The sequence below is a fragment of the Bos mutus genome, chromosome 25, assembly GCF_027580195.1.
Source record: "Bos mutus isolate GX-2022 chromosome 25, NWIPB_WYAK_1.1, whole genome shotgun sequence".
Classification (NCBI taxonomy): domain Eukaryota; kingdom Metazoa; phylum Chordata; class Mammalia; order Artiodactyla; family Bovidae; genus Bos; species Bos mutus.
Window position 1 is genome coordinate 39,239,372 of NC_091641.1, and position 102,673 is coordinate 39,342,044.

General features: G+C 44.1%; 4 protein-coding genes and 2 pseudogenes across 4 annotated transcripts; 2 read left to right on the forward strand and 4 right to left on the reverse strand.

Annotated features, from left to right (window-relative positions):
- Positions 1-26,367: 26,367 nt before the first annotated feature.
- On the reverse strand, positions 26,368-39,753 carry LOC138985560 (zinc finger protein 75A-like; annotated as a pseudogene).
- A 4,322-nt stretch (positions 39,754-44,075) lies between these two features.
- On the reverse strand, positions 44,076-45,549 carry LOC102287545 (sorting nexin-17-like; annotated as a pseudogene).
- A 931-nt stretch (positions 45,550-46,480) lies between these two features.
- Positions 46,481-60,809, reverse strand: LOC102283971 (zinc finger protein 75D). The gene is made up of 8 exons (XM_070362355.1): positions 59,473-60,809; positions 58,093-58,288; positions 57,292-57,383; positions 56,889-57,015; positions 55,745-55,836; positions 55,350-55,476; positions 53,181-53,291; positions 46,481-53,001 (listed from the first exon to the last, which is right to left on the reverse strand). The coding sequence occupies exons 1-8, from the start codon at positions 59,881-59,883 to the stop codon at positions 52,319-52,321; spliced, it is 1,839 nt and encodes a 612-aa protein (XP_070218456.1). The 5' UTR covers positions 59,884-60,809; the 3' UTR covers positions 46,481-52,318.
- A 1,145-nt stretch (positions 60,810-61,954) lies between these two features.
- Positions 61,955-67,299, forward strand: TIGD7 (tigger transposable element derived 7). Its single transcript, XM_005911907.2, is given in 3 exon segments — positions 61,955-62,090; positions 64,130-66,614; positions 66,617-67,299. Coding segments are annotated over 2 exon segments (1,641 nt in total). The 5' UTR covers positions 61,955-62,090; positions 64,130-65,551; the 3' UTR covers positions 67,195-67,299.
- A 3,886-nt stretch (positions 67,300-71,185) lies between these two features.
- Positions 71,186-77,804, reverse strand: ZNF263 (zinc finger protein 263). Its single transcript, XM_005911261.2, has 6 exons — positions 77,118-77,804; positions 76,087-76,267; positions 75,570-75,643; positions 75,182-75,308; positions 73,642-73,758; positions 71,186-73,158 (listed from the first exon to the last, which is right to left on the reverse strand). The coding sequence occupies exons 1-6, from the start codon at positions 77,502-77,504 to the stop codon at positions 71,987-71,989; spliced, it is 2,058 nt and encodes a 685-aa protein (XP_005911323.2). The 5' UTR covers positions 77,505-77,804; the 3' UTR covers positions 71,186-71,986.
- An 18,559-nt stretch (positions 77,805-96,363) lies between these two features.
- Positions 96,364-97,163, forward strand: LOC138985562 (mitochondrial import receptor subunit TOM20 homolog). Its single transcript, XM_070362374.1, has one exon. The coding sequence runs from the start codon at positions 96,482-96,484 to the stop codon at positions 96,917-96,919; it is 438 nt and encodes a 145-aa protein (XP_070218475.1). The 5' UTR covers positions 96,364-96,481; the 3' UTR covers positions 96,920-97,163.
- Positions 97,164-102,673: the final 5,510 nt, after the last annotated feature.

Consider the following 102,673-nt stretch of genomic DNA (forward strand, 5'->3'; position numbering starts at 1 on the left):
CTGTTGGAAAAAGAATGCTGGATGCAGGATGGCTCAGAGGGCAATTCTAATGAGCGTAGGATCTTACAAAATTAAAAGAGGGTTAAATGGCAGTACATCAAATATGTATGAAAACTCCCCACCACAAACTCAGACTGGAAAAAGCTGGATAAGCGTGGTGCTCCAGGAATAGCTCTCCGTGGTACAATCCTCTGCAAACGGAGGGCAGTTTGCAGCAGGTTTTCAAAAGGAAAATCGGACAGAGGAGTGCTTGATGTGAGGGTCAGGAAGTAAGCTTTCTGCCCTGTCTTGCATAGGCAGTTCCTTATTGGAAGGTCTTACCTGACTTGCCTGACATTTTAGAAAGGACATGGAGCATGTGCAGATTTTTAGGGAAGAAAAAGCAAGAGAAAATAGGTATTATGGAAAATGTCCAAGACTTTAACTTGTTTAAGAAGAAGTGATTAAAGAGAGGTGTTTTTTTTTTCTTCCAGTTAATGTCTTTGCTATACGGTGGGATTTCAAAGACAGCTGCTCGTACAGCAGGTGCTCTCCCTATCTATGAAAAGCAAAAACAGGCTTAAATTAAAAGCAAGAGGAACTGTGCTTTGACATTCTGAAATTTTGGCATGAAAAAAATATTGGCAAATTCTTTGGCAAGAGAAAAAGGAATTAAAGATTTTGCTTAGAAATTTGTCTAAGTTTAGAGATTTGTCTGACCAGGGGCACTGGGCCATCCCAAAGTCTGCCATGACCCTTTTCTGCTGGAGGATTCTGTTCCTAGGACACATATGTGCACACAAAAGCGTCTTTATTTGGGGGTGGTGTGATCAGGATAAGAATTTTCCAGTTTCTCTCCTAGACATCCTAGAAATGAATTTTATTCCATAAAAATTCTTAATTTGTAGTTTTATAATTCCCCTGTGAAGTTTAAATATCTTCCTTTCCTATCTCTTTTCTTAGCTGGTATGTCTGTGTGCCAGTCATGTCTAACTCTTTTGTGACCCCATGGGCTGTAGCCTGCCAGGCTCCTCTGTCTGTGGAATTTTCCAGGCAAGAACACTGAAGAGGGTCACCATTTCCTACTCAAGGGGATCTTCCTGACCCAGGGATGGACCCTGCGTTTCAGGTATTGAACCCACAACATCTCCAGCATTGGCAGGCAGGTTCTTCACCCCTGTGCCACCAAGGAAGCGCTCTCAGCTGATAGAGGAGGTCACAAATGCACTTGGGGACCCACACCATGTCCTCCAAACTTTCTCCAGGAAGTAAGAACACAAAGTCAGCGCTTGTAAAGGTCATTTCATCTGCTCCCTCTCCTCTCTTCAATTCCCCTGATTGCTCTTTCCTTATCCATCTTCTTCTCCTCTTATACCCTGGATTCTCATTAGTAGAAATCTATGAATCTTCTACGGAAACATACCTTTGGCTTCAAGAGCCCATGTGACTCTGTCACACTGTCACTGGTGCTTGCTGGATCGAGCAGGGGGGAGAGTGTGAAATTAGGAAGGAAGCTGTGCTGCGTGGCTACTCTCCAGCCTCAAGAAGAGGGCTTTTAACCATGGGGTTGGCCCTGGCCCTCTGAGGAGTGCTGGCTCTGACACCTGGAAGCCCAGCTCACTCCTACTCATTCTGCAGAGCCCAAGGAGGGACCTCTGTCCCCCACAGGCAATTAGCACAAAGCACTTGCATGGCCAGGATGCAGGAACAAGGCAGTCCCTGAAGAACCGACTGGTTCTTTCACCTGAACTCCATCCCCAAACACAGATTACTAATTGAAATAGCAGTGAGAATAACTGCATTCCTTAAATTATTACTAGTTACATAATTTTATCCTTTTCCAGGTACTTTCACAAGATCCAGCTTAGTTCTTACAATGCTTTCTATAGCAGGTGGTCTTATCCTCACTTGGTAGACAAGTAAACCAAGCATAAAATGGGAATAAAATGACTCTTTAGTGTTAAACAGTGTTTTCTCATTAGGCATAAACATACCACTCTATGCAGAAGCTAGTATTTTTTAAGTATGATTGATTTACAATATTATGTTAGTTTCAGGGGTACAACATGTTGTTGTTCCATCGCTATGTCATGTCCAACTCTTTGTGACCCCATGGACCATAGCAAGCCAGGCTCCTCTGTCCTCCACTGCCTCCCAGGGTTTGCTCACATTCATGTCCATTGAGTCAGTAAAGCTATCTAACCATCTCATCTCATCCTCTGCCACCCACTTCTCCTCCTGCTCTCAATCATTCCCAGCATCAGAGTCCTTTCCAATGAGTTGGCCCTTGGCATCAGGTGGACAAAGTACTGGAGCTGCAGCTTCAGCAACAATCCTCCCAATGAACACTCGGAGTTAATTTCCTTTAGGATTGACTGGTTTGATCTCCTTGCAGTCCAAGGGATTCTCATAGCATAGTGACTAGATATTTTTTATAGACTATGCTCCATTTAAAGTTATTACAAAGTAATGGCTGTATTTCCCTGTGCTGTACAATATATGCTTATTGTTTATTTTACATATAGCCATTTGTAAAATGGGGCCAACCCCATGGTTAAAAGCCCTCTTCTTGAGGCTGGAGAGTAGCCACGCAGCACAGCTTCCTTCCTAATTTCACACTGTCCCCCCTGCTCGATCCAGCAAGCACCAGTGACAGTGTGACAGAGTCACATGGGCTCTTGAAGCCAAAGGTATGTTTCCGTAGAAGATTCATAGATTTCTACTAATGAGAATCCAGGGTATAAGAGGAGAAGAAGATGGATAAGGAAAGAGCAATCAGGGGAATTGAAGAGAGGAGAGGGAGCAGATGAAATGACCTTTACAAGCACTGACTTTGTGTTCTTACTTCCTGGAGAAAGTTTGGAGGACATGGTGTGGGTCCCCAAGTGCATTTGTGACCTCCTCTATCAGCTGAGAGCGCTTCCTTGGTGGCACAGGGGTAAAGAACCTGCCTGCCAATGCTGGAGATGTTGTGGGTTCAATACCTGAGACGCAGGTTCCATCCCTGGGTCACCTTAATTCGTTACCTCTATCTTACAGTTCCCCTTTCCTTCTCCCACTGGTAACCGCTAGTTTCTTCTCTATGTCTATGAGTCTATTTCTGTTTTGATATATTCATTCATTTTATTTTTTAGATCCAACATCTAAGTGATAACATAGAGTATTTGTCTCTCTCTGTCTGACATTTCACTAGACATAATGCTCTTTAGATCATCCACGTTGTTGCAAATGGAAGAATTTCATTATATTTTATGACTAAGTTACATAGGCATTATAAAAATATACCATACCTTCACCCATTCATCTGTTGATGGACAGTTAGGTTGTTTATATATCTTAGCTATTATAAAGAATGCTACTGTGAACATTGAAGTGCATACATCTTTTCAAATTAATGTTTTCATTTTGTTTTGATATATACCTGGGAGCAGAATTGCTGATCATATGATAGTTCTGTTTTTAGTTTTTTGAGGAACTTCCATACTGTTTTCCATAATTGCTGCACCAATTTACATTTCTAACAACAGTGTACTAGGGGTCCCTTTTCTCCACACCCTCATCAACATTTGTTATTTGTAGACTTTTTTATATTAATAATAGCCATTCTGACAGGTATGAGGTGATTACCTTGTGCTTTGGATTTGCATTTCTTTATGAAATGGCAACCCACTCCAGTGTTCTTGCCTGGAGAATCCCAGGGATGGGGAAGCCTGGTGGGCTGCCGTCTATGGGGTCGCACAGAGTAGGACACGACTGAAGCGACTTAGCAATGATTAGAGGCAATGCCAAAGAATGCTCAAACTACCGCACAATTGCACTCATCTCACACGCTAGTAAAGTAATGCTTAAAATTCTCCAAGCCAGGCTTCAGCAATATGTGAACCGTGAACTTCCTGATGTTCAAGTTGGTTTTAGAAAAGGCAGAGGAACCAGAGATCAAATTGCCAACATCTGCTGGATCGTGGAAAAAGCAAGAGAGTTCCAGAAAAACATCTACTTCTGCTTTACTGACTATGCCAAAGCCTTTGACTGTGTGGATCACAATAAACTGTGGAAAATTCTGAAAGAGATGGGAATACCAGACCACCTGATCTGCCTCTTGAGAAACCTATATGCAGGTCAGGAAGCAACAGTTAGAACTGGACATGGAACAACAGACTGGTTCCAAATAGGAAAAGGAGTACATCAAGGCTGTATATTGTCACCCTGTTTATTTAACTTATATGCAGAGTACATCATGAGAAACGCTGGACTGGAAGAAACACAAGCTGGAATCAAGATTGCCAGGAGAAATATCAATAACCTCAGATATGCAGATGACACCACCCTTATAGCAGAAAGTGAAGAGGAACTCAAAAGCCTCTTGATGAAAGTGAAAGTGGAGAGTGAAAAAGTTGGCTTAAAGCTCAACATTCAGAAAACGAAGATCATGGCATCTGGTCCCATCACTTCATGGGAAATAGATGGGGAAACAGTGGAAACCGTGTCAGACTTTATTTTTGGGGGCTCCAAAATCGCTGCAGATAGTGACTGCAGCCATGAAATTAAAAGACGCTTACTCCTTGGAAGGAAAGTTATGACCAACCTAGATAGCATATTCAAAAGCAGAGACATTACTTTGCCAACAAAGGTCCGTCTGGTCAAGGCTATGGTTTTTCCTGTGGTCATGTATGGATGTGAGAGTTGGACTGTGAAGAAGGCTGAGCGCCGAAGAATTGATGCTTTTGAACTGTGGTGTTGGAGAAGACTCTTGAGAGTCCCTTGAACTGCAAGGAGATCCAATCAGTCCATTCTGAAGGAGATCAGCCCTGGGATTTCTTTGGAAGTAATGATGCTGAAGCTGAAACTCTAGTACTTTGGCCACCTCATGCGAAGAGTTGACTCATTGGAAAAGACTCTGATGCTGGGAGGGATTGGGGGCAGGAGGAGAAGGGGACGACTGAGGATGAGATGGCTGGATGGCATCACTGACTCGATGGACATGGGTTTGAGTGAACTCCGGGAGTTGGTGATGGACAGGAAGACCTGGTGTGCTGCGATTCATGGGGTCGCAAAGTGTCGGACATGAGTGAGCGACTAAACTGAACTGAATTAGTGGTGTTGCGCATTTTTTCATGTTTGTTGGCTATGTGTATATCTACTTTTAAAAATGTCTGTTTGGGGCTTCCCTGATGTTCCAGTGGTTCAAAATCCACCTGCCAATAAAGGGGACATGGGTTTGATCCCTGGTCCAAGAAGATCCCACATGCTGCGAGGCAACTAAGCCCATGTGCCAAAACTACTGAAGCCTGTGCTTAGAGCCTGTATTCTGCAACAGAAGCCCATGCATCAACTAGAGAAAGACCACGTGCAACAGCAAAAACCCAGTGCAGCCAGAAATAACAAATCATTTTTAAAAATTAAAACGAATATGTCAGTGATAAAAATAGTCATCCCTGAAAAAAAAATGTCTATTCGTGGCTTCTGCCCATTTTTAAATTGGGTTATTTGTTTTTTAAATTGAGTTGTTTGAGCTGTTTATATATGATGTATATAAATCCCTTACCAGTCATGTAATTTGCAATTATTTTCCCCAATAGATTGTCTTTTCATTTTGTCAATGGTTTCCTTTGCTGCACAAAAACTTCTAAGTTTAATTAGGTCCCATTTATTTATTTTTGCTTTTTTTTTAACCTTTGTTTTAGGAGACAAATCCAAAAAAAAATATTGCTATGATTTATATAAAGGAGTATTCTGCTACACTCTTCTAGGAATTTTATGGCTTGAGGTTTTAAGTCCTTAATCTTTTTAGTTCATTTTTGTATATAGTGAGAAAATGTTCTAATTTCATTTTTTATACATGTAGCTGCCCAGTTTTCCCAGCACCACTTATTAAAGAAACAGTCTTTTCTCAATTGTATAGTCTTCCCTCCTTTGTCATATATTAATTGATCATAAGTGCATGGATTTCTTTCTGAGCTATTTTGTTCCATTGATCCATATGTCTATTTTTGTGCCAGAACTATGCTGTTTTCATTACTGTAGCTTTTTAGTATAGTCTGAACTCAAGGAGTGTGATACCTCCAGCTTTGTTCTTTTATCTCAAGATTGCTTTAGTAATTCAGGGTCTTTGTGGTTCCATATAAATCTCAGGATTATTTGTTCCAGTTCTATGAAAAATATCATGGGTATTTTGATAGGGATTGCATTAAATCTGTAGATTGCTTTTGGGTAGTACAGACATTTTAACAATATGATTTCTTCCAATCCATGAACACAAGATATCTTTCCATTTCTTTATAGCATCTTCATTTTCCTTTTATATATATTGCCATTTCCTTCTACATTTTATAGTTCTGAGACTATACATCTTTCACCTCCTTGGTTAAGTTTATTACTAGATCTTTTATTCTTTTTGATGAGGAAGTTAGTATTTTTAACTCATCATCAGGAAGTTGTTGGCTTTGAGTGTTTATTTGTGGGGGAATAGAGTAAAAGGGATTGCCACTATCTCTGGACTTAAGAGGATCATAAGTCTCAGCCTTAGACATTCACCTCATTCTATATGAAGAGGCATAATCTACAAATGATGCTAAATAAACACTTAAAGGCTAACTGGCAACCTGATTCGGCCATTAAATGTCATTGAAGATAAATTACCCCCAAAACTGCTGACTTAGAAACCATGTCACTCAACTGAGGGTAGACAGTGTCCCAGGTGCTGCTGGGGTATGGAGGCAAGCAGGATGGCATGGTCCCTGCCCAGGGTGGCTCCCTGCCCTGTGGGCCTATCTGCAACATGACTGCGGTAATCACAAGCACTGCAGGTTTGCTGTGTGCCAGATGCTCTGCTCAGGAGTCTACACTACCATGATGACCACACTCCTTCCTGTTTTACAAGAGAGGAACTAAGGCTCAGAAGTAGTAGATAATTGTCCAGGGCACGTGGACTAGTTGGTACATGGCAGAGCCCCTTTATCTTTCTAAACTTTATCTCTATTTTGACTACAGAGTCCACACTCATGAAAAACTGGAGAAGGCAATGGCAACCCACTCCAGTACTCTTGCCTGGAAAATCCCATGGACAAAAGAACCTGGTAGGCTGCAGTCCATGGGATGGCTAAGAGTCGGACACGACTGAGCAACTTCACTTCCACTTTTCACTTTCATGGATTGGAGAAGGAAATGGCAACCCACTCCAGTGTTCTTGCCTGGAGAATCCCAGGGACGGGGGAGCCTGGTGGGCTGCCATCTATGGGGTCACACAGAGTCGGACACGACTGAAGCGATTTAGCAGCAGCAGCATGAATAACTAGAGAATCTCAATGTCCATCAGTGGGGAATTCAGTAAATGATCTACCTCTGTGGAATACTGTATAAAATGTGATTACAGGTCTCTGTAAGACCACTCTTTTGCTAATTCTTATTTTATTTACTTTTCCATTTTATTGCCAATCGCACTCTCATTCCCCTTCACTCTCTCATAGGCACTTCCTCTGTCTCATGTGTTTGACAAGTAAGTGTGTGGGTATGCATTGTTATCCATCTAAAACATGTAATGTTGTTTTCTGTATGTGATGTTTTAAATTTGCTTGATGTTATTATGGTATACCTCCCATTCTGCTTCTTATCTTTCAACTCCTTTTCCCCATAATGTTATTACTTATGTTTCAAAAGATATATCCATGTTGTTATGTGGACATTTAGTTTAGTGAGTTTTCCAAAAAAATATGTATTTATTTTTATTTATTTGTTTGCCTGTGCCAGGTCTTTGTTGCAGCATGTGGATCTAGTTCCCCTGACCAGGGATTAATCCTGGGCCTCCTGCATTGGGAGCATGGAGTCTCCAGCCACTGGACCACCCGCGAAGTCCTTAGTTTAGTGTTTGTAATGCTTAATATGCCTTTATTCATCCATTCTATTAGGGATCAACATATAGATTACCTCAATTTCCTGCAACCACAGACAATGCTACAGTGAATGTTCATACACAGGTCCCTTTGTGGACATGAGCCTCTATCACAGAGGCTCCATATAGCCACAAAAACTGCCGAACTCTTCCAAAGGATGTAACAGCATACAACTCCCAAAGCTATAAATTAAGGGTCCTGATTCCCACAACCCCATCCTAGCTAACACCTACTACCACCAAATCTTCTAATTTATGCTAATTTTATGGGTATAAAATGCTACCTCAGATTAGTTCGCATTTCTCTGATTACTAGTGAGATTGACCATTTTTTTAATAAACATTTTGGCAGTTTTTATTTCTCCTTCTATAAACTGCCTTTTCACATCCTCTACCCACTTTAATTTTAGTTCTTATATGTTTTTCTGGTTTATTTGCAGTAGATCTTAGAATGGTCTAGATAAACTTTGCCAGGTAGATATATTGTAAATACTTCCCCCTAGGTTAGTCTATGCTGACCTCTGAAGATACATCCTTAATTTTGATATAATCTGATTAATACATCGTATGACATCACATCACATCAGATAGCCCCAACAATATAGGTGCTTTTTGTATTTAGTTCAATTCAGTCGCTCAGTCATGTCTGATTCTTTGCGACCCCATGGACTGCAGCATGCCAGGCTTCCCTGGCCATCACCAACTCCTGGAGCCTACCAAAACTCATGTCCATTGAGTTGGTAATGCCATTCAACCATCTCATCCTCTGTCGTCCCCTTCTCCTCCAGCCCTCAATCTTTCCCAGCAGCAGGGTCTTTTCAAATGAGTCAGTTCTTTGCATCAGGTGGTCAAAGTATTGGCATTTCAGCTTCAACATTGGTCCTTCCAATGAATATTCAGGACTGATTTCCTTAGGATTGACCAGTTGGATCTCCTTGCAGTCCAGGGGACTCTCAAGAGTCTTCTCCAACACCACAGTTCAAAACCATCAATTCTTTGGCACTCAGCTTTCTTTATAGTCCAACTCTCACATCTATGCATGACTACGGGAAAAACCATAGCTTTGGCTAGATGGACCTTTGTTGGTAAAATAATGCCTCTGCTTTTTAATATGCTTTCTAGGTTGGTCGTAGCTTTTCTTCTAAGGAGCAAGCATCTTTTAATTTTATGACTGCAGTCACCATCTGCATGATTTTGGAGCCCCCCAAAATAAAGTTTCTCACTGTTTCCATTGTTTTCCCATCTATTTGCCATGAAGTGATGGGACCAGATGCCATGATCTTAGTTTTCTGATAGTTGAATTTTAAGCCAGCTTTTTCACTGTCCTCTTTCACTTTTATCAAGAGGCTCTTTCGTTCCTCTTCACTTTCTGCCATAAGAGTGATGTCCTCTGCAGATCAGAGATTATTGATATTTCTCCCAGAAATCTTGATTCCAGATTGTACTTCATCCAGTCCAGCATTTCTCATGATGTACTCTGCATATAAGTTAAATAAGCAGGGTGACAATATACAGCCTTGATGTACTCCTTTCCCAATTTGGAACCAGTCTGTTGTTCCATGTCCGGTACTAACTGTTGCTTCCTGACCTGTGTACAGATTTCTCAGGAGGCAGGTAAGGTGGTCTGGGATTCCCATCTCTTGAAGAATTTTCCAGTTTGTTGTGATCCACACAGTCAAAGGCTTTGGCATAGCCAATAAAGCAGAAGTAGATGTTTTTCTGGAACTCTCTTGCTTTTTTGATGATCCAAGAGCTGTTGGCAATTTGGTCTCTGGTTCCTCTGCCTTTTCTAAAACCAGCTTGAACATCTGGAAGTTCACGGTTCACGTACTGTTGAAACCTGGCTTGGAGAATGTTGAGAATTACTTTGCTAGTATGTGAAATGAATGCAATTGTATGGTAGTTTGAACATTCTTTGGCATTGCCTTTCTTTTGGATTGGAATGAAAACTGACCTTTTCCAGTCCTGTGGCCACTGCTGAGTTTTCCACATTTGCTGGCATATTGAGTGCAGCACTTTCACAGCATCATCTTTTGGAATTTGAAATAGCTCAACTGGAATTCCATCACCTCCACTAGTTTTGTTTTTAGTGATGCATCCTAAGGCCCACTTGACTTTACATTCCAGGATGTCTGGCTCTAGGTGAGTGATCACACCATCGTGGTTATCTGGGTCATGAAGATCTTTTCTGTATAGTTCTTCTGTGTATTCTTGCCACTTCTTCTTAATATATTCTGCTTCTGTTAGGTCCATACCATTTTTGTCCTTTATTGTGCTCATCTTTGAATGAAATGTTCCCTTGGTATCTCCAATTTTCTCAAAGAGATCTCTAGTCTTTCCCATTCTATTGTTTTCCTCTTTCTTTGCATTGATCACTGAAGAAGGGTTTCTTATCTCTCCTTGTGATTCTTTGGGAACTTTGCATTCAAATGGGTATATCTTTCCTTTTCTCCTTTGTCTTTAGCTTCTCTTCTTTTCTCAGCTATTTGTAAAGCCTCCTCAGACAGCCATTTTGCTTTTTTGCATTTCTTTTTTTTGGGGATAGTCTTTGTCACTGCCTCTTGTACAATGCCACAAATCTCAGTCCATAGTTCTTCAGGCATTCTGTCTATCAGATCTAATCCCTTGAATCTATTTCTCACTTCCACTGTATAATTGTAAGGGATTTGATTTAGGTCATACCTGAATGGTCTAGTGGTTTTCCCCACTTTCTTCAATTTAAGTCTGAATTTGGCGATAAGGAGTTCATGGTCTGAGCCACAGTCAGCTCCCGGTCTTGTTTTTGCTGACTGTATAGAGCTTCTCCATCTTTGGCTGCAAAGAATATAATCAATATGATTTCAGTATTGACCATTTGGTGATGTCCATGTGTAGAGTCTTCTCTTGTGTTGTTGGAAGAGGGTGTTTGCTATGATCAGTGTGTTCTCATGGCAAAACTCTGTTAAACTTTGACCTGCTTCATTTTGTACTCCAAGGCCAAATTTGCCTGTTACTCCAGGTAACTGTTGACTTCCTACTTTTGCATTCCATTCTCCTATAATGAAAAGGATATCTTTTTTTGGGTGTTAGTTCTAGAAGGTCTTGTAGGTCTTCATAGAACCGTTCAACTTTAGCTTCTTCAGCATTACTGGTCAGGGCATAGACTTGGATTACTGTGATACTGAATGGTTTGCCTTGGAAACGAACAGAGATCATTCTGTCATTTTTGAGATTGCATCCAAGTACTGTATTTCAGACTCTTCCATTGACTATGATGGCTACTCCATTTCTTCTAAGGGATTCTTGCCCACAGTAGTAGATATAATGGTCATCTGAGTTAAATTCACCCATTCCAGTCCATTTTAGTTCACTGATTCCTAAAATGTCAATGTTCACTCTTGCCATCTCCTGTTCGACCACCTCCAATTTTCCTTGAATCATGGACCTAACATTCCAGGTTCCTATGCAATATTGCTCTTTATACCATTGGACTTTACTTCCATCACCCATCACACCCAGAACTGGGTGTTCTTTTTGCCTTGGCTCCATCTCTTCATCTTTCTGGAGTTATTTCTCCAGTCTTCTCCAGTAGCATATTGGGCATCTACCGACCTGGGGAGTTCATCTTTCAGTGTCATACCTTTTTGCCTTTTCATACTGTTCATGGAGTTCTCAAGGGAAGAATACTGAAGTGGTTTGCCATTCCCTTCTCCAGTGGACCACGTTTTGTCAGAACTCTCTGCTTTTTATATTACTAAGAAAGAAATAGAAAGGAGGCATAGACTAGCCAAACAGAAGTCCCTGTCCCCAAGAAGTATGATTAACTTCTTCTGAAATAGACTTCTATATTGTTTGGCTAAATACAATAAGAATGTATTCCTTTACAATTAGAAAAATCCAATTAGGAAAAGTTTTTAGTGTCTTTTAAATTTTTTATTAAATTAAAAATTTTTTATTTCTTTACTTTTGGCTGTGCCAGGTCCTCATTGCTGCACGGGCTTTTTTCTAGCTGTGGCGAGCTACTCTTTAGTTATGGTGAGCAGGCTTCTCATAGAGGTGGGTTTTCATTGAGGTGGCTTCTCTTGTGCGCATGGACTCTAGAGCACAGGCTCAGTAGTTGTGGCCACACACAGGCTTAAGTTGCCCCGCGGCATGTGGGATTTTCCAGGACCAGGGATGGAACCTGTGTCTCCTGCCTTGGCAGGCAGGTTCTTTACCACTGAGTCACCAGGGAAGCCCCCAGTGTCTTTCAAATTTTTATTAAGATAAAATTCACATAACAAAATTCACATTTTTAACCATTTCAAATGTTCATTCCAGTGACTTTTAGTATATTCAGAAGATTGCCAATAATTACCCCTGTTTACTTCCACAATATTTTCATTATCATAAAACTCCCCACCCATTACATAGTTACTCCCCATTCTCCCTTGTTCCATCCTCTGGCAACCACTAGTCTCCCTTCTGTCTCTATGGAATTGCCACTTCCAGGTATTTCATATATATGGAATCATATAATCTGTGACCTTTTGGGACCTGCGTTTTTTCACTTAGCACACTGTTTTCAAGCTTCATCCATGCTGTCATATGTATGTATCAGTACTAAATTCATTCTGTTCATTCAATCATCAGTTGATGAACACTTGGGTAATTTAACCTTTAGATTGTCGTGAATCGTGCTCCTGTGAGCACTGATGTGCAAGTTTGTTTTTGAAAATATGTCTTCAGTTCTTTCCAGTATACACGTAGGAGTGGAATTATGGGTTCATATAGTAATTCTGTGTTCACCTTTTTGAGAAACTTTATAAGAAACTACCAAGCTGTCTTCCAGAGTAGTTGTACCATTTTATTACCCCCACCAATGGATGAGTTGATCCAGTTTTTCCACATTCTTGTCAGCAATTGATGTTGTCAATATTTTCTTTTTTGCTCATTCTGTGTATCATGATGTCTCACTGTGGTTTTAATTTCATTTCTCTGATAGCTATGATACTGATAACTACCATTTGCTATTTTCCATCTGTATATCCTCTTTGTTGAAATGTCTGTTTACATTTTTCACCCACTTTAAAACCGGGTTTTGAGATTGCTTCGTATATTCTGGATACAAGTCCGTTGTCAGATAGGTGATATTCAAATATATTTTCCCTGTCAACAGCTCGTCTTTTTATTCTTATTTTTTATAACAGATTTAGTGATATAATTCACATACTATACAATTCACCTATTTATACAATGGATAGATTTGGGGATATTTATAGAGTTGTGCAAACCATCTGCATAATAAATTTTAGAACATTTTCATCATCTTCAAATGAAACTTCATATCTATTACCTTTCTTGCTCAATATGCCTCCCTCTCCCTCAGCTCAAGATAACAACCAGTCTATTTTCTGCCCACAGAAATTTATCCATTCTGGACATTTCATGTAAAAAGATTCATATTGTATGTGATCCTGTGTGATTGGCTTCTTTGCATTATCATGTTTTCAAGGCTTGTTCATTTTAAGGCATAACTTAGTATTCTACTCCTTTATTTCTGAATGATATTTGGGTTGTTTCCACTTCTGAGTATTATCAAAAATGCTGTTAATGGACATTTGTCAGTGGCTTTTTGTGTAGATATGTTTTCATTCCTTTGTATACATACATAGTTATGGAACTGCTAGGTCATATAGATGTTTAGTCTTTTGAGGAACTACCAGACTCTTTTCAAAGCAGGCTTCTCATTATTCTAAGTATATTTCATATGAAATTTTAAAAATTTTAACCAAGTTTTTTCTTTTATGTATTATGCTTTGATGTCATGTCAAGGAACTCGTGGCTTAATGGCAGAGTCACAAAGATTTTTACCTGCGTACATCTAGAAGTTGTATTATTTTAGATTTTATATTTGGGACTATGAGCCATTATAGGTTACTTTTGTATAAGGTGTGGGGTTTGTTTATTTTTATATGTGTATTTATTTATTTGGCCACGCCAGGTCTTTAGTTGCAGTATGTGGGGTCTGTAGTTGCAGCGCATGAACTCTTCCTTGCAGCATATGGGATCTAGCTCCCTGACCAGGGATCCAACCCAGGGCCCCTGCGTTGGGAGCTCAGAGTCTTACCCATTGAATCACCAGGGAAGTCTCTGTTTTATTTTTTAACATTCATTTATTTGTGGCAAGAGGGACCTTTGTTGCAGCATGCAGATCTTTCATTGTAATGTGTGGGCTTCTCTAATTACCACCTGCGGCTTCTCTCTAGCTGTGGCACACAAACTCAGTAGTTGTGGCTCATTGGCATAGCTGCCCCATGCATGTCACTGGAAGGTGGATAGATTCTTAAGCACTGGGCCACCAGGGAAGTTCCTAATGTGTGAGGTTTAGACAGAGATTCATTTTTTGCATATGGATGTCCAAACATAATTTATTGAAGTCTAACCTTTCTCTACTGACTTGCTTTTGCATCTTTGTCAAAAATAAACTGGCTACAAAGATACCACCAGGAAAGAAAACTACCAGCTGATATCTCTTCTGCATCCAGTTACAAGAATTCTCAACAAAATACTAACAAACCAGATCCAACAGCTCATTAAGAAGATGATTAGGGGACCTGGCAGTCCAGTGGTTAAAAGTCTGAGCCCACAATTCAGGGGGCACAGAATCAATCCCTGGTCAGAGAACTAAAGTTTCTACTATCATAATGACATGATACTGACCTAAGGGGAGACATATAGACATCTAGAATAGAATTCAGTTCAGTGGCTCAGTCGTGTCTGATTCTTTGCAACCCATGGAAGGCAGCATGCCAGGCTTCCCTGTGCATCACCAGCTCCTGGAGCTTGTTCAAACTCATGTCCATCGAGTCGGTATTGCCATCCAACCATCTCATCCTCTGTCATCTGCTTCACCTCCTGCTTTCATCCTTTCCCAGTATCAGGGTCTTTTCAAATGAGTCAGTTTTCGAATCAGGTGGCCAAAGTATTGGAGTTTCAGCTTCAACATCAGTCCTTCCAATGAATATTCAGGACTGACTTCCTTTAGGATTGACTGGTTTGATTTCCTTGCAGTCCAAGGGACTATCAAGAGTCTTCTCCAACACCATAATTCAAAAGCATCAATTCTTTGGCACTCAGCTTTCTTTATACTCCAACTCTCACATCCATACATGACTACTGGAGAAACCATAGCTCAGACTATATGGACTTCTGTCGGCAAAGTAATCTCTCTGGTTTTTAATATGCTGTCTAGGTTGGTCATAACTCTTCTTTAAAGGAGGAAGCATCTTTTAATTTCATGACTGCAGTCACCATCTGCAGTGATTTTGGAGCCCCCAAAATTAAGTCTCTCACTGTTTCCATTGTTTTCTCATCTATTTGCCATGAAGTGATGGGACCAGATGCCATGATCTTAGCTTTTTGAATGTTGAGTTTTAAGCCAGCTTTTTCACGTTCCTCTTTCACTTTCATCAAGAGGCTCTTTAGTTCCTCTTCGCTTTCTGCCAAAAGGGTCATGTCATCTGCATATCTGAGGTTATTGATATTTCTCCCAGAAATCTTGATTCCAGCTGTGCTTCATCCCTCCCAGCATTTCACATGATGTACTCTGCATATAAGTTAAATAAACAGGGTGACAATATACAGCCTTGATCTACTCCTTTCCCAATTTGGAACCAGTCTGTTGTTCCATATCTGGTTCTAAGTGTTGCTTCTGGACCTGCATACAGATTTCTCAGGAGGCAGGTAAGGTGGTCTGGGATTCCCATCTCTTGAAGAATTTTCCAGTTTGTTGTGATCCACACAGTCAAAGGCTTTGGCACAGTCAATAAAACAGAAGTAGATATTTTTCTGGAACTCTCTTGCTTTTTTGATGATCCAGGGGATGTTGGCAATTTGATCTCTGGTTCCTCTCCCTTTTCTAAAAACCAGCTTGAGCATCTGGAAGTTCACGGTTCACGTACTATTGAAACCTGGCTTGGAGAATGTTGAGCAGTACTTTGCTAGCATGTGAGATGAGTGTAGTTGTGCGGTTTGAACATTCTTTGGCATTGCCTTTCTTTGGGATTGGAGTGAAAACTGATCTTTTCCAGTCCTGTGGCCACTGCTGAGTTTTCCAGATTTGCTGGCATATTGTTCCATGTCCAGTTCTAACTGTTGTTTCTTGACGGGCATACAGATTTCTCAGGAGGCAGGTAAGGAGATATGGTATTCCCATCTCTTTGAGAATTTTCCACAGTTTGTTGTGATCCACACAGTCAAAGGATTTGGCATAGTCAATCAAGCAGAAGTAGATGTTTTTCTGGAACTCTCTTGCTTTTACTATGATCCAATGGATGTTGGCATGACCCCAGAAATAAACTCATATACCATGGCCAACTGATTTTCAATAAGGGTTACAAGATTATTCAATGAGGGAAAGAAGAGGTTCTTCAACTAATGATGTTGGGTCAACTGCGTAGCCATATGCAAAAGAAGCAAGTTGGACCAATACCTCATACTATACACAAAAATTAATGAAGATGGATCCATGACCTAAATATAAGAGTTAAAACTGTAAAACCTTTAGAAAAAAACATACAGGTATATCATCATCAACTTGGATTTGACAATGGATTTTTAGATACAACACCAAAGCTACAGCAACAAAATAAAAAAAAGATAAACTGGACCTCATCAACATTTTGAAATTTTGTGCACAACAGGGCATTGTCAAGAAAATGAAAAGAAAATCTACAGAAAAGGAAAAAATACTTAAAAATCATGCATTGTATAAGGGTTAATATTCAGAAAATATAATGAATGTCCACAACTCAAAAAGACAAACAACCCAATTTTAAAATGGCCAAAGAGGACTTCTCTGATGGTCCAGTGGTTGAGAGTCTGCCTCCAAGGCAGAGGACACAAGCTGGATCCCTTGTCCGGGAAGATGCCACAGGCCGTGAAGCAACTAAGCCTGTGCACCGCAACTACTGAGCCCGTGCTCTAGAGTCTGTGCTCAGAAACAAGAAACGCCATTGCAATGAGAAGCCCAAGCACCACACCTAGAGAGTAGCCCTGCTCGCTGCAACTAGAGAAAGCCCACAAGGAGCAACACAGACCCAGTGCAGCCAATCAATCAATCAATCAATAAATATAAAACTACATAAAATAAAATGGCCAAAGGACTCAAAGAGACATTTCTTCAAAGAAGAGAACAAACGTATAAAAAGCTGCTCATATCATTAGTCACTGCGGGAATGAAGATCAAAAACTTAATGAAAAAGCACTTTATACTCATTTAAATAGCTACAATAATGCAAGATAGAAAAATAGCTAGTGTTGGCAAGAAGAAAGAAAAAAAAGGAACCCCTGATGAGAACATATAGGCATACCCTGGAGATACTGAGGGTTCAGTTCCAGACCCTGCAACAAAGCAAACATCACAGCAGAGAAAGTGACAGAATTTTCTTGTTTTCCCAGTGCATATAAAAGTTATAGTTACACAATACTGCAATCTTTTTTTTTTTTTTTTTGCTCTTAGTTCCCTGACCAGGAATTGAACCCGTGCTCCCTGCGGTGGAATTGTGAAGTCTTAGCCAGTGGGCCACCAGGGAAGACCCATTAGGTATGCAATAGCATTATATCTAAAAAATGCTGTAACAATCACAACAGTACCAGTTGTAATAGATCACTGATCATAGATCACCATAACAAATATAATAACGTAACAGCTTAAAATGCTGTGAGAATTGTCAAAACGTGACATGGAAACAAAAAGTGAGAAAATGTTGTTGGGATAATGGTGCTGTTAGATTTGCTGACACAGGGTTGTGACAAACTTTCAATTTGTAAAAATGCATTATCTGTGATGGGCAATAAAACACAGTGTAATAAAAACAAGGTATGCTTATAAAATAGTTCAGACCCAATAGAAAAGTTTGTTGCTCAAAAATTAAACATAAAACTGGGAATTTCCTAACCTTTTCTCCAGTGGTTCAGCAGTAAAAGAATCTGCCTGCAATGCAGGAGATGCAGGAGACACAGGTTTGATCCCTGGATCAGGAAAATCCCCTGGAGGAGGGCATGGCAACCCATTCCAATATTCTTACCTAGAGAATCCCATGGACAGAGACTGGCAGGCTACAGTCCATAGAGTTGCAAAGAGTGGGACGTGACTAAAGTGACTGAGCATGCATGGGAATTCCCTGGAGGGCTAGTGATTAGGACTGGATGCTTTCACTGCCGTGGCCCAGGTTCAAGACCTGGTCGGAGAACTGGAATCCTGCAAGCCACTTGGTGGTACAGCAAAAAAATAAGTTAAACATAAAACTAAAATATGTCCCCACAGTACCCCTTCTGGGTATATACCCAGGAGAACTGAAACAAATACTCAAACAAATACTTGTATATGTACATTTACAGCAGGACTATCACAATAGCCAAAAAGCAGAAACAAATGTCTATCAACAGATGAGTGGATAAACACATTGTGTTATTCAGCCAGAAAGGAATGAAGTGCTGATCGATACATGCTACAATGTGGGTCAACTTCAAAAGCATTATTCTAGTGAAAGAAAATCAGGCCCAATGTGTCACATATAAGATTATGTTTAAATTAAATATTCAGATTAGAGAAATCCAGAGGGACAACAAGCAGGTTTATGATTTGCCGGGCACTATGTGGAAACAAGAATGAAGTTTTATTTGGGTGTGATGAAAATATTCTTGAACTAGACAGAAGTGGCAGCTGCATAAAATTATGTATGTACTAAATGCCACTTGACTGTTCACTTTAAAATGGTTAATTTTGCTTTATGTGACTGTCACCTCATTAAATATTTGCCTATAAAAATCAACTTGCATCAAAACCACATCTCACACTGGTCAGAATGGTTGCTATCAAAAAGTCTACAAACAATAAATGCTGGAGAGGGTGTGGAGAAAAGGGAACCCTCTTACACTGTTGGTGGGAATGCAAACTAGTACAGCCACTATGGAGAACAGCATGGAGATTCCTTAGAAAACTGGAAACAGAACTGCCCTACGACCCAGCAATCCCACTGCTGGGCATACACACCGAGGAAACCAGAATTGAAAGAGACACGTGTACCCCAGTGTTCAATGCAGCACTGTTTACAATAGCCAGGACATAGAAGCAACCCAGATGTCCATAGGCAGACAAATGGATAAGAAAGTTGTGGTACATATACACAATGGAATATCACTCAGCTATTAAAAAGAACACATTTGAGTCAGTTCTAATGAGGTGGATGAAACTGAAGCCTATTTTACAGAATGAAGTAAGTCAGAAAGAAAAATACCAATACAGTATATTAACACATATATATGGAATTTAGAAAGATGGTAACGATGACCGTATATGCTAGACAGCAAAACAGACGCAGATATAAAGAACAGATTTTTGGACTCCATGGGAGAAGGCGAGGGTGGGATGACTTGAGAGAATAGCATTGAAATATGTATATTACCATATGTGAAATAGATGACCAGTCCAAGTTCGATGCGTGAAACAGGGCACTCAAAGCTAAACTGGGACGACCCTGAGGGATGGGATGGGGAGGGAGTGGAAGGGGGTTCAGGACAGGGGGACACATAAACACCTGTGGCTGATTCATGTCAATGTATGGCAAGAACCACCACAATATTGTAAAGTAATTGGCTTTTAAGTATAATAAATGAATTAATTTAAAAATCAACTTGCCATATTTATGTGGGTCTATCTCTGGACTCTATTCTATGCCATTGACCTGTGTGTCTTCCCCTTTACCAAGACCACACTTTTCATTAGCATAACTTTAGAGAAAGTCTTAGAATCAAGTGATGTCATTTCTTCAGTTTCTTTCTTATTTTTCAAACTATTTAGGCTATTCTAGTTCTTTTATCTTTCCACATTGTATTAAATCTATTGACTGGTTTGAGGAGAACGGACATCTTTGCTATGTTGAGTTTTTTCAGTTTATGAATGTGATTTGTTTTCCTATTTATTTAGGACTCCTTTGATTTATATATTTCACCAGTGGTTTATGGTTCTCAGTATATCTAACCTAAACATGTTTCGTTAGATTTATGTCTAAACATTTATTTTTTGAAGCTATTGTAAATTACATTGTTTCCAGTGTACAGAAATAGAATGTTTTGTTTACTGATCTTGCATTCTGTGATCTTACTAAATTTACTTATTCTACGTCAGAAATTTTTGCAGGGTTAGGATTTTCCACATTTAGTCATCTCATCTGTGAATAAACACAGCTTTGTTTTTCCTTTTCAACCTGGATGCTTTTTAATTTCCTTTTCCTTCATTATTGTACTGGCCATGTCTTCCAGTACAATGCTAAACAGGGGTGGCAGGAGTGGGTATTCTTCTTTTGTTCCTTATCTCAAAAGGGAAAGCACTTGATCTTTGATAATTATTTGTGATATGAGCTATAGGCAGAGAAGGCAATGGCACCCCACTCCAGTACTCTTGCCTGGAAAATCCCATGGACGGAGGAGCCTGGAAGGCTGCAGTCCATGGGGTCGCTGAGAGTCGGACATGACTGAGCAACTTCACTTTCACTTTTCACTTTCACGCATTGGAGAAGGAAATGGCAACCCACTCCAGTGTTCTTGCCTGGAGAATCCCAGGGACGGGGGAGCCTGGTGGGCTGCCGTCTATAGGGTCACATAGAGTCAGACATGACTGAAGTGACTTAGCAGCAGCAGCAGCATGAGCTATAGGGATTTTGGTCTTTTTTGGGGGGGGCGGGGGGCATGTGGCATGCAGAGTATTAGTTCCATGACCAAAAATTGAACCTGTGCCTCCTGCATAGAACCACAGAGTTCTAACCACTGGACTGCCAGGAAGTCCTACGTTTTTTCTAGCAGATGATCTTTTACAGGTTGAAAAAGTTCCATTTTATTCCTAGTTTCCTGGGAATTTTGGTCATAAATGTATTTTGTCTCCATTTTCACTAAAGTGCTCCCTTTCAGTTTCTAGTTGTGCTGCACTGAAGTAAAAGGGTATCAGAGAACATAAACAGTAAACCCACTATCAATTCAGTAGTAGTTTGAATTCTGGTATTCTTCTACAAATCACCTACTGCTACTAACGGTCTGAAGTTCTCAAACAGTTGCTCCATGCATTATACCCAGGTTTTAGTGTTTGTGTCTAGGTGAGAGAAAAAGTGAAGCATGCTTACTTCTTACCTAGAAATGGAACCCAAATAATATTCATAATGGTTTGTCTCGTGCCTTTCCAATCTCTATTCATTTTATTTCTTTTACTATATTACAGGTTCTCTACTCTGATACCTAATCCCTGATTCCACAGAAGCCTTCCCAAAGGTTTACTTCTTTTCAAAGCCTTCCCTTAGTTTTTCTTTCTTCTTGTCCACGATCTTCTTCCCTGTTCTACCTGTTACTATTTGTTACCTGGAAGCTGACTTGTCACCCTCTGCTTTAGTCCCTTCTTAGTTTTTAAATTGGATATGTCACATATCATAAAATTCACCATTTTGAAGTATTTAACTCGGTGGTTTTATTAGCATATTTACATTTCATCATCACTATTTAATACCTGAATAACAACAATATAATTAGCAGAGGAATTTCTGGGTAAAACAGTAAGTCTATGTTTAACTTTTGAAGTTACTGCCAAAATGTTTTCTACAGTGGCTGTACAATTTAAATTTCCACCAGCAGTGTATGAGGGTTCTAATTTCTTCACATCCTTGAAAACACATCTTATTATCTTTTAAAATTATAACCATGTTAGTGGATATAAGTGGTATCTCATTGTGGATTTGATACGCATTTTCATGGTGGCTAATGACGTTGAGTCCCTTTTTATGTGCTGATTGGCCATTTGTGTATCTTATTGTGAGAAATGTCTATTTAAAGCTTTGCCCTTTTCAAGATTTCCCTAGTGGTCCAGGGAATGTAGAGTTGATCCCTAAGCCCATGTGCCTCAACTAAAGACCATGTGCTCTGGACGTGTGCCATTGCTAGAGAGAAGCCTGTACAACAAAGGGCCCACATGCCCCCAACTAAAACTTGATGCAGCCATAATAAATAAATATTATAAAAAACACTTATTTGCCCTTTTCAATATTAAATTCTCTACCACTGCATTCCTTTCATATAGTATTAAATAATGCTGCTTAAGATGAAGTTTCTGACCACTTGGTGTTGATGGCTGTGAAAATTTGAGACACAGACCCAAATAAAAGGCAAACAAACAAAAAAAAACCTTATAGCAAGTAGAATTGCTTGTATATTAAAGTGCCTAAATTTTTGTAGCTTTCTCTGCATTTACTGAAAATGCATCTAGAACTTCTTGTCTCTGCCTTTAATGCTCTAGTCACGTTATCCGTAAGAAGTTAAAAACTTAAAAATATCAAAGATACTCTCCAAATGTGAATGCTAAAGTCCACTCTCAAAAAAGTAGAGTGCCTAAGCCAATTTAATTACATCTTTTTAAAATTAAAATTAAGTTTTGTAAGACAGTAGAGTTGAGTGTTTCCTATTCTAGTTTGGGGAAGCTGCGATTGGTCATGAAAATAAGGCAGAGTGGTAAACTGACCATGGAAAGCCAATCTGTCAAACAAATGAATGATTTAAATATCATATGTATTGTTTTAACCATATAAAGAAACCTCGAAAATGCCCATTTTATCCCCAACCTAGCATTCTTTAGAGACAAAAATGCAAAACCCGAAATGTTTGTGAACATTAAATCCTACCACCAAAAACAATGCCTGGCACACAGAAAGTGCCCAATAAACATCTGCCTGATGTTGAATGAATAAATGAACATTCACAGTGCACATCTCTCCAAAAGTTTTCAGGAGCAAACATTTATAGGCAGAGATAAAAGAAGAACCTGTTTTTGGCAGCAGGTTTACGTTAAGTGTTAATTTGGGAGCTGCAGGTGACAAACACTAGTTCAGGGAAGACTCTGAGAGATAGTGAAGGACAAGGAAGCCTGGCGTGCTGCAGTTCATGGGGTCGCAAAGAGTCAGACACAACAACTGAACAACAACAAGGGCACCAGGAATGCTGGTTACAAATAACACTTGGCTTGTTGATTTTTATAAATGTTAGATTACAGCAAGTATTATTTGGCCATGGAATGATCTTTCAAAGCATTTTCCGCACACAATTCTTGACTATCAGAGCACTGGGTATTGAAGCACACTGTAACTACTTTAACTCCAGAAAGAGAATCAAGGGAAGGAATGGACACTAACCAAGAAAAGAGAGAAAATTCCTCATTTCGAGGAAGTGTGGTGCCAAATGGGGACAAAAATAGAATAGGAATATTTCATTTCCATTTCACTTTTCATCTCAGCTGTTACCGACATGTTATAGTTAAATGCTAATAAAAATACAATCAAGCAGGAATGGTTAGAGGGAATTATAATAAATTCTAATGTTTTTAGTATTCATTTACACATTATTTCAATTAAAAAACAGAAAACCAATTAAAGTAGGTAAATGAGGGTACTTTGAGCTCCAGGGGAAATGTCTCATGTGAATATGTTAGAGAGTTATTGCTATTATTATATTCTGCCACTTAATGAGTCACTCTGGGGCTTGTTAAAAGTTAACAGTTGATCATGAAGTTTCAACTTTTAATAAGTTGCTCTGGTGATCACCACAGGCATCTAGTATTCCTTGTGGACCACCCTCATTATGAGGCATATGGGTTGCCTGTTGTTCTCATAAATGAATATCCTTGGGAGGGGCATATCAGGAGGGGCCTCTTACAAAGTCATGTTGACAACTTGTTGGTCAAGCTCTGGTTGCCCTCTGAGGGAGGGAAACACAGCTCCCTTGTTCTTAATTAAGCTTGCCTCTTGTGGAGACAGGGCCTCTGTTGAGTGGGAATACTTTCTCATAGACAGATTAGGGTATGGTTGTCAAGATTTATTGATCTCTTTTAAAAGGAACTATTTATTCATGGAATGTCATACATCTGAGATTTGCTTTAAAATATTCCAAAACAAAATAAAAACAAAAACTGGATTGGATAAGTGAAACAAAATAGGCAAAATGTTGATAACTGGTGATGTCTACATAGGGGTTCATCATATAATTACTATGTTTGACAATTTCCATAATGAAAATTTTAAAATATATATCTATAAAAGGATTATTAATCTCCAACATTTATTATCTTAAATCAGCTACTGCTCTATGTATTAGAACTCTTTGCAGTTACAATTTACACTGGCTTAAACAATAAAATGAAGTTATAGATTCATGTATTAGTAGCTGAAAAGTCCAGGGCAATTCTAGGTGTCAGGTGATGCTTGATCTGACAGCTCAATGGTGTCACCAAAACCTGCATCATATATATCACTGCTCTGCCTTCTGTGGTATTGTTTTCATCCTAAGGCTCACATCTCTCATTTCAAGGAGACTGAACATCTGCTGGGTTACATGTATCATCCTGCAAGTGTTGGATCTGTTCTACGGTTTCCAACAAGTCATGATGGGATCGGCTTAAGGTCACAGGCCTATTCCTGAGCCATCTTTCTAACCAAGGATGGAGAAACTCCTGGGGAGTAAATGAGTTCTGAAGTTGAAAGACCTTATACTGGACTTTAATCCACTGTCCGTATTTACTTGGGTGCATAACACATCCTTCACGGAATAGCTCTGCACATCTCAGTGTTCTCTGCTTACCAGCTTGGAACCCACTGACAGAGAGATTTCCAAGACCCTTCCAGGTCCTTTTACACACCTCAGTGTTGAGAGTTCTTGGGAAGAGATGTGCCAAGGGTCTGAAGGACCCCCTAGGACTGTGTGTGCACTCAGGCCCTTGCTGAATTGCAGGCATTCGGGTCCAGCACAAGCACTGAAGAGCAGACGTGGTGGGGGAACATGCTGGGAGGAGAGGCAACCCGAGCGGAGGTGCTTTCCCTGGGGTGCACATGGAATCCAGTCTTTCTACCCCAGGGTGAAGCTCCCTGAGCTCCAAGCTAGAGCATTCAGGCAGCTGGAATGATAGCCTTAAGACATTCCAAGGTACCCAATGTAGGACACCTCTGTGCACTCCTTGACAGGACCTACAAGCTCTTTGCTTCCATCTCTTCTGATAAAGAACAAGATGAGAACTCACAGCCATCACACATCTGTCAAGCAGTCAATACCTAAAGAGAGCACACTGGGACAGGGGTGCTCTAAGTGACCAAAGCTAATGTTTGGTGCCTATGGTAGCTTTTTTCTGTTCAATGTAAGTTGATCCTTGAAGGACATGGGTTTGAACTGTGAGGCCCCACTCACATGGGGAGCCTACTGAATAACTCAGTACTAAAGTACATGATCCATTCCTGGTTGAAGTTGCAGAACCACAGTTCCAGAGGGCCAATGGTAAAGTCATACACAAATTTTGAACTGTCCAGCAGCTGGCACCCCCCAACCTACTCCACTGTATTTTCATTCTTATATTTATTATAAGTCAGTTTTGTGTCCAACATTGAAGATTCAAGGCTACACAGGACAAAGCCACTGCCCTCTTGATGCTTGTATTCTAATGGATGCAGATAGACAAAAACAACAAACCAAGTAACTCTACTTTGTGATACATGCTGTGAAGCACAGCACTCAGAGTGGTGAGGGCAGATATGACTGACTGAACAACAGTGAAGGTCAAGAGAAGATAAAGCCCTTGTGCAAGCTTGGGTTTCAAAATGTGGGAGCTGTGGAGAGATCCAAGAGGAGAATATTGTACAAGTGCCTCTTAACTCAAAGAGTAAGACTCGGGAACTCTCTGGCAGTCCAGTGGTTAGAACTCCAGGCTTTCATTGCCAAGGGCACAGGCTCAATCCCTGGTTGGGGAACTAAGATACCACAAGCCACGTGGTGCAGCCGAACAGATAAAAGACCAGAAATATGAGCCTCTCCTTTAAGGAGGATAAATAGCTTTGATGTTGGGTAATGCTTATCATAGTTACGGGATGAAGGAAACATTTAAAAAACATTTCCCTAACTCCACGTAAGAAACTAAATTTTAAAAAAACAGAAAAGAAAAAAAAGGCGGGGGGTGGGGGGCCTTCCCTGGGAGTCCATGGGTTAAGAGTCCTTGCTTCTACTGCAGGGGGTGGAGAGGCAAGTTTGATCCTGGGTTGGGGAACTAAGATCCTGCAAGCTGCACAATGCAGTCAAAAAAGAAACTATTGGCCTTACTCTACTGACATTAAAAATATGCATATTTATTTATTTGGCTGCGCCAAGTCTTAGTTGCAGCATGCGGGGTCTTTCAGTCACAGCATGTGAACTCAGTTTTGGTATGTGTGATCGAGTTCCCTGATCAGAGATTGAACTCAGGCCCCCGGCCTTGGGAGTGCACAGTCCTAGCCACTGAATTACCAGGGAAGTTCCAATCTACTAACATTTTTTTAAAGATTGCTTTAAAGCTTAAAGTATCTAACGCTTCTCTTCATGAACATTAAATATCCATCACTTTTACATTTTTTTCAGATGCTCTGAAACTGTTCAGTGTACAAGTCGTTATTGTTCAGTCGTTAAGTCGTGTCCAACTCTTTGCAACCCCATGAACTGCAGCACACCAGGCTTCCCTGTCCAAGTCATAGACAAATACTTAGTGTGGAAATCATGATTTTGGAAATGTTACATTTATTGGCTTAAAAACTCAACAGAAAGTCTTCTTACTAAGCTCTTCCTTGAAGGTGCAGGGTATTCAAATACAATAAACCTTTACATTTTTGTGCTAGTGCTTAGACCTCAGCAGTTCGAGATTCATCATCCTACAGTGGTGGAAATGAGAAGTGATTCTGATAGCTTTCCTACATCTGAAACTGAGTGAAAGACAAGAGCTGGCTTACATAATTCCTCTCACAGGAGCCAGATGGGAAAACAGCTTTAAGTGAAGTGCAGGCACTATCATCATGGATGAATTATACAGGAAGAAAGCCTGACAAGATGCCTGACTGTGGAAAGAAATTCAGTGCAGCCCAGTACCCTTGTCTCCTGGAGAATTCATACACAAAGAAACCCTACATGTACACTGGGTTTGGTTGATGCTTTGAACAGTGCTCCAGCCTTGCTCCCCACTGAACCCACACAGGGAAGAAACTATAAAAGCGCCAAGTGTGGAAGAGATTCAGCAACAATATGCTTTTGTAACTTGTTTGAAAAGAAACCTAGAAATAGTGTGTGGCTAAAGCTTCAACTGGAGAAGGCAATGGCACCCCGCTCCAGTACTCTTGCCTGGAAAATCCCATGGATGGAGGAGCCTGGTAGGCTGCAGTCCATGGGGTCGCTAAGAGTCGGACACGACTGAGTGACTTCACTTCCACGCATTGGAGGAGGAAATGGCAACCCATTCCAGCGTTCTTGCCTGGAGAATCCCAGGGACGGCAGGGCCTGGTGGGCTGCCGTCTATGGGGTCGCACAGAGTCGGACACGACTGAAGCGACTTAGCAGCAGCAGCAGCAGCAAAGCTTCAACACTTTCTACTGAGGGCACTTTAGAGACTACACAGGAGAGAACCCACAGAATGTTGAGGAAGCCTTCAGCAAAAAATCACTGTGTGCCCTGGAGGGAACACTCCTGAGATAAAAGCAATGGGCAGCCTTGATCCATTACATGTGAACAGGAATGAATCAGAGAATGCACAAGGTGCTCAGTAAACACTGGTCTGTGGTATGAAATGGTTCAGTGAATGTCTGGAAAACCCTTTACAGTGTTCAAATCTTCTGCATTACTCCCAACTGTCCAGATGGATAGAAAAGAAAGAAATGTGAAGTCCCTCAGTCGTGTCCAACTCTTTGCAACCCCACGGACTGTAGCCTACCAGGCTCCTCCACCCATGGGATCTTCCAGGTAAGAATACTGGAGTGGGTTGCCATTTCCTTCTCCAGATCTTCCCGACCCAGGGATTGAACCCAGGTCTCCTGGTAGGCAACACTTTATTGTCTAAGCCACCAGGGAAGTCCATTGGCAGGTCGGTATAAACCCCTGACTGGGTTTCTGCCATAAGTCATAAGAGGTCACTGCGGAACCAAAGAGCAGGGCTCCTCACTTGCTTTGTGCAGGGTGTGTCATTCATTCACATAAGCACACTGTAGAGTTAAGTAAAGGACAGCAGAAAACATGTTCACTAGGAAAACAAAGAACTAGAGCTCCACGCGTCCTTACCTTGTCCTGAAGAATCGAAAAGGCTACTTAGGATTCTTTGTCTCAAGTTCTCCAGCAGAATTAAACACTGTTCTCATAGTTTCAAAAGCTGATCGAAACACCAGAGTTTTAGTTTCCAAGCTCTCCTCCTGTACTTCCCCTCCAGTCAAGAGAGTGGAAGTTCTCAAGATCAGCTTGAGGTTACAGTCAGCTTAATGGCCAGAACTCTGGGTATGCAATGGTCCCAAGACTGTGACCACTGGGATGGACCAATGCAGAGAAGGTGTCAAAGATCTAGGGGCTAGACTAGATCAGAGATCTACTTCTCAGAAGCAACCCTGGAGCCACTTGTAAGGCTGTTAACTGAACACACAAAAAATAAAGCACCTTCTGGTTTGTCCTAGAAATCATCTGGTTACAAAGGTCACATTAACGAGACTGAACCCAGGGTCAAGTCTGAATTCATTTTTGAACCAAGGTTCAATAGTTTTAGTTTTATATTGTTGTTTTAGTAATCAGCTCTCATTCCTGTGATGAGGTATAGAAATGCCTTCTTCTAACTTCCACACATCCAACCCAAATTCCAAACATAAGGAATAAGACACCGTGCTGCTAACTAGTGGCTAAGACTTTCCCACTGGAGGTTTTTCATTCCCCAACTGGATTGTACTGCTCCTGTGTTCCTGTCCAAGTTTCTTTCCAACTGTCACCTTTCAGTCCAGGGAGAGAAGCCACATTCCTCTTTATACTGTGGGAAATTTTGGTGACTTGTGTCCTGTGTTCTCTGAGGCACAACTCACAGAAGGCACAAGAGGTATTTAACAAACAATTACTTGAAGTCTACTACATTCATATGAGGAATGGAAGGAAATCCCTACTCACTCTCAAGCCCACTGATGGACAGAAACCCTTCTAGTGCATGAGGGGTTAATGGAGCAGTGGTGCAGTGGAGGACAAAGACAAAGTGGAATAAGGTCAGAGGGAGGGAGAGATGGTTGCCTCATCCACTTCAACAACTGACCTCTTATTTGTTTTGGGTAAGCAATCCAGTCTTTCTTTCCCATCACCTACAATCTTGTAAGCTCCTATGTGTTTCCACCGGTGTTACAGTTACATCATCTCAGTGGAGCATCAAGAGGAAACTAGATCTCTTCTGAGGACCAAAGACCAGGCAGAATGACAAAGGTTTCTGAGCTCTACCAGAACAGCCAGCCCAATTAAGACAGGTCAGGTTATGCTGCAGAAACACACAGCACCAACATCCCAGTAATTTAACACAACAAAACTTTATTTATTGTTCCTACAAAGTGCATTACAGGTCTGGCAGACCATCTAGAACAGATACCTCTCCCCAGTGTGGAAGGTCAGCATTCCAGACTGTTCTGATCTCGTGGTTCCTATATGCTTACATGACTGAGGCAGAAGACAGCACAAGAGTCCTGTACCAACAAATAAGTGCTTCAGTCCAGAAGTGAGACTTCTATACAACCCACTGCTCAAAACTATCTCAGGACCCTGTCGAACGAAAAGGAGCAAAAAAGGATAACCACTACCCCACTTTTTTTTTTTTTTTGGCTGTCCCACATTAGCTTACAGGATACCAGTTCCCCAACCAAGGACTGGACCCAGACCCTCAGCAGTGAAAGTGAGGAGTCCTACTGGACCGCCAGGAAGTCCCAACCACCCCATTCTTACTGTTCACTGGGATACAAGCTCCACAGCAATAAGCATTTCGTGTCCTTGTCCATTATCATATCCTTAGCTTAGAAGAGTACGTGGGAACTTCCCTGGTGGTCCAGTGATTAAGAATCTGCCTTCAAATGCAAGGGACATGGGTTCAGTCCCTGGTTGGGGAACCAAGATCCCACATGCTTTGGGGCAACTAAGCCCGCTCACCACAAGAGAAGCCTGCACACTGCAACAAAGACCCACTGCGGGGAAAGAAAACAAAAAGCCTTGTTGAAAGTCTGCTCTTCAAAAAAACAAGTACCTGGACACATAATAGGACCTCATTAAAACAAATGCATGAATGCAGTGCCAGCAACTAATCCACAGGTGTATCCTGGGAGAAGAGACAAGAGTTCCAGGGGTGTTAAGATTGAGGGTGTTGGGTAAGACCTATGCAGAGCTGGCTGTGCTTAGCAAATAATTCTTGACAGAGTTCATCTTGGGGAAGGAAATGAAATCTTGCTGACAGCGACACACCAACAGATCAAGTGACTTACACCATAAAGCACTGAAGCCAAAGGACAAATCAACTGAGCAAACCACCACAACGAGCGCTCAGCTCCTGGAAGGAGCTCCAACAGCCACAGATGCACTAGCTCCTTCAGTGTGGTCAGTCCACCCAACACACCACTGCGGATCAGAGAAAAGGAAAGGACGTGGACACTGTCTGAGACTCCACTACCAGCATGGCCATTAGATACTTTTCCTTCATCAATCCCTCTAATCCTCAGAAAACCCTGAGTTGAGCTTTATCTCTATTTCATAGAGAAAATGAAGACTTATGCGTGTTTCAGTAACCAAGAAATTAGTTTTACAAACTTGAAACAGATCCAATGTCATCCAGGCTGACTGGGCAGGGACAACATACAGATCAGTCCAACTGATCCTGTCTTCAGGCCTGACTAGTTACAGCTAAGTGACAGCCAACAGATCCACTAGTTATGGGGTCTTAAGTACCTAAACCTCTCTGAGCCTTAACTTCCTTGTTTCTAAGAGATATGTTAAAGACATTATTTAACTCCTTTCCTAACACTACCCGAAAGCTCTAGAAGGAACACATCTGAATCAGGGCTGTAGATAAAAAGGTATTATAAGAAAACCCAGAATCCAGAGAGAGATTCTCAGCAGTCTATGGTGTGCTGAACAGAAACAGAAGATCCCGTGTGTTTAACAGTTTATTGTCAGCCAAGGAGGTGCAGGTTCACCCACCTTCACCTACCACTTAGCATCAGCTCCCAAACCTTTGGGCTTGGTCTCCTGCTGCTGGATTCAGAGCACCATGCCCAGTGACCCACAGGATCCTCCCTACTGCACACACGCCAGTTCCCAGACAAGCATAACCCTCTCCTTGTTCTTTATAACAAACCAAAGCCAAATTAAAATGCGAACAGACAAAAAACTGAGAAATTGTTCCTGAATTCCCATTAATATCCATTTAGGCCTCAGAAAAGTACTCATGTTCATGGCTCTTTTATCCTATTGGCATTGTGAGGTAAGCAGTCTAGTTTATTACAGAAAATTCTTTACATCTATTATATTGTTGTTTAGTTGCTAAGTTGTGTCCAACTCTTTGCAACCCCATGCACTATAGCCTGCCATCTAATATAGACTGAATGGTTAAAATTCCAATTCACGTCCACATGACCTCATTAGAGATATTCTCCTTTTTTCAAACATCACCAATGAGAGGTATGATGGTGCATCAGTTCACCTGGCAGATTCTCCACCAGTAAAGTAAATTATTTCATCACAGTAAAAATTGTGCTGAAAGGATTCCAGAGGTATAGAAATAAAGATTCATAAAGGAAGTCAAAACCATGTCAATTTTGCAAACACTGTCCAATGACAAGAGTAAGAAAACTCAACTTGGTTTCTGGAAAACTTCATGTTAAAATTCATTTCCGTCCCAAAAGACTATTGAAACTGCTAAGTCGGCTACCTGAAAGACAATGTATGTAATCAAACACGTATATTACTGCTTTTTATTTTGCAAAACTATGCTACAAATGTTTCCATCATATGTGCTTAACAGTGGCTGGAAGATCAATGAAAAACAATATTTACCTCTGTGACCACAGAAGACTGGTGATCATGACTGCATCTGCTATTTGAAGCTGGTATTGCTATTCTGTCAGCTACAATCCCAAAAGCTTTTTCCCTTACTCGGGTTCTTAGAACACCTATTTTCCTAAGGAATTCAGTGATAGTTCTAAGTAAAAACAGTAAGTAGTACAACTAACTACTACTGTTTCCTCTCACAGTCAACCCTAACTTCTTTCTGTGAAACATGATATTTATATCACCAAATTTTCCACTGGTAAAAAATTCTTCAAACTTTAGGGTTAAACTCTGGTTGGTAAATTTTTTAGACTAAGAACACTGGATAAGCTTTTCTTCATTGGTATCAATCCTGGTGTCAAAGTCTTGAGCATTCACTGATGCTTGCATGTGTTATAGATGGGTTCTCCGGTGTTTAATAAGGTGGGAATTTTGACTGAATTTTTTTCCACACTCATGACATGTAAAGGGCTTCTCTCCTGTGTGAATTCTTTGATGTGTGTGGAGATGTGAATTTTGACTGAAGCTTTTCCCACACCAGGAGCATTTATACGGTTTTACTCCTTGGTGTGTGGTTAAGTGCTTATTAAGATCTGACCTCCATCTAAACCTCTTATCACACTGCTGACATTTATACGGTTTCTCCTCAGTGTGAATTCTTTGGTGCTTAATAAGGTCAGAACTAACTCTGAAGCTTTTCCCACATTCCTGACATTTAAAAGGCTTCTCTGTTGCACGTTCTTTCTTATGAAGCTCCATAAGTTTCAGCAGCTCTTCCTCCCACCAGTTGGAAAGTTTATTTCTTTCCTTCACTGGAAAATCTTGGTGCCATTTCCCCAGCCTATGCACATCACCATGATTTTCTTTGCCTGTTGTTTTCTGATGAACATTCACACTGGCTTTTTTTGATACTATGTCTCCTGGTGCTTGTATTTCTAAGTCAGAAAGACACATGAGTTGATGATTTTCCATGTCATTTTTCAGTTTTATCTCTGTTGGAATAAACATAAGAATCAGTCTACTGTATGTCAGAGCAAGATAACTATGGGGATAGAAAAAAAGCACAACATTCACTGATTTTAAAATATACATATAGGGAAGTAGAATCTTAAAATGTTAAGCCCTTGGAAAGGTTCCTAATCTAGGCACATTTCTCCTCTTCCCATGGTATTATTTACCTGAAAGCAGCTCTCCAGGATTGTCTTTGAACATTGGAGATCCTTGAATATATGGCTCTTCCCCTTGCTCTAAATACATCACTTTAGGTTTGGGGAGCACAAATAATGCTGTGAAATAAAAAACTGAGGTCAACGACTAGAACTAATAAATGGTTCACTAATTTCAGACTACTTCAGGAAAAGCAAAAGATACTTTAACCGTTTGTTATCCTGAATGGTTAAATGGATACTCTCATATCCAATATTAAGTTTACACTATACTGCATTTGTGACTGGGCATGAAAAGCAAAGACTGAGAAAGGAACCTAAGCTAGATCGACAGGAATCCAGTGCAAATTCCACATCTTCTGACACCACTTCTCCATATTCAACTAAGGAGTAACCAAACTCCAGAGCCTGCAGGAAACATAGACTGGTGCTATTACGTCTTCAGGAAGACTTATACTGGATAAGACCAGGTTTAGGTGAGTCGATGTGAAGGTCAATGGGCATGTATCATGCACAAATGATACATGCCAGCATTATACTAATTTTTTATTTAGTTCTCAAGCACCAAACACTGGACTAGAAAAGATTTCTACCACTCCCATAGCTCACTGGTTCACATCCAGGTGGCAGAAACAGGCAAGAATTACTTAGTGAACTTACTCCAAATTGTACTGCCAAGTATGCAAAGTATTCATTACTCAGTCATTCCATAAATACGTACTGAGTGGTTATGGTGCACCAGGCACCCTCTATGTACCAGGGACATAGTGGAGAATAAGCCAAATCCCCGGCTACCACAGAGCTTATCATCTCATGCAGAGTCAGACACTCTAACATCAACAGACAAACAAATGTCAGGAAGTGATAAATGTTTTAAAGGAAACTAAGGAAGGGTAAGAGAACATTTAAGGTTCTGTTTCTGTGACACTATTTTAGATAAGACTGTGAAAAAAGCTGCTTTTAGAAAATGATACCTGAGCAGAACCCTAAGGTGAGTTTTGTCATGTGACAGAAAAGTGTACCAGGCAGAGGGTAAGAGAAAGAAATGAGCATTTGAAGTCCATGAAACAGCAAGATGACAAGAGTGAAGAATGAAGCAAGAGCACAAGTGGCAAGAGATGACAGCAGATGAGAAGCCAGACCTTGGAGGATCCTGGGGGCTGTGGTAAGGAATTTGGTTCTAATACTGAATATATTGAGAAGTTATCATAGGTTGTTCTTTTTTTTTCTTTAAAGTTCTACCAGCTTATTGCTACCAACCCATCTCCCTCCACCCTCATGCATGTGTGCTCAGGCATATAACCCCATGGACTGCAGCCTGCCAGGCTCCTCTGTCCATGGACTTTTCCAGGCAAGAATACTGGAGTAGGTTGCCATTTCCTTCTCCTATGACAGGTTTTTAAGCAGAAAATGTCATGATTTGATTAGGCATTTTTTTTTTGGCAGGATCATGCAGCTTTTGGGATATTAGTTCCGCAACCAGGGATTGAATCCACACTCTTGGCATTGAAAATGAGAAGCCCTAACCAATGGACTGCCAGGAAATACCCCATGATTAGGTTTTTAAAAGACTCTGGCTACTGTGTGGAAAACTGAGGGTGGGAGAGCAGGAGTGGTGGCAACGGGTGCCAGGAAGAAAGTACTGAGGTGAACCTTGTGGCTGAGATGAGGATGTGAACAGCGCAAGAGGCTGAGACATGATCCAATTCAAACTACACTGTGATTGTGGAGCCAAGATGATCAGTGATGTGTTAGTAGTAGGGTATGATGGCAACATCACAGTAAAAAATGATCCAGGGGTTTTCTGGCCTGAACTTTAGGTTAATGGTTGTGTCTTTCAGGGAGACAGGAGAGAGTAGAGCAAAGCAGATTTGAAGGGAACAAAAATTTTGGATAAGGAATGAACATGTGAACTTGGCAGAAGCTCCAGGGTTTCCAGATACACCTTTCCTGTGGTGAACTACTATCTGAGAATCAACGAGCTACTGAAACAGAGATTCTCTCACGGGGGTAAAAGTAAACCAAGAATGTGACAGATTAGTCCATTCCTATGCAAAGGGAAGAGAATTTTTACCTAGAGAGATGACAGTCTCATAGTTCTCGTGCATTACGTCATTGTAGAGGGCCTTCTGAGTGGGATTCAGTAGTTCCCATTCTTCCTGGGAAAAGTATATGGCCACTTCCTCAAATGTCAACAAACCCTAAAGAAGAGAATGGCTTTAACTCAGAACTTGCCACTTGAAAGACAGCCCAACCATCTGGCCCATGATTCGTATGTTAGCCAGATATTAAAGGAACAACACATGATACTTTTTAAAGTGAGGAGGCAGAAAAGAAAGAGGGAAGGGATCAGTAAGCCCAGGAGGTACCCAGTTCCCCTGGGAGATCATCTGAGTTAACATGCTTTTGAACACCTGCTGGGCAGGGTGGGTCACAGACAGCAGGGAGAAGCAGCCCCAAGAAGCTGGAAAGCACAGCTCACCTGGGACTCAGGCAAGATGAACTCAGGTGCCACTGTCCAGTCTTTGGTGTTTGTTTCCTCAGGAAGGGCTAGGATCTGGTAAGTAGGTACCACTGTGGATAAAAAAGCACCACAGAAATTTATCTTCCGTTTCTAAACATACTAGGCTCATTTCTAAAATGTAAAAGATTCTCATGTTTTCAGGATTGATGAGATACCTTTACAAGTGTGTGTGGTGTCTAGAAATGGCTCTCTCCTTGTAGATAAAAACCACTGAATCTACCAGCCCCTGAAACAGGTTCCCTAATCTTCCTGAGCAAATTTATGAAAGGAAAAAACCTGTTATCCAGTCATGACATGAATTGAGAACAAAATACTCAGGGACTCTAGTGTACAGTAAGAAAAGTTGCTTTAGCTTTTTTTAATTTTTTATTGTTACTTTTTGCCTATATACAATTTTATTCACATTTTGTCACTGATAACCCCTTAATTCCTTCTGTTTTTAGAAGGACAGGTGGGCCCAATCCTCTCTACTTTTCTAAAGAACTGAGTTCCCAGTATCATTACCAGGGTTCTGCAGTTAGGAGATTTCTGTATCTTAAGCCAATCCCCACCCTCAACCCCACATGACCTATTCTACCGCCACCTGGGGGGCATCCTAATTGCTAATGTAGCTGCATTAGTAGATCCACAGGGCAGGGTAACCAGAAAGTGCACACACATTCTGGCTTAAATTATATCCCACCTCCCAGGAGAAGAAAAGTAACATGAAGATCCTTACCCCTCTCACATACGGGCTCAGGTTCTTTGTGGGTGTTCCTGCTCAGTGGCTCTTGTAGACCCTGGTGTATATTCCAAACTTCTTCCTCCAGGGACATGCCCACTGGCTGGGACTCTGCTGGCTTCAGCTGGAAGCCTGGGGCCTCTGCTGCTTCTCCCAAGAGCACTGCCTCCTTTCCCAGCTCCTGGACTGCAACCTAGAAATAACCCCCATACTTGTTACCACAGAACTGACTTTTGGTTTGGGCTTGATGGGAGAGGGAAGAAAAAGCAGAGTGCGCAGACTGCGGGGAAAGAGGGAGACGCTGAAGGAAATGACACAAAGACCTAGAGATACCAGCCACCAATTTTCCACAAGAAAGATCCATAAAACTTGGGAAAATTGGGAGAAACCAGTAAAGGGTGTGGTTACTGCCAGCTCTCCAAGACAGCAGTCCCACCTCCTGAATTCAGCCCAGTTCGGCCCACAAACAGGGTTGCACAGGCCACCTGTTCTCATGCTGCCTTGACAGGCTTTCTCTCCCAACTTAGATCCTTGCCTTAGTGGTTTCCTGTCTTCTAATTATCTCAAAAGATTAAGGAATTGAATTTAAAAGTTGTCCTGTCAACCAGATATTCCACATGGTCAGGGAAGATTCTCACAGACAATAGGGATGAAATGGAGGAAAAAAGCAGGAGAAAAGAGCCATAGCTCTGACCTATGTTCAAATAATTTTGACAAACATGTGCCCTCCTGGTATTCACAGTGGGCCTGAGGCCAGCTGGTGAGCTGTAACCTGCCCAAGGGCATGTCCTGGATCCCCACTCAGAGCAGAGCCAGGAACAACCACTGAGAGAGGGCAGTGGAGGCTCTCGCCTATGGTACAGAGGACACTACCCCTCAGGGTCTTTCTTCTCTCAGTTACTCTGCTGGGATTTCAAATCTTTCTTTCTCTGTGTTCTTCCTAATTTTTCCGCTTCCTGGGCAGTCATCCCCTAGTCAGTTGTGTTTTTTTTTTCCTTCTCTTTCATAGCTTCGCTCTCTTTTGGTCTCTCAGAGTCCTTTCTTTTCTGATCTGCCCTGAACTCTCCAGCTCCTTAGTGCTTTTTGTATGTTTCTAAGAATTTGAGGTCCATCTCCTTGGCCAAGCCAGACTAGGCTCATTACCCTCAACACACCCTGGCTCCAAAGAGAGCAAAACTCAACTCTGTCCCTAAGGCCAGGGAAGTCTCTACCAGGATCTCTGAATCCTATGGGCTGACTAAGGCTGCGGGTCTGTGCTTTCAGGTCCTGCTTCACAAGTGCTAAAGGAGCAATCCAATAGTGACCTAATCCATTTTTTCTCCCAATTAACTGCCCCAATGTATCCACCTTCACTCTATTTCAATGCACATCAAGTATTTTTCTCCTCACCCCACTCCTTGTTTGGCCAGTTTCCCTTTGCAAGTGTTCTACCAGGACCACAGCCTCCTCGATGCTCTGTGGATGGTGTCTGGGTGTCCCCAGGCAGAATGGTTAGGAACTGCTCTAGCACCACAAGTTCCAAGATCTGCTCTTTTGAATGAATCTCTGGCCTCAGCCACCGACAGCATAATTCCTGGAGCTGGTCACTAGCCTCCCAGGGTCCAGCTGCTTCATGACAAAGGAAGTTTCGGAAGTGCTGGTGAGACCTCTCAGGAGTGAGACTGTCTTGTTTGTGGGGCATGTTTCTTATGCTGACTGGAGTTCTCTGCCACAGGCCCCTTGGTCTCCCACAGAGCCCTGAAATGAGCATTCAAGTACTTACACACCTTCAGATCTACTGTCATCATTTTGATCTAGGAACAATTCTGCTCCTGTGCCAGATACACCACCAGCTCCAGATCTGACAACTGAGGCCCAGTCTGGTCTGGAACAAAATCAATAAAACAATCTTCTTCCTAAGGCATTCAGGGCAGAAAAAAGTGTATGTCAGTAAGATGCTGTCACATGAACTTTACTATCTGCTAGTTATAATGAGAAAGATGAACTTTAAAAATCAACTGCCAGGGCCATGTTTTTCTACTATCTATTATTCAACTTAATACAGCACAGCTTACTGAAGACAAATTCCAATAAATCACTTTGCCTTTAAAAAAACAATCAGGAAAAGTATATGGATGAGAAAACTAATACCCACTGGCTGCAAGGAGTTCGGGGATTATCCAAAGATTTAACTGAAAAACTTCCTACGTCATTCTCTATTGTTAAGGAAAGATCAGTAGAATATTCTGAGTTTGTCTTAAATTTTAACATATTGTCCTAGTCTGTCTTTAGTAAGAGGATACAACTTCTATAACCTTTGTCCTTCTGGGAAGATGAAAGCCTTCACTTCCTGGACCTTTTGAGGTGCTCCTTTCCATTGTATCAAAACTTGTAGGAGAGCTGCAACAATGAGACCAGAGCGGAAAGGAAGTAATTAGGAAAATGGAGCCTTATTCTTCTGAAAAAGCATCCCTCAATAACTAGTTGTTCAACATTTATTTTGGCATTTCTTTGCAAGACATATAAAAAACACTATGTAGAAGATTTATATCCGTATTTCAAATTTCTCTTGACCTAGGAAAAAACTACAGCTGACCCTTGTTCACAAACTGTTTATTCAAATGTCAAGTGGTGAGACTTCCCTGTGGTCCAGGGGTTAAGAATCCGCCTTCCACTTCAGGGGGCCTGGATTTGATCCCTGGTCAGGGAACTAAGATACCACACGCCCCAGGGCAAGTGAGTCTAGTAGGTAACTAGGGAAAGCCCACCGGCTAAAAGGAGCCCGCACGCTGCAAAGACCCAGCACAGTCAAGGGATTTTAAAAAAAGGGAGCCCACGTGAGTGGCCATTACATTCAACTGCTACTGATTCCTTTCAGATTCTCCAAGGGTCCTTTAGACCTCTAAGCGATGCTGGTGGGCGTGGGAGGAAAGAGCTGTCTGTCTCACTTTCCCTGAGATAACCAGAAGAAAGGGCACAGAAATTCTGCCCAGGAAGCCGCGGTATCCGTAAACGGCCGGCTCCGGATGGCCGGCCGGCTCAGGGGGCGCATGGGACACTAAACAGGCTTTCGCAACACGGAAGCTGATCTCTGAGCCTGGGCCTCTCGTTTCTCCCGCGGTCACATCAGCCAGTAAAGGAAACACCGGTGGAGGCAGCAAAGTGGACACGACGCGGGGCGCGCCCGCGAGCACTGGGCCCACGGGCAGTATCCGAGAGGCCTCCAGTTGCGCGGCACGGGGCGCCACCCGCGCAAAGAGTGCAGAAATCATCCTCAGGAGCCTGACGGCGGGCCTAGCTCGGGTCAGTCCGGCTGCCCGGCTCGCAAACGCCCCCGGCTGCCCAGCAGTGGCGGGGGTCTCTCGGCGGCTTCAGAGCCGGTGCCGAACTGGAAGCCGCCTCTAAGTTACCTCAGACGGCCTGGCTTCACGGAAGCCGCTCCCTCTTCCCAGGGCTCAACCGCAAGTCGCCTCCAGTCTAACAGTGGCTCTGAGGAGGACTGCCCCCGCCTCGCCGCCTAGCGCGCCACTCAGAGGCTAGAGGCGGGGGGAAGAGGGGAACGCCGGGTTCCACTTAGATTCCCCGGGGCCGGAAAACCCGGTCAACCGGAAGGGGAAGTGACGTACTTCCGGAGAGGGCTCCGCACGGCCCATTGCTTTATCACGGCTGCAACTGAGGGAGCAGCCTGTCAGCGAGAAAGAGTTGACGCCGCGAAATCTCAGGCCCTTGGAGCCTGGGGTCCCTGCATGGGCGCCGCCCTCTCGCGGGCATTTCTTCCTCCATCGCTGCGGGTGGCGGGCGGTAACCCATCGTCCCGCCGGGTGCAGCCCCCGTCCCTGCCGGTACCCGAGCTGGGCTCCCGCCGCTTCTCACAGCCTCCTCCAGTACCTGGTGTTTACCTAAAACAATAAAATAGCCTGTTATTTTTGTCAGAAAAATTAATTTGGGAACAATTTAGGGTTGGAATATGTAAACTCGCAACCGTTAGCAAGTCTGGCGAACGTGACTTAAGAATCCAAAGGAGGAAAATGGAAGGAGTATAGTGGGTTTTCATTGGCTGAGTTTTGACAATCTCCCATTGGCAGGTATTTTGCTGGGCCAGTAGAAATTCTTCTGGTGGGTAGAAAAGTAAACCTTCTTCCTGTTGCTGATGCAATTGATGTCTAGAGGTGGGGCATGATATCTGCTCCTTTGAGCTCTGATTCCATTTTAAATAAGATAGTAATTTTCACAAAGGCAGTTTTGTCTTATTAATCTGCTTTGTGAGAGGTGCAAGCTAGACACTGAGACGCAATCAAAGTTCCCACAGCTGACTGAGCACTGCAATCCCTCTGTCTTACAAGACATGTCAAGAACCAGAAGATTGTCACTTACAGAGATGGCTTGGATCATTATAATGTGTGGGGAGAAAGCTTGAGTTCTACAGGGACAGATACCTCCCTTCCTTTGTTCTCTACAGCCAATATCTATTGAGAACTCTCCCTCCTTCCTTCAAAGGGGAAAAGGAATTCTGGTCTCCTAAAACCGGGAATCAAAAATTCCCTGGCAATCCAGTGGTTAGGACTCTGCGCTTCCACTGCAGGGGGCACAGGTTTGCTCCCTGGTTGGGGAACCAAGATCCCACATACTGCACAGCGTGGAGAAACAAAAATAAAAAACTGGCATGGACACCGATGAGGAAAACAAGTGCTTAAGCAGAAGCTAAATTAAGCTTCTCCACCTTTTTCAACTGCCTGTCCCCTCACCGAGGCCATCTCCAATCTGATTTCCATTCTCTTTCCATGCTCCCTTTGTCACCACGCCTTCCTCTGCTGGGTTCTCACTCCAGATGCTGCACCAAGCTCACTGCCTTCTCAATGCTTCATTTCTCACCCAGGTTTGGATCTCCCTGTGCAGACCATCACAAATTACTTTCAGCTCCAGGATCCTATACCTGAATGCAGCTTGGGGTCCAATCATCATGACCAAGGTTCCCAGAGCTGGCTGAAAGCTAGTGAGGCCCAGCAGTTGCTGAAACGGGAGAGTCCGAAGAGCTGGTGGGAGCTCTCCAAGTTGCCAAATTCAATCCCCACAACGTGGATATAATCAGGCTGACAGACGAGTTACCTAATGGAAATCAAACAGGCCTTGACCATCAACTAGATACAGTTTCCAGTCCCAGCTCAATCCATACTAATGATGTTGGGGAAAATACTGAACTTCTCTATGCCTCTATTTTTCATCTGAACATAACAATACCATGCAGCACAGAGAAAAAGATTAGAAATGCTATTTGTATAGCATCTGGCCCAGTGCTTGGCACTTAGAAGGTGCAGAGTAAATGGTCTGGGTTGGTGTAAGAGAAGTACCATCTTATAGGAATTTTAAGCATATCTCACTATTTGACATATATTAATAGGTTTAACGTCTGTCATCCCCACAGAATGTAAGGTTCTTGGAGAGTGGGTAATTTGTTTCATTGGTGAATCTCAGCACCTCAAGAAGTATCTAGTCCTAAAGTAAACATTTGGCAAATGAATAAATGGGTAAAAAAAGACAAAGACGACTAGGGTCTTCACACCTGGTTTACTGACCAGGTGTCCAATACTCAAGCATTATAAAGAGTACAAACGAAGTTGAAAATTGGTTTCGGCTGAGATGTCCCTGAGATCCGTCTCCCCTTCGTTTTCACTCCTATGGCTCTAAGGTGGGATTTCTGAACTTCAGCACTATTAATATTGGGGGCCGAACAGGTATTTGTTGTCTTGTGCGCCCCGCCTCTATTACACTGCAAACACCTGCGGTCAGAGTTTGGCTTTCTGCGCCAGAGGTACACGGCTCTTGCTCAGCTACATTATCCACCTAAACACCAGAATTTGTTTCTGCGGGGTAATCCACTCCATAGTCTAGGCGCTCTCTGAAGACAAGGAGTTCTGAGCTGTCTTCGTGTCCCCACTGCCCAGCACATGAGTGCCATAAGGCCTTGGTGAACCAGTGCTTTATTAGCATAAATCACAAGAACAAGAGGCGTAGGGCCTTTCAAAGGCGACTTCACGGGGAAAGTGAGGGACAGGGCGAAGAGCGACAGGGCCCACACACCAGGCTTCCGCGTTCCCAGGCCTCTCCAAACAGAGGAGGTTGCAGCTCATGGCCACTGAGTGTCTTCCCGTTCAAGGATCCGAGACACGACTACAGCCTCAGAGAGGAGGGAGCTACAGGGCTCGGGTCCGCCCACCGGGAAAACCGCCCTCAACCCAGTCAGTCAACCACCAGGCTGTCTTTCCCAGAGCGCGGCCGGAAGCTGCCATTGTGCAAGCCATGACTTACAAAAAGTCTGGCGCGTACGCAATGGCTAAGCCAGAAACCAGCGCCGCGGAACAAGCATAGCCCTCCCCAACTGGTCCCGCCCCTTCGCTAATCGACAGCAGTCTTACCCAATGAGAAGGCGGGATCCTCGTTGCGTCATAACCTATTTAAACCGCTTATTTGTTAATCCCTCCTATTGGTTCAGTTCAGTTCAGTCGCTCAGGCGTGTCCGACTCTTTGCGACCCCATGAATCGCCAGGCCTTTCAGTTTGACTGGGCGCTTCCGTTTCTCTTATTTTGAAGGGTCCTTGTAGCACCTGTTCTCCCTCCGTTTACAGATGAGACAGCCACAGTAGTACTATCGAGAATCACTGCTCTTCCTTCACTTCTTCCCATAATCAAACACAATTCTGTCCCTCTCTTCCCCACCCACCTCTCTTTCCTGTCAATATAGCCATCCAATTACCCTGCTGTCTAAATAGGGAGGCAGGGAATTCCCTGGTGGTCCAGTGGCTAAAGACTCTGCGCTCCAATGCAGGGAGTGTGGGGTTCGACCCTTGGCAGGGGAGCTAGATCCCACATGCCGCAACTAAAAGATCCCACGTGCTGAAACTTAGAGTTCACGTGCAGCAACTAAGACCCTGCTCAGCTAGTTAAACAAATAAATAAATGCAGGAAGATATCCTAGAACGTTAGGAACCTAGAGACTTGGGAACCTTGTTGTAGTCTGCAAATAATTAGCTGTGGTAGCCAGTGGATCTCTCTCGCACTTTGTTTCATCATCTATAAAATGAACACAGTAAACAGGAACACTGTAAAGATCAAAACAGATGAACATGATTAAGTCCTCCCATTTATTTAGGACTTGTTTGACTTCATGTCTCACTAGATTTATAACTATTTAATTTTTTGAAGCTATTATAAACTATATTAATTCCAGTGTATAGAAAGAGAATTTGTTTGTTGACTTTGCATCATGTGATCTTACTAAATGTCCTTGCTCCAGAAACTCTGGTAGGGTCTTAGGATTTTCTACATTGACAATCATGTCACCTGTGAATAAGAACGTTTTGTTTTTCCTTTCCAATCTGGATGTTTTGTATTTCCTTTTCTTTCTTGATTGGACTGGCCAAGCCTTCCAGTACAATGCTAAACAGGAGTGACAGGAGTGGGTATTCTTCTTTTGTTCCTTAGCTCAGAGGGAAAGCATTCGGTTTCTGACAATTAAGTGTGATATGTACAATAGGGTTTGTTTGTTTGTTTTAGGCAGCAATCAGGCTGAATTTAATGATGGAGAGCTGGGCCAGACCACACACAGACCTCTGCCCATCCCCTTGACTCATGGCCCCTAGAAGCCAGAAGCAGCCTGGAGGGAACTGTAGTTCCTCCCCAGGCAGGTGGCCATGGTCCGGTGGACTTTGTGCAAAATACTAAATGCTAATTTGGCATTGAGGGCCAGCTCTAGGTGATCCTTTGTGTAGCCAGCCCCAGGATGGGGGACGGAGGGGAAAAAGAGGTGGGTTAGGACGCCCCTGGCCGAGAGGAGAAAAGGGGACAAGAGAAAGGAAAATGCCCCGTTTGGGAGGCAGGTTGGGATATAGGCACAGGGCTAGTTTCTGAACATTCCCCCAGGGCAAAGGGCAGATATCCGAGTGCTGGAGATCACAGGTACTCGTCTCCAATGCCCATAAAGGCGAAACTGCCGTGGACGTCACTGGCACTGGCATCTGTACCAGGCGTGCCAATCACCCGCAGGTTCACAGCACTCAGTTTGTTTGAGAGTTTGACCATGGACTCCCGGGTGGCATCTGGTGACTCAAGAAGCAGTGGTGACTTCACGGCTTGCGGGCTGTCTGAGCATCTCAGGGTGCCCCCCACCCGCCGGTGCACCATCTTCCTGATACTGCCGCCAGATTGCTTCACCATCAGTTCATCTACCATGGACTGCAAGCAGATACTCATCATGATAGCCTGGGGGCTGGTGATGGTGACCCATTGTAGCTGGTCCTTGCTCATGAGGTATTCAAAAGCCAATTCCAGGTGCACCTCACCCCGGCCGAGGCTGCTTGTGCCTCAGCTTGGCAGTGGCACAGAGGAGGTGACCCACCAGCATCGCATGCGGGTGACCCGGAAGGAGACTTCACAGAGTTGCTGGCCAGGCAGGCGGAGCTGGAGGCTGAGCTCACTGTTGCCTGTGAGGGGCGAAGCGGCTTTGCACTCTCGCCTCCGCTCCTCAGCGCGTCTCCGCTGTCTCGCTCGCCATTTGCGGAGTGCAGGAGCGGGGTGCTTACAGACAGTCCTTCTCTGAGAAGTCAGCCAAACAGGCATCAAAGCGCAAGTAGCCATAGTGCCGCAGTGTCTGGGCCAGCCGCAGGAACTCCTTCTTGGAGACCTCCTCCTGCAGTGATTTGAGCTGCTACTGTTCCTTGGCCACCAGGATCCACACACGCTTAATGTCTGCTACCATCTGAGCATAAAGCAGGTTCAGGCCAACCCGGTTCTCCATGACATTGTCGTCGTAGGTAGAGTCCAAATAACTCTTCCTTAGCACAATCTTACAGTCTTGACTCTGAAGACTGGTAACAGACACATAAGGCAACTCAAACTCTTGCAACTTCCGTACAAACAAAAAGGCTCCATCCTATTTTTCTGGAACTAGAAAGAGACTGAAGTAGCTGATCAAGTCATCTGGAATATCCAGCATTGCAGCCACACCCTCCAGGACATATTCAGTCTGATCTGAAGTTAGCACGTTGACCAGAACTTTCTGCCCGTTGCTGAGTGGCATTTCCAAAGAGACCTCTTCTGTGAGGACCTCCTGCTGTGCCTGACGAAGGAAACAATTGAAGGTCTCACTGCTCCCAAGCAATGGGTCTTCCCGAACAGCTTGCATGTACTTCTCTAACTGCTCTCTCCTGTTTCACTCTGCCGGTGTCAAAGCCAAAAGCTTTTTTGGGGGAAATGCAGGAAGCACATTGGCCCCATATTCCTTCCGAAGCTGCTCGTGCAACCCCAGGAGCTGCCTGTTGCGCACGCAACAGTGCAGGACTCCATTCACGTGAATGTTATAAACCACGTTGGCTGAGCCGCCGCTCTCCTCGCTGTGTGACTCGGTTTCAAGAATGGAAGAGTACATGTTCCCTGCAGCAGGGCCCGGCTGGGCTCCGGACTATGAGGGGCGAAGCGGCTTTGCACTCTCGCCTCCGCTCCTCAGCGCGTCTCCGCTGTCTCACTCGCCATTTGCGCAGTGCAGGGGCGGGGTGCTTACAATGGGTTTTTAAAAAGTAGATGCTCTTTGGGAGTTCCCTGGTGACCTAGTGATTAGGATTTGGTGCTTTCAGTGCCATGGCCTGGGTCCAATCCCTGGTCAGGAAACTGGGATCCCACAACTTGTGGGAAAATTAATTATAAAAATAGATGCTCTTTTATAGGTTGAAGAAGTTCCATTCTTTTCCTAGTTCCCTGAGTTTGTCATAAATAAATGTTGTATTTTTGTCTCCATGTTACTACAGTTTCATTTTCAGGTTGCTAGTTGTGCTAATCTGAGGTAAAGGAATATCAGAGAACATAAATTGTAAATTCACTATCAGTTCTGTGATGCTTTGAATTCTACTGTTGTTCTCCAATTCACCTGCGATTAATAAAGTTCTCAAATAGCTGCTCCATGCATTTTACCCAAATTTTAAGGTTGTTGTCTATGTGAGAAAAAAGGTGAAGCATGCTTATTTTAACTTAGCCAGAGCTGGAACCCTAATACTATTAGTTTTTCTAGTGCTTTTCCAATCTTTATACAATATTCTTTCTTTCCTGTATTACTGGTTCTCCACTCTAACACCTAATCCCTGCTTCTGCAAATCATCATAAATTAGTTTACTTCTTTTCAAAGCCTATACTTTATCTTCCTTTTTTTGTTGTCTACCATCTTCTTCCCTGTTCCACCTGCTAGTATTAATACTGGAAGTATACTTGTCATTAAGGAAATGAAGATAAAAACAGCATTATGATACATACTTACATCCCTTGTCACTTTTTAAATTGTGATATAAGATACACAATAAAATCCACAATTTAAAGTATTTAATTCAGCAGTTTATTAGTATATTTACATTTCATCATCACTAATTTCAGAACATTTTCTTCATCCCCTGAAAAAGCCCCGTACCTTTAGCAAACTCGACCCCCTGCAGCTTCCAGTTCCTGGAAAATACTAATTCACTTTTGCTCTCTAAAGATTTGTCTATTCTTGATATGTAATACATGTGACCTTTTATGTCTAACTACTTTCACTTAGCATGTTTTCAACATTCATCCATGTCACAGCATGTATCATAATTTCCTTTATTTTTATATTGCTAATACTATCCCGTTGTACTATAACATTTTTTATCCATTTATCAGTTGGTAGATTTTGGGGTCCTTTCTACTTCAGGGCTACTGTGACTAATGCTGCTATGTATGTTCATATATAAGGTTTTTTGTGGACATAAGATTTCATTTCTCTTGGGTATATACAACGCTTAGCAGTCGAATTGCTGGGACAAATGGAAATTCTATGTTTAACTTTTGAAGTTACTGATCAAATGTTTTCTTCAATGGCTGTACAATTTAAATTTCCACAAGCAGTGTGTGAGGGTTCTAATTTCTTCACATCCTTGATAACATGTATTAATCTTGGTTATAGCCACATTAGGGGAGGTTAAGTGGTATCTCAATGTTTTTTTGTTTCTTTGGCGAATTGTGAGATTTTATTTTCCCAATTAGGGGTCAAACCTGGGCCCTTGGTAGTGACAGAGCCTTAACCACTGAACTGCCAGGGAACTCAGTGTGATTTTGATTTGAATTTCCCTGAAGGCTAATGATGTTGAATGCCTGTTTATATGCTGACTGCCCAGTTGTATATCTTATTGTGAGAAATGTCTACTCAAATTCTTCAATAATAATCTCTCTACTACTGAGTTTCTTTAGTGTCAAGTAATGCTTCCTGAGATGATGTTTCTCATCATTTGGGGGTTTGTAGTTATAAAAACTTGACACAAGCTTTAAAAATACTCTTTTGGCAAGTAGGATATAATTGCTGATATACTAAAGTGCCCAACTTTTCATAAGAGTTGGCTTTCTGTCTTCATGACTTACTGAGAATGTAGCTAGATTTCTTATTTCTGCTCTAATGCTCTAATTATGTCTCTACTTATAATATTTTCTTAAAAATTATTGGAGATGCTCTCCAAATTGTGCAAATCCACTCACAAAATGTAAAGAGTTTAAATCAACCCAACCACATTAAAAAAAAACCCCAACAAAACATTAAGGTATGTAAGACAGTAGAGTTGTGTTTTTCCTATTCTGTTTTTGAGAAGCTGTGGTTGGTCTTGAAGGTAAGGCAGAGTGGAAAACTGACCATGGAAGGCCAAAGTGCCAAACAAATGAATACAACAAATATTATACAAGTTGTTTAAACCATGGAGAAGGAGCCTAAAGAATGCCCACTTTATCCCCAATCCAGCATTCTTTAGAAGCAAAAATGCAAAACCAAAAATATTCATAAACATAAAATCTCAGCACCTAAAACAATGCTCCTGGCACATAAGTGCTCTATATCAGTATCTGATGTTGAATGAATAAATGAACATTCACAGTACATATCTCTCCAACAGTTTTAGGGAGCAAACATCCACAGGCAGAGATAAAGACAGAACCAGTTTTTGGCAGCACAGTTAATACATCAATTTGGGAATTAAAGGTGATAAATCCTAACTTATGGCACCAGGACTGGTTGCAAAAAACACTTTGTTGACTAAGTCAATAGTTATAAAGTAAGGTAAGCTGAACTGGCCATGAAGGCATCTGTCAAAGTAGTTTGCACCACACTTCTTGACTATTAGAACACTGACTGCTGAAGCACAGAATAATAACCTTAGAACAACAGAAAGAGTATCAAGGGAACAAGTGGACACCAACCAGGGAAAAGGAGAGAAACTTCATTAAGAGAATGTATGGTACCAAATAAGGAAAAAACTAGAATAGGAATATTAAATGTCCACTTCATTTTTCATCTTAGCAGTTACTGAAATGTGATGGTTAAATGCTAATTGTAAAAAATACAATCAAACAGGAATGCTTAGAAGGAAGTGGATTACAAATTATAGTAAAAAGCATTTTTACTATAGTATTTTTAGCATTCATTTATACATTATTTCAAGAAAAAAAGGACCACCAATGAAAAGTAGGTAAATGAGGGCACTTTTTGAGCTTCAGTGTAAATGTCCCATATGAAAATGTTAAAAAGTAATTACTATTATTTTGTTCTTTGATGGCTTCTAGGAAACCAACAATTAACTATTACTACTGAACTCTTAATGAGTAAATCACACTGGGGCTTGTTAAAAGTTAGCAGTTGATCATGAAGTTTCAACTTTTAATAAGTTGCTCAAGTGATTATGACAGGCATCTAGTATTCCTTGTGGACCACCCTTATTATGAGGCATCAAGGCTGCTTGTTGGTTCTCATAAATGAATACCGTGGGGTGCGGAGGAGACCAAGAGGGTCCTCTTACAGAGTTATATTGAGAAGCTGTTGGTCAAGTTCTGGTAGCCCTCTGAGGGAGGAAAAGGCAGCTCCCATGTTCTCAATTAAGCTTGCGCCATGTGGAAACAGCCTCTGTTGACTGGGAATTCTTTTTCATAGACGGATTAGAGCAGAGACTATCAAGGATTTTTTATCTCTAACAAAGAAACTATTTATGCATGAAATGTCATAATGTCTGAGATTGGCTTCAAATATTCCAAAACAAAATATTCCAAATATTCCAAAACCCAGCCACCCACCCCAAACAAAATAAAAACAAAAACAATGGAGTGGGTAAATGTAAAAACTGGCAAAATTTTTAAAGCCTATATAAGGGTCATATTATTTTCTCTACTTTAGATATTTTGATAATTTCCATACTGAAAGAATAAGTATATATATAAGAACACTGTTCCTCTCCTACATATATTATCTTAAATCAGTTATTGCTCTCTATATTAGAATTATTTCAGTTACAATGAACAGAAATGCCAATCACATTGGCTTAAATAATAAGAAATGTATAGATTTATGTAGCTAAAAAGTCCAGTGCAATTCTAGGTATCAGGTAATGCTTGATCCTACAGCTCAGTGGTGTCTCTAAAACCTGAGTATCACCCTGCTCTGTCTGCTGTGGTGTTGGCTTCATTCTAAGGCTCATATTTCTCCTGTTTAAAGAAGACTGTCAACATCTCCTGGGTTACATGTGCCATCCAGCAAGTGCTGGATCTGTTCTAATGTTTCCAACAAGACAGGCCAGGTTATGCTGCAGAAACACACAGCACCAACATCCCAGTGTTTTAACACAACAAAAGTTTATTAATCCTTCCTACAAAGTCCATTACAGGTCTAGGGAACTCTCCAGAACAGGTACTGCTCCCCATTGTTGGGTGCTTGGCATTCCAGACTGTTCTGAATTTTGTCTCCTCTTCTATATGCTTACATGGCTGAGGCAGGAAAAAACAGCATTAGGGTCCTGCACCAACAAGTAAATGTTTCAGCCAAGAAGTGAGACCTCTGCACGTAACCCACTGCTCAAAACTATGTCTGGACCCTAACTGCAAGAAGCAAAAACATCTAACCATTCCCTTCTTACTGTTCACTAGGATACAAGGTCCATGAGGATAAACATTTTGTATCCTTGTCCACTACTGTATCCTTACTTTAGAAGAGTACCTGGGCGCATAACAAGATCTCATTAACTTGAATGAATGAATGTAGCACCAGCAAGAAATCCAAACCTGTATATATTGGGAGGAGAGACAAGAATCCCAGGGGTTTAAGACCAAGGATGTTCAGTAAGATCCATACAGACCAGAGCTGCAAAGCTACCTGCGCTTAGGAAATAATACTTGCTAGAGTTCATCTTAGGGAAGATAATGAAATCCTGCTGAGAGAGACACACCATAGGTCAGGTGACTTACACCATAAAGCACTGAAGCCAAGGAACAAATCAACTGAGCAAACCACCACAAGTGCTCAGCTCCTGGAAGAAGCTGCAACAGCCACAAATGGATCTGCCCCTTCAGTGTGGTCAGTCTACCCAACACACCACTGTGGCTCAGAGGAAAGAGAAGGATGTGTACAGTGTCTGAGACCCCACTATCAGTCAGATCATCAGGTGCTTTTCCTTCATCAATCCCTCTAATCCTCAGAGAACCCTGAGTTAAGCATTATCTCTATTTCACAAAGAAAATGGAGATTTAAGAATGTTTCAGTAACCAATCAAGAAACAGGCATGTTTTACTAGCTAGAAACAATATATCATCCAGGCTGGCTGGACCGGAACAACATATAGATCAGTTCTGCTGATCCTGCCTTCAGGCCTGACTGATGCAGCTAAGTGACAGCCAACAGACCCACTAACTATGTGGTTGTAACAAGCCTCTGGATCTCTTTAAGCCTAACTTCCTTACTTTATAAAGTCAGAGATTTGGGAGAGATAATTTAACTCCTTTCCTGATTACACCTAGATGCTTTACCAGGAACATATCTGCATCACTGAGCAGATAAAAGGGGGAGTTACAAGAAAACTCACAACCTAAGGAGATTTCTAGCAATCTATCAAATTCGTAACCTAAGGCTGTTACCTGAAAGGATGGAGAAAACAGGAGTAGGATGTCCTTGCCTGCTTAACAGTTACAGTGTAAGTTAACCAATGTAGAGGTGCATTTGTCCATCCTTGCCTGCCACCCAGCATTAGCTCCCCTTTTGGGAACTTGGTCTCCAGCTCACTGGATTCCCAGAATAACATGCCCAGGGAGCCACAAGATCCTGGTGCAGAAAACACTCTAGTTCCCAGACAAATGTAACTCTCTCCTTGTTCTTAACAACAAACAAAAAGCAAATTAAAATGCAAACAGATAAAAACCTGAGAAGATGATTCTGAATTCCCATTAATTTCCATTTAGACCTTGAAAAAAAGTGCTCATTTTCATGGCTGTTTTATCCTATTGATATTGTGATATAAAGAGTCTAGTTTCTTTTATTGCAGAAAGTTCTTCTTTACATGGCTAAAGATTCCAACCTGTTTCCATTCTATCTCCTTCTTAGAGGTGCTCTCCCTTTTCAAGAGGCATAAAATAGTGATTAATTCACCGGCAGAGAGGCATAAAATAGTGATTATATGTGTTCATCTGGATAGAATCGATATTGCTGAAGAAAATATTTCATCAGAGTAAAAATTATACTAATAGGATTCAAGAGCTGCATTTGCTAAAAAGTTAACCAAGGAACTCAATGTCCAAATTTGTGAACAACGCCCAATGATGGGACACTTAAGAAAATCCAATTAGGTTCTTCAAAAGTTTTACATTACAATTCATTTTTGCCCATGAGATTATTGAAACTGGCAAACCTGGAAGACAACGGTATGCAACTAAACATGCATATTATTGCTTTTTGTTTTGGAAGACCATGCTATAATACAAATGTGTCCATCATATGAAGTTTGAGTGCCTTGGGAAATCAATGCAAACCAACAATATTTACCTCTGTGGCCAAAAAAGATTATTTCATAGCTGCATCTGCTATGCAAAGCTGAATTTGCTGTTTTGCTATATACATCCCCAAACAGCTTTTTGCTTTCCTCAGAATGTTCTTAGAACACCTCTCCTGCTAAGGAATTCCCTGGAAGCTTTTAGTAAAAATAGCAAGTAGTACAACTACTAACAAATCCTTTGAAGAGTCAACCTTGATTCCTTCTATGAAACATGTTTATATCCCAAAGTTTCCTGATGAAAAATTCTTCATGCTTCATAATTTTGTATTTTTCTTAACTTTAAAGTCAAGTTCCACTTGATAAATTTCTTTAGACTGAGGACACTGAACAAACGTCCCTTTACTGGTGGAGTTTCTGGTGTCTAAGAAGGCTTGAGCGTCTGCTGAAGTTCCTCCTGCACGTGGTACAGGTGTAAGGCTGCTCACCTGTGTGAGTTCTCCGATGTTTAATAAGGTGGCAATTTTGATTGAATTTTTTCCCACATTCATGACAAGTAAAGGGCTTCTCTCCAGTGTGAGTTCTTTGGTGTGTGTGGAGATTTGTCTTTTGACTGAAGCCTTTCCCACACCATGAGCATTTATATGGTTTTATTCCTTGGTGTGTTGTTAAGTGCTTATTAAGATCAGAGCTCCACCTAAACCTCTTATCACATTGTTGACATTTATATGGTTTCTCTTCCGTGTGAACTCTCTGGTGTTTAATGAGGTCAGAGCTAACTCTGAAGCTTTTCCCACATTCCTGGCATTTAAAAGGCCTTTCTGCTGCACGTTCTTTCTTCTGAAGATCCATAAGTTTCAGCAGCTCTTGTTTCCAGGTTGAAAGTTTCTTTTTTTTCTTCACCGGAAAATCTCGGTGCAATTTCCCCACCCTATGCACATCACCATGATTTTCTTTACCAATTGTTTTCTGGGAAACTTTCAATCTGGCCTTTCTTGATGCTATAGCTACTGGTGCTTGTATTTCTAAGTCAGAAAGACATAGAGACTGAATATTTTCAGTGTCATTTTTAAGCTTCAGCCCTGCTGGAATAAATGTGAGAAACAGCTTACTATATGTCAGAGCAAGTAAACCATAGTAAATGAAAAGAAAAACTGGACAAACACTAATTTTTAAAAAAATAGATAAGCAGAACCATAAAATGTGAAATCCTTGCAAAGATTCCTATCATGGCACATTTCCCTTCTTCCCATGGTCTACTTACCTGTAGGCAGCTCTTCAGAACTGTCCTTGAACTCCAGGGGTCTTTGAACCCATGGCTCTTCTCCTTGCTCTAGACAGGAGATCACTTTAGGTTTGGGGAGCACAAATAATGCTGTGAAACAGAAAAACTGAGGTCAAAGACTGGTAACTTAACAACAGTTCACTAATTTCAGACTATTTCAGGAACAGCAAAGGATGCTTGAATAGTTTACAACACCAAATCTCATATCAGGTTTATAACATACTTCATTGGTGGATGGATATGCAAAGCGGAGACTGAGAAATAAACCTGAGCTGGACCAGTGAAAAAGATATAGGGCACAGAAATATAGTGCACGATCCCCATCTTCTGCTACCAAGAATATCCCACATTCTACTAAGGTAGAATCAAACTGCAAAGGCTGCAAGAAATACACACACTAGTCCTATTAACTATTCAATTCAGTCACTCAGTCGTGTCCGACTCTTTGCGACCCTGTGAATCACAGCACGCCAGGCCTCCCTGTCCGTCACCAACTCCCAGAGTTCACCCAAACTCATGTCCATTGAGTCGGTGATGCCATCCAGCCATCTCATCTTCTGTCGTCCCCTTCTCCTCCCGCCCCCAATCCCTCCCAGCATTAGGGTCTTTTCCAGTGAGTCAACTCTTCACATGAGGTGGCCAAAGTACTGGAGGTTCAGCTTCAGCATCAGTCCTTCCAATGAACACCCAGGACTGATCTCCTTTAGGATGGACTGGTTGGATCTCCTTGCAGTCCAGGGGACTCTCAAGAGTCTTCTCCAACACCACAGTTGAAAAACAGGAAGACTTAAACTAGATAAGTCCAGGTTCAGGGGAGTCAATGCAAAGGTCCATGGGTGGAGTATCAGGCATAAATGATACATGCCATCATTACTTTTATTTAGTAAAAGTTAAACAAAATAACTAAATAAAACTAACTTTTTATTTAGTCCTCAAGCACCAAACACTGGACTAGAAAAGATTTCTACCACTCCTATAGCTCACTGGTTCACATCCAGGTGGAAGAAACAGACAAGAATTACTTAGTGGACTTTCTCAAAATCTTACTGCCAAGTATGGAAAGTATTCATCACTCAGTCATACCATAAATATGTAGTGAGTGGCTATGGTGCACCAGGCACCCTCTATGTGCCAGGGACACAGTGCTAAATAAATCAAGTCCCCTGATCTCACAAAGCTTATATTCTTGTGCAGAGTGAAACAATCTAACATCAACAGACGAGCAAATAAAATGTCAGGAAGTGATACATGTTTTGAAGAAAACTAAGGGAGGGTAAGAGAACATTTTAAGATTCTGCTTCTGTGAAGCTACTTGAGATATAAAGTTGTATAAAAAGTCTCTTTAAGTAACATCTGAGCAGAACCCTAAAATGAGGATTTTGTCATGAGGCAGAAATGTGGGCCAGGCAGAGGGAAGGAGGAAGAAATGAGTACATCAAGTCCATGAAACAAGATGAGTAGTGTGACTAGAGGGTCCAGAGCAAGGGCACAAGTGGCAGGAGACGACAGCAGGTTGATGAGGAAGGGCCAGACCTTGGAGGGTCCTGGGTCTTGGTAAGGAACCTGGATTTATTCTGAACGTTATGAGAAGTTATTGTAAGGTTTGAAGCAGAAAATGTCATGATCTGGTCAGGTTTTTAAAAGACTCTGGCTGCCACATAGGAAACAGACTGTGAGAGGGCAGGCAGTGGGTGCCAGGAAGAACGTACTGAGGTAAACCTCGATAGAGATGCTGCTACCTAAGACCAGGATGCTACGAGCACAAGAAGCTGAGATGTGACACTCAGGCTACACTGTGAGGTGGAACCAAGAGTGCTAGACTTCGTGGGGTATTATAGCAAGATCGAGGTAAAGGGTGACTGGACATTGCTTGCTCTGAGCAAGTGGATGAATGGGGATGCCTTTTACAGAAATGAGAAAGATGTAAGGGCAAGTTTAGATGGAAGAAGAGATCAAGAATTCCAACAGTATAAGGAATGTGTACTGGGGAAAAGCTCCCTGGTGATCTGGTGATCCCTGCCTACACCATCTTATTGAGAACCAGTCAGCTACTAGAACAGAGACTCTCTCACAAGGGTGCATCCTCAGTATGCCAACAACAGGACAGTTTAGTCCACTCCTAGGCAAAGTGAAGGGGAGAAACTTTACCTAGAAAGATGACATTCTCATAGTTTTCTTGCATTACGTCATTGTAGAGGGCCTTCTGAGTGGGATCCAGTAACTCCCATTCTTCCTGGGAAAAATACATGGCCACTTCTTCAAATGTCAACAAGCTCTAAAGAAGAGAATGGGCTTCAGCTCAGTACTTGCCACTACAGAAGCAGCCCAATCTTCTAAGTCATGAACTACAAGGTAAGCCAGTCACTAAAGGAACTAATAGCACATGAATTATTTTAAAGCAAGATGGTAGAAAGTAGGCAAGGGATCAGCAAACAGCCCAGGAGGTACTCAGTTCCCCAGGGGGAACATCTGGGACACCTCTGAGCACCTGCTGGGCAGGGCAGGTCATGGGCAGCAGGGAGAGGCTGAAGAGTGCAGCTCACCTGGGACTCAGGCAGAATGAGCTCAGGTGCCACTGTCCACTCACTGGTATTTGTCTGCTTAGGAAAGGCTAGGAGCTGGTGAGCAGGCACAGCTGTGGAAGAACAAGAAAATTTCTCTCCCTCCCATCTTTGAACATCCTAGGCTTAATTCAAAAGTATAGAAGATCCTGATTCTTTCAGTTGAGATAGAACAACTTTACAAGTGTTACATGGTACCAAGAAGTAGCTATCTCATTTTAAACAAGCATCTACTAGCCCCTAAGACAGGTTTCCCACTTGACTCTTCAGTTTTCACGAGTGAAGTTAAGAAAAGGAAATCTTTTTTTCTTTACATGACATGAATTCTTCAGAGTTGGACAAAAATTAGAGGTGTTGTACAATGCAGTACGGAGTCCAATGTGCCAGGTACAGAAAACCCAAAGGTCGGAATGAGTTTGGTGAGTTCAAGAAACAGCAAGACCAGTGTGGCTAAAGAAGACTGAGCAGGGCAGGAGTGGCAGACTAGGGGAGGAAAGTGAAGAGGGGCCAGAACTTGGGGGTTCCTGGGTGACTCTATAAGGAGTTTGATTTTGAATGTGTGAAAAATCACGGTAAGGCTTTGATGTTGAGCCATGTTCTGATATGAACTGGTTTTTTAAAGGATTCTGGCTGCTGTGTGAACAGACTGCAGGCAGGGAGGAATGCTGGCAGGGGGTGCCAAGTATGGAGGTGGACATTATTAGAGACTGCCGCTGCTTACACCACAATGCTAAAGCACAGGAGGCTGAGACTTGGTTGGACTCAGGCCACACGGGAAGGTGGAGCCAAGAGAACTAGTGATGCATTAGTACTACCGGGGTTGGAACAGATTGGTGCAAAGGATGACCACAAGTTTTCTAGCCTAAAATACTGGGTGAAGGAAAGATAAGAGAAGAGCGATTTTGAGGGAAAAAGAGAAGGATCAAGATTTAGGATAAGGAATGAGTATGTACACGTGTTAAAAGCTTGCTGGTGATCTGGTGTACCTTTTCCCTGCCCACACCATCTAGTTGAGAACCAGTCAGCTACTAGAACAGACTCTCACAAGGGTGCATTCTCAGTACCCCCCAAAATAGGACAGATTAGTCCACTGCTGTGCAAAGGGAAGGGGAAAAAGAAACTTTACCTAGAGAGATGACAGTCTCATAGTTTTCTTGCATTACATCATTGTAGAGGGCCTTCTGAGTGGGATCCAGTAACTCCCATTCTTCCTGGGAAAAATACATGGCCACTTCTTCAAATGTCAATAAGCTCTAAAGAAGAGAATGGGCTTCAGCCAAGTACTTGCCACTTCAAAAGTGGCCCAACCTTCTGAGCCATGAACTGCATGGTAAGCCAGTCACTAAAGGAACTAACAGCACATGAATTAATTTTAAGTGAGATAGTAGAAAGGAAGTAAGCACGGGATCAGCAAACAGGTGCCCAAAGTCCTGAGAAAATCTGCGTTAAGTCCTCTGAGCATCTGCTGGGCAGGGTGGGTCATGGGCAGCAGGGAGAGGTAGCCCAAGATTCTGGAAAGCACAGCTCACCTGGGACTCAGGCAAGACAATCTCAGGTGCCACTGTCCAGTCTTTGGTGTCTGTCTGCTCAGGAAAGGCTAGGATCCGGTGAGCAGGCCCCACTGTGGGTGAAATGGAGCCATAGTAAATATTTCTTGCTTATGTTTCTAATATGCTATGGTCAGTTCTAAAAGACAGAAGACCCTGATTTTTTCAGGATTGATGAGATGTTTTATAAGCATGTGGTGCACAGAAATGGCTTTCTCCTTGTTAATGAGAACCAAGTATCTACCAGCCTCTACAACAGGTGCCCCAGTTTCCACAAGCAAAATTAACAAAAGAAAACTCTTTTTATTATTTTCCTCTGATGACATAAATTGGTCACCTTGGCAAAGTTTAAACATATTTGCAAATGAAGTACTCAAGGACTCCAGTGTACAGCAGGAAATAGTTTTTAAATCATTTATTACTTTTTCCTTGGTACACAGTAGCATACACATTCTATTACTAACATTCTGTCACTAACCACCCATTCTGATCCAGATTTCTTCTGTATTTTCAAGATGAGGTGAGCCAGACCATCTTTACTTTTCTAAAAACAATTGCTGGTGTTATTAGCAGGGTTCTGCGGTTGGGAGATTTCTGTATCTTAGGCCAACCCCCACCCTCAACCCCACATGACCTATTCTACCGCCACCTGGGGGGCATCCTAATTGCTAATGTAGCTGTATTAGTAGATCCACAGGGCAGGGTAACCAGAAGTGCTCACACATTTTGGCTTAAATTATATCCCACCTCCCAGGAGAAGAAAAGTAACATGAAGATCCTTACCCCTCTCACATACGGGCTCAGGTTCTTTGTGGGTATTCCTGCTCAGTGGCTCTTGTAGACCCTGGTGTATATTCCAAACTTCTTCCTCCAGGGACATGCCCACTGGCTGGGACTCTGCTGGCTTCAGCTGGAAGCCTGGGGCCTCTGCTGCTTCTCCCAAGAGCACTGCCTCCTTTCCCAGCTCCTGGACTGCAACCTAGAAATAACCCCCATACTTGTTACCACAGAACTGACTTTTGGTTTGGGCTTGATGGGAGAGGGAAGAAAAAGCAGAGAGTGCAGACTGCGGGAAAAGAGGGAGACGCTGAAGGAAATGACACAAAGACCTAGAGATACCAGCCACCAATTTTCCACAAGAACAATCCATACACAACATAGGAAAACTGGGAGAAACCAGTAAAGGGTGTGGTTACTGCCAGCTCTCCAAGACAGCAGTCCCACTCTCTGAATTCAGCCCAGTTCAGCCCACTAACAGGGTTTCACAGGCCACCTGTTCTCATGCTGCCTTTACAGGCTTTCTCTCCCAACTTAGATCCTTGCCTTAGTGGTTTCCTGTCTTCTCTCAGATTAAGGAACTGAATTTAAAAGTTGTCCTGTCAACCAGATTTTCCACATAGTCAGGGAAGATTCTTAAAGACAATGGGGATGAAATGGAGAAAAAAAGCGGGTAAGAGTAATGGCTCTGTCCTATCCCCAAATGATTTTGATACAAAACACGTGCCCTCCTGGTATTCACAGTGGGCCTGAGGCCAGCTGGTGAGCTGTCACCTGCCCAAGGGCATGTCCTGGATCCCCACTCAGAGCAGAGCCAGGAACAACCACTGAGAGAGGGCAGTGGAGGCTCTCGCCTATGGTACAGAGGACACTATCCTTCAGGGTCTTTCTTCTCTCAGCTACTCTGCTGGGATTTCAAATCTTTCTTTCTCTGTGTTCTTTCTACTTTTTCCCCTTCCTGGGCAGTTGTCCCCTAGTCGTTTGGTTTGTTCCTTCTCTGTCGTATCTTCGCTCTCTTTTGGTCTCTCAGAGTCCTTTCTTTTCTGATCTGCCCTGAACTCTCCAGCTCCTTAGTGCTTTTTGTATGTTTCTAAGAATTTGAGGTCCATCTCCTTGGCCAAGCCAGACTAGGCTCATTACCCTCAACACACCCTGGCTCCAAAGAGAGCAAAACTCAACTCTGTCCCTAAGGCCAGGGAAGTCTCTACCAGGATCTCTGAATCCTATGGGCTGACTAAGGCTGCGGGTCTGTGCTTTCAGGTCCTGCTTCACAAGTGTTAAAGGAGCAATCCAATAGTGACCTAATCCATTTTTTCTCCCAATTAACTGCCCCAGTATATCCACCTTCACTCTATTTCACTGCACATCAAGAATCTTTCTCCTCACCCCATTCCTTGTTTGGCCAGTTTCCTTTTTCAAGTGTTCTACCAGGACCACAGCCTCCTCAATGCTCTGTGGATGTTGCTTCTTTATGAGAGTCTGGGTGTCCCCGGGCAGAATGGTCAGGAACTGCTCTAGCACCACAAGTTCCAAGATCTGCTCTTTTGAATGAATCTCTGGCCTCAGCCACTGACGGCATAATTCTTGAAGCTGGTCAACTACCTCCCGGGGTCCAGCTGCTTCATGATAGAGGAAGTTCCGGAAGTGCTGGTGAGACCTCTCAGGGCTGAGACTGTCCGTCTGTGGGGCATGTTTCTTATGCTGACTGGCGTTCTCTGCTACAGGTCCTTTGGTCTCCCAAAGAGCTCTGATCTGAGGGTTCAAGAACTCAGCCACCTTCAGATCTACTGTCATCATTCTTCTCCAGGAACAATTCTGCTCCTGTATTAGACACCCCACCAGCGGCTACCTCTGACAACTGAAGCCCGATCTGGTTTTGAATAAAATCAATAAAAGGATCTTCTTCCTAAGGCACTGAGAGCAGAAACAAGCTCACGTCAGTAAGATATTGTCACATGAACTTTATTACTTGCTACTTATTATGAGAAAAATGAACTTTAAAAATCAACTGCCAGGCCTGTGTTTTGCTCCTTTTCTATTAACCAACTGAATACAGCACAGCTTATTAAAGACAAATTCCAGTAAGTCACTTCTCCTTCTCAAAAGAAAAAAAAAAAATCAGGAAAGGTTAGCAAGTGAAAAACCTAGTACCCACTGGCTCCCACGAGTTTTGGGATTATCCAAATATTTAACTCATGCACTTCTTATGCCATCCTCTCCATGTCAAAAAAAGATTAGGAGAATATTCTGAGTTTCTCTTAAAATGTCAACATATCATCCTAATCTTCTGTCTTTGGTAAGTGGGTACACTTGTATTACCCTTCATCCTCTTGAGATGGAAACCTTCGCTTCCTGGACCATTTGAGGTGCTACTTTCCATTGTGATTACTGCCAGGAGAGCTGAAACTATGAGACCAGAGTAGAAGGAAAGTAATTAGGAAAACTGGAGCCTTATTTTCTTGAAAAAAGCATCTCCCAAGGGAGTCTCCTGGGGGTCCAGTGATTAAGAATCCACACTTCCAGTGCAGGGGGCAAGGGTTTGATCCCTGGTCAGAGAATTCAGATCTCATATTTCCCAAAGTACAGCAAAAAAAAAAAAAAAAGGGCTGCCCACAAGAAATCAACTAACTGAAAACATTCTTGACATTTCTTTGCAAGACGTGTAAAGAAAACTATGCACAAGATTTATACGTGTATTTTGAATTTGATCTAGGAAAAATTACAGGTGACCCTTGTTCACAAAATGTTTATCCAAATGTCAAGCAGATAAAAAAGGAGAGCATGTGAGCTGGTGATGATTACTTTCAGCTTTTCCAAGGGTCATTTAGACCTCTGAGCAAGGCCTCGTGAATCTCACTTTCCCTGAGGTTACCCAGCAGAAATGGCACAGAAATTCTGCCCAGGAAGCCGCGGTATCTACAAAAGGCCGGCTCCCTATGCCCACTCGGCTCAGGGGGCACGGGGGACACTTAACAAACTTTTGCATCACAGAGGCTGATCTCTGAGGCGAGGACTCTCGTTTCTCCCGCGGTCACATCAGCCAGTATAGGAAACGCCGGCGGAGGAGGGAAAGTGGACACGACTCGGGGCGCGTCCGCGAGCACTGGGCCTGCAGGCAGTGTCCGAGCGGGTTTCAGCCGCGCGGGCCCGGGCGCCACCCGCGCAAAGGGTGCAGAGCGGCCTCAGGAACCTGACGTCGGGCCTCGCCCGGGGTAGTTTGGCCGACCGGCTCCGACCACCCGCCTTGCAGCGGCCGCGAGCAGTGACAGGCGTCTCTCGGCGGCTCCGGAGCCGGCGCTGAAGGGGAAGCCGCTTCCAGGTTACCTCAGACAGCCTGGCTTCGTGGAAGCCGTTCCCTCTTCCCGGGGTTCAACCGCAAGCCGCCAAGCGTCTAACCGCCGCTCTGAGGAGCACAACCCCCGGCTCCACGCCACTCAGAGGCGGGTCCTGGGGCGCAGGTCTGGAACCACTTAGGCCCACCCAGCCGCTCTACCTCTTCTGCTGGCCGCCTGGCGCCAAGATCAGCACTCCAACCGGAAGTAGAAGGGACGCACTTCCGGGGAGGGGCCCTCGCAGCCCCGCTTGGGGCGCTAGCGCTGAGGTTCCGGGCGCGGCTGGGCTACCTCCTTCGGCTCAGAATTCAGCCCTGACAGCAAGAAAGGGTTACCGACCGCCGAGTGTCCAAGTCCGTCCAGCCTAGAGGGCCCAGCGCGCGACTCGACGCCCGGGTGTCGCTGTCTCTTGTCCCAGCTCTTTGAGGCTCGTGCGTCCAGGTCGTCCCTGTGTCGCGTTTGGGCTGCCGGCGGAGTCTAGTGATTAAGATTCGTCCTTGAGGGTCGCCGTCCCCTTCCGGCTTAGCGGGCAGTGTCCGAGCTGCGGTCCCGGGGCTCGTCGCATCTCCGCCAGTACAAGTCCGTTTTGTCCCGGTCAGGATCAACGGCCCCTGGGGGGGTGTGCCCGTTTCAGGGCGTGCGTACTCGCACAATTCTGTTTTTTCTTGTGAGGTAGGTTTTTCCTTGTGCAGTAGTTTCCTTTCCTAGAGCTCCTTGACAGAGAATTGAGAGCTAAGGAGTTCAAGGTCAGGTAATTCACCAATGGGAGTGTTCCAGTGGAATTTAGGGTCCTTTTTCCTATGTTATGTTTTTTCCACCAGAGCGCACTCCCCGGAGGATGGGAACCTTCTTTACTTTATTTATGTCTTATAGAGTTTCCTGGGTAATGTAGGCATTCCATAAATATGTACTGAGTCATTTATAGGAATCTGAGTATCTCAGGTTGTCCGCTTTCAATTGTCAGCCAAGTCTAGTCAAGTTTACCACGTGTAGCCCGTGTTACAGAGTCCGTAGGACGGTGCCTTTGATTCAGGAAATCTGGGGAAAGGACTGAGACAATTTAACAAATATCAGTAACACAGGTAGGAAAGAGTAACACATAAGCTGAACGCTGTGAGAGTTCCAAGGAAGTGAAAGTTGATTTGGGGATAGGGAAAAGTTACAGAAGTCCTTGAGGGATTTGCCCTGCAGCAAAGAGTGGGGCCATATTCCAGGCAGGGGGAAAGGTAAGAGCAGTCTTGAAAGCTTCAGAGATGAGCATGTAAGAAAATCTTTAGTCCTTTTTTTTTTTTAACTCAATGTAATTAGGGTATATTTAGAGTAAAAGTTAGAAAATGAGTTCTTGTACTTCTACTATGGAGCCTGGAATGGAAGTGAAGAGATGGCATTTAATAAAATAAAGTAATAAAGAGTATCATTTGAGGGTTTTTGACAGAGATTCTTCCAGGGCAGCTCATCTGGAGCTAAGTTTAAGGTGGGAACAAAAATAAGAGACCATTACCAGGTCATTATGCTATTTTTGCTTTTAGGTAGACTGGTGTTACACTCCAAGGTGTAGATCTTGATTCTTTTTGAGAGAAAAGGATTAAACAGAGGTGATAATAGTATCTGCTGGGAATTTCCTGGCGGTCCAGTGGTTAGGGCTCCTTGCGTCCACTGTTGAGGGCACGGGTACAGTCCCTGGTTGGGGAACTAAGATCCCACAAACCATGCAGCATGGGCCCCCCCCCCCAAAAAAAAAGTATCTGCCTAAGTCACTTGAATATGTTTCAAAGCAGGTTCATTTCCTTAGAATTTCAGGTTGTGACTTAGTCTCTTCAAAGTAGTTGCTGTTTCCAGTCTCTCAGAACCAGTGGGCAATAAGTCTGCCACATGTAATTCAGAGCATTGAGATCCTCATCATCTGGACCAAGCTGAACATAAAATTGGAATTTGTTAAACTGAATAAATGGAGCTCTGCCAGCTGTGCCCCTGAGTGTCACTGGCAGGCCTGATTCATAACATGGGTAGGGAGCTGGTTACTGAACACAGGGAGAAGAAAGTGGGAAAAGAGACCCTCTGAAAGGAAGAAGAGGAAAGAAGTCACAAAATGCTGAATTGTGAATGAGGGCCCCTGATGACTGTTGTTTGAATGTTAAGGATAAGGGCCACAGTTCCTTATTCTTGCTGAGGAAGACACTGAAGTCCCCTGAAAATCTTTCCTTTTGATTTCACCTTTCTCTGCCTGAGCACAGTTTGAGAAATGATGAATGTACAGCTGGAAAACAATGAAAGCATGCAGTTTATTCTGAGACATCATACAACTGCCATAGCAGGCTGAATGTTTTTGCTGGGTGACTGGCTGGGTTTAATGGTGCTGCTGTTGGCTAACAAACACTCTTTCCTTTTTTGGTTTATAATAGTAATCGCCTTAGTTAGAGCTGCCTTTTTTTAGAAGGTTGCTTGAGCTTAGCCTGTCATTGGCTTCACACCCTATTCATTTTTGTATTCTTTCTTGAGCCTTAGTACTCTGTAAAGCAGTTGACGTTTCTTGCAACAAATGTTAGAGGAAAACTAATGGTCTGGGTTCTTCTAGGTGAGAGGCTTTTGAGAATCCTGTGTAGTCAAGAAATGAATGAAAGTCAGTCAGGCTTTGCCCTAAAAGAGAAGAAAAATAACTGAAATACCAATTATTTTTCTCATTTCTCTGACATACTTTTCTTTCTTCATAGCACCTGGAATGGATAAAAGTGGCAGTTTTGTTACTTCCCATGAGGTTATGTATCTGGAAGGAGAACCATGAAATTAACCTAGAGTAGGACATTTCTAAAGACATGGAATGAATGGCTTTGGGCAACACCAGGAGGACTTAAAAGGAATATTTGAGGGTGCAGAGCTATAGAAGAGTTTGCCAACAGAAGGATTTATGGGAAACAGAGATAAGAATCATCAATAGAGAAACCGTTTAAATTTCTTCAAGCCGTGGAAAAACTGAGTCTTGGGTCAAATTAAGTAAAATCTATGCTGAAGAGAAGTCAAATAAAATCTCAAATGGAGAAAATGTGTTACTGAACACTCAATGTAAATTTAGGAAAACAATCTCAAGGACAAATCTTTTACTTTTTTTACTATTGTAAAATTTTTATAAAACTTTTGGGCTCATCTCTAAGAATTGCCATGATGCTGAAACTTGATAATATCCCAAATATGGAAGAATTTGTTATAAATAACACTTGAAAATACACAAAATGTACACAAGGAAGAATATCTGAGAGTGGAAAAGTGCCAATAACATACATTATTTGTAAACTTAACAGATTACCTTGGTAAACATAAGACACACTCAAGTTAAAGCTTAGTATTTGGGAATGCTGTATTGAATGCAGTAAAAGTTGGATTTCATTCATATGGACAAAAACTTTCTTCTTTGCCTAAAGATAGTATACTACTGTTCCTGAATTCCAACTCTCCAGACATCTCACTGTCAGGATGGCTTTAAGTCTTTATCCAGGTGGACGGACTGCTGCCCAGTGACCACTACAGGCAGAGCAATATGATTACTGCTTTCCTTTCTGGCAGTGAGGAAAATCAGCTTGTTTCAGGAGAGGAGAAGCCACACTGCATCTGTTACACAATATTATTCTGTCCTTGCCTTTCAGGCTTTCATACTTCCTTCTGAAGCACTACTTTTTATTGAGATTTATCTTATTTATCTTAAGTCTGTTCTTGTGAGCAGACCTTTTTTCTCACCTTTTTTCTTCCTTTTGTGTCTTTTCCTATATTCAGTTAGGGAGAGTATGCAGGTATTCCTGTTATTCCTGACTGGTGCTACTGTAAAGAGAGAGGAGGAGAACAAGCAGCATTCAGAAGCAGGGTTCTGAAGATTGATCACCCATGTCTTGCAGTAGCAACAGCTAGACAGGACCTTGGCAGTGGTAACTCTGAGTTCAGACCTTTACCTCTAGACCAGCACTACATGAGCCTTTATCCCTTTTAGGGATATGTGTACCCTTTAGTACAAATGCCTGTGCCTTCTGAAAGTTTGTGCTAGTTTTTGGAGGGGATGGGTTTTTTTTTAATTTGTATTTTTTTTTTCTAATTAAGTAAGGCTTCTTTCTTTTTACCTCTATTGATTGTTTGAAACCAAATTCAGTATGAATAAGAGAGGGAAATATACAACACTGAATTTGGAGGAGAAAATGAGGGTTCTAAGTAGGATTGAAGCTGGAAGATCTCTTAAAAGTGTAATGGATGAATTTGGAATCAGTAAGTCAACATTTTATGACATTAAAAAGAATAAGAAATTGATTTTGGACTTTGTACTGAAGCAGGATGTGCCATTAATAGGGGCTGAGAAGAGAAAGAGGACAACAGGAGCCAAATATGGCGACGTGGACGATGCTGTCTACATGTGGTACCAACAGAAACGCTTCGCTGGTGTCCCTGTGAGAGGTGTGGAGCTTCAAGCTGCTGCCGAGAGATTCGCACAGTGTTTTGGGAGAACAGACTTCAAAGCTAGCACTGGTTGGCTTTTTAGGTTTCAAAATAGGCATGCAATTGGGAACCGAAAAGTATGTGCGGAACAAGTCCTAAGTTCAGCTTCAGAAAATGTTGAGTCATTTCGACAAAAACTGTCCATGCTTATCAAAGAAGAGAAGTTGTGTCTTGCTCAGCTGTACAATGAGGATGAGACTGACCTCTTTTGGAAGTCAATGCCAGAAAATACTCAGGCAAGCAGAAAAGATATTTGCCTGCCAGGGAGGAAAATAAACAAAGAACAATTGTCTGCTCTTTTATGTGCAAACACAGATGGTACTCATAAGTTGAAGTCAATCACTATTGGAAAATCAAAGCTGCCCAAAAGTGTAAAAGAGGACACATGTACATTACCTGTGATATACAAACCTAGTAAAGATGTTTGGTTCACCAGAGAATTGTTCTCAGAATGGTTTTTTCAAAACTTTGTTCCTGAGGTCAAGCACTTCCAACTTAATGTCCTAAGATTCCAAGAGGAGGATGTCAGGGCCTTGTTACTTCTGGACAGTTCTCCAGTTCACCCTTCTACTGAATTACTAACCAGTGAGGATGGTCGAATAAAATGCATATTCTTTCCCCATAACACTTCAACCCTAATTCAACCAATGAATCAAGGTGTGATCTTGAGCTGCAAACGACTTTACTGGTGGAAGCAACTTGAGGAAAGTCTTGTAATTTTTGAAGTGATGATGAACAAGAAAAAGGAGAAAAATTAGTTTCCAAGATTAAAATCTACAACCTAAAAAGAGCAGTTTTTAACTGGGCAAAGAGTTGGGATGAAGTAAAGCAAATAATGATAGCAAATGCATGAGAAAATCTTCTTTACAAAAAGGAACATGAATATGATCTTCAAGGCTTAGAAGATGGGGATTATAGAGAAATTCTTGAGACATGTAGGGAGTTGGAAACCAAGCTGGATGACAATAGGGTATGGTTCAATGTGGGTGAAGAAGAAAAGGGTAGCACCCCAGAAACAAAAGGTGGAATTATAAAGAAAGTTGTTCAAAAAGGAGCTGAAGAGGAAGCTGATGAATTTAAGTTATCAGCTGTAGGAAAGAGTTTGGACTACCTACTTGACTTTGTCGATGTCACACCTGAGTTTCAAAGGTTCCATTTTACACTGAAAGAGATGCAACAAGAAATAATCAAGAAACAGTTCCAGAACAGGATCCATTCTAGAATTGGTAGGTTTTTGAAACCGAGGCCTCATAATATTAAGTATTCCTTCAGTATGCCTTCAACTTCTGGTTGTAATAATTAGATGTTGTGTTTAAAGATTTCTGCAATTTTGTGATGATACATGAACTAGACCTGTTGTGGATTGTCATTGTTTTTATCAACTGACCTCACTTTGCATAGCAATGCCCATTTATATTGTTTATAAAATAAACAATTTGAAAGGAATAAATTTGGGTTTTTTTATGTATAAATATGTTATTTAATCCATTTTTTTTCTACTTAAGGCAAAGGCTTTAAATAAGGAATTACTGTCCCAGATTATGGGTGGAATGGATGTGAGGAAAGCATTAAAATCTAAATATATTCACAGCATATAACAAAGCAGCTATGTTTATGCTGACTAGTTATTTAAGGTAAGGACAGATTTTTCAATGTAATGGTGTGACACACTGCTCTTGTAAATGGGTTACCACCTACTTAGTGTTTGTTTTTCTCTTATTGTGGAAGTAACATGCCAATTATAAAAGACAACATAAAAAAGATAAAAGCACTCAAATTTTATTGACTAATGATGGACTCTCAACACTTTGGTATATTGCATGTATCTTTAAAATAGGTAAGTTACATTGTAAATACAGTTTTATATCATTAACATTTTTGTTATTTACAAATTAGCATTTGTTGAGACATCTTTCAATCCCTAGGGTAGAATGGATGGTGGAAGAAGTTGAGGGGGAATGTCAGATGAGCATACTGGATAGCTCTCAAGTTCATGGCATTAACATCCATTTTTACCCCAGTGTTCATAACGTCTCAGAATATATGACCTGCAGTCATATTCTTTTCAAAAGTATTCATTGGGGGAGTTCCGTGGTGGCCTAGTGGTTAGCATTCCAGACTTTCACTGCCACGGCCCAGGTTCAATCCCTGGTCACCATTTGAGACCCCACAAATCCTGCGAATAGCAATCCCTCCCCCAAAAAACAGTATTCATTGATTTTGCAAATTTCACGTTGTTGTGCTGAGTATTTAGGAATAGGAACAAGCCACAGTTGGGTGTGTGAGAGCCAAAATGAGTTCACAGAGGGCTTTATGTGTGCTTGGATAATAGGGAACGGGCAAGTGTGACTTCTGAGCTGGCCTTTGAAGTGTGGGGGAAGCAGGGGAAAAGGCAGTCTAGGCAAAGGGGAAGTGAGCACAGGCTCTCTGGTGTCAGAATGTATGTCCCTGGGAAGCGTCGAGGTCCCTGGATGGTTGCCGTAGGGGCGACTAGTGGAGACCGGAGCAAAGACAAACCAGGGACAGATTTTCAGTGCCCCTGGAGGTCATCCGAAGACTTCGGCCTGGATCCACGTGAAGTCCTGTAGGCGCTGCATCCTGAAGGTCTGACCTCAGCTCTACTTCCTCCTTACTGCTCCTTTCCTAGTCCAGGGTGCATCCACTCTGCACCTGTCTCCTTGGTCTCCTCTGCCATCAGTTCCCCATCCTGTGGCCAGAGACAGCGAACTAAAAATTGAAGAGGTGCTCCCAGTGGGCCGTGGGCCCCTAGGCCCACCCTTCCCCGCCCGAGACCTGCCCACCCGTACCAGCTCGCCTCCTGCTGGACCACGAGGGAGGGTCGGACTGCGGGTGAGCGCGCGCACCTGCGGACCGGACCGGGAAGCTTAGAGTGTAGTCGCGCCGCCAGGAACTTCTCGCGGTGGAAGGAGGGGAAAACTGTGCTGCTCGGCCGTCCTGGCCCTGCGCCAGGAGTCGGAGCCGAAGACTGGGCGAGGTCCGGGGAGGCCCGGGCCGGGCCTGCGCGGAGGGCGGGCCTGAGGATGGGCGCAGCCGGCAAGGCCCTGGAGGGCCCGCGAGCGGGGCGCGGCAGGTGCGGGCTGCCTGCGCAAGGCGGCCCCAGGCCCTCGCGGAGGGGGAAAGGTTTGCTGAAAGGCGGCCGTCGAGCACCCCCCGCCCCCAACACACACACCCTAGTCCTTGCTCCTCCCGGGCCGGCTCGGGAGCCATCCTCGAAGGGACCAGCTGGTGGGGCTCACAAGGTCCTAGGCGCGCTGCGCCCACTCCCAGATGCCGCCAGAAGCTAAGCTGTGGGACCCGCAGCCTCGTTTTTTTGCCTAAACCTGAGAAAGGACTGACGTTTTGGCTTCTGGAAATCTTCCTGAAGACGAGAGCTCCTCAGAGAAACCCAGCCTCCTCGCTTTGTTCCGGTGGCTGTGGCAGGGTTCCCAGACTTAACCTGGACTCCCTCCCAAGAGAATGGGAAACAGCCTCAAGAGAAGCTTCACCCTCTGATGGATTTAGAACGTTCTAAATCCTTCACCCAGGATTTAGAACGTTTTCCTGCCTAGAGGGGAAGTTGGGGTGGAGAGGCAGACAGTTTCCTCTTTAGGTCCTAAACACATCCTGGTGTGCGTGCATACGGTGTGTGCAGCGTGCACGGTGTGTGCAGCGTGCACAGTCGCGTCGACTGTGAGACTCCATGGACTGTAACCTGCCAGCCCCAGCCGTCTCTGGAATTTTCCAGGCATAAATACTGGAGTGGGTTACCATTGCCTACATTTCAGAAACTTAGCATTTTCTCTTCTCATCCTTTCCACCTGGGGAAATCTCACTATCTCCCTGAAGCAGGTTTGGATCCTGGTGAGCCATCAGTTTTGGTTTCTTAACACAGAAGTTTCTGGGATGCTCAAAGTGTTTCAGTGATGAATTAAGGACATTCACTTGTTTGTCAGAGATGGTGTGGGGGGTGGGGGTAGGCCTGAGTCATTTTTCATTAACCATTTTGTTGTTGAATTCCCCTGGACCATTCCGTCTCCTAACTGCACTAAAACGTGTTAAGTTCTTTCATAAATGGGGTAAAAACTCAGTGACTGCTGATGGCTCTCCCTGGAAATAAAAACTAAGCGACTTAGTGCTGTTTTATCACTCTGTCTTGTCTCTGGTGTTATGGGGCTTTATCCCCTTTGTCGGGCCTGATGCTTCTAGATGGCCTCTGCCAGGCTTTTTCACATTGCTTATGCGTGGTACCAGGAGACTTTCTGCTGGTTTCAGGCACTACTTTTGCTACAAGGGTATGAGACTGTTGCTCAGGGCCAGTCCACATCTCTCAAGCCTCCTTTGTACCCATCTGGACTGCGGGGGCAGGGGTCTTTATTGCCCCCAGTGTTAGTTTCTTTTTGACAAAACAGCCAGCTGGAATCTCTTCTAGTTTCTTTCCCAAGAAGACTAGTGGGGTAAAAGTAGGAGTAACGTAAAAAGTATATATACTTAACCTTCCCTTGCAATGCCTTCATGGGACCCTACTGTAAGGACCTCTGACCTGCTTTTTCAAATATGACTACAAGAAAAAACAAAATACAAATATGACTACAAAGTCATCAATCCTGCCTGTAACAGTAGACTGCTGCTGCTGCTAAGTCGCTTCAGTCGTGTCTGACTCTGTGCAACCCCATAGACGGCAGCCCACCAGGCTCCCCCGTCCCTGAGATTCTCCAGGCAAGAACACTGGAGTGGGTTGCCATTTCCTTCTCCAATGCATGAAAGTGAAAAGTGGAAGTGAAGTCACTCAGTCGTGTCCGATTCTTAGCGACCCCATGGACTGCGCCCATGCGATCTTCCAGGCAAGAGTACTGGAGTGGATTGTCATTGCCTTCTCCAAAGTCTGTCTCCACTCGTGGGCAATAACTCAGTCATACCAGGACCATTTTTTCCTGGCAACCATTTCCTAGACCAAAATAACTTGTTTTTGAAGAGCCAGATCTTTACTTTGCAAGAAAGCAAACATTCTAAACAATCAAAAGGCATGTTCACTGCTGTGAACACACACACAAAATTTAGAGGACACCTTTATGACATCACCCAAAGCAGCCACTGGGCTTGACCCTTGTTTCCACATAGCGACCTCAGCCTGGAGCCAGCCAGGGCCACACCTCCCTCCCTCCGCTTGCCGTCACCTTTTTCAGAACCTTCCTTAGCAATAAGACCAGAAAGAGAAAGCAGGTCCTCCTCCCAAAGTGGACAAAGACAGATCAACGTGGCGGACAAGACAAAGGCCCTCAATGATGAGTCACAAGTTCATGTTTCCTGAAGATATTTATTAACATCCAACCATATTTTCGACAAGGGTGGGCATGATTCCTAACTTCCCCAGGATTCATGTTTTCGAAGTCTCCCAGGGAACCCATCTTCCGTGAACCTTCTGAAGACTCGATCTCTGCAAAGGGTAAACTAATTCAGACTTATATAGTTTCCTCTGCCTATTTCCGGGCAGACCTGCAAATTCTGTCTTACTATTTCCCTTAGGTCTCTTGTTCCTTTTTGTTTGAGGTGACAATTACATTAGGACCTGCCAGTGACCAATATGGTCAGGCCATTGACGGTGGGTGCCCGGGACTGCCTATGCACTTCCCAGCCAGGCCTTCAGAAGAGCTGCAACTCACCACCAGTATTTTGGTGCCTCCTGCTTTCCCAGGAAACCTGATTGCTCTTCTTTGCTCTCAAGGGCCTCAGGAGCCCAAATATTCCTGATGAATGTCCCAAGTGAGGAAGTCTGTGGATTCCGGACACAGGACAGAATAAGGCACCCACATCACAAGCTGGCTAAATATGATGAGGGGGATAGTGTCCTAGGACAGGAAGTACTTCACAGAATTCCATCCTGAGTGGGTCGCCTCAAAGACTTGCTATTCTCACTAATTCCAACAGAATTCCTTTTCAGTTTTATGCTAATCCTTTGCTGCTTCTGTACTTCCCTCAGAAGGACCCTGCCCTGCAGGGGCAGGGTAATTACTCGATGGGTAAGGAATATGACCTCTGAAAAACAGGCCCCTCTGAACAGGCCACCTTAACTGGGCCCAAAAGAAATCCCATTGTTTCTATCCAGTGTGAGTTCTCTGATGACTCGTAAGGCGTGAACTCCGGGAAAAGCTTTCTCCACATTCAGGACATTTATAAGGTTTCTCTCCCGTGTGGGTTCTCAGATGACGAATCCGATTGGAGCTGTGAGAGAAACTGTCCCCACATTCGTGACAGGTATAGGGTTTCTCTCCCGTGTGAATTCTCTGGTGCCTGATTAAGTTGGATCTATGAGAAAAGCTTTCCCCACAGAGGTTACATTTATATGGTTTCTCTCCTGTGTGTGTTCTCTGGTGTCTGGTGAGGTGCATGCCCTGCCGGAAGCTTTTCCCACAAGTCAAACACTGGAAGAGTTTCTTCTCCGCTTTGGGGCGGGTCCCGGGGTTTGTAAGAAAGAGCGTGCTGTCCCTCACTGCTTCCCCACACTCAGAGAAGGGGTACAGCCTCTCTTTCTCATGAGTTCTTTCATGAATAACAAGGTGTGAACTGCGAGAGAAACTTTTCCCACACTCAGCACACTTATAAGGTCTCTCTCCCGTGTGAATTCTCTGGTGCCTGAGGAGGTTGGAACTGTGAGCGAAGATCTCCCCGCACTCAGGGCACTTGTAGGGCTTTTCGCCTGTGTGCGTTCTCTGGTGCCTGTGGAGGTTGGAGTTGCAAGAGAAGCTCTTTCCACACACATTACACTGATAGGGCTTCTCACCTGTGTGGGTTCGCTGGTGGCGAGTCAGGTGGGTATTCTGACTGAAGCTTTTTCCACACTCGAGACACTTATGGGCTTCCTCTCCCAGGTGCGCTCTGTGTAGTGATAAAAAGTGTGGATTCCCACCAAAGATTTCAGCGCACTCCACACCCATGCACAGTCTTTCTGCTGCATGTATTCTCTGGTGCCTAATCAGGTTCGAGTTGTTAGAGAAATTTTTGCCACACAAGGGACATAAGTGGAGCTTCTTCGGCTGCAGTTCCGTTGGTCGTCCCAGTTTTTTGCAACTTGTGGCCCCCACTAAGGACTGCTCCATTCGATCCTCTGTGGGAGGCTCCCAAAGCTTTTCTGCCCTGTCCCGAGGCCTTCCCTGCTCAGGACTCCAGGGCACCTCCCCTCTGGCCTGGCCAGGCAGCAGCGCCTGACAGTGGATGCTCTCAGGAGAAGGAGACTGAGCACACTCTTCCTGGTTCTCAAATTTCTCTTCCCCTGGAAGAGCAAGAGAAATCAAACCCCCATGTTATGTCTATGCAGGAGAAAAGGAAATCCCATGCGTGATACTGCCTGTAGGTCAGGAATCCAGAAGGCCTCGCTCTCCCTCGGTTTCCCATCTTTCCCATTTTGGTAACTCACTCTAGACAGGCAGCCATATGAGGCGTGGGGACATCACTCAGGAATGAGAGCTCAAACCAGCCTTGACTTCCCTTGTGGGGGCCCTGACCTCCCTCTCCAACTGAGCCCCTAGCTTCTGTCCTTCGGGAAAGTAAGGGTTGGAGCAAGACTGGGACAAAAGTGGGCAGGTGAGCCCAGGAATGAATGCCTTCTTACACTCTGCACCCTGGGAACCTCGCCTGCCATCACTGGGATGGAAGTGGGCAGTGGGGACAGGCTAGCCTTACACCAAGACCCTCAAATACCTTATTCCCAACAACCGGAGACTAGCTGGGCAGGCTGCTCAGCTGCTTTCCTTACCTGGAGCTGGGGTCCTGGAGCTCAGACCTTCCTTGCAAGTCTGGACACTGGGGTGCCAGGGCTTTCCTCCATGTTCCACCTGGGTGCTCAGGGCCTCCTGACTGGGAACCTGAGACTCTGACCACAATGAAAGAAAAGGATTTCTATGTCACCACTTTCCTCAACCAGACAAGAGAAACAAAGACAGTCTTGCTCCCTGTCTTCAGTGGATGGATACGGAAGGTGCAGTAAGTCTGACAGCAACTACTTGGAACATAAACTATTCCCACTGTTACCTCCAGAGAAAGAAATTAGATGAGGGAGACTATGGCTTTTTTCTTCTTACACTTGTGTGGTAGTTGGGACTTTTTGCAATGACAGTGTAAAACTTTTGTAATTAAAACAACACTCAAATGCACATGGTCAGAGTGGTCAGTTCCTTGAGGAATCAAAGTTTAATACTGTGAAAAAGCCTTGACCCTTATGAAACTAAGTTGGGACAATTCCAAAAGGAAAAAATGTAATATGATGGACAATCAGAAAAGGACCTGGGACTCTGAGATTAAAACCCTAAAGAGCCATCCTGTGTTATGCTCACTCCAACTCCATCAAACATGGACTTTTTTTAAAAAGGTTAGTCCCAAGAACTCGTGATCTGAACTCTTCTTATTTAGCACTCACTGAAAGAACTGTGCTCAACTTAGGGTGCCAAGCCACAGCACAATGACAGAGACCCTGGAGAAGGCCCCCGTGCAGGCAACCAAACTTCTTTTCTACCAGGTATGTATCAAGATAGCTACAATGGTAACATACACAGTCCTGTTTTTTGTTTTTAAGATTCCTTCAAGTTTTTATTATGAGAATTTCTATACATGCAGAAAAGATGAAGGAATTATACAATACCCACACACTCTCCACTTAATCCAACAATCAGTTTTTGGCCCTGTTTTACAGACCTCATTTTTAATCTCTGCATAATAGTTCAACATGAATGAAGATGCACCTTAATTTATGTTTAAATTACTTATACCCGTTTTGAATATGTATCATTTCCAAATTTCTACAAAGCTTTCCCCCTTCCTCAGTTTTCAAGGACTGGGACAGTCACTAAGCTAGAATGTTGATGCCAGTGCCCTGAAACCTGTGTTTCTGGGGAAGAGCCCAGAAATACTAATGGAGCACAGAAAACATAAGTGAGGTAGGAAGAATAAGCATTTTACAATTGCAAGGCATCAGGAACTTGGAGCCCCACAGTATTCTGTGGGTGATGCGTGGGAAGTGGGGACGGGGGTGGTGGTGAGCATCACTGGATTTGACTTGTTCTGCCCTGGTAAGTTCATAATGGCTCGGACTCCCTGCCCTCATCTCTGGCAGCTGGGGCCCTTAAGTATGCCAACTATGGCATTTGACAAATATTTAACTGATCTTAGTTCAAGGGACTTTAGGCAAAAGCAGGTCTCCTGGCCAAACTCAGAACTTGACACACAGGAGGCAAGTGGCTAAGGGACAGGACCCTGGTCAGAAATGGCTCAGTCTTCATCCTTGGAAAAGAAGTCCTTACCCAGTGAGTCCACATTCTCATAACTCTCCTGCACCGTGTCCCGGGAGAGGGCCCTCTTACTAGGATGCTGACGCCCCCACTCCTCCTGGGAGATGTACATAGCCACGTCCTCTAAGCTCTCAGGCAACTGAAATAGCACAAGATCACCTTTAGGCCCTAAGGCACCAAGAACAATTCAAGCAGAGTCACAGGTTAAAGGGCAAAACCCAGGGGTGCCCAGGACTCCTTTCATGGGGAAGAAGGTGTTAGGCCTACAAGTGAAGTGTGGAGGAGACAAACAAAGAAGGTGGGGAGGTGCATGTGGTGAGGTGGTAAGGATCCTAAGTGGCAAAAGGACCCCACCCCCACAAGAACAACTAGGGGGAGACAATGAGAACTTCCACATCACCTGGGGCCCAGTCAGCTCCTTGTCTTCCATGTTTCCTTCGGGAGGAAAGAGAGAAAGCCAGGGAGCAGATAATGCTGAAGGTGACAGAAATGATGGTGAGAATGGCATTCTTAAATCTTGGCAACCCAAGGATTATCACAACACAGTGTCCACTGTGCCCTGACACCCAGACTCTGCTAGGAGGACCCAACACTGAACAGAAAGCAACGGAGGGATAATAAGGTGACACCCAAAACAACGGAGTACCAGCAGTCTTTCCTGCTGGCCCAAGCACTCAAGCCCTCATTCACTGAGCTCTAAAAGTCTCTCTTCTGCATACAAAAAGACTTCCTAAGAGATCCCCCTCCCTTCACCCACCCCAAGAGGAATCCAAACCACTTCTAGATCTTTTACTCATATCTGGGGACCCTCAGGTCAGAAACGCTCCCTCCTTGGCAGTGAGGCTGCATCCTGCCAGTGTCAGGGGCAACCCCAAAGCCCCTCCTCCCTCCCGCTTGCCCAGATAACTGTTCCTCACCCCTCTCCTTTACAGTCTGAGGGTCCCTTTTGGGGCCGGGGCCTAGCAGCTCCTGCAGCCTGCGGCCAGGGCTTCGCTCAGTCTCCATGGGCTCCAGCTTGAAGCTCGGTGACTCTTGTGCTGTTTCCAGAGGCAAAGGCTCCTCCAAAAGCATTTCTGTTCCCCGCCCACGGTTTGTGACCTGGGAACCAACCCACATCACTCATCATCACAACAGGGCCCAAAAGGAAGGGACATTAATACAGAATTCTGAGGGCAAGCCTTCAACAGAGAACGACTGGCGTACCCTTTAGACCTAGCGAGAGAAGGAGTTACACTAAAACCAAACTTTTCTGATCCTGTGTACACCTGAGAAAATGTGTGTGAGGGGTGGGGTTCAGGGGGATTTCACTCCCAGGGCACACCTTCCCCACTCAGCTCCTGATCCACCTCACTCCCTCTCACTTTCACCCACCTCTTCTAGATGCATCCACTCCTCACTACTGGATAAGGTAAATCTGGGTGGCCCTGGGGCATATGGCCTCAGAGCTTCAGTTGCAAACTTTTTAAATTCCACTATTAACTGCCACCCAGCTTTGTAGAGATTAGACTGCAGACTGTAATGTAACAATAGCTAACAGCTATTAAGCACCAACTCTAAGCCAAACGCGTGATCAAACTACATACTGCTCTCTAATTCTCAAAACAACCTTAAAGAGGTATTTTAACATTCTTATTTTACCAGCGGCAAATCTGAGGCCGGAAGAAATTAAGTAACTTGCCCAAAGTCCCAAAGCTAGTGTGAAGGAGAGGGAGGATCTGAACCTGGCAAGCTAACTCCTGGGCTCACTCTAATGCGGAGACACTGCTCCAGGTGGAAACAGGGCACTCTTCACTGTCTGTCAACTTGGGGCAAATCTGGAGAATGAAAGTTCCTCACTAATCTACAAAAAGTCTTCTTGCCCATATAAGATCTACTCAGAGCAACCAAGTAAACTCGTATGGGCAACTGGGGCCAAACAAACCGCATATAAAACAGCTCTTTATCTTACCTTCTGTCTCAGTCTCCCAAGTTCTTTCTGCATATCCTCAACGAGAGTCACCGCTTCCTCGCCGCTCTCTGGGTGCAGCTCCTGCACCCTGCTCTGGATCTCCTGGGGCAGGATGGTCAGGAACTGCTCCAACACCAACAGCTCCAAGATCTGCTCCTTGGTGCGCATCTCCGGCTGGAGCCACCCGTGGCAAAGCTCCTGGAGCCGGCTGAGGGCTTCCCGGGGCCCAGCGGCCTCTTGAAAGCGGAACCGTCTGAAGCGCAGGTGAGAGGCCTCCGGGCTGGGACCTGGGTCTGGCTGGGGCAGCTCCTGGCTCCAGGCGCTGTCCTCCTCCAGTTTTACTATCAGGAGCCCTTCCCGGTCCTGGAAGCCGGGACCCGACGCCATCTTCAGGCCCCCAGACCGCCTTGGCCGCGAAACCAGCTGCGCACGCCAAAGACGCCCCTGGCCCAGCGCAAGGATGGCTGGAGTCCGCAACAGCCAGGTGGCCCGGGGCTCCAAACCCTGGCCGAGAAAGCTGGCTCCAAACCTAGCGCAAACGGCTCCTGCGCCTCAGCCTCAGTTGCTCGCGGGCGCCGCCGCACCGCCCCTTGGCCCGCCCCCGCCAAGACCGCCCTAGAACAGGACCTGAGCTCCACGCCTTTCACCTCACAGGACTCCGCGCTCCGCACCCACGCCGGAAGTCTCAACGCGCGTTAGGCGTCAACAACCAATCGGAACTGCTCAGGACCAACTTCCGGATTACGTTCTGAGAACTCTAGCGCCCATTGGGTCAGGTTTCGCCACACACTTACCGCTGACCAATCAGAAGAAAATATTTGCCTGTGGGGGCGGGACGAAGGGGGGGCCAATTGGGGTACGGAGACTGGACCGTCGCGCGAGCCCGAGATCCCAGAAACCTTAGGGGCGAGATCGCTAGGTCGGTTAGTGGAAATTAAGCTTATATCGGGTGCGACGGGTAGACCAGCGGGGTACGGGGGTCAGAATTCCTCGGAAAGCTTAAGTGCAGACCTCCGAGTCACGCGAGACCCCTTGCTTTTGAGTGTCGGGGTGGGCCCGAAAATCTAACTGTGGAGAAATTCTTCCCCCACAGACAAGTTTTGAGAATCAGTGCCCTGGTCAAAACGGATTTCAAGGCGGCCCTCACCCGCTAACTTAAGGGAGCTGCAGGAGAGGGCTCACCTGCCCAGGAAGCCTCGGGGGCCAATTGAGCCACGGTTCACTCGACCACTCGCTCGGTGCTTGGGAGATGCGGGGAAGAGTGGCCCCGACCAGGTCAGCGCTGCCGCAGAGCTCTCAGGGAGACGCCGTCGACGGGGCGGCGGGGCCCGCGCCTGCGCCCTGGAGGTGCTGGCGCTCTGGATCCCGGCGCGGGCGCAGTCGAGGGGAGTGTTCTTGTGTCCCGTGGCGCTCTCCTGTCAGTCCAGGGTCCCACCGCTGGCGGCTGGACGTTCCTCAGGGCCAGTCGGGACCCAGCCTGCAGGGCTTCTCATTTTAAACTTGTCGGGGGCGCGCCTGTTTCATTGTCCAGCCCTGCGGGGCCAGGTCGTTGTTCACCTCCCTTGTAGGTCCACCGTGAATTTTCACAGTGAGAGGTGAAAAGAAGGTTGATTTCTTGGCCGGTGCAGTCCAGGCTTTGTGCTGCTGAGGGGAGGGCTGCCCAGCAGTGACGCAGGTGTCCACGGCCCAGACCGGCTCAGCTAGTCCATTGCCTCCAGCGAGGGTTGTTAGTCTTGTGGTCTCAGTCGATTAAAGGGTCGTGGGGTTGAATCGTGAAAAACAGTAATCGTTTATTGAGCCCCTGCTGACATGCATCTGGATGCTCATGGCACACAAAATTGTAGGAACTAGACACTATTATTATCATCCCCATGTACAGTGTCAGTTAAGTCACTTGCCCAGAATCACACTTTAGTCTGTCGTTAAAGTTCAGGCTGCCGTGACCGGAAAGGGGGTGTGGGGACGGAGAGGGGCAACTTTCAACGACAGGATGGAAAAAGCCAGAGAATTTGGCTTTTTGTTGTTCCACTCCAGAGAAGAGGTCCACAAGCCGCTGTGGCAGATGCAGACCCAGAGGCCTCCTGGCGCACAGGCTGGTATGTGTCCCTTTCAGAATCAGAGTCCTCTAAGACTTCTTCCTCTCGTGTCTTAACATTCACATTTCAGGAGACAATAGATTCTAACCTAAAAACCACTTCTCTGGCATTTACTCTGTCATCTCAGACAAGTTATTCAGTCTCGTTGGGGGTGTGTGCTCAGTCCCTAAGTGGTGTCTGACTCTGCAGCCTCATGGACTGTAGTCCGCCAGGCTCCTCTGTCCATGGGATTCTCCAAAACAAGAATACTGGAGTGGGCTGCCATGTCTTATTTAATCTCATTAAGCCTCAAATCTCAGTTCCTTCATCTGTTTTGAGGGAATAATACTATACCCACCTTATAATATTGGGTGAAGATTAAATGGGGTAAAATATGTGGGATGCTTAGAATCATACCTGGCATTTACTATGAACTCAATATTAGCTGTGACTAATGCATAGCTTCCCAGGTGGCACAGTGGTAAAGAATCCACCTGCCAATATAGAAGAGAAAAGACATGCAGGTTTGATCCCTAGGCCAGAACGATCCCCTGGAGTAGGAAATGGCAACCCTACAGTATTTTTTGGCTGGAAAATTCCATGGACAGAGGAACCTAGAGGGCTACAGTCCATGGAGTTGCAAAGACTTGCACATGACTGAACACACACACGCAATGCACAGCAAATTCCTGAAGGCTTACCCTATGTTATAGAAAAGCTACTAGGATTATTATTACAGATGTGGGGCATAGTAATGTTTGCCAACTACACATACCTTGAGATGGTAAGAATGAAGGATGAAGGGCTTCTCTGGTGACCCACTGTTAAGACTCTGACAGGTTCGATCCCTGATCAGGGAAATAAGATCCTGCAACCCTCATGGTGCAGCCAAAAAAAACCCCAAGTCAAAACAAAAATGATGACCCATTTGCTAAGTTCCCTTTGATTTTAGGTTATTGACAGGTACTTAAAGCTAGAGAGATTTTCAGTTATTCACAATTACTAATAGTATTCCCCCATTTCTTTGAGTTCTATCTATAGTCCAATAGAAAAATAGCTTTTATAGATGGTATTTTATAGTCAAATAGCAATTTGATGGGGAGTGGGGTTATAGGCCAACAGAATTATACAGGTTCATTTGGGGCAGGAGTTCTCAACCTAGGGTCCATGAAATTCTAGAGCAGCAGTTCTAACTACAATAGAACTTCCTATAATGGTGGCTACTGAGCACTTAAAATGCAGCTCGTGTTGCTAAGACCCACTAGGTAGTGGCTCCCATCAACAGTTCTAGAGGGTCACGTGGATGGATTTGGAGATTTTATAAAACTTTTGATATTGTACAGAAAACTACATGTGTGTGTGTATTTTCTAGGAAGTGAATCCATGGCTTTCATCAAGTTCTCTAAATGATGAAAAAGATTAGAAAACACTACTTTAAGGCTTGGTAAAAAGTAAGAGAAGTAAGTATGCCCTTGAGTAACCACTGTTGATTTTACTTTCTTAAACAATTGGTACTTGAACAATGCAGTGAGAGTTTGGGGCTCTAACTCTCTGCATAGTGGAAAATTCACGTATAACTTTACAGTTGGCCTTCCATATCTGCATCCATGGATTCAGCCAACCATGACACATGGATTGTATAGTACTGTAACACGCATTTAGTGAAAAATTCCCATGTGTAAGTGGATTCATGCAGTTCAAACCCATGTTGGACAAGTTAACTATATTTTCTTGTCCTTAGCTATCAGTGGCTCCCTAATTTGTAGAAGAAAAAATAATTTTGAATTTCAGATTTAAAAAAGCCCTACCACTCCGGGTCTTAGTTCTCATGGGTACTGAATTCTGTCTCTGGAGCTGTTTTCAGTCCTTGCCTGGGTCCCATAGATTCCTTTGTACTCAAGGGGGTGGCGGTGGTAGTTGTCTGTGCCTGGTTTTCAAACTGACAGCTGATGAAATCTACAATGTTAAGAGACCCTGATACTGGGAATGACTGAAGGCAGGAGGAGAGGGGATGACAAAGGACGAGATGGTTGGATGGCATCACTGACTCAATGGACATGAGTTTGAGCAAACTCCAGATGGTGAAGGACAGGGAAGCCTGGTGTACTGCAGTCCATGGGATCACAAAGAGTTGGACACAACTGAGCGACTGAACAACAATGTTAAGACGTTCAAGTCTGTGCTGTTTGGTGCAGCAGCACATAAGCAGCTCCTGTCATTCTGAAATGCTTTCCCTGACTCTCACCTTAGGATATCCTGGCCTGCAGGTTTCTACCACCTAAGCCTTTGCCATTTGCCACTCTCCCCAGTTTTGATTTTTCCCCATTTAACTACAGCTTTCCTATGATCTATGACTTCAGGCTTGTCTTGACCTGTAATACATTACTCTTTGATCCCATGCTTAGCTTTGAAATCCAAACAGAAAAATAGTGATTTTAAATGGCATTTCATTTGAAACACATTTTATTTTTATTAATCTTAATCATATTTCCCTTCTCCATGAAAATATAAAATAAAGCATTTTGATAAAATGTTCTGAAATTTAAATTTTCTTTCGAGTTAACATTAACCAAACAAACTTGCTAATATTGTTTGGTAATGTTAATATTTAATATTTCCGTCTATTTGGATCTTAAATCACTATTTATCAACCTACATTTTATTCCAGAACAGTAAACACTGTAAGATGTGAGGAGGGAGAGGAAGGGACACAGAAAGAGGGAGCAAACAGTAACTGCTCCAGTGACAAAGGAATGGTAGATATGGCAGGAAACTGAGCTGGAGAAAATTTTACTAGTTGTCCTCAGATTGCCAGAAACACTGTTAAGATAGTTGTTTTCGTTAATTTCAAAATAATCCACTTCTAGACTTATTGAGCTGAAACATGTAAAGGTTATTTTTTGCTGGTCACCAACCAGCCCAGTTCAGATACCAATTTTTATTTGAAAATCATTTAACTGAAATTAGTCCAGGACACAGTTCCAAAACTCCTACTTTCACCTCTCTCTCTTTTCTTGGGATTCAATAAGACAATGCTTCTCAACCTTAAAAGACTCAGAATTTCAGCAAAATTTACATTTTAGTCCTAACTTAGATAATTCTATTATAAAAATATTCAGAAGATAATATATAAAGCTAACTTAGTTTATTGATTTTAACACAGAATTAACTGCTTTTCCATAGACTGGAGAACAACAGCCTTAAGCCCAAAAGGAGCCTTCCACTTGTTTTAGTTTTGTCCTAATGTTGAAAAATTGCCTGACAGAAGTTCCAGGTGAAATAATCCAAACTGAAAACAGAAATCGATATAGAGGTCATCCCCAGAATTCAGTCTGAATTCAGAAACACCAGTGGGGACCTGAACTAACCTGCTTCCTGTATTTATCATGGCCAGGACATCCAGTACCAAAACCGGCCTGAGCTTCCCCAGGGAGCAGAGAAAAGAGTTACAGGTGAAGAAATTGCAGGATTCCAAAGAAATGCAACAATGATTTGACTTCAAAACAGTTGGGTGTTCAAGGAAAAAAAAAAAGAAACAAAATTTCAGTCTTAATTGGAAGAAAAAGTTTTGGGATCTACTTAGGAGTTTTTATCATCCTATAACTGGTTTAACACAACTCTTTCTCCTTGGACCAGGGTGATATGTTCAATTTCTATTTCTTCTCTCAGATTTTGAGATCAGGAGAGAAAATGAAGAAGCTTCTTCAAACTAAAAAAAAAAAAAAAACCCTGCGAACTCTGCATCCATTCATTGTTAAAAGGGGATGTGTCCCATGGTTCTATTTTACACAAAGAAAAAGACTAAAAACATTTAGAAAGTTAGCATGGAAATCCCCAAAGCTTATAGATCATCATAACCACTCTACAGAGAGAGAAAACCCTAAGAGCTCCAACCTGGAAGAACCTCTCGACATCGTAAGACCTACTGAGCACCAGAGGATTCATTCAGGAAAGGAGCCTCACAAGTGCCCTGGCTGTTAGAGAAGCTTCCTTCATTCAGACATTGGTAGACACCGACATCTCCACATAGGAAAGAGACCCCATGAATGCACTATAGTTATGAAAAGCGATTTGACAGTGTGTTTTAAGAATATTTAAAATATTTCCTTTATTTAGAATATTCTTTTTAAGAAAAAAAATTTTTTTTCCGAAAATATTTCTCGCACACAGCATGTGGGATCTTAGTTCCCCAACCAGGGATCAAACCCCAGTGCCCTGTAACCAGTGGACCACCAGGGAAGTCCCTATTTTACCTCTTTTATCAAGCAGTTCCATATCTGAGAAACAATTCTGAGGGGAGAAAACAAAAACAGAATTGCAACAATAAAAATATAGTCGTTACACAAATCTTCACCCCCACACACAGACCCTCCAGTGGTTCCCCATTGCCCTGATAATAAAGCACAGATTCCTCAACAAAGCTGTAAACACCTTCAAGGTGCAGGCACTGAACTGTGGCAGCAAGCCACTGCAGCTGACCCTGCCCCTACCCCAAGTCAGAATTAATTTTTTGGGGGCTCCCTGTTTCATTTGGCTTCCCAGGTGGCGCCAGTGGTTAAGAATCCACCTGCCAATGCAGGAGATGAGGGTTCCATCCCTGGGTCGGGAAGATCCCCTGGAGAAGGAAATGGTAACCCACTCCAGTATTCTTGCCTGGAAAATTACAAGGACAGAGGAGTCTAGTGGGCTATATATATAGTCCAAGGGATCGCAAAGAGTCGGACATGATTGAGGCCACACCTGAAGCCTCCCTGATCCTGCGCCCGCTCAGCCTGGTAGTTAGACCGACTGATGCCCCTCCTTGCCTGAATAAAGGTAACCTCTCTCTGTTGAGGTCATCTTCCTTTCTTCATTGCCTTGTCTCAAACTATACATTTTTGGTGCCGAAACCCGGGAGAGGGCAAGGCACTTGCCTCTCTCTCTCTGACGTTGTCCCCCATCCCAGAGCCTGGAATTGTGAACGGTGCAAGCCTTGTCCTAAGGTTTTATCCGTAACTTATGTACCCCCAGGCCTCTGGCTCTATCCCCCCCGCTCTCTCTCTGACGACCTCCGGAACGGGGAATTCTTGCCATTCGACCACTCCACATCCAACATTCCACTCACTCCAGCCCCTAGATTAAGGTAAGATCTGGAGTACCTAGAATGCTGTCCTCTCCAGGTCCCGGGGACCCCCGGCCTAAGGCCACTTTGTAAGCAATGGTGGGGGACGCTCCGTCTCGATACAGAGCTCTCTTTTAACTCCTATTGTAACTATGGGTGACGACCCAAACTCACAACAGGAGCCTCTGCTTGCCTCCCAATCATCGGGTCTGGTCAATCTATCCCAAAAGATTCCCCTCTGGCCTGGGTCCTCAAAAATCTCAAACCACTCTTACTCACTGAACTCAAAGCTAGCCACTTAGAACAGCTCTGTATACACTTCTAGCCTCAGTACCAACTGGACAATCAAAATTGCTGGCCTGAATTCGGCACATTTGACTTTTACATTCTTCAAGATCTCACTGACTTCCTTAAACGGAATGGCAAGTGGTTGGATGTCCCATATGCCCAAGCCTCTTGGGCCCTTTGGAGCAGGCCCTCCCTATGCAAGGGTGCATCCTTATATGCACCTTGCCTCCCAAATAAAAGGACCCCTCTTCTTCAACTAAACGCCGATGGTGACCTTCCACACCCCTGGAGTTCGACCCCGTGGACAAGCCCCCTCCCTACCAGCCACACCATCAAACCCCCGCCTCCCTCTCACCAAACTCACCTACTGACTCTGAAACCTCTCCTGAGTCTCCATCAACCCCGTTACCCCATTCCTCCAATTCCCCTTCCCCTCTTCCCTGCCCGCCTGCCACGTGATCACGTAGCAAACACGTTTCCCCTAAGAGAGGTGGCCGGACCAGAGGGCCCCACCCGAGTCCATGTGCCATTTTCATTCAGACATGAGCCAGATAGAAGAAAAGTTAGGATAGTTTTCTGAAAACCCTACCAGATACAGAAAAATAATTCCTGAGGCTCACCCAGGCCTATAACCTCACACAGAGTGATGTATATTATATCCTAAATGTCACTCTCACTCCAGATGAGAAAGATCGTATCTGGCAAGCAGCGAAAGCCCACACTGATCACTTAAATAACCAAGACCAGGCTAACCCAGTTGCTGATGAGGCAGTGCCTCAATTAGAACCCCACTGGACATACCAGCCCGGTGACCCAGGCATTAGGAAACTCAATCACATGATCACCTGCCTCCTAGAGGGCATGCAGAAAAATGCTCATATCCATGTCAATTATGATAAAGTCAGGAAAGTCACCCAAGGGGTGGACGAAAATCCAGCCTTGTTCTTGGCACGCTTCACTGAGGCGGTCCAGAAATATACCAACCTAGATATCACCACCTCTGCTGGGTTACTCTACCTTCATGTTCAGTTCATCAGCCAGTCTGCCCCTGACATTAGACGCAAGCTTCTACAACTAGAGAAGGGCCCCGAGAGACCCGAAGAGACCTTCTAGAAGTAGCCTTCAAGGTGTTCAATAATAGAGAGGAGGAGGCTAGGAGAGAAAAAGACCGTGAGAGAAAAGCTAAATATGCCTTTTCGGTGGCAGCAATTAAGGGAAGAGATCAACCCAGCCCAAGTCATCCCAGACCAGGGCTTAAGATCCCCCCCGGACCCTGCTTCCTATGCAACCAATCGGGACACTGGGCAAAGGCATGCCCAAACCCACAATCCCCCCGCAAAGGCGTGCCCGACCTGTGGCCAATGGGGACACTGGAAGATGGACTGTCCCCAGGGATGGCCTGGCACCAGGTCCCTACCCCCCAGACTTGGAGGATGGAACGTCCACAGGGACACTCTAGTACCCCTGGGGAGGTCCCCACTTCTCCCCAAAACCCCAGCCCAACCCTACGAGAGTTGTTCCAATGACGGGACCCAGGTTCAGCCCCCCAGCCCATGCCCCGAACATGGGCTCAGAACTTAGGGTAGACGGGATAGTGGCTGGGAAAAAGATCTCCTTCATAGTAGACACTGGAACTGCCTTCTCTCTCTTAACCACCTACTCTGGCCCAACCCAAAACTCAGAGCTCACAATCAAGGGGGTCCCTGGAGTCCCCTTAAGCCCCAAAATCAGCCCTCCATTACTCTGTCAATTTGGAAAATCGACCCTCATACACTCATTCCTCATAATGCCTCAGCGCCCAGTGGCACTCCTAGGGAGAGATTTGTTATCCAAATTAGGGGTCTCTATTACCATACCCCCTCTAGAGGCAGTCTCCATGTTCTACATGCAGATGGCACCCAGACCATCCCCATCCCCTACTCCTGATTTTCCCTTGGATCTACCCACCGTAGACCCCCTAGTCTGGGATACTGATCACCCATCCATAGCCAAACATCATCCCCCAGTCCACATTACCCTGAAGGACCCCTCGGCTATAATCGTCCAACAACAGTACTCTCACCCTGGAGGCCCACAAGGGACTTAAGCCTATCACTGACCATCTTCTTCAAGCCTCCATCTTAATTCCTACCCATTCGCCACACAACACGCCCATTCTGGCAGTAAAGAAGGGACCAAACTCTTGGAGATTGGTCCAGCATCTAAGAAAAATCAATGAGGCCATCGTACCAACATTTCCAGTAGTCCCCAATCCTTACACCTTTCTGTCCGCCATTCCCCCGACTACAACCTTCTCCACAGTATTAGATCTTAAAGACTCCTTCTTCACCATCCCCTGCCACCCCCTCTCCCAACCCCTCTTTGCCTTCACCTGGCAGGACCCTGAGACTCATGTTTCCCAACAACTAACATGGACAGTTCTTCCCCAAGAGTTCAGAGACAGCCCCCCCTTTTTTGGACAGGCTTTACAAAAGGACCTATAGACACTCGACCTGGCCCCTAGTTACCTCCTCCAGTATGTAAATGACCTCCTCCTTTATAGCCCAACCCAAAAACTTTGCATCCAACATACTGCCAAACTCCTTGAGGCCCTGGGGTCCTGGAGTTATCGGGTATCCTGATCCAAGGCCCAAATAGCCCAGACAGAAGTCACCTACCTGGGACTCTCAGCCCACCAACAAAGAACCATTCCTCCAGGCAGAATCCAGGCCTTAACTGACTGTCCACCTCCAAAAATAAAACAGGAACTCCCGTCTCTTCTCGGCCTCCTAAACTTTTTCCATATCTGGATCCCCAATTTCTCCCACATTGCAAAGCCACTTTATGAGGCAACCAAAGGGTCCTTAGAGGAACCCTCCTCGCTAGCCTATCCTATTCGCCAGCTCACCCAGAGCCTCCTCTGAGTGCCAACTCTCCACCTGCCAGGTTACACCAGACCATTTTTCCTCTGTGCACATTCCAACCAAGGACAGGCCCTGGGGCTTCTATGCCAGAGGGCCGGAGACAACTGGGCTCCCATAGCCTATTTATCAAAACAACATGACACGGTGACCAAGGGGTGGCCTCCCGTATACCAGCCATGGCTGCCATCGCAGCCCAGGTGCCTGAAGCAAACAAGCTCTCTAGGCACACCCCCTTAACAGTCTGTTCTCCACACACCCTCGGAGAGCAACTATCACACCGGGCTTTTCTCTCCCTTCCCTCTTCCAGGGTATAAATTCTACATGTCTTTTTCCTTGACCCCCAACTCTCATTCTCCTCCTGCCAGTTTATTACCCATGCCTTCTATAACAGGCCCTCCCCTACATAGCTGCAGTCTAACAGTGGATCTTACCCAAAATCCCTTCCAACACTTAACAGATCAGCCCATCTTAGACCCTGACACCCCACACTGGTTCACTGATAGCAGCTCTCAAAATCCCCACCCTTCTCGGCAGGATATGCCATCATTCAAGCAGATCTTCATCATGACCACGGGACACAGATAATTGAAGCCTGACCTCTGCCACCTCACACCACCTCCCAACAGGCAGGACTAATAGCTCTCACCCGAACTTTGACCCCGGCTAAAAATCAAAGAGTTAACATCTACATGGACTCCAAATATGCCTATAATATACTCCACTCAAACATCCTGATATGGAGAGAAAGAGGGTTCCTCACCCAAAGGGGATCCCCCGTTCTTAATTCAGATCTTAACCACAAGCTTCTAGAGGCCACACTCTCACCAAATAAAGCCACCATCCTCCACTGTAGGAGACATCAAAAAGGAAGTCTCATATCAACCTACAACAAAGCCGCAGATCAGAAGGCAAAAGAGGTAGTAGCTCTGTCCCATCTCGCTCTCCAGTCCCCCACCATCTTAGCCCTGACCCCATCCGATCCTTCCACCACTAGAGAAATCCTCTCCTATCTACACTCGTTCTTTCATCCTTCGACCAAGGTACTCCAGCAGTTCATCTGTAACCACTTCCCCATATCGACTGCTGACCAACATTATTTATATAACCTTACCTGCTCCTGTCAGGCATGTCAACGTACTAATCCCAATTCCAACCTCAAACCTTCCCAACCCATCAAATGCGAGGCAGCCTCCCAGCACAAGACTGGCAGATAGACTTTACTCATTTGCCCCGGGTTCGGAGAGTTCGATACCTCCTGGTCCTTGTGGACATCTTTTCGGGATGGGTAAAAGCATTTCCCACAACAAACAAAAAGAGCCCACACTGTGGCCCAGGTCCTCCTCACAGAAATTATCCCCAGGTTTGGCCTACTTTCATCCCTACAGACTGATAATGGCCCAGAATTCACGTCCAGGGTCACCCAACAAATTGTCCAATTCTTACAGATCCCCTGGAAATTTCACATTCCATACCATCCCCAGTCCTCAGGGAAGGTAGAAAGGATGAACAGGATAATCAAAAAACTCTCACCAAATTATCCCTCGAGGTACATCTGCTGCTACTGCTGCTAAGTCTCTTCAGTCGTGTCCGATTCTGTATGACCCCATAGACGGCAGCCCACTAGGCTCCTCTGTCCCTGGGACTCTCCAGGCAATAATACTGAGGTGGGTTACATTTCCTTCTCCAATGCATGAAAGTGAAAAGTGAAGTCACTCAGTCGTTCCCGACTCTTAGCGACCCCATGGACTGCAGCCCACCAGGCTCCTCCGTCCATGGGATTTTCCAGGCAAGAGTACTGGAGTGGGGTGCCATTGCCTTCTCCAAGGTACATCTAGACTGAACCAAACTGTTGCGGATTGCTCTCCTCAAAAGACGGGCTTTGCCCAGAAAACCCCTTGGGTTGAGCCCCTTTGAAGTGATGTACGGAAGGCCCATGACCCGCCGTGGACTTCCCCCTGAACCTCCTCCCCTATCAAGCTCCCTACACTCCCCTCTGATGGAAGAACTCTGTGACACCCTCTGGAAATACATCAACCACAACTTGCCTGCCCCTGACCCCCAAGCCCCCTCTCCCCCCCTCTACAGATTGGGGACATTGTCTATCTGTCTGACGATCCCCAGGGTGACCTCACCCCAAAGTGGCAGGGACCATTCAAAATCATCCTTCTTACCCGATAGCAGCTAAACTCGAAAAGGTCACCTCTTGGGTACACCTCTCTCACCTAAAAAGGGTTATTTCCCATCACACTAACGCTATCAGGTCTCCCTCACAGGGCCCACCTCCATAAAAATCACCTGACGACAACCTCTGTCGACCATCCAAGAAGACACTGAATGACCTGGACACTCCTCAACCTGCAACTGTTCCTGACCCAACTACTGCAAGACCTCTGGACCAGCGGCCCAACAGGAACCTCCTTTGAAGACCTGACCACACTGGTGTCTTAAGTGTGGCTTCAGGGAACCTTCTACAACCTAAGTCCAGACGAGATTGATTTCTTTACTCTCATTCTCTACATCATTCTATATCCTTATGAACATTCTTCCTTTTCAGATTCAAGCTACCACAAACTCGAGGCCTTCTGCCTCTCGCCTCTTCCCATCTTTCTGGCCGTAACCCCACTCTTAACCTTTGCTATAGGCCTACCAACCGTCTCCCCTGGGGACTGGTCACCCACCCTACGCCTCCTCGTCGGCATCACCTACTGCATTCTACTCCAAGGGTGCTATGTCCTCCTTGCTGCCTAACGAACAGACCCATGACTCCCCTGTTCCTTACCCTTGTCACACTCCCCTGCCTTTCGGCTAGTCCCTGCCCCTGCTTAGACATTTATTCCTATGTTCATTCCTCATGTTATAATGAGGCCCCTAAACCATGCACCATGAACATCGGGAGGGAGGGGTGGGGGGAACTCCAGATCCCTACTCACTGTTAAAATACAAAAGACAGGGAGCTCCGTGAGCAACTGCTATATGCCAAAAGGAAAAGACATATGCTTCTGTCCCACTACCCACTGGGGGTACTCAGACAGGGGAGGGGCACAAGATCAACAATGTAAGAGGAACCAAAAGCAGGTCCTGCTGCTGCTGCTGCTGCTAAGTCGCTTCAGTTCGTGTCCAACTCTGTGCAACCCCATAGACGGCAGCCCACCAGGCTCCCCCGTCCCTGGGATTCTCCCAAAAGACCTAATTTCCCAGGTACAGGTGATACCCGAGCCCTATAGACACCTGGACCTCCTTTCCCAACTACAGCCTCTCCTAAATCCTCTGACAACCGACACCTGACCCGCCTTCTTAACTCCTCCTTCCAATTCTTCCAGGACACACAACACACATCCCGTGCTGGATATGCCTGTCACTGTCTCCATCACCACACACAGCAATCCCTTTACCCTCCACATGGTTGCCACAGGGCAGCTATACCTCCCCTTCCCAACAGAACACCACACAACTCATTGGGCCAGTTTCTAACAATATCCTTCTTTCAGCCCCTTCAAACCTAACCTGTATCAATTACTCTAGCTCCAACTACACTGGTCTCACAAACCACTCCCTCCTTTTGTTCCACTTGGGTTCTCTGGAACAGCACAAATAATTGCACCAACCCGGGAATCTTCATTCTCTGTGGGACCTACGCATATTCATGTCTCCCCCCGACCCCTGGATCTTGCATCTTGGTCTTCCTGACCCCAGGTCTAACAATCCTCAAAGAAGAAGAGATACAACAGATAGTCAACCCCCAAGTGGAACATTCCCACAGGAAAAAATGAGCTATCGTGGCCCCCCTCCTGATTGGGACTGGCAATAGCAGCAGCCCTGGGCACAGGGATTGGGGGCATCTCGACCTCCGCCCATTTCTACTACAAGCTGTCCCAAGAACTTAATGAGGATATGGAGCAGGTGTGGAATCTTTTGTTTCAGTCCAAAGACAAATTAACTCATTAGCTTCTATGGCCCTACAAAACAGACAAGCCCTGGACCTTCTCACCGCGGAAAGCGAGGAACCTGCCTTTTCCTAGGAGATGACTGCTGCTATTTTGTTAATGAAACGTGCATAGTCCAGGGAAGGGTCAGAGAACTTAAGAGACAGAATCAAATGCAGCAAAAAACAGTTACAAAATCTTTCCACTCCCCAAAGCCTACTCCAAACTGGCGCTCCCTTGGTTGCTCCCTTTCTCTGGACCACTGGTACTTATTGTTTTATTCCTCTTATTTGGACCCTGTCTCTTCAATATCTTTCAAAGGTTTCTCCAAGACCGGATTTGGGCCATCTCTCAAGTCCAAGTCAAGACCATTCTCCTTCTCAAGAGCCTCACCTCAACCTCAGGAAAAGGAGACCTTGGGCCCTAGGACAGGCCTCCATTCCAGACCCAGAGCCGTCACCCCTACCCAGCAGGAAGTAGCCAGAGAGATATGGTGCCCTTTCCCCCCATCTTTTTATGATTTCAAGGTTGGAATGAAGGAGTCCTCGGGCCTGGAAAAAGGAGATAACCACTTCAAAGGCCCATGCTGGACCACCTGACTTCAGGGAAAACAAAACTGAACTTAAAGTCCCACCCTGATACTCTGGCAGATTGCACTAGCCCAAGACTTTCAATCCCCTGCCTGGGGACCCCCCGCCCACCCCCGTTCAACCGCAAACTGCCATCTCAACTAAACATTACTCAGAATGCCCCGCCTGACCAAATCTTCCGTAGCGCTTTCACAAACATCCCCTTAAATATGAAGCCTCCCTGATCCCGCGCGCTCAGCCTGGTCATTAGAGCAACTGTCGCCCCTCCTTGCCTGAATAAAGGTAACCTGTCTCCGTTGAGGTCGTCTTCCCTTCTTCATTGCCTCATCTCGAACTATTAGCGCTTTGTTTGTTGTTGTTGTTGTTCAGTCACCCAGTCGTGCCCAACTCTTTGCGACCACATGGACTGAAGCATGACAGGCCTCTCCGTCCCTCACCATTTCCTGAAGTTTGCCCAACCTCATGTCTGTTGCACTGGTGATTCCATCCAGCCAACTCGTCCTCTGACGCTTCTTCTCCTTCTGCCATCAATCTTTCCCAGCATCAGTGACTTTTCCAATGAGTCAACTGTTCGCATCAGATGACCAAAATACTGGAATTTCAGCTTCAGCATCAGTCCTTCCAACGAGTATTCAGGGTTGATTTCCCTTAAGATTGACTGGTTTGAACACCTTGCAATCCAAGGGACTCTCAGGAGTCTTCTCCAGCATCACAGTTTGAAAGCATCAATTCTTTGGTGTTGCACCTTCTTTATTGTCCAGCTCTCACAACTGTACGTGACCACTGGGAAGACCATAGACTTGACTAAGGCTATGATCAAGACCAAGGCCCTTGACTATATGGGCCTTTGTCAGCAATGTCTCTGCTTTTCAACACTCTGTCTAGGTTTCCTCATAGCTTTCCTGCCAAGAAGCAAATGTCTTCATAGTTCATTGCTGCAGTCACTGTCTGCAAGTGATTTTAGAACCCAAGAATTCTGTCACTACTTCTACCTTTTCCCTCTCTTTTTGCCAGTGCTTTGTTTCAGTTCAGTTCATTTCAGTTCAGTGGCTCAGTAGTGTCCGACCCTTTGCAACCCCATGAATCACAGCACGACAGGCCTCCCTGTCCATCACCAACTCCCAGAGTTCACCCAAACTCATGTCCATTGAGTCAGTGATGCCATCCAGCCATCTCATCCTCTGTCGTCCCCTTCTCCTGCACCAATCCCTCCCAGCATCAGGGTCTTTTCCAATGAGTCAACTCTTCGCATGAGGTGGCCAAAGTATTGCAGTTTCAGCTTCAGCATCAGTCCTTCCAATGAACATCCAGGACTGATCTCCTTTAGGATGGACTGGTTGGATCTCCTTGCAGTCCAAGGGACTCTCAAGAGTCTTCTCCAACACCACAGTTCAAAAGCATCAATTCTTCGGCACTCAGCTTTCTTCACAGTCCAACTCTCACAGCCATACATGACCACTGGAAAAACCATAGCCTTGACTAGACAGACTTTGTTGGCAAGGTAATATCTCTGCTTTTCAATATGTTATCTAGGTTGGTCATAACTCTCCTTCCAAGGAGTAAGCGTCTTTTAATTTCATGGCTGCAGTCACCATCTGCAGTGATTTTGGAGCCCCCAAAAATAAAGTCTGACACTGTTTCCACTGTTTCCCCATCTATTTCCCATGAAGTGATGGGACCGGATGCCATGATCTTCGTTTTCTGAATGTTGAGCTTTAAGCCAACTTTTTCACTCTCCTCTTTCACTTTCATCAAGAGGCTTTTTAGTTCCTCTTCACTTTCTGCCATAAGGGTGGTGTCATCTGCATATCTGAGGTTATTGATATTTCTCCCAGAAATCTTGATTCCAGCTTGTGTTTCTTCCAACCCAGCGTTTCTCATGATGTACTCTGAATATTAGTTAAATAAGCAAGGTGACAATATACAGCCTTGATGTACTCCTTTTCCTATTTGGAACCATTCTGTTGTTCCATGTCCAGTTCTAACTGTTGCTTCCTGACCTGCATATAGGTTTCTCAAGAGGCAGGTAAGGTGGTCTGGTATTCCCATCTCTTTCAGAATTTTCCACAGTTTATTGTGATCCACACAGTCAAAGGCTTTGGCATAGTCAAGAAAGCAGAAATAGATGTTTTTCTGGAACTCTCTTGCCTTTTCAATGATCCAGCAGATGTTGGCAATCTGATCTCTGGTTCCTCTGCCTTTCTTTTTTCTTTTTTTTCTCTGCCTTTCTAAAACCAGCTTGAACATCTGGAAGTTCACGGCTCATGTACTGCTGAAGCCTGGCTTGGAGAATTTTGAGCATTACTTTACTAGCATGTGAGATGAGTGCAATTGTGCGGTAGTTTGAGCATTCTTTGGCATTGCCTTTCTTTGGGATTGGAATGAAAACAGACCTTTTCCAGTCCTGTGGCCACTGCTGAGTTTTCCACATTTGCTGGCATATTGAGTGCAGCACTTTCACAGCATCATCTTTCAGGATTTGAAATAGCTCAACTGGAATTCCATCGCCTCCACTAGCTTTGTTCATAGTGATGCTTTCTAAGGCCCACTTGACTTCACATTCCAGGATGTCTGGCTCTAGGTCAGTGATCACACCATCGTGATTATCTGGGTCATGAAGCTCTTTTTTGTACAGTTCTTCTGTGTATTCTTGCCACCTCTTCTTAATATCTTCTGCTTCTGTTAGGTCCATACCATTTCTGTCCTTTATCGAGCCCATCTTTGCATGAAATGTTCCCTTGGTATCTCTAATTTTCTTGAAGAGATCTCTAGTCTTTCCCATTCTGCTGTTTTCCTCTATTTCTTTGCATTGATTGCTGAAGAAGGCTTTCTTATCTCTTCTTGCTATTCTTTGGAACTCTGCATTCAGATGCTTATATCTTTCCTTTTCTCCTTTGCTTTTCACTTCTCTTCTTTTCACAGCTATTTGTAAGGCCTCCTCAGACAGTCATTTTGCTTTTTTGCATTTCTTTTCCATGGGGATGGTCTTGATCCCTGTCTCCTGTACAATGTCACGAACCTCCATCCATAGTTCATCAGGCACTCTGTCTATCAGATCTAGTCCTTTAAATCTATTTCTCACTTCCACTGTATAATCATAAGGGATTTGATTTAGGTCATACCTGAATGGTCTAGTGGTTTTCCCCACTTTCTTCAATTTAAGTCTGAATTTGGCAATAAGGAGTTCATGATCTAAGCCACAGTCAGCTCCCGGTCTTGTTTTTGCTGACTGTATAGAGCTTCTTCATCTTTGGCTGCAAAGAATATAATCAATCTGATTTCGGTGTTGACCATCTGGTGATGTCCATGTGTAGAGTTGTCTCTTGTGTTGTTGGAAGAAGGTGTTTGCTATGACCAGCGCGTTCTCTTGGCAGAACTCTATTAACCTTTGCCCTGCTTCATTCTGTACTCCAAGGCCAAATTTGCCTGTTACTCCAGGTAACTGTTGACTTCCTACTTTTGCATTCCAGACCCCTGTAATGAAAAGGACATCTTTTTTGGGTGTTAGTGCTTTGTTTAGAGATCATTTATAGCACTTAACACAGTTCTCCTTAACTAGAAGGATTAACTACAATCTTCCCCTGCCCTTCCAATATACATATATCAACATCACACACATGACTAGAGTTTTACAAGACAGAGAACAGCAATAACTCATTTCTTTATCCTGTAATGTACCCTATACATACTAAACATTAAATGTTTGTAGCTTTGAACCAAGAGAGATATCGAATAATACCTCTTGGAAACTAAGAACATAGAACACTGCATGGATATATCTTATTGCTTCTAAGCGTTCTGAAAAGGGCAAAAAACAGTGCCTACCTCATAAGTACCATAAAGGTTAATGAAATATATTTAAGCTCAGGCTCTATACAAAATAAACTTTCAATAAACATCAATGTATTTTATTGCTTTTGTTATGATAAAAGCATTTGAGGCTGTAAATATTTTTCTAAGAGAATGGGGCCAGCAGAGGATGAGACGGTTTGATGGCATCACCGACATGAATTTGAGCAAACTCTGGAAGACAGTGAAGGACAGGGGTGCCTGAACAGGGAAGCCTGGTGTGCTACAGTCCATGGGGTCACAAAGAGTTGGACACGACTTAATGACCCAACAACAACAATTTCCTCCATGTGCAGCTCTGGTTGTATTTCGTAATTTCTATATAAAGTAATGTCTTTATTGATGATTTCAAAATAGTCATTGCAGTTTTCATATTCTATTTTTGGCTGTGTGGTGTGTGGAATCTCAGTTCCCCAACCATTGGACCACCAGGGAATTCCCATCACTGTCATTTTTATTATTTCCTCTTTGAGCCAAGAGTTGGCCAACTGCTCAAACTGTTTCAGAAAATTTCTCTATATAAAAAAAATTTTGGGGCGTCTGGACTGAGCCGCGCACTCGGATCCGAGGCTTCGCGGTCAACGGCTTCTTTGCGGGCCCCGCCGCAGCCGACCCGGCTCCTCGGTGGAGAGAAGATGGTGGGCCGGAACAGCGCCATCGCCGCCGGCGTGTGCGGGGCCCTTTTCATCGGTTACTGCATTTACTTCGACCGCAAGAGACGGAGTGACCCCAACTTCAAGAACAGGCTGCGAGAACGAAGAAAGAAACAGAAGCTTGCCAAGGAGAGAGCTGGGCTTTCCAAGTTACCTGACCTTAAAGATGCTGAAGCCGTTCAGAAATTCTTTCTAGAAGAAATACAGCTTGGTGAAGAATTACTAGCTCAAGGTGAATATGAGAAGGGTGTGGACCATCTGACAAATGCGATTGCTGTGTGTGGACAGCCACAGCAGTTACTGCAAGTATTGCAACAAACTCTTCCGCCACCAGTGTTCCAGATGCTTCTGACTAAGCTCCCAACAATTAGTCAGAGAATTGTAAGTGCTCAGAGCTTGGCTGAAGATGATGTGGAATGAGAAACAAATGTCAACATAATGATCTCAATTAAAACATATTTTTAAAATCTTAACTCAGAAGATGATCGGCTCTTGGGAGTAAGGGCAGATAAGCTTGTTATGGACTGTCCTCCACAGTGAAGTCTACCAAAGTTAATTTTTACTTTGTGTAGATCCATTTGTCTGTTTTATTTATTTTTCCCAGTGAAAAGTGTATTTTGATAGAGAGCTTTTCATTTTATAAATACACTATGAATTACTGAAATATGCCTTTTGTTTATTCTTAAAATGTGTGATTAGAATGTACATATAACATCCCATTACTTACATTAAAAATACCCGGTGCTCAGTTTTGAAAGATAGGCCCCCAAAAAATGTAGAAGAAAACTGAAGAATATACTTGTTTTGCTCTACATCAGAAAGTTGGCTGGAAACTTGTGTTGATCAAAACTGAGCATTAAGAGATTATTTCTTTCCATTTAATCTCTTAAATATGTGTAATGTGCTGCTATGCTATAACAACAACTTCACCCCTCCCTTGAAATGTTTTCTTTAAATCAGTGGGTTTGATGTATTCTGGATATTTACCTCCTTGTATTTTAGATACATGTAGTTGCAGATGGCACCAGGAATTGGATGTCTGTACATTCTTAATCTGGCTGAGTAAGCTTTACCAGTTAATGTCTGCCCACTTGCCTCATATATAAACTGAGGAAATGGGTGTGCTAATTCAGCTTCTAATTCCTTTGGTTCTGTGCGGCATTTTCAAATCCCTCTTTCTGAGGGAAATACCTGTTTGGGCAGCCAGCCCTTGTTTTTTTATACTCTGAATTTCGCATGTTTGCCTGGCGTAGTGTTTCTGGTTTTTTAAAAGGCATAATGTGTTGGTTTTCACTGAAATCATGGTTCTGTCACTACTTTTGTAAATTAACCTGAAACGTAACCTTCACGGTGACTGGGACAATATGCTTGTAAAAGTGTTTGTTCCCTTTTGCTTTTATCCTCAGTGTACCTCCTTAATCCCCTACCAACCCTTATCTTGTATGAGAATAAGGTGTAACTTTGTGGCTGAAGACTTGAATGAAGATAATGGGACCTTTTATCCTCTAAATAGTGACATATTATCTGCAGCCACAGATTAAATATCAGACCTAAGAATAAAGATCCCTGGTACTTAAAAAAAAAAAAAAAAAATTTTTTTTTACTTCATTCATTAGAAAATGAGATTCATTCTATTTCTGCTTTGAAAAGTTCATTTCAGTTTTCTTCAGACTTATATTTAATAAAACTTGTTAATTATACTCAAAGCCCTAGAAAACAAGGGATCCATCTCTAGGACCAAATCTAGAACAGTCTTGGACTGCTCAAGTGTTCTTGTGTCTTCAGAAGCATCCTTGGTGGTAAGTGAAGGGGAAGTGAGATAGAGGAGTTTAATTGCTTTCCAATTCTGCCTCCTGGGTGTTTGCTTTTGTTTTTTACCTCCTCTTCCCTTAATAAGAAGTTTTAAAAACAAAACAAAAAAAACAAAGAGGTTTAAAAGCAAAACAAAACAAAAAACTATCATATGGATTTTTTTTTCTTTCCTGATCTTTTTTTTAAACTTTTTTTATTTTTTAACTTTACAATATTGTATTGGTTTTGCCACATATCAACATGAATCCACCACAGATATACACATGTTCCCCATCCTGAACCCTTCTCCCTCCTCCTTATCATATGGATTTTATTTTAGGCCAGGACAGGAGGCTTGTGGAATCTTAGTTGCCCAGCCAAGCCCTCGTCAGTCAAAGTGCGGAGTCCTAACCACTGGACTGCCAGGGAATTCCCTGTGCAGATTTTGTATAGCAACTGTTAATAGCAGCCTACCTAATTAACGCTGGTAATAAAGATAGGAGACAAAAGGACCTAGAAGAGGTCCTTTCTCTAGCTGAGACAGTCTTCCTTAAGATGTCATGTTGTTTCTTTTCTGAAAGCAGAGAAATCCTGCAGAAGCCATTTAAAAATGTTTTCAATTGTGACTTTCCAGAATCTGCAGCAATTCTTTCACAGTGTGTTGAGAATGTTATCTAGGCTAAAATCAAGGAACTCAAGAAACAGACTGCTGAATCCACCCTCAAGGGGCTCACAGTATGGTAAGGAGTGAGGCATGGTATACTCTGCCTACAGGTACTTTCACAGTTTCCCAAAAATACATCCTAAGGGCCCTCCAGGAAACGCCATGATCTTTAATTCTGAAATGCATACCCATCCTGAAATCCTCTCTCAGCAGCATTAGGAACTGCTTCCAGTTCCTCCCTTGTGGTCCAGAGGTTAAGAATCCTCCTACCAACGCAGGGGACACGCGCTCAATCTCTGGTTCAGGAACTAAGATCCCACATGCCGCGGAGCAACTAAGTCACAACCACTGAGGCCTGTGTGTTGCAATAACTGAAGCGGACAGAAAGAGCCCCTGCGCTGCAAAGAAGGAAAGCTGCTGGCGGACTGTTCTTGGGGGTGGGGATGGGAGTAGGGTGGTGTCCACTGTGCTTCCAGCTGCAGCCGCAGAGTTCACATGTGAGGGTGCCCTCTACAGGATAGGTGAAATGCCACCTGAGTTTTGATATTGATCTATGGGTGAAGAAACTTGTCCTAAGGCTTTCCTGAGCAAACAGCCTTTCAGTCATTTTTCTTATTTCAACTATATTTTTAAAATTTTAGCTTCAGTTCTATATCTTCAGGGGAGTGATGGTATGAGACTTTATAGATTCTCGTTAAAAAGTCTGTGTTAATTTGATACCTGCCCTGTGTGTATGTTTCTGAGTGTGCGCCTACTTTGCAGGTAGGTCTGTGCAGTGCTTCCTTCCCTGGTGGCTCAGCAGTAAAGAATCCGCCTGCCAATGCAGGAGACTTGAGTTCGACTCCTGAGTTGGGAAGATCCCTCGGAGAAGGAAATGGCAACCCACTCCAGTATTCCTGCTTGGAGAATCCGTGGACAGAGGAGCCTGGCGGGCTACAGTCCATAGGATCGCAGAGAGTCAAACACGACTTAGCCACTAAGCAACAAGAACAATGTGTTCATTACTGGCAAACTTCACGTACTACTTGAAAACTTCACACATTAGTTTCTCTATGGGCACAATCTGCTTTTTAAAAACCACTTTCCTAATCCTCTGCATTCCAGTTAAAAAATATTTCAGGTAATGAGATTTTTTACAGTTTTTACTATAAAAATAATGAGCAAAGTATGAAAGTCTGCCTCTAAGATTGAGCATGCTATTTTGCCTTTTAAGTTTTACACTGGAAATATATTCAGGGAGTATGTTCCATGTGTCATAAACTGTTTACATCCTCAATGAAAACCACAAAAATGCATAGAGAACATTTTTAAAATGTAAAAAGCACAACCTCCTAATCCCAATTCTACTCTCAAGAGGTTGCCATATTATTTCTTGAATCTATCTTCAGATTTTCAAATTTTAAAAATTATTCTTCCTAGGACTTCCCTGGCGATCCAGTGGTTAATACTCCACACTTCCCCTGCAGGGGGCAAGGGTTGATCCCTGGTCAGGGAACTAAGATCCTGCATGCCACGCGGGCAAGAAAAAAAAATTTTTTCCCCTGTTATTTAAAAGCATGGGATTATACTATCACATCTCACGGTAAACGTGCTCTTCTCATTTAATAATATATTAATATATTGACCATCCTTGCACATTAGCACATGGAAATCCATCATACTTCAAGGGAGGCATGCTTGGTGGCTAAGTCATATTCAACTCTTTGCAACCCCATGGACTGTAGCCCTCCAGGCTCCTCTCTCCAGGCAACAATACTGGAGTCGGTTGCCATTTCCTCCTCGAGGGTATCTTCCCAACTCAGGGACTGAAACTGCATCTCCTGCATTGGCAGGCGAGTTCTTTGCCACTGCACCACCTGGGAAGTTCTCATTGTAACACATAGCAAACTAAATGACACACCCACAGGCACCATGACAGCTCCAAGGCTCACCAGAAAGGTCAAAAAGTGGGCGGTGGCCCCATTTCTGCAAATCTCCACGCCCTTTCAAGGGATGCAGTACAGCACATAGAACAGATTGTCCAAAATTACTACTAAGCCAGCCCCCAAGTGATAGTCATCTAAATTGTTTACAGTTTCTAACTAACTGGCAAGTGTAGCAGGCAGGGGAATGTTCCAGAAGAATGAGAATGATCTGAATAAGAAGATCCCCCCCACACCGCCATGCTAGTCTAGTTAACTAGAATTCAGTCTAGTTATGTTTATCTGAGACTAGGAAGTAGACTTCATGGCAAGGACTTCAAAAAAGAATGTTGGATCTAGAATTACAGCTAGACCATCAACCTGGGTGCTCCCTTTTTTACTTTTCTCCTGCAGTAGATTTGGATCAAAGGAAATATTTCTTGAAGGTAAAACAGTTAAAACGTAGGGGCTGCTCTAGCTGACATTGGGGAAGGGGTGTCTGTATCTAGAACCCCCTGCAGATTTCTGCAGGTGGACTTCAGAAAGTCCATGAAGCCCCTGAAGTGATATACGTAACTGTAGATGCATGTGCCTTTTTTTTTCTTCTTTCTTTCCTGAAAAACACAAACAAGAAAAACGAAAGGGAATTCCCGGGCAGTCCACTGGTTGGGACTCAGCGCTTTCACTACCAGACTGTGACTGTGAAGTTGCTCAGTCGTATCCGACTCTTTGCGATCCCATGGACTGTAGCCTACCAGGCTCCTCCGTCCATGGAATTTTCCAGGCAAGAATACTGGAGTGGGCTGCCATTTCCTTCTCCGTTTTCCTTCACTACCAGACCGGGGTTCAATTCCCAGTCGGGGAACTAAGACGCTGCAAGCCGCGCGGCGCGGCCAAAAAACCACTGCCCTAACGGTCCATGGCCATATGACTAGATTTTTCAAAAGGAATCACGATACAGACAAGTTTAAGAATCGCTACTAATCAGGATTAGTAGGGGCAGCATTTGAAAACCGAGAAGTCGGCAGTGCTGGTGCTGGGCTGAACAATCTATTTCACACCTCTTTCTAGGATTGGAAATTACCGTTTACACACCTCTCTCCTCCCCGGGTGATAAGCTCCTCGAGGCAGGGACGCTGCCTGCCTGTGACCACCTCGCCCCTGCCACTGGAAGAGGTACACAGCAGGCACTCAGTAAATACTTGCCGTAAACATGAGTGATCTACAGCACCATCAGGGGCGGAAAGACTGAGGACCTACAGATCCAGCGCAGCCCCGTGGCGCCGAAGCCCGCGAGTCCCCGGCCGCCGCTGGCCGAGCGAATTCCACTTGCCCGCGTAGCTCCCGGGATACCAGCCACTACGACCGCGCCTCCTCTGCGCACGGCAAGCTGCCGCTCAGGCGGGAAGCAGCTACAGGCCACTGCGGCCGCCAATCTTCACCACGGCGGCCCAGCACCCGCTAAGAGACACGGCGCTGGAGGGCCCGCCCACCTGTCTTCCTATTGACTCCTCATACTCCCGGGGCCTCCTGGGGGATGTAGTTCCGAGCGTCTTGTGCACAAATGCGGGCGTTGCGAGGTCAGACTCAGCGGTGAGTCGCGCCTGTCGGGCCTTTCTCTGCCTCCAGTAGGCCCTGCGGGCTCCTGGCAGAGATGGTGTGCCCAGCGGATTTCAACTTCAGCGCCTGCCCGCCTGCTGTTGCCCTGCGGTGACACTTCCCCTTTATCCTCGGGCCATTCTTCCTCCAGACGAACCGCTCCTGCCGCAAACGCGGAGTTTGGACCGAAGGGGTCCTGAAGGTGATGACAGTGCTGCA

Excerpts from the sequence above, each read along its gene's own strand:
- ZNF263 (XM_005911261.2), bottom strand. The coding sequence starts at position 77,504 with ATGGCGTCGGGTCCCGGCTTCCAGGACCGGGAAGGGCTCCTGATAGTA. Across the intron at positions 75,644-76,086 it reads TCAGACTGTAAAGGAGAGGG|CATTATCTGCTCCCTGGCTT; the intron begins GTGAGGAACAGT and ends TGTCACCTTCAG. Across the intron at positions 73,759-75,181 it reads TGAGAATGTGGACTCACTGG|AGTCTCAGGTTCCCAGTCAG; the intron begins GTAAGGACTTCT and ends CATTGTGGTCAG.
- LOC138985562 (XM_070362374.1), top strand. The coding sequence starts at position 96,482 with ATGGTGGGCCGGAACAGCGCCATCGCCGCCGGCGTGTGCGGGGCCCTT.
- LOC102283971 (XM_070362355.1), bottom strand. The coding sequence starts at position 59,883 with ATGATGACAGTAGATCTGAAGGTGGCTGAGTTCTTGAACCCTCAGATC. Across the intron at positions 57,016-57,291 it reads TTGTCTTGCCTGAGTCCCAG|AGCTTATTGACATTTGAAGA; the intron begins GTGAGCTGTGCT and ends TCTCTTCTTTAG. Across the intron at positions 55,837-56,888 it reads TGAGACTGTCATCTCTCTAG|CTGTGCCTGCTCACCAGCTC; the intron begins GTAAAGTTTCTT and ends GTTCTTCCACAG.